The sequence below is a fragment of the Sciurus vulgaris genome, assembly GCF_902686455.1.
Source record: "Sciurus vulgaris genome assembly, chromosome: 3".
NCBI lineage: Eukaryota > Metazoa > Chordata > Mammalia > Rodentia > Sciuridae > Sciurus > Sciurus vulgaris.
This window is the reverse complement of record NC_136463.1, coordinates 24,922,204-25,030,220: the sequence shown is the minus strand read 5'-3', so window position 1 is coordinate 25,030,220 and position 108,017 is coordinate 24,922,204. Positions and strand designations below refer to the sequence as shown.

General features: G+C 36.8%; 1 protein-coding gene across 2 annotated transcripts; it reads right to left on the bottom strand.

The window, feature by feature from the left end:
- Positions 1–12,728: 12,728 nt before the first annotated feature.
- On the bottom strand, positions 12,729–102,081 carry NPEPPS (aminopeptidase puromycin sensitive). 2 transcript variants are annotated; one of them, XM_079134721.1, is made up of 23 exons: positions 101,693–102,080; positions 88,648–88,732; positions 63,432–63,509; positions 53,455–53,576; positions 48,386–48,493; positions 46,972–47,172; positions 46,319–46,415; positions 46,173–46,206; positions 45,271–45,385; positions 42,706–42,870; positions 41,708–41,812; positions 41,260–41,320; positions 38,190–38,299; positions 33,523–33,586; positions 30,829–30,968; positions 29,066–29,200; positions 27,362–27,581; positions 21,565–21,707; positions 20,984–21,040; positions 17,871–17,978; positions 17,367–17,522; positions 17,049–17,096; positions 12,729–14,282 (listed from the first exon to the last, which is right to left on the bottom strand). In XM_079134721.1, exons 1-23 carry the CDS (start codon positions 101,951–101,953, stop codon positions 14,130–14,132), a joined length of 2,766 nt encoding a protein of 921 aa, XP_078990847.1. In that variant the 5' UTR covers positions 101,954–102,080; the 3' UTR covers positions 12,729–14,129. The 2 variants fall into 2 exon arrangements, with proteins under 2 accessions (XP_078990847.1, XP_078990848.1); XM_079134722.1 differs by lacking the exon at positions 12,729–14,282 and adding an exon at positions 14,291–15,741 and having other exon boundaries at positions 101,693–102,081.
- Between the last annotated feature and the right edge of the window lie 5,936 nt (positions 102,082–108,017).

Below are 108,017 nucleotides of genomic sequence, written 5' to 3'. Positions count from 1 at the left end.
AATAATTTTTAATCTAAAAAATGAACTAATTCTGACAATAAGAGAGAAGACTGGGTTTCAGTCTTAGTCACTTCTGCTGTTTGATCCTAACCTTTCAGATCTATAAAATGGAAAAGCCAGTTGTGGTGGCATACACCTGTAATCCCAGCAATTCCAGAAGCTGAGACAGGAGGATTGCAAGTTCAAGGCCAGCCTCAGCAAGGCCCTAAGCAACCTAGGGAGACCCTGTCTCAAAATAAAATACAAAAAAGGGCTGAGGATGTAGCACAGTGGTAAAGCACCCCTGGGTTAAATCTCCAGTACCTAAAAAATTTTTAAAATAGAATGGGAGCGCTGGCGATATATTTCAGTTGGTAGAGTGCTTGCCTCGCATGCACAAGACCCTGGGTTCAATCCCCAGCACCACGAGGAAAAAAAAAAAAAAAAAAAAGAATGGAAGAATCTCTGCCTGTGTTGGAAAGCCTGATCCAAACAGAAGCTTCCCAGTGCACATGTAGGGTGCTTCTGGTGCTGCCAAGCAGTGGATCCCTGAGTGGATGAGATTGCTGCATCTTCCCTGCCTAGGAACCCTGATGCCACACAGCAAAGCGAACTGACAAGGAGGAGTTTAACCTTGGCCTCACTGGCATTGAGGGAGAATGGAGCTGAATGTGACATCCTGAAAACTTAATGATGACCTGCTTAGTATGGGGCAAACTCAGTTGCTGTTTCCACTTGACACTTCTTCCAAGAAATTTAGCAAAGCCAAGAGCATTCACAGGAAAGCAGCAAGACAGCTACTCCATCTTAACTCCTAGGAGCAGAGAGACTGTTATCTTAAAACACTTCTCTAACTTGAGAGCAGTGGCGGTACCTAAAATGCCAGCTACTCAAGAGGCTGGGACAGGAGAATCACAAATTCCAGACCAGCCTGGGCAACTTAGTAAGACCCTGTCTTAAAGTTTTAAAAAGGCCCTGGAGGGCTGGGTTGTGGCTCAGTGGTACAGCACTTGCCTGGTATGTATAAGGCATTGGGTTCGACTCTCAGCATCACATATAAATAAATAAATAAATAAATAAATAAAATAAAGGTCTATCAACGTTTTAAAAAATATATATTAAAAAAAAAAAAAAAGACCCTGGGGGTGAGCTGGGTGTAGTGGTGCACACCTGTAATCCTAGCAACTCAGGAGGCTGAGGCAGGAGGATCACAAGCTCAAAGCCAACCTCAGCAACTTAGCAAGATTGTCTCAAATTATAAATAAATAAAAAGGGCTGGGAGTGTAGTTCAGTGATAAAGTGCCCCTGGATTCAATCTCCAGTACCAAAAGGAAAAGAGAAGAAAAACTGAGTGTGGTTAAGTGGTAAAGCTCTTGCCTAGCCTGTATGAGGCCTGGGTTCAACCTCCAGCACCAACAAACCCTCAAAATATAACAAAAAATCTTATATGCTGTTGAATATACTGATCATATAAAAAATGCCCATAATAAGCTAAGTAAAAAAGGCAAATTACAATTTGGGTATGTGTATGAAAAATTCATCAGCTGTATACTTAAGATGAGTACATAACATGCACTCAACTGTAGGTCTGATATAGCTCAGTTAAAAAAAAGTCTTGCAGAAAAAAAAAAAATGCTGGGTGTTGTGGCACTTAAGAGACTGAGGCAGGCAGATCGCAAATTCAAAGCCAGCCTCAGCAACTTGGTGAGACCCTGTCTCAGAAGGGCTGGGCATGTGGTTCAGTGGTTAAGGGCTCCTGGGTTCAATCCCCAGTACTGCCACCCCCTCCCGGAAAAAAAAAAAAAAGCTTGCAGGGCTGGGAGGTGTGGCTCAATGGTAAAGTGCTTGCCTAGCATGCGCCATGCCCTGGCTTGATCTCTGGCACAGGAGAGGGGGGAAAAACAAAACAAAAAAACTTGCAGATTGCAGTGATTTTACTCAAAGAAAAGAAGCGTGTTGTGTCTGTCAATAGGAAAAAGACTGGGAATATCTAAAGCAGTGCTTGGGCTTCTATTGCCAGCACTAAAAAAATAAATAAATACCAAAAGACAAGATGGAAATGGCAAGACCTCCTGGCCCCCTGGTCACACTTGGCTCTTAGATTCTCTCAGTCAGGCTAATAACATCCCTAAATTCTGTAGAGTAGAAGATCCCTCTGGGAACACTGACCAGCCCAAGAGGAAATACCTAGGGGACTCTATTAATTTCCTAGGGCTGTTGTAACAATTTCCCAAAAATGTGTGGCTTCGAATAATAGAATTCTCTCACAATTGAAAGGAAAGAAGTCTGAAAGGTGTTAACAGGTCTGTCTTCCCTCTAGAGGAGGTGGGGACATTATTTTCCTTACCTGTTTTGGAGGCTGCAGGCATGCTTTGGCTTTTGACTACATCACCCATCTGCCTCCCATTTCACAATTTTCTCCTCTCTGTGCCTCCTATAAGGACACTGGTAGGCTGGGGATGTAGCTTAATGGTAGAGCACTTCCTTAACATGCACAAAGCCCTGGTTGCTGGGGTCAATCCCCAGCAATGCACAGACACCTGGAAGATACTTTGTTACCAAATTTAGGGCCCACTCGGATACCCATCTAGAATGGCCTCATCTCAAGATCCTTCATTATTATCTGGAAAGGATCTTTTCCAAATAAGATCACATGCACAGGTTATGGGATTTAGGATGGGACATGTTTGAGAGGTAACCATTTAACCTACTTCAGATACAAAAAGCTGAGAAATCCAAATAAAAGCTCACTACACAAATGCTCACCCACTGAAAAGCCTTACTTTACACAGAACTTCCAGTTAGTTTTAGTGCTTAGTATTTACTATGTACAAAGATTGCTAGGTGGTTGAAGAAAATCTCTGACATGAGGAACAAAGCCCATACAAGAAAGAAGGAAATGGCAGAAAATAGAAGCAGAACAGAGAACAGAACAAAACAATCTAATCTTTATTTTTAAAAATAGTTTTTCATTGTAGGTGAACACAATACTTCTATTTATTTTTATGTGGTGCTGAGGATCAAACCCAGTGCCTCACATGTGCTAGGCAAGTGCTCTACCAAAGAGCTACAACCCCAGTCCCAAAATCTAATGTTTAAAATAATATGTTTTCAGAAAGATATGGAAATTTATATATATGAAATAAGAACAAGAGATTATTAAAAAAGATGTTAGTGAATAAAAGAGTTCTTAAAAATACAGTAACCAGTGACTTCAGTCAAAGCATTGGAAAATAAAATTGAAACATCCTTTAAAAGCTCCAAAAGCTGGAAAATAGGAATTAAAAAAAAAGTTAAATGTAGATGTGGCTCAGTTAGACTAATTCAAAATGAAGAGTTGTGGCAAGATAGAACAGAGAAAAAATAAAGGGAAAGAAATTATTGAGGGAATAATTCATCTCAGCATCAAATGGCCTGTTTCCAGAATGTTGAAAACAACCTGGTGGATGAAAATGATCCATAGAAAGATACGTCACCATTGGGAGTGGTAGCACACAGTTACTCGAGAGGTTGAAACAGAAGGATTGCAGGTTTAAGGGTGGCCTGGGCAACTTATCAAGACCAGTCTCAAATGTTTTTAAAAAAGGGCTAGGCATATAGCTCTGTGGTAGAGTGCCCCTGGATTCAATCCCCAGTGCTTCATGAGAGGAAAAAAAATAAGGCCAGGTGTGGTGCATGGTGGAATGATGGCTGGTAACTGTAGTCCTAGCTACTCAGGAGGTTGAGGCAGGAGGATTACTTGAGCCCATGAGTTTGAGACCAGCCTGGGCAACATACCAAGACTCACCAAAAAAAGAAAAGAAAAAGATCAGTCAGAAAGTTGGTGTAGGGCTGGGGATGTGGCTCAGTGGTAGAATGCTTGCCTGGAAAGCATGAGGCCCTGGGTTCAATTCCTAGCACCACCAAATAAAAAAGGAAGAAAGAAAGTTGGTCTAAGCAGACAGTTGTAGGCAAAAACCCCACCACCACAATTTTTTTTAAACCAAGTACTTGGAAAAGATGATCTGAAACTCCTTAAAACTTGTGTTCCAATAACTTGGGAGCTTTAGATTTACCCAAGCAACATATAGTTTATACTTAGCTTTTGTCCCATTACAGGAATTTTGTGCATATAAGTCCAATATATGCTAGGGTGACTCTTAACACATACTGCACAATTTTTTTCTAATTCCATGTTTATTTTTCCTGCAGGATAATGGGCAATTTGAGGGCAGGTTCTTGTTCTTTCATCTGTAAGGTTTTGACTTGGCCTTTTTTTTTTTTTTTTTTTTTTTTCCCTTAATCTAAGATTATCAAGTCAGTATAGAAACCACAATTTGAGAGAATGACCACACCCTAATATTTGCAGAGGATTCAATTGTTTACACAGCACTATTTCAGCTGCCTGCTGTGCACTGAGATTCATGTTTTTATTACCGTCACTTCTACCCTGCCATTTTGTAGAAAAGGATCTAAGTTCTAGAGAGTGCATGCAGTACCTTGCTCCAAGGTAAACCAGCACTGGAGCCTCTTTGTCAGAATTCAAGTCTCCTGCCAAGCACAGTAGAGGCTCTGGAGGCTGAGACTGAGGCAGGAGGATCACAAGTTCAGAGCCAGTCTCAGTAACTAAATGAGGCCCCAAGCAACCTCGCCAGATCCTGTCTCTGTCTCTAAGTAAAATATAAAGGGCTGGGGAGATAGCTCAGTCGGTAGAGTGCTTGCCTTGCAAGCTCAAGGCCCTGGGTTCAATCCCCAGCACCGCAAAATAAATAAATAAAACATAAAAAAGAGCTGGGGATGTGGCTCATGGTCAAGCACCCCTGGGTTCAATCCCCCCAATACAAAAAAAAAAACAGGTTTGCCTAAAGCCCAGTGATGCTTCCACAGCAACCCTCTCCCCCCAAGTACTGGGGTTCCAATCTGGGGCCTTGTACATGCAGGCAAGCGCTCTACCACTGAGCTATAATTCCCTAGTCCCAGTGATGTTTTTTATTTTTCTTTTTAATTGTTTTTAATAAAATTTACCATCTTATCTTCTCCTCCTCCTACTCCTTTTTATTATTACTATTTTGAGGGGGAAAAGGGTCTTGCTATGTTGCCCAGACTTGTCTTAAGCTCTGGGACTCAAGGGACCCTCCTGCCTCAGCCTCCCAAGTGCACTATTATACCAGCTGTCATCTTAGCCATCATTTTTTTAGGGGAGAGAGGGACCAGGAATTGAACCCAGAAGCACTTAACCACTGAGCTACATCTCCAGCTCTTTTTTGTTTTTATTTTGAGAGGGTCTCATTAAATTGCTGAGGCTGGCTTTAATTTGGAATCCTTCTGCCTTAGACTCCTGAGTTGCTGGGATTACAGTCCAGTAGTGTTAAGTACATTCACATTGTTGTGCAATAGATCTCCAGAACTTGTATATCTTGCAAAACTGAAATGCTATACTCATGGGCTGGGGGTTGTGGCTCAGTGGTAGAGGGCTTGCCTAGCATGTGTGAGGCCCTGGGTTTGATCCTCAGCACCACATAAAAATAAATTAAAGGTATTATGTCCACCTACAACTAAAACAAAGTATTTTCTAAAAAAGAAATGCCGTGCTCCTTAAACAACTCCTCCCTTCTTTCTTCCCAAGCCCAGTCCATTTTCTGTTTCTATGAGTTTGACTATTTTAAAAAGTGGAATCATATAATATTTATGGTTTTGTGACTGACTTATTTCACTTAGCATAATGTCTTCAAGGTTCATCCATGTTTTAGCACGTGACAAGATTCCTTTCTTTTTCCTAAGGGTGAAGAATCAGGTATACACCACATTTTGTTTAGGTAGCCATCCATTGTGACATTTGGGTCGCTTCCACTCTAGGTTATTCTGAGTAGTTCTACAACAAATACGGGTGTGCAAATATTTCTTCACAACCTTGTATTCCATTATTTGGGATATAAACCCAGAGTGGTATCCCAATGAGTTTTTGTTTTTGTCTTGTTTTTGAGATGGGATCTCTCTGTTGCCAGGTTGGTCCTGAACTCCTGGTCTGAGTGATCCTCCTGCCTCAGCCACCCAAGTGGCTGGGACTACAGTTGCACACCACCATGCTGAGGGATTTTTTTTTTTTTGTACTGGAGATTGAACCTAGGGACGCTGAGCTACATCCCCATTCCATTTTTTATTTTGAGACAGGGTCTCACTAAGTTGCTGAGGGTCTCACTAAATTATGAACTCTTGTGATCCTCCTGTCTCAACCTCCCCAGTTCCTGGGATTACAGGCATGTGCTACCACACCTAACTAAGGATATATTCTAAAATTCCCCATATTATTCAAAAAATGACTTGAGGACATGGTCCCAACCTCTTCATCAGTATTTTTTTTTTTTAATGTTTTGAACCACTGAAATAAAGAAGGTAATAGAGGAGTGACCTAACAGAAATCTTTGATGGAAGCCAGGTGTGGTGGTGCATTCCTGTAATCCTAGTGACTCAGGAAGTAGGAGAATCATAAATTGCAAGTCAGCCTAGGCAATTTAGTGAGAGCATGTCTCAAAATCAAAAAGGTTGAGGTGGGGATGAAGCTCAGTGGCAGAGCACCCCTAAAAAAAATCTTTGAGGAATAAAACTCTTCACCTTTACCTTTGGGAAGTAGCTACAAAAAATTAAGACCCATAAGAAATGGACTGAATGGGTAAAGGCGAAACTTGTTTCCTCACCTACAATTTTCCAAAACTTTTTCAAGAAAAACTAGAAGTATGGGTGTTTTTGTTGTTTTGGTATTTGGGGATTGAACTCAAGGGTGTTCTGCCTATGACCTACATCCCTAGTTTTTTGTTTTTGTTTAAGACTGTTTCACTAAATTGTTGAGCCTTGAACTTGTAATCCTCCTGCCTCAGCCTTCCAAATTGCTGGGATTATAACACATGACACCATGTTTGCTGAAATCACTGGCAGTGGGGAGGTGTTTATGTGGAATATCTTTTTTCTTTCCTTCTATTTTACCTCTTCTATCTTTCCTAAAATTTGTGTTTGAAATATCTTAATTTTTTAAATTGGCAATTAAGTTTTCAAGATAATTTAAAAAGATTGAGTAGGGGCTGGGGGCATGTAGCTCAATGACAGAGAGCTTGCCTAGCATGTGCTAGGTCCTGGGTTCAAGCCCCAGCACTAAAAAAAAAAAAAAAGCATTGTGTAAGTCAAAGGAAAAACTGCCAGTGTGGAACCTCTGGTGTGCTCTACTATGGAGGATTTGTGGCAGTCAGTGGCCTCTGGAGAAGAAATGTGTCCGGTTTGTTCTCCCCTTGGACCAGAAAAAAGGTGTGGTTATGGGGCATCCGGCAAATACCTACAACTATACTTGGGAATTGTTTGGTATTTTGCAGGCTGAGAGGAAACAACACAAAATGAATCAGTAAGTTCTCCACGGGAGCATGACAATGCCAATCACCATTCTGTTTGTGCTTACTTCTTGGAGCCATTGTAAGAACTGACTTGCAAAATATGGATGTTTTCCTAAAATGTAATGCAGGTGCTAATTGGGGTGATTATTTTGCCACAACAAAATAATAACAGTGCAGAGGAATGTAACATTTGTGGAATGATGGTAGCTTCTGTAGAAGCTGAGCCAGGAGATGCTAGGCCTAACCTCTGACTGGAAGAAACCAGAGGAAAGAGTGCCCTAGTGTTTCTTCCTTAGTGGGTTTGAGAAAGAGGCAGAATTCTGATCTTTTCTGGAAGTGATGTTGAGGAGTCAGTGTGGATTTGAGAAATACATGTGGCCATAAATGGTCTGATCTGCTCTGAAGAGTTGAGCTGGCCCCCAGGCCTCAGGAATCTCACACTGGAAGTTTCAGCTGAAAGAAATTTCTGAACTTTCCATCAGTTCTCTGGAGTAGGTCAGGTTTTATGGAGTATTTCCTATTCCCATCAGGAAGATACTGAACTCTCAGATTCTATTACTCATAGGTTGGGTGTGGTGGCTCATACTGGTAATCTTAGCATTTCAGGAGGCAAAGGCAGGAGGACCGCAAGTTCAAAGTCAGCCTAGGCAACTTAAACCCTGACTTCAAATATAAAAGTATAAAACAAATGGGTTGTGGACATAGCTCAGTGGTAGAGAAGCTCTGGGTTCAATCAACAATGCCACACACACACACAATGGCAGTATAGTTTATCACTAAGACTATTATAATAGCATTATTATTATAATGCTTTATAATTTACCCTTCTATCTCCTCTTGTTGCTCTCTGTTAACCCCGTAAAACAGCTATCATCATTCCCACTTTCAGATGAGGAATCTGATGTTTTCCCATTGGCCTTTAGTTAAAGATTTTTTTTCCCCCTTTTGGTACCAGGAATTGAACCCAGGGGTGCTTAACCACTGAGCCACATCCCCAGCCCTTTTTATTTTTTATTTTGAGACAGGGTCTCACTAGCCTCCTGAGTCAGGATTACAGCCATGTGCCACCACGGCCAGCCAAGTTCAAGATCTTTAACATGGCCCAAGTCCTTGTTCTGGTCCTTGCCCACCTCTCCAGACCCTTCTTGCAACACTTTTTCCAGAGGTTTCTCTGTTTTAGCTATCCTAGATTTCTTGTACGTTCTTAAATAGGTCTCCTTTCTAGCTAAAGATCCATTGTATATGGTATTTATTTTGCTAGGACACTCTTCTTTCCTCTTTGCCTGGTCTGTTTAACATTTCTTCAAAGGGTGCTTTCATGGACATTCAGGCTACTTTGGACTCCCTGGTAATGCCCTGTGTTGTGCCCCACACTTTTTTATATGAAGACTCATCATACTTAAAATTATTATTCAAGGGCTGGAAGTGTATCTCAGTGATACAGTTCTTGCCTAGTATGTGCAAGGCCCTGAGTTCCATCCCCAGCATCACAACACATACATACATACTATTCATTAGATGTCTCTCTCCGTGCTAGATCCTAAGCTTCATGCAGGCATGGTGCAAGTCCACTTTGTTTGATACTGTAGCCTTAAAGCCTAGTATGATATTCTTTTGTATCCACTATCTGTCTGCATGGCCTATGATGCATCCAAACTTTGCCTTGCATCCCACCTTCGGGTTCAATGCTGTGGGACTTTTCTGACAAGGTTCTTCTGCTATTTCAATAACCAAAGTTCTTTGATCAGCGACAAAAATGTGAAACTACCACACCAAATGGCAGGTTGTGAGGTTGGAGCACAGCACCACTCTATTATTTAACAACCAGAAAAGGCCAGTGCTATTCTCAGTTATCTTCCAGTTTCTGTGATGTTCATAAGCAATGGGAACTTCTGCCAATATCCTCTTGGGCATGGTCATAGATGACAGGGACATTTAAAGCTGCCCAGACTATTCCCATCTCTGCTCCTTCCTGGGTGTATTGTACACAAGGGTCATATGTAGATGGGGCACGATTTTTTTCTCTCCTTCTTTCATCTTTCGTGGTATTGAGGATGGAATCTAGGTCCTCATGCACGCAGAGGAAGTAACATTCGTTCCAGCTTGTGTGGCAGGCATTCAGCAGGTACGTGAACCCCAGTGGGAGGAACTCATGGCTTTGTTTCAACAACTTTAATAACATAAAGTCCCTGCAAATTGGGAATCCAGGAGCACACTCCCCACTTTTAAAAACTTTTTTACAACCCCCAACCCCATGCTTTTTTTTGGTACTGGGGATTTAACCCAGAGACAGTTTGCCACTGAGCCACATCCCTAGACCTTTTTTAATTTTTTATTTTGAGACAGGGTCTCATTAAGTTGCTTAGGGCCTTGCTAACTTGTTGAGACTGGCTCTGAACTTGCAATCCTCCTATCTTAACCTCACCAGATGCTGTGATTACAGGAGTGCACCACTGTGCCTGGCTATCCACCCACCTTTTATTTTTGTTTTTGTTTTGTGGTGCTCAGGTTTGAACCCAGGGCCTTGGGCATGCGAGGCAAGCACTCTACCAACTGAGCTATATCCCCAGTCTCCCACCCTTTAAAGCCAGCTATGTCTCTCCTCACCAGTCTTTGTGAAATTCATCACCATATACCTTCCAAAATCTAGCTAATGGTGATATTAACCAAAATTTGTAGCCGAACATTCAGGCAACAGTGTAAAGAATTGCAAGGCTTGGTTCCAAATGTGGTACAGTTCACATTGCCAGTGAGGAAAAGGACACTGAGTACTGAATTCATAACATGTGCCACTTGAAAGTAAGCAACTAGGAGCTTAAAGTCACATTCATCAAATGTGTGCACTCTACAAAACTGGTGTGTAATAATCAGGAAGTCAGATTGGAAAACATCATGAACCAATGAATCAAAACAAGGAAGATGCACTTCTCCATGTATGCATTTGCCAACCATGACTTTGTTCTCAAGTAGTCTTTTGGTTAGTGTGACATCAAGTCTGACACACTGAATTTTGAAAAGTTAAGACTGGAAATATATTTCACTATATACTAGTTATAACACGAACTAGTTACATCACGAACATGCAAAGGGGGCATAGCTTATCTCCATTACCAAATATAATCAAAATACTTCAACTAGTGTATAAAAACAGCTGGAATGATAAGCCCCAAACTTTTTTGTTAAACATGACTGTCCTTTGGAAGTGGGTTTATAAGAAGACATAGTCACTTTTTTTTTTTTGAGATGGTGGTCTGCTACTTTGCCCAAGCTGGTCTCAAACTCATTTGCTCAAGGGATCCTTCTGACTCAACCTTCTGAGTAACTGGGACTATGTATATGCTACCATGTCCAGCTTTCATAGTTTTTTTTCCCCTTGTTTTTTTGTCATCATTGTCATTGTGGTGGCAGCATTGGGGATCGGACATGTGGCCTTGGATATGCTAGGCAAGCACTCTACCACTGAGCTATCAGTCTTTTTTTTCCTTTGAAGTTGGAAATGAATACATATTGTATTTTTTCTGGTGCTGGAGGTTGAGCCTAGAGCCTTGTTGCTCATACTAAGCAAGTAGCTCCGACTACTGTTTATTAACCAAAAGTAATGTAAAACTGTCTACAGGAAGCATCAACACATTCATAATTCTTCCTAACTCCTCTGATTTCCAATAAAAATGTTTAACCAAAAAGTATTGGGAAAAAGGAAAAGTTATGAAATTATTTCTAAAGCTCTTGCCAGACCCAGTCTGGCCCTGAACTTGTGATCCTTCTGCCTCAGTTTCCCAAGTAGTTGGGATTATAAGCTTGAACCACTGCACCTGGCTTAGTTCTATCTCTAGATTTGGGTAGGCAAAGAGGAGCTAAAGCTAAAGAGGGCTGCTTGATAGGAGCTCTGGTCTTTGGTAGAGGGACATGAGACAACCCATGTGACCTTGCAGTGAGAAAGCCAGGGGAATATAAATATTCTTTTTTTTTTTTTTTTTTTTTTTTTTTTTTGCAGTACTGGGTATCGAACTCAGGGCCTTGTGCTTGCAAGGCAAGCACTCTACCAGCTGAGCTATCTCCCCAGCCCTATAAATATTCTTATCATCCTTTCCTCTTTGGATTTCCTTTGGGTATTATTAGTTGGTTATATACAACCTGAAGTCAGAAGGCAAGGGGTCCTATTGATACCGTTCATGTGAATTTATGCCTCTTAGGGACCAGAGCAGCATGAAAAGTGGTTCTGCTTTGGGGATTGGAAACATCCAGCACAACCTCTCCCTCCAACATAATTCAGACTGATTGACTGCTATATACAAATTTGCAAGTATGCTGAAACTAAAATTTCTTTCCAGAATTTTTTAAATTTACCATCCTAACCACTTTTTTTTACTTGATGGATCTTTATTTGTTTATATGTGGTGCTGAGAATCAAACCCAGTGCCTTACACATGCTAAGCAAGTGCTCTACCAATGAGCCACAACCACAGCCCTTTCCAGAATTTCTGATTACAAAATTCTGTAAATTCTTCAATTTAAGCTGCATTTACCTCCTTATATTTTCTTTTTGTTGTTGTTGTTTTCATATATACATGACAGTAGAGTGTTATTTTGACATATCATACATACATGGAGTACAATTCAATTAGGATTCCATTCTTGTGCTTGTACATAATGTGGAATTATACTGGTTGTGTATTTACATATTAACAAAGGAAAATTATGTCCAATTCATTGTACTGTCTTAAAGCTGCATTTTTCTCATTATTTTGGTGCCCATGTGCTTTAAGCACATGCATTGACACCTACAGGGCAGCCCTGGGCATGGTGCCAGGATAAGATGAGTTAAATCTCAAGTTAACTCCTGAATGCTGCCTGTAGGGGTCTCATATTTTCTGAGAATCAAGAACTAATTCAGAATCAATCTCAGGATTTTTCTGTTTAGGTTATTCTATTCATTAGGAATTCAGGAACTAGATTTTTTTTTTTTTTTGGTACTGAGGACTGAACCCAGGAGTGGGGTGTCCTACCACTGAGCTACATACCTAGCCTTTTTTACTTGAGAAATTATCTTACTAATTTGCCCAAGTTAGCTTTGAATTTGTGATTCTTCTGCCCAAATTGCTGAGATTATCGGTGTGCACCACTGCACCCAACAGGAACTATTTTTTTTTTTTTTAATCTTTTTTGTTTGTTTGTTTTAGTTGTAGGTGGACGCAATACCTTTATTTTATTTTTATGTGGTGCTGAGGATCGAACCCAGGGCCTCACACATTCTAGGCGAGTACTCTACCACTGAGCCACAACCCCAGCCCTTAAACTCAAAAAATGCTATTGTACTAAAAATTCTTATGACCCTACTGAAACAGGAAAATTTTCACTTTCTTATCAAAGAGAATAAAAGAAACCAGGACATCAATTTCACATTGACATTTTTATTAACGCCAACTGTTTTTTTAATTATTATTTTTTTAAAACAATAGCACAAAAATGTTTCAAGGAAGCAGTCTCACAATCTGATGACCTTCTGAAATACAGTTAAGCCACACCAAATATGAATTTCTGTTAACACAAAAAAAATTTTTTAAGAAAAATAAAAAGAACAGGAAAAAGGAAAGAAAAAAGTAGGTAAAGAGAAAGGGAATAAAATTTAGAGTTAAAACTTACTGGATTAGGTAGGTGAGGCTTGTTAGTAGGATATACTGTTGAAGCAGAGAGTGGCACACACAGGCTTACAGTCATTGTTTTTGAAACCAGTTACCACTAATATATAGGCCCCACAGCAGTTACTGGCTTCTTGCACGCACAAATGAACCAGGAGAAGCCAGAGTTGACTTGATACTGTTATGAAGAGGTTCAATAGTTGGCGTGTTAGACAACTAAGACCATTTTTAGCAGAATAACTCCTTTAGGAAGGACTGGATAAAAATCTTTTTACTACTATTGTCTCACCTATATGCATTTGGGGTTCTTAAAAGTCATCTTAAAAAAGGAAGAAAAATAATGTATATCAGTTTCTCTTATTTAATGTGGCTATGAAAGATGTTTTCATAATCTCTAAGAAGGACATCGGGGTTGGGGGCTGGAGTAGAAGTAAAAGGAGGAAAAATTCAGAGAGGGGTAGGGGACTTTTTTTTGTTTTTACCTTGTTTTTTTTTTTTCCCCTTTTTTTTTTTTTTTTTTTTTTTTTTGGCCAAGGGGTCACACAGAAGGGAGGCAAGGAGGAAAACTACAATCCTTAGTTCAGATTGAGTTATGCAGGAAAACTTATCTTCCTGATCAGTCCCCATGACAAAAAAAAAAAAAAAAAAAAATTTAAATATGCACAGACTCGGACTATGTTATACCACCCATTAGCCTTTTGAGTTTAGCCATTCCCAGCAATGGACACTATCCTGGGCTTGTAGGCTGCTTGCAGAACCCACTGCACAAAAATTCTCTTCCCAAGAAGCCTCTAGTTTCCTTTTGGTAGGTTATAAAAACAGAACATCTGTCATTAACAAGAGAGTGTTAAATACTTTTTAACCACTGACAAGGCTTCAGGAAGTTTCACAGTTTCATTATGCTCTACTTTATTACTATCATATTTACATTTTTATTTTTTTTTTTTTTTTTTTTTTTTTTTGCTGAATTGCTGATTTTCCTTTTTCAATAGAATTTAATTCTGGAGTGTGAGCAGGAACCAGTTAACTACATTCATTGTCCAACCCCCACTGGTTTGAAAGAAGACTCCGAATTCTTGGCATATGAATCAGCTGTTCGGTAGCTCCACCTTAGCAGCGAAGCAGCAGAGCTGCAGCAGTGGCTGCTCAGGGTTCACACTGCGGGTGGGGAGGCTTTTCTCTGAAGGAGGTACTGGTGGATGCTCTCAGCATCTCGCTTTAGCCAAGCAGCATTCAGCAGGATATTTTCACAACACTGCTGGATGGTACGCTCAGCTGAAGGAGCTGGGTGACTCTCGAAGAAAGCCTAGTGTAAGACAATCCAGAATGTAGAATCATTGCTACCAAAAGCAAGTTAATATCATGGCCATGAAAAAGTACCCACTGGCCTACATATAGGATTCATTAGCTATAGTCATGAGAATTAACCGCTGCCATTCTCAGGCTAAAACAAGTAAATCCTTGGGTCTGCATGAAAAAATTCTCCCCCAAATATCAAAAGTATAAAACCTAATCAAAAGAGACAGAACCTACTGCCTTTCTCCTAGGGTGACTACTTCGTAGTTAATTTAGGCTTTGGACTTAGATGTGGCACTTGAATCTAGACTGTGTCAAAATGCCAGCCTGTCACTCTAACTAAATTAACTGCTCTAGGTCTCACTTTTCTCATCTGTGAGAAATTATGCACTCCAAAACTTAAGAGACAACTCAATTTGGCAAAACACCTGGCACACAGGACTCATGAACTCAACACATTCTGGCTGCCTCAAATAAAGATCAATTTGTAAGGAATGATAAAACTTAAGAAGTTTAAGGTGCTGTTATATACTAATAATTTAATACTTAATAGACTCATATTTTTCATAGAATAAAATTATTTTTTCTGCTGGTACTAGGGATTGATAATGGGTGGTCTATCATTTAGCTATGTCCCTGCCCTTTTTGAGAGAGGGTCTTGCTAAATGGCCAAGGCTGGCTTTGAATTTGCAATCCTCTTGCCTCAGTCTCCCGAGTAGGAGGGATTCCGGGCATGCACCATCATGCCCAGCTAAATAAACTATTTCTAAGTTTATTATAATTTATCAAAATGCTTAAATCAAAGTTGAATAAACCATTTTCTAATAAAGTACACTTGGTTTCCCTGAAAATAAAGTAGCTCTTAAATACCAACTGGCAAAATGATAGGGGTCTTTCCTTTAAGCTAGTCATCATAGGTGTAGAAGAGAAAAATGCCTACTTCATCAGATTAAATCTAAACTTTTTAGAAATCAATTTACAAAGATGACAACGGCTCCTGCTCCAAGGCTTCTAATCATGGTTGGTTTCTCACAGACCAAGTTAGATACAAGTCATCTTCCAGTTTCATCTCCAAGAAATAGCACCAACATTTATATATGAGAAATCTGGGAATTATCCTTGACTCTCTTTCTTCCCAGACATGTTAGAAATACAGAGAAGCCACTTGGTAAATACTGTTAAACTGAAGATTAACAATATCAACACCTGAATTTCTTTCCAATTCTTCCATTCCTGCTGCTACCCTACTCTAAAGTTGCAGTGTAATTCTTTTTTATTTTTATTTATTTTTTAGTTGTAGATGGACACAATACCTTTGTTTTATTTATTTTTATTTTTACGTGGTGCTGAGGATTAAACCTAGTGCCTCATATGTACTAGGTAAGTGGTCTACCACTGAGCCATTCTTGCTTGGAGAATTAGCACCCCAACCTCTTCCTCATTCCAAATCATTTTCCACACTGCAGAGACTGAAATTTTTACAACACAAATCAGATCATGTCACTCCTTTGTTTATAAACCATTTGAGGGCTTTCCAGTCTTAGAAAATTCTTAATACAATCCACAATGCCATGCATGAGCTGGCTCCTACCCAGCCTCCCAATACTCTGCCCCAAAACCCATTACTTCTTTCTCCTGCACAGAACCTATTAATGTTACAATTGTTTATATAATGCAACATACAATGAAAACTGGATGACAGGCTGGGGATATAGCTCAGTTGGTAGAGTGCTTGCCTCGCAAGCACAAGACTCTGGGTTCAATCCCCAGTACCGCAAAAAAAAAAAAAAAAAAAAAAAAAACTGGATGACAGTAGAAGACAAATCTTTCACTATTTTCTCAAAATTTAGATTCTTAAAACCTATTCCTAACAATGGTTCACAGAGCGAATCAAGCTATAATAAATCAATTTCCAAATTCACACCTGATAATGACTATTTATTTATAAAAATACTTAAGAGGAGATAAATGCAATGGAAAGCTTAAAGTTAAGATTTTCCCAATCAAAGTAAATCTGTCTCTCATATGGTGAATTTGCCAGGTTCAAGGTCCATGTTAAGCTGATTATCAATCTTTATTAAGGGTTAAGAGAAGACACCCTACATAACTATCTAGCCTCACTATACATATAAGAGATTTTTGGAGGTCATTACAAAGGGGGGAAGAACAATATCAAGATCCTACATGTTAGTTCCATCATGTTACTTAATCTAAATGAGAATCTCATCATCACCCTATTATACAGGTGAAGAAACAGGTTCATAGGGGCTAAAAAACATGCTCAAGGACACACAATTAATATGGGGCACAGCACAAATTTACACAGGTCAACTGACCTTTGATTTCATATTCGTTCAACCATATTTCAACATCCTCAAAGATGATCCCAATTATAAATCCTTCAGAAATTAGAAGATACAATCTAACCTGTCTTTGTCTAAGGAAAAAAACAAGGGAAAAAAAGTACTTTATCCCAATACCTCTACAATTAAAACTAGATTAGTGTTTTTATGTTTTATATTGAAAGATTAAAAGTAAAGCCAGGCACAGAGGCGCACCCCTATAATCCCAGCAGCTCAGGAGGCTGAGACAGGAAGATCACGAGTTCAAAGCCAGCCTCAGCAAAAAAAAGAGGCACTAAGCAACTCAGTGAGACCCTGTCTCTAAATAAAATACAAAATAGGGCTGGAGATGTGGCTCAGTGATTGAGTGCCCCTGAGTTCAATCTCCAGTACTTCCCCCTCCCCTGAAAAGATGTAAAGAGTATTTTCCTTACCTTAACCTCTCCAGCCATTTTATCAATTGCAAATCCCTCTACCGATAGCTGAAAAAACAAAGGTTTTTAAGTAGTAAGTGAAACCAATAAGGGCTAGGAACAAACTTTCATTTACCCTAAAAAATAAATTATTCTGTTCTCTCCAAAACTTTAGTTTGTTACAAAGGTGAAGGAGAGGAATATAGAAGCCCTTGAACAAAACCAACAACTATTTAAGGAATAACTTAAAGAGAAAGAACCTATAAGTGCAGTGAATCATGGATATTGCTCAATAACATCCATGATTATCAACCTACTCAAATAAAAAATTTCACATACCTTTATTAGCCTGGATATTAAGAATCCTCCCTGGTATCGATTATAAAGTTCTTCCCAGTTGTCCTTTATGAACTTCCATGCAGCTTTCCTCCCATGCTTGCTGCCTCCAGCTACTCCACCAATTACTGATACAGTGTCCTGTGGACGTACCTCTTCCTAAGAAGAGAAAGAGAACTAAAAGTCTAGCATATCTACAACATCTTCTGGTGCCAGAAAGTATTGAAATACCTAAGTAACCACATCAAAGACATGTATTATTTGTTTTAGGAATAACTGGCACCAGAAGCTTATAAAGAAAGCATTTGTTTCCTCTCCCCAGTACTCTGATCTGAGTCTCATCATTAGTGGGATATAACAGAAGTCAGTAACAGAAGCTTTTACCAGTTTTTCAGGAAAAGGAAGCCTTAGTCTGAGGTAAAGGCAGATCAAGAGGATACTGAATCAAAGACATTTGCCACAGATCAGTGAATAAAAACTCCCTCTGAAAGTTTCCTTGTAACTTACTGAAAGTGCAAAAGTGAGAACTTTTTGAATCAGTTCAGGCAAAAGAGTAGCCCCAAGGACCCTTTCGATTCGGTTTTTCTCTTCTTGCATATCTGCTTGTTTGTGAAGCTATCGGGAAAAAATAAAAACAGAGTTAGCTCTTCCCTGGGAAATTCTGCATGTGCTTATATAAGATTCTACTTCAATAAGGTAAAACTTCTGCTTTGCATTCTTGTTAGGTAGGACTCTCAGGGTATTACATTAAAGAGAATATTTGTCAAGATGGTTGGGCACTAAACTTGTCCCTTGCCATTATAGTCAGTCAATCACCAAATGTAAGTGCTTGATAGATGAATAGCTTCTTATCAGTTCTAAGTAGTTTACCATCATCATATAAAGAGTACATCTGTCATGGCCAAATACTTTATAGCATTGATATCTGGTTAATGTTCTTTGTTTTATGAACAAAACTAATCATTGGTAATCTTATGCCATTAAAGATCATCAATTTAATTTATAATAGTGAAAACTGAAAATAATCTAGATATCCAACAGCTGACTATCATAATTATTCATTTTCAAAAGATGCTTTTTGACTGGGTGCGGCGCATACCTGTAATTCCAGTAGCTTGAGAGGCTGAGGCAAGAGGACTGAAAGTTCAAAGCAACCTCAGTCAACCTTAGCGAGGGGCTAAGCAACTCGGTGAGACCCTGTCTCTAAATAAAATACAAAATAGGGCTGGGGATGTGGCTCATGGTTGAGTGCCCTGAGTTCAATCCCCAGTACCTCCTCCCAGCCAAAAAAAAAAAAAAAAAAAATCCTTTTGGGGGCAGGTACTAGGGATTAAACATAGTGGGTACTTTACCACTGACATACATCATAGGCCTTTAAAATTTTTTATTTTTGGGGGGGCTGGGGATATAGCTCGGTTGGGTTCAATCCCCAGCACCACAAAAAAAAAAAAAAAAAAAAAAAAAAAATGATTTTTTTTTTAAACATTGAGACAGGATCTAAGTTGTTGAGGGTCTTGCTAAGTTGCCCAAGCTGACCTCAAACTTGCAGTCCTCCTGCTTCAGCCTCCTGAGTTGCTAGAATTATAGGCACATGCCACTACGCCTGGCTCAAAAGATGCACTATTAAAGGTTACATTTTAGGAATATTTCATGAAATATGCATGTTCTTCATATTTAAGTGAAAAAAAGCAGAGACAAAGCAAAATCATCCTATATGTTAAAAAAAATGTAATGTGAAAGGTAAAAATCAGAAAACACATCAAAATGCTAATACTAATTAATGATGACCTCTGATCAGTGGCATCATGTACCTTCACATTTCTTTCTTTTCTGCAGTGCTGGGGATTAAACTCAGGGCCTTGTGCATACCAAGCAAGCACTCTACACTGAATTACACCTCTTCACATTTCTTTTTTTTCTTTGGAACCAGGGATTGAACCCAGTGGCGCTTAACTACTAAGCTACATCCCCAGCCCTTTTTTGTATTTTATTTAGAGACAGAGTCTTGCCGATGTTGCTAAGAGTCTCACTAAACTACTGAGGCTGCCTTTGAATTCTTGATTCTCTTGCCTCAGCCTCCTGAATCACTGGGATTACAGGTGTGGGCCATGTGCCTGGCCTTCTTCACATTTCTTAACTGCAAAAGCAGCACACACTGAATATAGAATATCAATAAGACAGAGATGCATAAAGAAAAAGTAAATTACTACCATATGCATATTGCCAAACCTGGAATGAGATTATACTGTACATGCTGTTTTGTGATCTGCTTTTTAAAAAAAATTACAAGTTTTATTTTCTTCTTTATTCTTTTCTAGTCTTTAAATATTCCATAGTGAATATAGAAAAATCTTTTTTTCATAATTAGAAACAAAACATTGTATTTTTAAAAATTAGAACTGTAGGGGCTGGGGATGTAGCTCAGTGGCAGAGCTTTTGCCTAGGTTATAGTCCCTCCAGCTTTTAGGAAGCATTTCTGCCCTGAAGATATATTAGTCCACCAGGCGGCACTCTAGTACCACATTTTAAATATACTATTAAGAGGTGTACACTCTTGTGTTTTAACATTATTCCTAAATTACCAACAGAAAATAGTCATTTGTCATCAAATTGTTTGCCTGTTTATATGTTTGCTTTTGCAGTGTTGGTAAGAATTCTGATTCTGCCTTCATTAGAGCTCTTCCTACAGTAAAGCTAATATTGTGCACTCCCTTATGCTAATAAATGCAACTCCTATTAAATACGCATACTTGTATAAATTCTTAAAAATGGAAATAGTAATTTATGGCATCTAGCATAAATTTTTCAGAATTCCTATTTTTTTTCCATACACTTATGGAATAGACTTAAAAAAAAAAAAAAAAAAAACTCACACAAAATAGCCCATTTCATATGCATTTCATTCACATGATTTGTAGTACACAGGTTCACCGAATATTAAGACTGAGAAGGGACCTTAAATGTCTATTTGAAAAGTAAATCTAAAATATGTTTTATATTATTAGAAAGGAAACCTATAGATAAATAACATGGATTAAGATAAGTTTTTTAAAATATATTTTTTTAGTTGTAGACAAACCTGTATTTTTTTAAATCTATCTATATACAATGCTAAGAAATGAACCCAGTACCTCACACGTGCTAGGCAAGTGCTCTACCACTGAGCCACCACCCCAGCCCCACTCCATCCCTCCCTTTTTTGAGGCAGGGTTTGTCTTGTTAAGTTGCCTAGGTTGGTCTTGAACCTTCGATCTTCCTACCTTAGTCTTCCAAGTAGTTAGGACTACAGTCCTGCACTACCACATCCAGTTCCCATAGTTTCTTTTCTTTTTTATTTATTTTTAAAAATATTTTTAGTTGTAGATGGACACAATACCTTTATTTTATTTTTGTGTGATGCTGAGGATTGAACACAGTGCCTCACACATGCTAGACAAGTGCTCTGCCACTGAGCTACAACCCCAGTCCCCCTTAGTTTCTTAATATTTGCATGTCTGATAATATTTGCATATATGTTTAATATATTTTTTGTCAGAACTTTTCAATCTTTTAACCATTTAAAGCTGTTCTCTGTGTCCATCCAAGTTCAGAAGAAGAGGAGCCTTTTTCAAATCACTCACCTTTAGCATAATGTCTAAGGTAGTACCATCACCATGCTTTAAAACAGTCAGATAGACCTATAAAACATATAGGAACAAAAAAGGAAGTTATTTTAGTACATCTATCCTGTTTCAAGTATTTTAAATGTTTCAAAATGACACAAAGCAAGTAAAAACGTAAGTAGTTACGTGTGGACATACATATAAATTAGGTTAAGGATGTAAAAGCCCCATGAAAAACCACAGAATGGATGGCATGTTGTGACAGCACAGCACACCAGCTCTCTCTGGGAATGTGCACAGGGGAATCACCTTTCAGAACCACCATGTGGGCTAAGAAACTTAAATGGGAAGCTGGCTACAAATCACCCAAATGGGATATGTTAAGACAGAGTTAGACATGGCTTATGGGTCAGTTTTGGTTAATATTTTTTTTTTTTTTTTTTTTAAAGTACTGGGGATTGAACTCAGGGCCTTAGGGCAAGCACTCTACCAGCTGAGCTATCTCCCCAGCCCAGTTTTGGTTACTATTAAAGAAGTTTCATGTTTCATAAAGTAATGCAGACAACTAGAAATCAAAGAAATTTATTGTGGAAACTTACAGGACTCCTCAGATCAGCAGAGAGAATCTGTTTTCCTTCCACATGGTCCTTAAACCGACGACGGGCTTCTTCTAATGTTGCCTTGTGTCCTGCTTTTCCTAGTTTGCCCAGAACCAAGCCCCTCAAGAGTGCATCTAGATGACCTGATTGAAAAGTAGAAAAGACATAGGACTACTTAGTGGGACTGTTTTTAAGTTAGCACCTGAATATTTCATAGTTGTATTACACTAAGTCTATGGTATTGAAGAAACGCAATTCTCCCATACTGAAGAGAACACTTGATTTAAATTTAACAAATCATAATAGGGAAAAGTGCTAAACAGACTAGACAAGCAAATGAATTTGCTGACCATCTCTAGTCACAACTGCCAATTTTCTGAATTTACTAAATGTTACTCATTCTAGTTAATTATACTGAAAAGGACTGTGTGTGGAAAGAAGAGGTTTATTACATCATGATTCTTTGATGCAAGGTTTAGAAAAAGACTATATGTGGAACTAGTATACCCTGTGTATAACAGAATTAAATAATATTTTAAAAATAAAACCAGGTTGATTAATTCCTTCAAAGATAGGCAAACAGTCAATAAGGACATAAAAAGAACTTCACCATTGATCATTAGGGAAATGCAAATACAAACCACAATGAGATCCCACTTTACACAATGATGGCTATAATCAAAAAGACAGACAATAACAAGTGTTGACAAGGATGTGGAGAAACTGGATCCCTGAAACACTACTATTGGAAATGTAAATTGGTGTGGCCATTTAGAAAAACAGTCTGGCAGTTCCTTTGCAGGTTCAACATAGAGTTATCATGTGACCTTGCAATTCTACTCTTAGGTATTTACCCAAGAGAAATGAAACCATATGTCTATACAAAAACTTGTAAACAGCCGAGCATGGCTGAGGCAGAAGGATGGTGAATTCAAAGCCAGCCTCAGCTACTTATCAAGACCCTAAGAAACTCAGTGAGACCCTGTCTCTAAATAAAATACAAAATAGGGCTGGGGATGTGGCTCAGTGGTCGAGCAACCATGAGTTCAATTCTTGATACAGAAAAAAAAAAAAAAAAAAAAAAAAAAAGCTTGTACATAAATATTAATAGAATTCATAATAGCCAAAAAGTGAAATCAATCCAAATGTTTACCAACTCATAATATGCGCTATATCCTAACAATGGAATATTATTCTACCATAAAAAAGGAATGAGATACTGATATTATGCTATCACCTGGGTAAATCTTGAAAACATTACATTAAATGAAAGAAGCCAGGCACAAAAGGCCATATACTGTTATGATTCAATTTATATGAAACGTCAATAATAGGCAAACCTATGAGAGACAAGGATTAGTGGTTCCCAGGGAATAGGGATTAACTGCCGTTGGGCATGGGGCTCCTTTTGGGGTGAAATTAGATAATGGTGATGGTTGCAGGAGCTCATGAACATACTAAAAAACACTGAACTGGTATGTATTTTGTGGGGTTTTTTTTTTTTTTTTGGTGGTACTAGGGATTGAACCTAAGGCTTCACACTTACTAAGCAAATGCTCTACAAATGAGCTACATCCCAGTCTTTTTTATTTTGAGGTAGCGTCTCACTAAGTGGTCTGGAACTTGTGATCCTCCTGCCACAGCCTCCCGTGTAGCTGGGATTACAGGTCCAAGTCACCATGACCAGCTCAAAAAAGTCAAAATTAGCACACAAATCTGATGGACATACAATGGAAAATAAAATGCAATATATTCATACAGTGAAATACTACCCAGCAGTAAAAGGAACAACCTCTATGTTTCTCAAAAACATGCTGAGTGAGAAAAGCCAAATATAAGAATATAACATGATTTCAACACAGGGTATGATGATGCACTCCTATAATCTCAGCCACTTGGGGAACTGAGGAAGGAAGATCACAAGTTTCAGGCCAGCTATGACAATTTAGCAAGACCCTGTCTATAAATAAATAGGCTGGGGGTATAGCACAGAGGTAGAGTGCCCCTGGGTTCCATTCCCTATACTTGAAAAAACAAAAGAAATATGTATATGTGTGTGTGTATCAGATTCTACTTATGTGATAGACAACATTAATCTAGGGTCTGAAATAGTCAGAATAGTGTTTGCCTGGTCAGGGTGATCAAGGAGCAGAGATTGGCTGAGAAGTGGCCTGAGGCTAGTTTTGGAGGACGGAAATGTATGCCTTTGTCAAAAGACAGCAAACTGGGGGACCGAGATATATAGCTCAGTGGTAGAGCTTTTGCCTAGCATATGCTGAGGTCCTGGGTTCCATCCTCAGTACTGACAAGTGGGGGGAGGTCATTGAGCTAGACAGAACACTGAAATTACAGTTTTATTATAGTTAAATCATAATTCAATAAAAAGTAAGTTTAAGAAAACTTATTAGGAGATCAAAACAAAACGAACAATTTATAGCTCTGGCTCTGGTGCTGACTTGCTATGTGATGCAATGTGATGTTTTATTATTTTGCTTTTTTCTTTGGGGGGAGGTGCATTGTACCAGGGATTGAACTCAGGGGCACTCAATCACTGAGCCACATCGCCAGCCCTATTTTGTATTTTATTTAGAGACAGGGTCCCACTAAGTTGCTTAGCGCCTGGCTTCTTGCTAAGGCTGGCTTTGAACTCGTGATCCTCTTGTCTCAGTCTCCCAAGTTGCTGGGATTACAGGTGTGCATCACCACACCTGGCTTTATTTTGTTTTTTGATTCATCTGATAGAAAACTAAAGCCATTTTCCCTACGTCATTTTTAAATTTTTTTGATTTTTTTAGTTATATGTGGCAGTAGAATTTTGATATGTTTATATAAACATGGAATATATCTTATTCTAATTAAGAGCCCCATCTCGTGGATGCACACAATATTGAGCTTCACTATTTATTCACGTATGTACATAGGAAAGTTATATCAGATTCATTCCACTGTCTTTCCTATTTCTGTTCCTGTTCCTGTCCCTTCTTTCCCCTTTGTCTAATCCACTGAACTTCTATTCTTCCCTCCCCACCCCTGTTGTGATTAGCATCCACATATCAGAGAGAACATTCAACCTTTGGTTTTCTGTGATTGGTTTATTTCACTTAGTATATAGTCTCCAGATCCATCCATTTACTGAGGATATCATAAAATCAGTCTTCTTTATGGCTGAGTAATATTCCATTGTGTATATAAACCACATTTTCTTTATCCATTCATCTGTTAATGGCCATCTAGGTTGGTTTCATAGCTTAGCTATCGTGAATTGTGCTGCTATAAACGTTGATGTGGGGGCTGGGGATATAGCTCAGTTGTAGAGTGCTTGTCTTGCAAGCACAAGGCCCTGGGTTCAATTCCCAGCACCACACACACACCAAAAAACAAACAAACAAACAAACAAAAAAACCCCAAAAATATTGATGTGGCTTCCCTATATCATTTTTAGATATTTTTAGTTGTAGATGGACATAATATCTTTATTTTATTTACTCAGTTCCTCACACTTGCTAGGCAAGTATTCTACCACTGAGCTAGAATCCTAGCCCCTCTTTATCATTTTTAAGCTTAAAAGATTACACATATTATCATCATGAAAGAAAACTGCAATGTCCACTAATTACTTATATGTTGTTATGGATCTGGGCTCTTGTCTAAAGCCAACTTCTCCACTGTGCACTAGGTTCTATTTCTCTCAATCATTCAGCTGCCACTCTCTTACAACATGAATTTTCCCAATACTACTGCATTATTTTCATTGGCAGAAAGATATAAAATATCCCAACTTAAAAAAAGGAAATTTCTTACCTGAGCCCACATTTCTCAAGACTACACTCTTTTCTCTGATACTCTATTTAGCAAAATTCCTTTAAAAAGTTGTCTAGATGTCCTGTCTCCATTTCAACTCCTCCCATTGCAGAGAATACATTATCATTCCCTATCATCCCATGAAATCTGTTAAATGCAATCACTAATTCTCCATCCTTTTCTTAGAACAGCTTTTGTACAGCTGATTACTTTCATTCTGCCTTAAAATACTTTCTTTATGTTCTGGGACACTCCTCTCCCTCCTGGCTTTCCTGCTGCCTCACTGGCCAGTATCCTTTATAGAGTCTTCCTTTTCTAGTCAGTCTTCCAAATTCTGGACTTCTTTCGGACCCAGTCCTCAGTTCTCTTTTTCTGTATTGAAACTCAGTCTCTAAGGGGTCTCTTGTATAGCTGCAAATATTATCTACATAACAATGACTCCCAAATGTATTTATCCAACCTGGACCTTGAAGCATTCTATGTACAGATGTTTAACATGATCTCAAATTTAATATGCCTCAAACCAAACTCCTGATTCCCTTTTGTATCCAAAGGTGCTTCTATGGCAGTTTTAGTTTGATGATTCCTCTCTCTTGACCACACACTCATTCCTCCACTAAATAGTTTGTTCTACCTTCAAACTACACACAGAACTTATACTTGTAAGTTCTACTTGCAACTAGCACCTCAAATGGATTAATCAAATAGCCTGTTTTTTCTTTTTTTGTTTTGTTTTATTTTTCTCACAGTGCTGGGAATTGAGCCTAGAGCATGCTAGGCAAGTGCTCCACCACTGAGCTGTACCTCCAGTCCTCAAACGGCCTTCTAAAATGGTCTCCTTTTGGTCTGTTCTTCACACACTCAAGAACATCAAATCATGTTCCTCTGCCCAAAACTCTAAATTATCACATCAAGTCACAAAATATAAAAGTCAAAAACTTCACCACAGGTCTCTACAGGCTCCAGTCTGCTTCCCATGCTCCTCTTGCCCTCATTTACTCTATTCTGACATTACTAGCCTTCTTGTTATTCCATGTTCCTGCTCAGGGACTTGTTAGTCTCTCTGTCTGGACCATTTTCCTCCTAGATATTCTCATACCTCTCTCCTTCCTATCTCTGCTTGTGCTCACCTTATTAGTGATTTCCCCAACTACTCTATAAAATAATGGTCTAGTTCTCCTTATTTGCCTTACCTTGCTTTGTTTTTCTTCATGATACTTGCTGCCAACCCAGAACAGTATATATTTAATTGTTTGCTGTGTCTCCCACTAGAATATAAACCATACAGGGCAATGTTTTGCTTTCTGCTGTTTCAGCAGCTTCTAGCATAATACTTGACATATAAGTTGTATAAATATTTGTTGAACCAATGAAAGACAGAGTGCCTAAGTATTGCAACTACTATTCTTATTTCAAAAGACTCCCAAATTAAGATAGTCAAGAGAAAGTACCACTTTTAGTTATTAGTGGATGGTAGAAAATAATTATATTTAGAGCCTTCAAATCACCATTCTCCACATTTAAATGACAGCAAAAAGAGTAAATATGTGATTCTGGAAATAATGATGGAGGAGAACACATGTAAAAATGCAATTAACTTCCTTAGTTCAGAAAGCTGGCTCCTGTGTCTCTTAGCTGTAACCTGGAGTTACAAGTTGTATACAAGGTGCCCAGTATTTATAGTAATATAAGTAAGAAAAATAATCCAAAATTCCCATTAGCGTTTCTTGACTATAAAAGGGACTTTGGAACGCTTTATTTCTAATACTGTCCAAATCATATGTAGTAATAAGTATATAAGCACTACTGCATCGATGTTGATAGCCCATTAACTCCACCAGCAGACTTGGAAAACATAACTTTTAATTTCTGGCAGCTGAACATATAGTAATATCTGATAAATACAAAAGTGATTTTAATTAAGTTGTTAACCATGGGTGGATAAAAAAGTATCTGTTTCTGACAGATTTTTTTCCCCATTAAGTACATCCATTACCTTCTCCAGGTTTGGGGTCCCAGCCCAGTCTCTCCCCTATAGGTGAAAAGACATCTTTCACAAACTCCTGGATTTCCTCATAGAAGTCTGTGTGGGACAAGAGAGTTGAAAGAATCCCCAGGTTACAGCTCAGGTCGCTCCATACAGTATAATTGGGCTCATTCACAAAAGCCTCCATGACTTTTAGAACCTCTACAGTGCTAATGATTCCAGCTCGAGCCTGGGATAGGAAAAAACATAAATTAACCTAGTCTTCAAACAACAAAACAAAACATAAAAGCATGTATTTTCAGCGTTATCTACCTCTAGCAATTTTTTTAGTTTGAGGAAATGATAGTAAGTAAGTTCAGAAGAACACCATTAAAATAAAATTCCTATTATGAAAATATCCCTTAATTCTTCGCTATTTATAAAAGAACTACTTTTAAAAATTACATTAAATTCCCCTAATTGAGGAATAACAATAAATGAGCTAACTTCCTATTTCTACTTAGTTTCTGGGGCCCTGGCTTTGTTTTGAAAATTTTCATATCTTCAGAAAAGCTACAAAAATAGTTGGGGCTTTAGTTCTTGACAGAGGCTCTTTCAAAGCTGGACCTGCAAACTGTGTCAACTTCAGCCACTCCTTTACTCATTTCTAAAAGAGCACAAACTGGAAGGCACTACAAATTGAGAGTTCTTTCAGAACTAACTAAAAGAGTTGGGAAAAAGAACTTCTGTTACAGCAGCCAACTGCACAAATGACCCACTCTCCTGGGACAGGTCTCTTTTGGCAGTGAGATCAGCAGATGTGAGGTTTTGTGCATCAGTGCTAATCTGTGTTTATACAAAGAAGGAATCCAAAACCAGTAATTGTAGAGGGCAGGGAAAATTCCAAAACCAATTTAAAAGAACACTAGGAGGAACATAAAAATTTTATCATAGTCGAAGACATCCAGAAATTACATAACCTATGTTGGAGTCACAAAAATACTACTACTAGTTGCTGCTTTAAGTCCTTTCTGGAATAAAACCAAATATAAATGTATTTCTAAGTTAATGCACTATAATTTGAGTAATAACAGAAAGCTAAAAAAAAGTTCTAGCTTTTCCTGCAAAGTACTTTAGAAAAAACATAGAGTAACTCTCTATTATTGCCAGGTGCGGTGGTGCCTGCCTGTAATCCCAAGGACTTGGAAGGCTGAGGCAGGAGGACCATGAGTTCAAAGCTAGTCTCAGCAACTTAGTGAGGCCCTAAGCAACTTAGCAAAACTCAGTCTCAAAATAAAAAATAAATAAATAAAAGGACTGGGGATGTGGCTCATTTGGTTAAGTGCTCCTGGTTTCAATTCACAGTACCCCGGCCCCCGCAAAATTACTGAATTATTTAATAAAACAAATAAACAAATAAAAAACAGTAGGGAAGTTTATTAAAGGCTTATGTCCATTTCTATTAAAAAGAAAGGCCTTTTGCCTTACAAAGAATGGTTTAACTAAAAATAGTACAAAAAACTAGCTTAGGAGTAGTGAAATGGGATTTGCTTCTGGTAAATTATATAGAGTCAATCTTGTCATTTAATTAATAATTAGTCATCTTTTCCTTTCCCAAAGGTGTTCACCTTCAGAAAGAATCATATTCTTCTAATTATGTTTCAGACACTTCAGGAAAAACAAGATCCTTTAATCAACAAAATCTATCATATTACTTAAATGAGAGACACTCACCAAGGAGAAGAGGTCATTCTGTAATCCAAGTCGATCCACTGGGGGCAGAGAAAGGTCCCGAATGCCTGGTAATAAACTTTCCAGCATGGCAGAGCTGTACTGGGTTCGATAAAACCCAACAGTTCCCAGATTTAACTGAAAAGATATTCAATAGGCACTATTAAACACTTCCATTTATCTTATTTATTCTTTTTCGAACTTTCGTTTATTTTATAAATCAACTTTTTATATGTGGAAAATTAATTGTTTTTAGATATATTTGCTTAAAAAACAACAAAGATCATACATGCTAACTAACAGGGATTAAAACACAGAGCCCATGAAGATCGAAATCAGTTGTCTAAAATAAATGCAAAGGCACAGAAAACAGAAACGTGCAACAACAGGGGCCAACAGGACACTAGAAAGAACATGGGAGAAAGGGAGAAATTAATGTTGGCTAAGTTTCTATTTCTAATCTCAGAGGATAGTTAGAGGTATATAGAAAATATTTTTATACTTAAAAGTACTTGGATAGAAGAATCTCTGAGAAAGATTAAGTTTTTACAAACAAGAAGTCAAGAGCCTCAACAATTTTCATATTCTAAATTTTAACCTCAAGAAGAACCATATTTTTCTAATTATGTTTCAGATACTCCAGGTAGAATAAGATCCTTTAATCAACAAAATCCATCATACTATTTAAGTGAGAGATGTAATAAGGGTAACTTCATATGATTTTTGGAGTAAGATAATCACTGACTTCTCTATAGGCTATTTACAAACAACCAAAACCATTTTTCTTGTCTGGTTTTATGGTGATATAGGATTGATTGCATATGTTAGGCAAGTACACTAGCACTGAGCTACAACCAAAAATATCTCTGAAAATATTTATATACAATATAGTTTAATAGTAAAACAAGAAGACAAATATTTTTAAAAATCATTATATTAAAAAATAATTTTAATGCAACTATTATTTTATTGATTCACTTCTTTCTTTCTTGCCTTTTTTTTTTTTTTTTTTTTTTTTTTGTAGTGCTGGGGATTGAACCCAGGGCATTGCACATGCTGGACAAGTGCTCTACCACTAAGCTCTGCCCCCAGCCCCTCTTTTATTGATTTCCTTTATCTTCTTTTTTTGTGTTGTGGTACTGGGAATTAAACTCAGAGATGCCCTACCACCAAGCAACATTCCCAACTCTTTTTTATTTTGAGACATGGATTAAGTTGCCCAGGCTAGCCTTGAACTTGGAATCCCCCTGCCTTAGTTTCCCAAGTTGCTGGAATTACAGGTGTTTAAAGTTATAAGTCTACAAATGTTTTGGCTAATGTGACTTTAACAGTCTACTATTTTTCTTTTCCACTCCTCTTTTATCTAACTTAAGAGCACATGTCGAGGCTGGGGAGATAGCTCAGTTGGTAGAGTGCCTGCCTCGCAAGCACAAGGCCCTGGATTTGATCCCCAGCACCGCAAAAAAAAAAAAAAAAAAAAAAAAAAAAAAAAAAGAGCACATGTCTAGACAATACTATTTGAAAAATGGCCCTAAATTTCACAAAGGTTTAGAAATGTTTTCCTTTGAAAGTCCTCATCTATGGGGCTGGGATGTATCTCAGTGGTAGAGCACTTGCCTAGTATTCAATCCCCAGTTCCGCCAAAAAAATAAAATAAAATAAAATCCTAACCTGGAGCAGTAAAATTTAGAGACAGTTATAAAATGCACAAGAGAAATAAAGCAGTTCAGATAAGGTAAAAATGGCTACACCATTTCTGTACTCACCTTAACCCACTGGTCTGATTTGACATTTTTCAAAACCACATTCATCTCTGGCTTATCCATTAGAATTTTTAGTTTGGCCTGATTGGGATCTTCATTAGTAGAGATTGTGATAGGAACCATCCACTGGGGACAGTCTTCTCCTAAGCAAGAGAAAAACAAACAGAAAACCTGAAAATAACTTTACCCTGGAAGAAACAGATGGTAAAATGTAGAGAAAAGCCCAAACTTAGGTGTTAAGCCAATAGCTCATGCTTAGTGCTATAGAAACTCTTCCAGCTAACCTAAGGAATATTAGTGCAAAGGAAGAAATAATTTACTAATGAAATATAGTGTAAAACAACAACAAAAAAAAATAGAACAGTTAACTCAGAATCAAAAATACAATGATTTAATCTTAATAATTGTTTTCCCTTTACAGAGCAACAGACACAGCAATGATTTTACAGTTAAAATTAATTTTGAGTAGATGAAAGTGTTCCCATAGCATTGCGTTTCAAAAACAATTTTAAGGTGCAGTCTTTAATGGGAATACACACTGATGAAACACTGACGGGCTGATGTTTATTGCTATGATAGGGCACATCCTGGGAGTTACTGCATTCCATTACTGAGGAGTCATATCTAAAAGCCAAAACATTTGTAAGGCAGAAATACTATTTTAGATATCAGGCAGCAAAAAAGACTTGCATTAAGATGCCAAACAAGAGTCCTTACCAAGTACATTAACAGTTATTTAAATAGCTGCATACCTAACATAAGCTACATAGCCTGATTATCAGGTTTAACTACAAATTAAACCCCTTCGCACACTATTTCAGGTTTTACTGTTGTCTATATTTGTCACAGAAAATTATAAAAACCTGAAAAACTTATCAGTACTTCAAGGAAGACTACAAAAATGCGACAGAAAACAGCAACTATGACATCTAAGCATTTATTTGAGTAGTAAACCCATCATCTGACTTATAAGGCATTTATTTCATTTAAAAAAAAATCTTTTATAGTACTGTGGATTTAACCTAGGAGCACTTTACCACTGAGCTACATACATCCCCATCCTTTTTTTCAAAATTTTACAATTTTGAAACCAGGTCTCATAAGTTGCTCAGAGCCTTGCTAAGTTGCTGAGGCTGGCCTCAAACTTGCGATCCTCCTATCTCTACTTCCTGACTGGGATATCTGGGATTACAGGTATGCACCACCACTCCCAGCTTGTTGGACATATATATTAAAAGAGTAATTCTAAGGTTAAGCAGAGTTAAGGGCAGAGGCCATACTTCTTAACCCCAGGAGGATGCAGATATTGTGGGTAGAACATGGCAAGGCATCAGTGATGATAATACATATACTTTCCCCTATTGAGAACTACTGTTTTAAAGAAAATGAGAAAGATTCAGAGAAATACTTTACTTTTTAATGTTTTTCAATCAATGTTTTTAATTTCCTGGGTAAAATTTTATACATAAGGAGTCTAATGTTTGAAAAAGTGTGAGTTAAAAACATAAACTCAGGGTTGGGGAGATAGTTCATTGGTAGAGTCTTTGCATAAATGGCCAAGGCCCTGGATTTGATCCACAGTGCGGAGGGTAGGGAAAAGCAAAACTCATGGGGTTCAATTATTTTGCTTCAATTCAATTCCTTCTCCCACCCTTTTGTGGGGTAGGGGTAGTGGGAGTTAATGAGGGGCACTCTACCACTGAGGTATATCCCAAACTCTTATTTTTTATTTTGAGATGGAATTAGCTAATGCCTAGATTGGCTTCAAACTTGCAATCCTCCTGCCTCAGCCTCCCAAATTGCTGGGATTACAGTCGCATGCCATGGTGTCCAGCTAATTTGCACTTGTAAGTTATTAGATAAGTGACCTTGACCAGTTTAATATAGTTGTACCTCAGCTCTCTCATCTGTAAAATGGAAATAATACTACCTATATTATAAGCCATCCACATAAACACACCAGAAGTCCTCTTTTACAGATTAAGACTAGATATCACTTCTTAGGTGTTCTAGTCTTTCTTCACTCATTACAGACTCCAAAAACACACAGACACATTAAATTTTTTTTAAAATCCAAGAATGTGATTAAATATAAGTATCTTGTGAGTCTTTTTATTTCTTAAGTTTCATTTTTATTTATTTATTTATTTTTGTTTGTTTGTTTGTTTTGGTACTGGAGATGGAACTTAGGGGTACTCGACCACTGAGCCACAACCCCAGTCCCATTTTGTATTTTATTTAGAGAAAGGGTCTGAGTTGTTTAGCGCCTCGCGTTTGCTGAGGCTGGCTTTGAACTCATGATCCTCCTGTCTTAGCCTTCCAAGCCGCTGGAATTACAGATGTGCACTATTGTGCCTGGTCTCATTTTTATTCTTTTACCATCTCCTTGTTTTTATTAAGTTCCATTTTAACTATCACAAAATGGATAATTGCTAGGTATGGTGGCATGTAGCATATGCCTGTAATCCCAGTGGCTGGGAAGGCTGAGGCAAGAGGACTGCGAGTTCAAAGCCAGCCTTAGCAATTCAGTTAAGCCCTGAGCAACTTAGCAAGACCCTGTCTCTAAATATGGTATTGGGTGTGTGTGTGTGTGTGTGTGTGTGTGTGTGTAATTATTTCCTATTAACTGGAACACTAATACTCAACTACTGATACCAAAAATCATCAATCAACTCCCACTTACAGCCATATGCTTACCAACATAGGGTCCACTGGCACAGAACTTCTTTTGGGACAATTTCAGTAATCTGTCATCTTCTACCTAAAGAAGCAAAATAAAGACTATAATAGCATCAACACTTCTTGGGGGAAGGAGGGACATTCCTGTGACAAAGTGGATGGTGGAATCAACATAACTAAATGACTCCTGAGTACACAAAATGCAATGGTGACGAAGATGATGGTACTACAAAATCTCTATTCTAAATAAAAGGCTGGGGGCAGGATGTAGGTCAGTGTTAGAGTGCTTGCCTAGCATGCATGAGGCCCTGGGTTCCATCCATGGCGCTGAAAAAATAAATACATAAACAACTGGTCGTGGTGGCGCGCGCCTATAATCCCATCAATTCAAGAGGCTGAGGCAGGGAGACTGCAAGTTTGAGGCCTCCCTTGGCAACTTAGTGAAACCCTGTTGTAAAACAAAAATTAAAAAGGATTGCGTAGCTTGGAGGCTGAGGCAAGAGGACTGCCAAGGTCAAAGCCAGCCTCACCAACTCAGCAAGGCCCTAAGTAACACAGTGAGACCCTGTCTCTAAGTAAAAGATAAAAAATGGCTGGGATATGACTCAGTGGTTAAGTGCATCTGGGTTCAATTCCTAGTACCAAAAAAATTAAAAATTAACAAAATAAATAAATAAATGGCAAATTTCCATGTAATATGACCCCTCAGAAGGGATGTTTACCCAGATGAGATATTTCTAAAAGGAAAGTATTAGTTTTCAAAGGTATATAGTACAATAAAACAAGTTATTTTAATCTTTATAAAGAAAGAAGCAGCAACATTACATGACCATGTGGACTCACTATTCAGAATACAAATTTTAAAATGTTTGGTAAACATGAAATAAACACACACCTTGTTTCAAAGGATGAATTTTGCAATGAAATAAAAAGTGTGTGTATGTGTGTAGGTTGAGGGGTGGGCAAGAAAGTAACTAAAAAGCCAGAACCAATAATATTGAGTTCATTTGTTTAAAAAAAAAAAAAATACTTCAACAGCTGGGCTTGGTGGTGCATGCCTTTAATCCCAGCAACTCTAGAGATGGAGACAGGGGGACCACAAATTCAAGGCCAGCCTGTCTCAAAATAAAAAATAGAAAGGGCTGGGAATGTAGCTAAGTGGTAGAGTGTTCCTGGGTTCAATCCCTACATTTAGCTTTTTTTTTTTTGCGGTGCTGGGGATTGAACCCAGGGCCTTGTGCTTGCGAGGCAGGCACTCTACCAACTGAGCTATATCCCCAGCCCTCAATCCCTACATTTAAAAGCAGAAAGGAAAAAAGAAGTTACTATATATTACAGAGTTCTTCTACTCTCAAAAGAATTGTCATAGATAGCCTTTTTATTGTAATGTAGAATGGGTGAGTTTAGTCATATGTACATAAGACAAAAAACGATAAATAAAGAAAGCACAACCTTAAAAAGTAACTAGATGAAAAAGTAAGCCGAGTTTCAGTTATGTATTACTGTTTTCTATCTAATAACTATTACACTCTTAAAAGTGTGCTCTGGAGGTGGACATGGTGGTTCACGCCAGCTACTTGGAGGCTAAGACAGGAAGATCACAAATTTGAGGCCAACCTAGGCAACTTAGACGCTATCAAAAATTAAATTAAAAAGTGGGGCTCACCCAAGTTCCAGCTTTTGACAGTTTGACTTTGCTTTCTTTCTTTTTTTTTTTCCCCCTCTTCCTGGTGAACAAATGCAGAGCTTCAGGCATGTTAGGCAAGACTAAACTACATCCCCAGCCTTGATCTCTGCATTTTGTCCTCTTCATAAAGTCAGCAGTCCCAGTCCTTTACATCTTCTTCCGTCAAGCTCCCTTCATCTTTACTAGGCAGATTGTCCATCTAACAGCTTCTCAAGGAGCTGGGATTACAGGAATGGGCCACTGCATCTGGCGTGCTTTTGGGTGTATGTCACTTCTTAACCTCAACTGTGTTGTATGTGTCAATCTATCTGCATGCATGTACACATGTAACTGCAGAACATGAGAATTTTCAGAAGTCATGTGATAGATAGACTGAACAATGATTCTGCAAAGATAACCACATCTTCACCCCTGGAACCTGTAAACATATTTTTTTACCTAATAAAAAAAGGTCCTGACTAGCTACTCAAGAAGGTGAGCAGGAGGATGGTAAGTTCAAGGTCAGCCTAGGCAATTTAGCAAGATCCTATTTCAAAAATAAAAAGGAGCTAGACACAGTGGCACACAGCTGTAATCCCAGCAACTCAGGAGACTGAGGCTGGAGGATCACAAATTCAAGACCAGACTCAGTAATTTAGCAAGGCCCTAAGCAATTTAGTGAGACCCTGTCTCAACATAAAATAAAGGGCTTGGGATGTGGCTCAGTGGTAAAATGCCTCTGGGTTCAATCCCCAGTACCAAAAATAAAAAAGAATAAGGACTGAAGTGTAGCTCAGTGGTAAAGTGTCCCTGGGTTCAAACAGCAGTACTGGGAAAAAAAAAAAAAACAAAACTGAGGTTGGAAGAGTATCCTGGATTATCTAAATGAATCTAGGTGCCTAGATAAGAACAAAAAAAAAAAAAAAAAAAAAAAAAGTGGGTCTCAGGGGAGTAGTTCAGTGGTAGAATACCTACGATCTAGCATATATAAGGCATTGGGTTCACCGAAAAGTATCAAAAAAAATTTAAGTGTTCTGCTTGAAGAAAAAAATTAGAGCCTAAGAGTCCACATTGTATATAATCATTAAATAGTTTAGTAGTTTTGAGGAATGAAATAACTACAGATGAAAAGAACAATCATCTTTGTATGCTAATATCTTTCTTCTTTTTTGAGTAACTGGGAGCATGACTTATTTTGAGACAAGGTCTTGATAAATTGCTGAGGGCCTCACTAAATTGGGGAGGCTGACCTCAAACTTGCAAACCTCCTGCCTCAGCCTCCACTTACTGGGATCACAAGTGTGTACCAACACGCTTGGCTTGCTATTATTAAACAAATCAGGCAGAGAGAAAACTCAAGCATCTCCAATAATAGACTTTTCTCCAAAGAGAACTAAAAGAAACATAATGATCACAATGGTAGGTCACTAAACTTAGAGGTATTCTAGTCCAAACATGATAAACTGCATTTCCTAAGTTGCCTTTTCAAATTCTTTTTTAAAAAATATTTTTAAATATATTTTTGGTTGTTGATGGACCTTTATTTTATTCATTTATTTATATGTGGTGCTGATAATGAACCCAGAGAGGTGAGGCATGCTAGGCAAGCGCTCCACCACTGAGCCACAACCCCAGCTCCACTTTTTCAAATTCCTGCAGTCAACTTAACTGAGAGGTCTTCAATATGCCTACTTTATTATAAATCCACTCATGTTGAAAGTTAAGATATGGCTCTGGGAGGGTAATTTGCAAGCATCCACATTAAAATGTTCTATGTAAATGTGGCATTTTGAGATGGTAAGGGCTGATTTAAACATCACCTAGAATACTCCAAGTAGAGAAAAGCAAATTTACTAACTTAACTTACATTGTCACACTGAGAAAAATCTGTAAAATACACTTGGCTTTATGAACAGTATAGGACGGGGGCAAAAAAAGCTACAAACTGGGCATAGTGTTGCACACCTGTAATCTCAGCAACTCAGGAGGCTGAGGCAGAAGCACTGCAACTTTCAAGGTCCTAAGCAACTTAGCAAGACCCCGTTTCAAAGTAAAAAATAAATAGGGTTGGGAATGTAGCTCAGTGGTTAAGCACCCTTAAGTTTAATCTCCTGTACCCCACCTGAAAAAAAAAAAAAAAAGAAAGTACTATCAATCCTTTTCCCTAAAAATGGATGGCAACTAATTCCCCATGCAACTCACAAAACCTTAACAAAGACATTTAAGAGAATAATTTCATAAGTGAAACTGAATTAAGACAAACTTTTTGATAGGCATTAAAGGTTCAAGTGTAATTCTCAGTCCTGCTGAAGAATAACTCATTCTGAAGTATTCCTTTCTGAATTCCAGGTTCAATCAATCAAACATTAAAAATGATTATTATAGAATGATATTATAAATGCATATTAAATTTTACCAAATGCTTCTTCTACATTTAATCAAGTGGTTATGTGGTTCTTCTACTGAATTCTATAATGTGAGATTTTCTTTTTTTATTTTTTAAAGATGGGGGTCTCCAGGTTGACCTCAATCTTGCAAGCCTCCTGTCTCAGCCTCCCAAGTAACTGGGATTACAGGTCAGTGCCACTATGCCCAGTTCCTGTAGTAAGATATTTAAAATATCAAACCAACCTTGCATTTCTAGAATGAACCTCATGAGGGGCTTGGGGTTTATTTAGCCTAGTGGTAGAGCACTTGCCTTGCATGCCTAAAGCCCTGGATTTAATTCCCAGCACAACAAAACAAAACAAAAAGAGAATAAACATCATGTAGTGATTTTAGAAGTAAACCAACAAATTTACACGGTTTCCCTGGAATAGTACAAGTAGACAATATTTTTTCCCCAAGTATGTATAATTTAATTATGTTGGGAGGGGGCAAAGTCACTGAGAAAAGAGCACAAGGGTTGGTGTAAAGTTTACTACAACTTAAAAAGTACAGAAAAGCAAATTTGGTAATACTTAATTAAATGTCACATAATGTAGTACCACACAAATAGAAGAACTTTTAATAAGTTTACCTGTTCTGCTTCCACATAAATGAGAGGGAATCCCATTTGTTTGGTCCAGGTATTCATCACAGCTGCTATGGGTTTGCCACTAGCATTTTCTAAACTTTCCCAAAGATCCTCTAGAAGGCAAATCACAAACAATGATAATCTAAAACGTGTATATGTTTATTTTCCTAAAACAAATCAGAAATTTTACTTAACTCTTAACACTCTAATGCTGACCAATTCTTTGTTTTTTTCAGGTTCAGGAAACAGTAGGTCAAATTAATGGTCTTCCAACCTTTAACAAATGGTGCTGGGAAAACTGGTTATCCATATGTAGAAGAATGAAACTAGACCCTTATCACTCACCCTGCACAAAAATCAACTCAAAATGCATCAAAGACCTAGGAATTAGAACAGAAACTATGCAACTCCTAGAAGAAAATGTAGGGTCAACATTCCAGCATACAAGAACAGGCAACAATTTTCTCCATAAAAGATCCCTAAAGCTCAGGAAATAATGCCAAGTTAATAAATGAGATGGAATCAAATTAAAAAGCTTCTGCACAGCAAAGGAAATAATTAGGAATATAAAGAAGAGAACCTACAGAATGGGAGAAAATCTTTGCTAGCTACTCTTCTGACAGAGGATTAATAGCTAGAATATGTAGAACTCAAAAATATTACACCAAAAAATATAATTAATAAATGGGCAAATGAATTAAAACAGATACACCTCAAAGAAATAGAAATAACCAAAAAATATATGAAAAAAATGTTCAACATCATTAGCTATTAGGGAAATGAAAATCAAAACTACACTGAGATTTCATCTCACAACAGTGAGAATGACAGTTATCAAGAATACAAATAACAGTAAATACTAGAGAGGATGTAGAGAAAAAAGGAACACTTTTACACTGTTGGTGGGATTGTAAATTAGTACAACCACTCTGTAAATCAGTATGGATGTTTTTCAAAAGACTTAAGGATGCAACCACCATATGACTTAACTAAACCACTTCTCAGCTCTTATACTAAAGAATTAAAGTCATCATACTATAGTGATACACGCATACCCACATTTGTAGCAGCACAATTCACAACAACCCATAGAATCAGCCTAGGCATTCATCAACAGAAGAATGGGTAAAGAAAATGTGGTATATATACACAATGGAGTTTTATTCAGCCGTAAAGAAGTATGAAAATTATGTCATTTGCAGGAAAATGGATGGAACTAGAGATCATTATGTTAAGTGAAATAAGTCAAACTCAGAGGTCAAGGGTTGTATGTTTTCTCTCATATGCAGAAGCTAGAGAGGGAAAAGGTAAAGAAAGGCAGGGGTGGGTGTCTCATGAAAATCAAAAGAAGATCAGTAGAGGAAAAGGACCAAGAGATGAAGGTGGGGAGGGAGGGAGAAGGTGCTGGAAAGTGATACTGACCAAATTATATTGATATACTATGTATACATACAAATATATGACAACAAATTCCATAATTATGTACAACTATAATGCACCAATAAAATAAAATAAAAACTGGTCTTTTATTCTAAGATGTACTTAATCATTCTAGCATATAAGAAAAATTACAAACTAAAACAAAGTACAGAAGAGTTCAAACAAGAAGTAAGAATGAAGATATATGGCTGGGGTTGCAGCTTAGTGGTAGCACACTTGCCTAGCATGTGTGAGGCACTGGGTTCTATACTCAGCACCACATAATAAGTAAATAAAATAAAGGTATGGTGTCCATTAACAACTAAAAGTACTTAAAAAAAAGAAAAAGAATGAAAATATAGAAACATGTTTAAACTCACTACATAAATAAGTATTGTATCCATTCAATGAACCAGTTAAAAAATATTCAGTGCTTATCAAACTGAAGTAAAACTCATGGTAAAACTCATATGGTGGAAGATCAAGCAAAATAGCAATAAGGTATACATACTATAGCATGCACAGAGGAAGGAAAAGCACATAAAGAAAAATCCAAAGAAAACAGAGTTCACATATGTTATTTTTAGTCTGCAACTCAAAGATGAGAGTTCACCACACACACATGGAATAAAGGTATACAAAATAAACTGGGCACGGTGGCATATGCCTGTAATCCCAGCAGCTTGGGAGGCTGAGGCAGGAGGAGCGTGAGTTCAAAGGCAGCCTCAGCAAAAGCAAAGTGCTAAGCAACTGAGTAAAAGCCTGTCTCTAAATATAAAAAAATAGGGCTTGGGATGTGGCTCAGTGGTTGAGTGCCCCTGAGTTCAATACCATGCACCAAAAAAAAAAAAAAGAAACAAAGTATACAGAATAAATGGTCTGATGTACAAATAGGAAAAGTACAATAAAATAGAAACAACAGCAATATGTTCAATAAGCTCAAGAAAGGAGGGCATATGAGTGGGGGTAACAGGAGATGAGGCTAAAACATTAGGTAGGGCTAAACTGTTGAACACTGGCTTATAAAGAGGTATACGGACTTCAGGGGCAAGGCAGGATACCATCTCAAGGATTTAAAATAAGTAGGGGGATGAAATGTGATATTCCCTCTAGCAAGATAACTGTAGCCTCAGTGTAAGAGATGAACTCAAGGAGCTGGAGTTGTAGCTCAGTGGTAGAACACTTGCCTATCACACACGACACACTGGGTTTCATCCTCAGCACCACATAAAAATAAATAAATAAATAAAAGTATTGTGTCCGTCTACAATTAAAAAATATGTATTAAAAAAAAAAGAGAGAGATGAACTTGAATGGAATGGGACAGGGCAAGAAATAGTGGGTTCGTAGGGATTTGCAAGATCCTAGTGCAGAGATCACAAAAGCATGAATTAAGGAAACAGCAGTGAGGACAGATAGGGCACTGAAACTTCTGCAACAGGATGCTGGGAATAATAATGAACACATATTTGAACTGCCAATTGTCTTTCATAAATAACAATTAAAAAATAAAAATTTTAAATGGTAGGCTTTGCTTTTCGAAGTGTGATCCATGACCTGGTAACACTAGATTCATCCAGGAGTTTGTCAGAAACTTCCCACCCTGGATAGACTGGCAATGCTTTCAACACTATCTCAAGCTATTTAAGATTACCTGTGGCAGCATTCTTTTGTTGAAACTTGGTTAAATACATATTCATTCCTTTCTTAAAGTCCTGAGGAAACACAATTTTTAAATTCAGGATCAGATTTTGAAATTTATAGTATATGTGTATATTAGTAGTAAAAGCAAAATTTACTCAAATACTCAAGTATCAGATATATGGAAAAACATCTATCCCTCTAATACCTACTAAATTTAAAGAATGTATACTCTTAGCCTTCTATTGCTTGCTTTAAATTTTTAAATCAGCTTCCCATTCCCATCCCAAAACATATTTGCACATCATTCTAAGAGACCACAACAATAAATAAAAAAAGAAATGAAGATAAGCCAAAAGTTACCTAGGAACTTAATTTTTAAAAAAACAAATGTTTTATCCATGCAAAATTGAGGATTTTGCCATAAAAGAATGGAAGATTTTAAAAAATTGCTCTTTTACCTTATCCCCAATGTAGTCATGTAGCATTCGGATGACAGATGCACCTTTGCTATATGATATAGCATCAAATATCTCATCAACCTCAGATGGATGGCCCACACTGACCTGGCAGACAGTGTGATTCAGGGTTATGACAGGAAGCAGACAGCCTGTAATACTGAATTACATAAAAAGCTTTCTAGGAAAACCCTTCTAACTTATATTTTTCTGCCGTTAGCTCATTCGCAGCATGTATCTTAACCCTCAAAAGGGCATAGTAACTAATCCTAATGAAGCAGAATGTATAACATGATCCCTGTTATCTTTCAGAGCCTAGATTCTAGCCCTGACTCTGCTCTTCTGGCAGGCAAGTCTTTACTGCTCTGTTTATTCTTGGGAGTGAGAGGGGAAGGAAGGTAAAGATGAAAAACATTGATTTCTTCCATTAATTTTAACTGTTTACAATTACACAGATCTTAGCTAAGTATGTCAAAGTAGGATTATAACTCTAGTTCTTTGAATGTAAAATTTATATATACTAATTGAAATAAGGAGGGGCTAAGTTAAGAGAATTAAAATATGCAAAAAACCATAATGACAGTAATAAAATAATTTGTCCAGCATTTTCCTTGAAAGAAACAATGGAATCATAGTATTATTTAAGATACGGTTCCTACAAGTACCATTCTATAAAAATGTACACAGCATCTGCCAAATTTTTATATGAGCTACCTTAAGATGAAATATTAATTAGAACTTATTCTTGTTAGATCTTCAAGATTGGAAATATGAACTATAAAACCAGTGACAGATAGGGATATAGCTCACTGGCAGAACTCTTGCTTACTTAGCATGCATCCTAAGTTCAATTGCCAGTACTACAATTTAAAAAAAAAAAAGTGAAACCACTCATGCAACTTTTTTCTTCCTTTCAGAATTCTAAGTTTCTGCATAACTAATTCTTTATTTCACTGAAAGGGAGAGCAGTCACAAGCCAATGGTTGGAAAGTATAGCTCACTTCAATAGGATGGCTGTTATCTAAGGCGTCAAGCTCCTGGGCACGGGTATAATCAGCAGAAACAAACTGAGTCCAGATATCATACTCTGGAAAGCAGTGGTCTACACACAGATACTCAATCCAGGATGCAAAGCCTTCGTTCAACCAAAGATGAGTCCACCATTCCTAAAAACAAAAGGTGGAAATATTTGAAAAAAAAAAAAAAAATGATTGCAATTCCATTAATTTGAAAAACATGTCAATACTCCAAAACTTACTATTTAATGAACTAGAGTTCAATTAAAAAGTTAGAATTCTCATTTGTGAAAAAAAAGAGAAGCATAAAAGAGATGTCAACTAGTGATATTAGAATCATTGTCTGAGAGACATTTTCAAAACATTGCTAAGTAACTTCTTACTACCAAAGGTAGAAAAGAAGAAAGTGGGAGGGAAGGAACCTGTATATGGAAAAAGGAAAAGAGAAAAGAGAAATGCAGGTAAGACCAGAGATGAGAAATATCATTACATAAAATGTAGTTAAGAATTTTTCTTAAACAAATTGTAAGAAACCCAGAAAGCTCTCAGAACAAAACAGGAAAACTGGCAACGATTTCTACAATGACTAAAAAAACCAAATGACTGAGAAGTTGAGTTGAACTTCCTAGATAAATAGAAAAATAGTATTGCTTCAATAAGATTTATGTGAAATTAACAGAAATGCATGGCAGGAAGTAGTTCTGTAATGAATGGTATTTAAGCATTTAGGGAATATAAAATGCTCACCTATTTTAAGAATATATAGTGAGGGGCTGGGGTTATATAGCTCAGCAGTAGAGCACTTGCCTAGCATGTGTAAGGCACTGGTTCAATCCTCATCACCACGTAAAAATAAAGAAATAAAATAAAGGTATCGTGTCTATCTACAACTAAAAAAAAGGGGGAAAGAACATACAGTGAGAGGAATGAACAAAGAGTAAAATGGGTAACATAAAAATAAAAAAATATTTTTTAAAAGTTAACTTTTTAGACAGCTATCTCAATCTAATTTTCATTAAAGTTGGTTATAGGGGTTCGGGTTGTAGCTCAGTGGTACAGCACTTGCCTAGCACGTGTGATCCTCAGCACTTCTTAAAAAAATAAATAAAATAAAGGTATTATGGCTATCTACTTTTTAAAAAAAAAGGTTGATTACATTTCTTAGTGAAGGAAAACAATATATTAATCTAAAGCAGAGGCCAAAAGACTAGCGCAAAAAAAGAATGTTCTGAAATACTGAAAAGATCAAATATTTTTAATATTACATGATAGGTGGCTACTTGTCGAAGTGCTCTGCGCTACTTAACTAGAAGACTCTACTAAAATAAACTGGCTCAAAGCTATTCTTCAACCCACATAGAATTTCAGATTATGAAATAACTGACATCTATAATAATTACAATAGTTATATAAATCCAGTAAAAAGTTGCCAGTAAACAATATACACACATTTTCTGCACTAAAAATTTATGGCAGTTTCAAAATAAAATCATAGTTTTCTAAAGGCTAAGGAAAAATTTCGATAGGAAGTAGCAAACTTGTGCCATTAGGAGAAAAGATGATTCTTTTTTTGGCATATATTTGAACACAGGCACTAACACACATAATTCCACATGAAATTTAATTTTTTTTTTCATTTATAAGTAAGGTTTTAAACATTCAAAGATAAAGGAAAGAGTTTATTTTCAAGAACTTTCTTAAGAAACTCAGACCAGTCATAGTTGCTAAATATACTTTGTTCCTTGTTTCTAGGACATATGTATGAATTTAAATAATATTCAAGCCAGGTTCAACTTTTTAGCAGCCTAAAATGCTGTCAAGGAATCTGGCTGGATCTAGAATCTCTAGTTCTTTCACTGCAGAGGTACTCGATAGTTCACTTATTATCCTGTGCTCCTAAGTGCTAATGTAGTTTGGCTTCCATACATAGTATTCATTTAGAGTAAGAGTGAAAGGTCAGGACTAATGTATAGATTATTCACTGCAAGCACTATAATAAATGAGAATTTCAACAGTGCAGCTGGGATTTTAATACACCTTTATTCTGTAGTTATTCTGTAGTTTTAGCTTTTTTTACTTTCATCTCATCATATTTTAATTTAACATTTTAGGAAATATCAAAATGATCCCTAAAAACATTTCAATCTAATCAAAGATCAGTTTGTTGTTTATCAGGTTACTTTTCAGCTAGTGAACTACAAACTACAAATATGACTCAAAAAACTACAGTAAGCCTGGAATTTCACTGTATAATACATTCATCTTTACCAAAGAGAAATCTTTCTCACTCAACTTAGTATCTTGACTCTCCCCATTTACAGGCAAATTAGAGAATATGTTAGGAATAGTTTTGTGTTGAATAAAGACTATGTTCTGAATCAACACAGAAATTATGAATGATTTTCAAAGTGGATCTTTTAAAATAAAATTTTTGTATTACTCAATTATTTTTTGGTACAATGTTACAGCCAATCCTGAATATTATGTGGCCAAAATAATGTGCAGCAGGATGAAAATAAAAATATTTGAGCACTTAAAAATATTAAATACCATAGTAACAAGATTTCCAAACCATTGATGGGCGAGTTCATGTCCCACAACCAGAGCAACCCACTGGCGTGATGAAGAACAGGAGTTTTTTGGATCAATAAGCAATGCAGTCTCCCTGTGTTTAAGAAAAAAAAAATTAAAATAGTGTAGTAAATGCAGATATGCACAAGTGGGTAACATTCAGACCAATGAGATGGTTAGTTTAGAGATACCAAGAAAACATTTTTCAGCATATACAGGATAGAAAAAAATTCTAGGAAGATTCAAGACTACCCCAAATAGATGTGACATAGTTTAATTATCAGTTTGTTGTCTGAAATTTTAGAGACACTTTGTCTAAGGGATTAGGGATAATTGTGGTAGAGAAGAAAGTCCTTCCATTAACTGAGGGAAGTGGTAGGGAAAGATGCATTCCAATGTCCCAAAAAGAACACTGAGCAGGATGTCCAAAACTTAGCTCATCTAAAAAGGCAATTGAAAGTAGAAGGCAAAAAACTGTTTACAGACTTTGCTTTAAAATTTACACAACCCACATGTTTGTGTTGTGGTGACAGAAATGTAAAAACTTGGCTAGAAAATATGAAATCAGGGGAGGTTCTTCAAACTGGATAAATAACTATCAAACTACTGGGAGGAAGGAAAGGCACTGAAATGAAAGACTCAGCCAAGAATATATCTGAAAATACTACTAATGACAGATGCTCACTTTTAAAATTTTACATGCAAACATAGCACCAGAGGGGGATGTCCATCTGTATTCTGGTAATGTGCATGGAACTGGGGGGAGTCAGAAAAATTTATACCAAATCATAAAGCAGAAGCTGCTCAATTGTGATTAGGAGGAAGCCCTTATGAAGACAGTGATCAGAAAGATAGGGCAGGGTAATGCATCGTTAACATACCTATAAGTAACAAGGCCCCAGTTCTCCATGGCACCTTCATAAAATAAATATAAACATTTATTGATACATATAAATACTTCTTCCTCAAAATCACAAAATTCAAATAAAGTTATTACAACTCAGCAATAAAATGAAATTTACTTTACCAGCTGCAAAGTCTGCAATAGCAATGAGATCAATTTTAGGTAGAGGATAAGGAACATTGAAGTAGTCTTTATAAAAAGGCAAGGTTTTAGCAGCAACCTATAAAAGTATAAACAAAAGAACCATCTGATAAATATTTTATTACAATTCATATAGAAATCCACAAAAGGATACCTGTTGCAAGTCAAAGTATCTCAAGTTACTAGAAACCAATTCCAGGGAGCCCTACTTCCAAAGACTGCCTTAGCCCCAAGCTTGGTATACACTGGTCAAACCCTGACCCATTTATAATCTGGTATAAAAAAAATATAACTACATATTTTCTCACCCTTTCCCTAGATAAATAAATTTGACTTTTATATTCTTTTTTTTTTTTTTTGCAGAGCCGGAGTTTAAACCCACAGCTATATGCGTGCTAAGCAAGTGTTCTATTACTGAGTTACACCAGTCTGACTTACATTCTCTGAATCATTTTGTAAAATGTCAATACAACATCAAAGTTGGTATTTTCAAAATTCTATTAAAAATAAAACCAAAGTAACACAACAACTTTCAGATTAATTATAAATAATGGTACTAAGTAATTGATCAGAAATGTAAATTCCCCAACCTGGAGTTATGGACTGTTGGAACAATCCTCTTCAAGTACATTTACCTCTAACGCAAATTTTCCTTGCTCTGCTTTGCCAACAGGGGTGTAAACACGAACACACACACCATCTTTTGACCTTGTTTCTACAAAGTCATATTCACCCACAACAAATGCCACCAGATATGTAGACATAACAGGTGTGCGAGCAAACTTCACTTCCACTAAATTTTCATCATCAGGGTATGGTTTCCGGTCAATTACATTCTTTAAAAATAAGAAAGAAAAGTTAAAACAGATTTACATTAATACCTGAGAATAAACACTAGCCAAAAACTGCAGCTTTGAATGTTTCTTTTTTTCCCCTTTCCAGAATGGCTTGCTTTTCTATCCCAGTTCATCCAGGCTTTTATGCTAATAAGATCTTTCCTCTCAAGAAGGAAAGTGATCTAATAAAGCACTCACAGTTAGGAGCTAAAATGTTCAAACTACAAAGACTTGTGAGAGAAAAAAAAGGAACCAACTTTTTTTTGAATACTTATTATATACCAGACACTGGGGTTTTAAATAAGACCTCAAAACCTTTCAAATAAAATAAGGATAGAAGAAAGCAATTATCAATAAAAATAAAAATAACAGTAAAATATATTTCAAAGGTACAGATTTCTAGATCTCAAGCAGTCTCTATACTAAGACTGGATCTGAGAAAATATGCAAAGAAACTTTCACTTTACCTTTAAAGCCCCCCTTTTTTTCCTATTCAAACTCTATTCTTATTTCCAAAGAAGACTTATTCAAGAATAGACCTGATAAATTCATTCATACTAAAATGTAAATGAATATTTCAGTTTAATATATAAGCTTTCTCTCTAGAAATATTTAAGAAGAGGATGACACTCTACCTATGGAATTCTCTCCACCAATAAGTAGACAAAAACCAGTTACTTCCAGGTACGGTAGGTTTTCTGCCCCGGAGTCAGACTATAAACTTTACTACGTGTCTTAAACAAGGCAGTTCTAGACAATGCACTTCAAGTGATGAATGTTTACTTTTTTTTTTATGAATGAGATCAATGACATCAGGGAAGAGAGCATATTTGAAGGATACAATCAACCAAAAACCTAAATACATTTAACTTTATAGCTATAACTTCTGGTATTTAATAAGAAAATCAAGACCTTTTTCATTCAGGTAATATCTTTTAAACTTCTCACTTACTTATATCTCTAAATTAAAAATAAGTAGATATTCCAATTAATGTATTTAAGAAGGAATTTCTTCCACAGGGGGGAAAACCATCCAAAAAAATAAGGCAATTGAAAAAAAGAGGGCTTACTTAGAAATAATGAAAACTAATACTGATGCTTCTATTATATACTAAGCACTGTGCTGGGTGGTTTCATGTTATCCAACCTAATCAGCAAACTAAATATACCTAACCTATTAAAAATTTAAATGGACTTATAAGCAAATACATACCATATTTGATAAAGCTACTCTGTCTTTAGGAACAACCAGTGAGATATCAAAAGTTGCTTTGATTGCAGGCTCATCCCAGCAAGGAAAAGCCCTCCGGGCATCAGTAGCCTTAAGAAAAAAGATATAAAAGTATTACAAAATTAAATACCACAAAATTAAATATCAAAGTATCACAAAATTAACTCAAGAGGTAATTTCAAGACATAAACACCATTTCTCTATCATTCATTCATTCATTCACTCAAACAAATACTGACTTTCCACTCAATGTCAGTCAATAAGATACAATACTGACTACTAAAAATATACAATGCTTGCTACCTTTGTCATACCGAGGAACTAGGTCAGCTATAGATCTTAACAAGATATGAGAATCACTTGTAATTATATTTTTACTTTTCATAAAACATTTCAAATTTAATGTGAGTAACTTAATCAGTAATGCTAATACAACACAAAGCACAGAACAGTCAACAATATGCTGTAAGGATTCAGAGCTGGGAAAATATGATAGGCTGCCTCTCTCGTGTTTATTTTAAAATTAAAGTAGTCTTTGATGTGTTTTGTTCTTTATCTGGAATGGCAGCAATGGGAATAAAGATATGACACTCCATCAATTCAAAACAGGTCATTAGTTTAATGGCATTTCCATACACTACCAGTAAAACTGTCACCACATGACCTACTTAAAAAGACATCATTCTTTCATTAAAAAAAAAAGAATCAGCTACCTGGGAAGTTGTGGCAGGAGAACTGCAAGTTCGAGACCAAACTGGGCAACTCAGCAAGAACTTGTCTCAAAATAAAATAAGAAGGGCTGGGGGGTGTAGCTTAGGTTAAAATGCTTGCCTAGAATGTTTGAGGTTTTGAGTTCGATCCCAAGTACCATTCAAAAAAAATAAATTATCCAATCAAAATTAAAAAGAACAAACTTAAAGCAAAATAAAATCTAGTGGCTCTGAAAGGTATAAATAATAACAAAAGAAACTTTAGAAACCGAACAAAATCATAAAATGGAACTAATGACAAAGTTCTATTACGTGAAAATAAATAAAATATGCATAAGAAGTACATATTTCTGAAAAAAAAGGATTTCTTCAAGAGTAAAATGTTACATGGTTAGCTGACTGCATTCTCAAATTTAAGTAAATCAAGATTCTATCAATGAATACATAGGAAAATATGATGTAATGAAATTACAGCATAGAAAATTTTAAATTAGAAGCAACAGCAGTAGAGAAATGAATTTATACTAGAGAATATTAAATAAGTGACAAAGACAACAAGATTTAAGTTTTTTAAATGTCCAAAGGACAAAGTGATAAAAGTTATGAAAGGTTTATTTGAGAGATGCTTGAGCTAAATTTATTACTGGTATTCCTGAAGAAGAGATCACAATAGATGCTACAACAAAGATGTATGGGAAAATTATGCTACACTGAAGGAAGATCTGAATCTAAAACAAAAAATCAACAGGATTCACCAAACACTAAACAAGATTAATGAAAAGTGAACTTTTTATTTTTTTAATTTTCAGGATCAAGAAATAATTTGACAAGGAAGAAAACAAAGCAAAGCAAAATAATAAGTTACCTACAACGGAGAAAAAAGTCTAGTTTGTGATTCCTCTTGACAAAATGAGGCGTGAACTACTTCAGGAAAATATTTATAGACTTCAAAAGGGAAATAGTTTAAACTAACTGTATTATCCTTACAGTTGTACAAACTGGGCTTACTATTCATTGTTACAAGGAGAATTCACACTATAGGGAACTATAGGGTGTCTCAGCACCCCATTATATGATTTGGCCGGGTGATTTGGGCCTATGGAAGCAGAGAGTCACTCCAGATTGTGTGCTGTCAAAAAGCAGGGGCAGGAGCTAGGCACAGTGGCACATGCCTATAATCCCAGCAACTTGGGAGGCTGAGGCAAGCTTGAGGATCTCAAGTTTGAGGCCAGCCTGGGCAACTTAAAAGAGAGCAAGATAAAAAAATAAAAAGCCTGAGAATGTAGCTCAGTGGTAGAATACCCCTGGATTCCATCCCCAGTAGCCCAAGAAAGTGCACATGAGCAAGCAAGGGTAATTCTATGAGTGGGAATTTAAAAAAACCTCTAAAGAGGGCGGACTAAGGCAAGCACAAAACAAATAGGTAAAAAAGTAGTAGTCACTCATGTTACAGACAAATGGAGACATTTGGTATTTTGTGAGTAGCACAATGACCTTGCTTTTGTCTATGACTAGATGAAATTATGAAGTGTTCTTGTTTTGTCTCACATTATCATCTCAGATTTGCCCTGTCTGAGGTTGGTATTTTTGATATTATTTATGTCCAACAGGAGAAAAACATGGACCAGCTGCAGTGCCAGGACAGCTTCCAGATAGCAAGAGCTGATCATTTTTTGTTTTTCATCAACAAATCTATATACGCAGTAAAAGTAATCATGTGCAAAGGCAAATAAAACATTTTCAGATATGTAAAGGTTTAGGAATTATATCACACATACATCTCTTTAAACAATAATTGGAGACCAGGTGTGGTGGCGCATGCCATTAATCCCAGCAGCTCAGGAGGCTGAGGCAGGAGAATTGCCAGTTCAAAGTCGGCTTCAGAAATTTAGCAAGCCCTAAGCAACTTAGTGAGACCCTGTCTCAAAAAATTTTAAAAAAGGCTAGAGAAGTGCCTCTGTGATTAAGCAACCATGGGTTTAATTCCTGCTACCAAAAAGAAGAAAAATTATTTGGAGACATATTCCAGTCAACATTCCAGGATGCAGTATTCAAAGGATTAGAAACAGGCTTTGGAAAAATTCTCAAACAGAATTAAGCCTAAATAGTAGTGGCGAATGTTATGTTAAAACAGAAGGTTTAAAATTCTTGAAAGAGCAGATATACCAGGTAAAATAAATTAGCACTAACCTGTATCTAAAATTTCAATTTATGCAAAACAAATAATCCAAGGATAAAGGAAGAAATCAAAAAATGGGTATCATCAATTCTATCATTATTCATACTGAAGTTTACAGAAATAAATTTAATTAGATTTAACACATAAAAGTACCATTAGCAGATCTCTAACAATTTATATAACTTATAAATATTTGGAAGAAAGCACAAATAGTGTAAGTAAGATAAACAAAGGAAACGTCAAAGGAACCAGGCATGGTGACACACACCTATAAGTCCACCTACTCAGGAAGCTGAGACAGGAATCAGGTAGCTGAGATAGGAGTATCACAAGTTCCGTCTGGGCAATGTAATGAGACCCCATCTCAAAATGAAAAAAGGGCTGGGGTTGTAGCTTAGTGGTAAAATACTTGCCAAGCATGTGCGAGGTCCTCAGTACAATGCTAGCACCACACACGTACACACACACCACACACACAAAAGAAGTAGTAATAGCAGCAAAAGAATGACACAAAATAGCTAATAATGCAGTAGGAAACCATAGTTATCAAATATGAAGGGTAATTTAAAAAAATTTTTAACATACATTTTTAGATGTACATGGACACAATACACTTATTTTATTTATTTTTATGTGGTGCTGAGGATTGAACCCAGTACCTCACCCACGCTAGGCAAGCACTCTACCACTGAGCTACAGCCCCAGTCTAAAAGGGGTGATTTTAATTAAGAAAGGTACACAGTATAAAAACAATTCAGCCAAGCATGGCAGCACATGCGTATAATCCCAGCTATTCATAAGGCTAAGGCAGGAAGATCATGAGTTTGAGGCCAGTCTCGTGCAATTTAGTGAGACCCTGTCTCAGGGGGGATAAAAACTTGGGTACAACTCATACATTGCTGGTGGGGCTGCAAATTAGTGCAGGCACTCTGGAAAGCAGTGTGGAGATTCCTTAGAAAACTTGGAATGGAACCACCATTTGACCCAGCTATCCCATTCCTTGGCCTATATCCAAAGGACTTAAAATCAGCATACTACAGAGATACAGCCACATCAATGTTCATAGCTGCTCAATTCACAATAGCCAGATTGTGGAACCAATCTAGATGTCCTTCAATTGATGAATGGATAAAGAAACTCTCTGGTATATATATATATACAACGGAATATTATTCAGCCATAAAGAATTATAAAATTATGGCATTTGCAGGCAAATGGATGAAATTGGAGAATATCATGCTAAGTGAGATAAGCCAATCTCAAAAAATCAAAGGACGAATGATATTGCTAATAAGTGGATGATGACACATAATGGGGGGAGGGAGGGGTTAGTGTTAGAGTTAGAGTTAGGGTTAGGGAGGGGGGCAAGTATGGAGGAAGGAAGGACTGTATAGAGGGAAAAGAGGGGTGGGAGGGGTGGGGGAAAGGGAAAAAATAACAGAATGAATCAAACAACATTACCCTATGTAAATTTATTACACAAATGATATGCCTTTACGCCATGTACAAACAGAAACAACATGTATCCCATTTGTTTACAATAAAAAAAAATTAAAATCTCTTTATAGACAAAAGAAAAAAAAAAAAAGTCACATGGCTACACTTAACTCTAGGAAGCTGGAAAATAGAGAATAATTGTTGGGCATCTTTTGTGAATGTCCCAGCTTCCAGGGACATATGCCCAGGGACTAGTGGATTTATTTAAAAAAAAAAAAAAAAAAAAAAAACTTGGGTACAGGTACTGGGGGGCAAGAATGTAGTTCAGGACTGGGCATATAGCTCAGTTGGTAGCATGCTTGCCTCTTAAGCACAAGGCCCTGGGTTCAATCCCCAGAACCGCGAAAAAAGAATGCAAGCTCAGTGGAAGAGTGCCCCTGGGTTTTATTGGGGGGGGGGGGGGGGGGCGGCGCGAATGACAACAATGCAGGTATTGAAATTTCACTCCCTGAATGCCATGTGTGTATACACCTGTATACAATCATTACCCAACATACTTAATTCTCTCCATTTTGTAGATAGAGATGATGGCTGAATATAAAAATTCCAAAATCATGAATATAATTATGCCCAAATGCACTGAGCCTCAAATAATTACCCCAAATAATAGAATCAAGCTTTGTAAGATGGTTAAAAATCAAAATGTTCAGAAGAATAATACATACCTCAAACTGTGTTACAGCAGCATAGCGCACCTCTCCAGAAGGGGTAGTATATTTACTTCTATAGAAACCTTTCATTTTGTCATTCAGCTCTCCAACAAAATCTATCTTTAAGGTTCCTGTACCTGTGATTGAAAATAAATAAAAACGACTTTTATGGAGATGTTAAGTACAATGATCAAAAATATGTCCTCAAGATTCAGTATATTCAGTTGGCTATTTACAATGTGCAAATCATTCTTTCCTTTCTCAAATACTCCTGTACTGGAGAGAATAGTCTGAAGTAAATGGAAAACTAATCCTAAAATAACTTCAAATCAAGTTTAGGTGAATTCTCAGAAAGTTCTTTATTTATTTTTTATATGGTACTGGGGATTGAACCCAGGGTTCCTTTACACTACACTACATCCCCTGCCCCAAGTCCCTATTATTTTTGATCGTCAGACAGGGTCTTGCTAAATTGTCAGGCTGGTCTGGAACTTGTGATCTCCTGCCTCAGCCTCCTAAATCACTGGGATTACAAGCGTGAGCCCCTTTCCTGGCTCAAAGTTCTTTAACTTTTTTAACCTAAGTCTCAAATTACCACTACATGAAGATGAAGATGGAAACAGGAAAGAAAACACATTATTATTAAATGCCTGACATATGATATTGGTCATAGAGTTTTTCAAATATTTATGATTATAAATCTGGAAGTAGGTATTATCCTTTTTTAAGATGAGGAAACTGAGGCTGAAAAGTTGTATAACTTGCTTAAGGTCATATAATTAGCATGCAGCAAGAGTGAGAAAATGTTTTAACCTAAAACTCATGCTCTCTGCCAATTATACTGTATAAATTGGTCTTTTTAGAAAACTTCATGCACAAGAAGAAAAATGTAGTCAATTACTTCATCATTAAAGAAAAGGGCTATCTATTCAATCCACATTGAATACTGATTGCATACTTTTGAATACAGAGAAGACCAATGATCAGCAAAAAGGCATAAACAAACTCAGTTACCTCAATCATTTGAACAATAATATTTAAAGAACATTAACAAATTATTAAATATGAATAAATATAAAACACTAAATATGTATTCTATTGTTGTATAAGAGCAAAACCAACTTCAGTGTATTTTTTTAATAACAAAAAATATTATCTAGTGATCATCTGCCAAATGTACATGCATGGCAAAACAATAATCCCATCTATAAATCAAGCTACCGAAAGAACCCTCAAAAATGTTGACTTTGTAACTGATCTTTTTAAAGTGTGTTTTTAACAAGGTCTAGAGCATGGCAATCTAAAACAGCAAAGATATGGTATAATTATAAAGAAATTAGCCAAAATACCAAACTCGTATATTCTAATGTTTCAAACTGTCATTTTGGAATGTTGTAGAGCAATGTTGACATTGATCAAAATGTTCTTGACTTTTTTTCTCTTGACATATTATTTTGGATAATCTTAAAGTCAAATTTTCATCTTCTAAAACTGAATTTGCTTTTTGGTAAACTCCAAAATCATGAGAAGTGCAAGATTACTGAATAAGCGAATGACAAAAACTGTTTCTACACAAAAACAAAGCTTTCTTATGTGCCTCAAATTAGTTCTGAAAGTAACTTAAGTGAAAATTTCAGACCTCTTTAGCAAACCATCACTAAAGACAAGTGCCACAACTTAAAGTAATCGTGTTGGAAAATAATAACAATTCAACTGAAGTTCAACTGAACAGGCCATCTGTGATGGTTATTTATTTATTTTTTTTTTTAATGAGACATCTGTGAATATCTGAGGGGACAATGAACATTTTTATGTTGTTGAGGATGAATCCAGGGCCTTAAGCATGATAAACAGGCACTCTACCACTGAGCTACAGCCCCCCAGCCTGAATGAATACTTTTTCTTGAGAATTATAGATTACCGCGACAGTAAATATGAGCATGGTGAGAATCTTATAAGAATTCTTAGTGATTAATACTAAAGAATTAGTAAGTAATATGGAATTTTGAGGGGAAAAGAGATGCTTATTCTCTATTTTCTTTAAGAATTCACTGAAGTTTTATTTTTAAAAAAGGAGGCATAGTCACATCAATAAAGTTGGGCAAGGAAGAGCTAATGATTTATAAAAATCCACTAAATGGAACTCGTTTCAGGAATTTTATGTTACAGTTCCATTAATGGAACCGGCCAGTCTGTTTTTGCTAAGTCAGCTATTTTTAATATAACTCATATTTCATGGTAGATCTACTTTCAACTTTTCCTATTTGGAACAAAAGTGGATTTAAAACTCATAACTAAATAAGAAAGGCTGCTTACACTTTTACTCGGTTTTAAATCTCCAAGGCCATCAAACCATAACAAGATATTGACAGTGACCACTATCCAAAAAGTGGCATACTAAACAAAATACAAAGTATTGGAAAGGGTTATTACCTGAAATTCAAACAAAACAGAAGTTAAAGTTTTTTAAAATCATTAATATATGTAACTAGTGTCACATTATACAATACTAATTACAAAACATATGCTATTAATAAAGTAGAAATTTATGGTAAGTTGGAGGAAAAGTACTTTCTGACAAATTTAACTTATCAAATTTATACCATATTACAACATAGTAAATTAATTGCCAGTCTAATTTATACCTATTCACATATATAATTTACATTGCTCTTCAAATTAAAGATCTTATTTCAATATCCAATGTATCTGTGTAGTAAACCTTTTAAAACATGATAAGCACACTTATAAATTAAACAACTAAAAAACTGAAACATCCACCAAAACGTTAAATGCTAAGACCTACACTCTTAAAATGCTAAGACCTACAAGTGCTTCTCCACATAAATACCACTCCTCGGGACCCTTAACCACTGTTTCTGAGGTTGTTAGATCTTACAATGGTTAAGGTAGCTTAATCACCATTGTAGAATAGGGTCAATATCAGAGAAGAAGATATTTTATTTGGCTATATTATAAATGGCATGACTGTTAAGTTTGATGAGGTTAAGCATAAAAGTTACTAATGTCATCATATATTCAATGTTTACTCCGTTATCAGACAGACCACTTCTACAATGTGTTAAAATCTAAAAAATAAGAACTTCATTTTTTAATTTAGTTTTTCTATTTAATTGACACATAATAATTATAAATATTTATAGGGTAGGAATTTCATTCTTTTTTATACATTTTTTTAGTTGTCGATGGACCTTTATTGTTTATTTATACGTGGTGCTGAGAATCAATCCAGGGCCTCACACATGCTAGGCAAGTGCTCTACCACTGAGCTACAACTCCAGTCCCACTGAGTCACAACCCCAGCCCCAAGAATTTCATTCTTAAAGCAAACAGTGACTGGGCACAGTGGTGCATGCCTGTGATCACAGTGACTTGGGAGCCTGAGGCAGGAGTTTACAAGTTCGAAGCCAGCCTGGGCATCTTAGTGAGACCCTGTCTCAAAATAAAAAATAAAAGGACTAGGGATGTAGCTCAGTGAAGTACCCCAGAGTGCAATCACAAATACCACAATAAAGAGAGAGAGAGAGAAAGAGGAGGGGGGGGGGGGGGGGGGGGAGAGAGAGAGAGAGAGAGAGAGAGAGAGAGAGAGAGAATATTAAAGCAAACAATAACTGCATAACTTTGACCCAAAGAATTTTATAAAATGTAAATGCCAATGATTTTCCAGTAGTTACTGATATATTCAATAATTCAATATAGTTATACCTGCAGGATTTCCTATTCTAATATTTGTACTGGTTATTTACTTCTTTATTATATTAGCTAAAAATTGTTGTATTACTAAAAATCTCAAGAACTATGTTGTTAGGAACAGTAGTGCATGCCTGTAATCCCAGTAACTCAGGAGGCTGAAGCAAAAAGATTATAAGTTCAAGGCTAGATTCAGCAATTTAGCAATACCCTGTGTAAAAATAAAAATAAATAAAAAGAATTGGGGATGTAGCTCAGTGGTAAAATATCCTTTGTTCATTCCCCAGAAAATAAATATTAAATAAAAAGCTAAATTATAGTACATTAATGGTCATAACTTTCCTCAACTTGTTTTTCCTATTATTTGAAATGGCTTTACCATGTAGCATGTTAGCTGTGTCCTTATCAAGAAAGATGCAGGTCTTAATAATGCTGATTTTAAAAAAAAATGACCTCACATACACATGACTACACACACACACACACACACACACTACACACACACACAGGGAAAAGAAAAGTGCAGATTATTACCTATGTACTCCTGTGTTCTTAAACACAAAAATTCTATGTTCTTAAAAATTATGTATATAAATGTCACAAAAACATAATATAGTCTTGTAAGTATATAGAAAAAACTAGTTGTTTCTGAGTTGAGCTGAGAAGAAGACAGAATGGCAAACAAAATTTCACTATACAGCATTTGAATTTCAAATATGCACATGTATTACGTTTTTAAAATATTTAATTAAAAAAAAAAGAGCACAGTGGCACACACTTATAACTGGAGGCAGAGGCAGGAGGATTGCAAGTTCAAAGCCAGCCTCAGCAACTTAGTGAGGCCCTGTCCCAAAATAAAAAGGGCTGGGGATATGGCTCAGTGGTGAAGTGCCCCTGGGTTTAATCCCTAGTACCAAAAAAAATAAATAAATAAAATAAAAGGCATAATATGGTGATTAGAAGTGCAGACTTCTGAGTTAAACTGTGTGGGTTTAAATCCTACCTCTGTATGACCCTAGGCAAGTTATTTAAGTTAATTGAACATTTTTGTACTTTAGTTTCTTCACCTATAGGGATAATAAGACACTCTCTCAAAAGGGTTTCACTATGTTGTTCAGACTGGCCTCAAAATTTCTGGGAGCAAGAGATCCTGGGATTATCAGCATGTACCACATTGCCTGGCTAATTTTTCATTCCTTTGTTTCTTGGTTGGCAGTGCAGGGGATTGAACTCAGAGCCTCATGCATGCTAGGCAAGCATACTACACTAAGCAACATCCTCATTCCCAAGTTAATATTTTTGATGTACTTAAAATATTATCTGGCATAGATTAAACATTAATATATATATGCATGTATAATACAAATCTATCATGTTAAGAGTGCCCGGTTTTGTCCAATGAATTCAGTCAATACATTCTAATTTCTTTTTCTAAGTATGGTTGGTCTGTCTGTCTGCCTATTCATCAATCCATCCATCCATCCATCCTTCCATCCATACATCCATCCATCCATCCATCCATCCAAGAGGCACTCTACCACTATGCTACATCCTCCCATCTTTTTTATTTCTTACTTCAAGATTTCTTACCAGATTGTTGAGAACTTGAGATCCTCCTGTCTTACCCTCCTGAGTGAGATTATAGGCTGTGCCACTGCACCAGCTCATGTCACAATTTTTGTTCCCTATGCTTACTAGATTTATATATCTTCTCAGACCCTTTAGCACTGAGCTACATCCCTAGTCCTTCTTATTTTTTAATTTTGAGATAGGGTCTTGCTAAATTGCTGAGGCTGGCCTTGCAGGAAACAGAGCCTCCTGAGTCACTGGGATTACAGGTAAGCACCACAGTACTTGGCTCAGACCTTTTTGTTTGTTTTTTCGTCCTGGGGCACTTAACTACTAAGCCACATCCCCGGAGTTTTTTATTTTTTATTTTGAGACAGGGTCTTGCTAAAGTGCTTAGGTCTCACTAAATTGCTGAGTCTGGCTTTGAACTTGCAATCCTCCTGCTCTGCCTGGAGTCACTGGAATTACAGGAAAGCGCCACCCCGGCAGCTCAGACTATTTTTAAAATTAGTGTTTCAACATTTTTGCTCCTCCCTTCTTTATATTTCATTAATTTCTGCTCTTTAATCTTTATTTTTCTCCCCTACTTTCTTGAATAACCTGCTCTTTTTGTATAGTTTTGGTATTTAGCTAATTAATTTTCAGTCTTGCTTCTTACTAAATATTGTTTTCTGTGTAATGTCTTACCTGTATCCCTCATATTCTGATATGTGGCAATTTCTTTATTCAGTTCTAAGCATTTTTAAATTTTCTTTCTTTTCTTTCTTTCTTTTTTATATTTTATTTTGGTGCTGGGGTTTGAACTCAGGGCCTTGTGCATGCAAGGCAAGCACTCTACCAACTGAGCTATATCCCCAGTCCTCTTTTCTTTTATTTAAACAGGGATACCCTACGTTGCTCAGGCTGGTCCTGAACTCCAGGGCTCAAATGATCCTTCCTCCCCAGCATCCTGAGTAGCTCAGTTTACAGGTATATACATGCCACCACAGCCCAGCTTTTCCTGATTTTCACAACAAAGGTTCTTTGACTCATTAATTATTCAGAAATTTTTCCAATTACATAAAAAAGAATTTTTGTTTCATATTTGCTACTGATTTCTTTTCACATAATGTAGTTTCTAATGATAAAATTTTGAACTTTAAAATTTTTTATTTTACTTTTATCAAGGTAACCATTCATAGTTTAAAACTCATATAATACTATAAGGCTTATCTATATAAGTTGCAGGCCCTACCCAATACTACCTTGACTCCCCAGATTCTGTCTCCAAAAGTGAACAATTTCAACTCTGTGATTTCTAAATGCTTGCTTAGAAGACTAAACTTTTTTTTCAGTTTTCAATCTTAAACTTTATTTTCTCCTTAATATAGAAAGTGAAGTCTTAGCTAAACCATCTCCCTCATGTCTTTTAAAAAGAATGAAATATTCTATCATTTTGCAATTCTGAAAATATCTTTATTTCACTATCACACAAATTCATAGTTTGACTGAGCATAGAATTCTAAATTTAAGTTCAGATTCATTTACTATTTTGAAGCAATGGATTCACTAGTCTATGCTCCTGATGAAAGTCTAGTGCTATTCTGATTTCTGAACTTTTTCTTTCTTTTAACTTTGCAATACTGAGTGTTGAATTGTTAGAGAAGCATCCTGCCACTGAGCTATATCCCTTTTTTAAAATTTTCAGTGTCTCACTGAGTTTTATAGGCTGGCCTTGAACTTGAAATTCTCTTCCTTAGCCTCCAGAGTAGCCGAGATTGCCACTAATGCTCTGATTCCCAAAATTTGAAAGTAATATGCCAGCCTTTCTTCTGTCTCATCCCAAATACAAACTCTCTGAGAGTATCACTTTATCCCCAAAGTTCTAAAACTTGCTTTAGTCTGGGATTTTTTACACTTCATGAGTTAATCTCTCCCAATGGAACACCTCTGCAAACTGAAGGCTCCTGTCTCATGAATTAAATTTTTTTTAAAAATTTTATGTCTTTAATAAATTCTTCCCATTTTATTTGTTCTCTTTTTTTAGATGGATGTTGGTTCTGTTGGATTGGTCCTCAAATCTTCAACTTTTCTATTTTCCATTTCTTTGATTTTTTTCCTGTTTGGAAGATTCCTCAATTTCATTTTCCAAAACTTCTACCTGTTTTGTTTTGTTCTAATCATATTAAACTTTCCAAAAGTTTCTTACTCTAATTCTTCCTGTTGGATGGCCTTTTGTCTATCTTTATTTCACGAATGCATCTTCTCTAAACTCTCGAAGGATATTAATTAGTTTTGGGTTCTTTTTTCCCCTTATAGTTTGTCTTTGTTTCTTCTAATTTCTTATGTTATTATTATTTTTATTGTTTTGCTTAGTGCCCTTTCATGTTAGAAGCTTTCCCCAAATGTATGGTAACTGCTGCCCTAGAGACTGGGTTTGGTTGTGCTACTTGCTTTGGCCAACAAAATGTGAGTGGACATCAAGTATACATCACCCATGAAGAAACTAACTTTTTGTGGTCCAGCTCTCTGCCCAACCCTGAGTTTCCTACCCTCTGCCATGTGTAAGAATAGTATGCTGCAGATAGTGGCTGGTCACTACCAATCCTGAGCAACTTGTCAAAGAGAAGACTTATAAGCCAAATGGAGCCTCGTAAAGATGGTAATAAGGCTGCAGCCTTATCATCAGCAGTCCTCATAAGCCATGTGTAAGCAAGAAATATTAACAAGCCCTTGAGATTTGTGATCTTATTTGTGGGTTCAAATGTATACATACATGTTTATATACACATAGCATATTTCTGGAAGGATTCACCAGATAATGGAAGTGAAAGAGGTCAGAGACAGGGAATCTCAATTTTCATATTACTGTATGTTTTCCAAATTTTTAAAATATATTTCATGGTAAAACATTTATTTTTATAATAATCACATACAAAAAGGTCTCCAAAAGTACCAAAACAAAGGAAAACTACGACAATTCAAATTTTTTTTGAAAAGTACTCATATTAAGACAATAGATTCTCAATACAAAAATTTTAAAAACCTGGACTAGAGATGTAGCTCAGTGGTAGAGCACTAACCTAGCATGTGCTATGCCCCTAGTAGTACACACATGCACACACACAAACACACATTAAAAAAAAAGAAAGAAAAAAGAAAATTTTACAAATCAGAAAAAAACAGAAATAAAAGTAAAAAACATTTATGTCAACACTCAGACATAACCCAGACAGCATTTTATTTGTACCATTTTAGAGAGATGAGTCATCAACCTGAATAAGTAATTTTACATTTTGCTTTTCAATTTTACATTACAATATGCACTTTGCAGTGTTATTAAGAATTCACAATCTAGGTGTGGTGGTGCACACCTGTAAGCTACTTACTTACTCAGAAGGCTGAGGCAGAAGAATGAAAAGTTTGAGGCCAGCCTGGGCAACTTATCAAGACCTTGTCTCAAAAATAAAAAGGCTGGAGATGTAGCTCAGTGGTAAAATGCCACTGGGTTCAATCTCCAGTAATGCAAAAATAAACAAAACAAATAAATAAATTCACAGACCTTCACTACTAAATATATTTCACTATACTGATATAACATGATTAATCATTTCCTTAGTGGTAGACAAAAATATTGATTCTATTTTTTTTACCACCACATGCAATGTCTCAATAAGATATTCTAAGCATAGAATATTTTCTACATTTTGATTTTTTCCTTAGAATACATTTTCTGGGGGTGGGGATTGGAGTGCAGTACATGCAGATTAAACCCAGGGCCTTGTGCATGCTACGCAAGTGTTCAACCACTGAACAATATCCCCAGCCCGTTTTTTATTTGTAGATAGGGTCTCACAAAGTTGCCCCAGTGGAGCTTGAACTTGCCATCCTCCTGCCTCAGCATTCTGTAATCCCCAGGTATGAACCACTGTGCCTCATTTAGAATACAGTCCTAGCAGAATTGTTAGGTCAAAAGTCATAAAGGTATTTAGGTTCCTCATATATGCTTATTTTTCAAAACAATTACAAGAATCTATACTTCTACCAGTAATATCAAAGCAACAATATCATCAGAAATATTTTTTCTTCAGTTCATATAATAGGCAAAAACTGATTTGGTAGTAGCACTGTTTTGATCTCTCATTAATGAGAGCCTAAATATCTTTTCACATGTTTTATAGTCAATTTCATTTTCTTCTCTATGAATTAACTGTTCTTTTTTATTTGTTCATTTTTGAATTCTTAGTGCTTTACCAATTTATTTGTATATAATTTGTTCCACTATATTAGGTTCAGAAAGTCTTTCATTTTCTTTGTGCTTTTATATCTAATAATAATAATAACATATCAACAAGTCTTTCCTTCCATGCCCTAACACAAAGTATATCTAATCTATGGTTGTATATGTAAGTCACATGTGGAGCATAAAACTAGAGGTCTGTTTCAATTAGTATAAGATGGAGCTAGGTAAATGTAAAAGCTGAAACTAAAAAGCAATGCATTCTAAAGTAGAAAGAGTCTTAGTTTTTGGTCTTGTTTCTTGAGAGAAAAAACTCTGGTGCCCCCAAATTACAGTGAACCTTTTTTATTTAAAAAAAAAAAAAAAAAAAAATCATTCTTAAAACTTAATCTGCTAACAACACTAAGAGAAAAAATGGTATACAATAAATTTCTTTGGAATAAGTAAAATGCCACCATTTATCATGGGATTTTACAGAAACCACATCTCTTACCTGTTTGGAGGGTACTAGGAAAAGACAAGGTAACTTTTTCATCTTCATTCTGATAGTTAAATCCTGTAGCATGTATTTCTGGAAAGAAAAAAAAAATTACTTCACAAATCTGGACAGATAAGACCAAATCTAGACTGTAGCAATAACATTTTTGAGAATAAAATCTCCACTAAAGCAATTTTTTTTTTTTTTTTTTTTTTTTTTTTTGCAGTACTAGAGATTAAACCTGAGGCACTGTACCACTGAGCTCCATCTCCAGCCCCTTTCATTTTTTATTTTAAACAGGGTCTTGCTAAGTTGCCCACACTAGCCTTGAATTTACAATCTTCCTGCCTCAGCCTTCCAAGTGGCCAGGATTACAACTCACTGCATCAGACTAAAATGAAATATTTTAAAATTAGAAAATCAAGAATGTTATTTCAAGCAGGTCGGGGTGGTGCCTGCCTATAATCCCAGTGGCTCAGGAGACTGAGGCAGGAGGATTGAGAGTTCAAAGCCGGCCTCAGCAACTCAGCAAGACCCTGTCTCTAAATAAAATACAAAAAAGGGCTAGGGATGTGACTCGGTGGTTAAATGCCCCTGGGTTCAATCCCTAGTAACCTCCCCCCCCCCAAAAAAAGAAAAAGTCATTTCAAATTAATGTGTTTTAGACTTCATGATTGACATTAAGTATATTCCTTAAAAGAAATTATACATTTTTCATAATTTCATAAAACTTTGGTGATGTAAGAGAAACACTACCATTATAAATGTGATAGCTTTCAATGAAATTTCAAGAAACGCTTCATTTCTAATCCTTGTGTGACTGACAGTTTTCTATGTTGCAGTCTTATGAACATTTGAAGTATTTACTAAATTGCCAAAATTCTGGTATTAAAGATATATCAGTGACGCCAGGCATGGTGGCACACAGCTGTAATCCCAGCAACTTGGGAGGTTGAGGAAAGAAGATCGCCAAGTTTGAGACCAGCGTCAGCAGCTTTTTTTTAGCAAGGCCCTAAGCAACTTAGCAAGACCCTGTCTCAAAAATAAAAATAAAAAGGGCTGGGGGATGTGGCTCAGTGACAAAGTACCCCTGGGTTCAATTCTCAGTACCAAAAAAAAAAAAAGATATTTCAATGAAAGTTCTTCCTCCTGCCAGGCTGGTAACAATTCAAACTACAATACAAATCATACCAACTAGTAAAAAATCTTTATTGTTACATTTTACAGAAACAAAAAAGATGAAAACACATGTGTGGATTAAATTAAGGCTTCAATTTGCCCTCTACCAGGAGTAAAAAGAGACTACTTATTTGGCTGCTACTTTAAGATGCTTAGTTGACACATTAACACAACAATAACAAAAACATGTAGGCTAAGTTCCAACCACACACATCCATCCCCATTCCAGATGAAAAGTTATTCAAATAGGTTGCCTTAATAAGCATGTGAAAAGATGCTTAGCATCATTAACCACCAGGCAAATGCAAATCAAAACCACAATGAGATACCACTTCACACCCACTAGGGTGACTATAATCAAAAAGATAGCTAATAGTAAGTGTAAAGGGGATGTAGAGAAAATGGAGTCCTTATACATTGCTGGTAGGAATGTAAAATGGTATAGACACTTTGGTGAACAGTCTGAAGTTACTCAAAAGTTAAATACAGAGCTAACATTTGACTCAGCAATCTCAATCTTAGGTGACCCAAGAAAAATGAAAAGATGTCCATATAAAAATGTATACACAAATGTTCATAGTAGCATTATTTATGATAGTTCCAAAGTGGGCTTTTGTTACCCAAATATCCAGCAACTGATGAATGGATAAAATGTGATATATCCATGCAATTCAACGTTTTCAATAAAAAGAAGCCAAGCACAATAGCATGGATCTATAATCTCAACTACTCTGCTTGGACAGTTCTTTCTCCAGTTATCTAAATCTTAGGTAATTCAGACCTCTGCTCAATTCGCTTATTGAAATATCTATTCATTCTAGAACCATAAGAACCCTTACTCTAGTGGGACATGGTGATGCACATCTGTTATTCCAGAGACCCAGGAGGCTGAGGCAGTAGGATCCCAAATTCAAAGCCAGTCTTGGCAACTTAGAAAGACTGTCAAAATTTAAAAAAATAAAAAGGGCAGAGGACGCAGCTCAGTGGTTAAGCATTCCTAAATTTAATCCCAGTACAAAAAAGAGAATCCTTACTTTATATCCTCTGGTGAACTTTTTTCAGCATTCACTTTACATTACAATTTTGCTGTTGCCTATTGTTATATTATGATACCTATTTGGGGGGTTTGGTTTGTGGTTCCTAGATCATAACTCCATCATTCTCCTAAATCTTTCCCACCCTCTCTGACCTATCTTGCCTGATAGAGAATGATAAGACCCCTATTTCAGAAGGGGTTCTGAAGAATCTGAACAGATAGACCATGCTGGAGTTCCCCACCTAGTCTATTACATATGTAATGAAGTCTCCATAAAAACTTGAAGGAGGTGAGGCACTGTGGGGCAGGCCTATAATCTTAGCAACTTGGGAGGCTGAGGCAGGAGGATTCCAAGCTCAAGGCTGGCCTAGGGAACTTACTGAGAACCTGTCTCAAAATAAAAAATAACTCAGTAGTAAAGCAGCCATTATCAACAACAACAACAACAACAACAACAACAACAACAAATACTCCTTTCCATGAAGATCGTAACATACTGACAGTCCATTATTAATTTAATTATAACTAGTTGGTTATATATGTGCAAATAAAGGTTCTTGCTGAAATTATCATGTGAGTGCTGCTACATTTCAGAAAAAATATTTTTTTAAAAATTTTTTTTAGTTGTCAAGGGACCTTTATTTATTTATTTATATTCAGTGCTGAGAATCAAAACCAGTGCCTCACACATGCCAGGCACAAGCTCTACCACTGAGTCACAACCGCAGCCCCAGAAAAAATATTTTCAATACAACTAGCATTTTAAAATCTATGCACATATACAAAAATATATTTGGATATAGAATGCACGTGTGTCTATGTTAACAGCCTATTAATTAGAAGTATAAAAAAAAAATTTGGAGGGGGTAGTGCTGGGGATTAACCCAGGACCTCACACATGCTAAGTAAGCAGTCTACCACTGAGCCATACTCTCAGCCCCAGAAGTAAAATTTAAATATAGCCATAACTTATATAAATCTATGACAAGAAACAACTTACACTCAAAAATCAATTACAAGGCAAGCATTCTACCCATAAGGACCTGGGTTTGATCCCCAGCACCAAAAAAAAAAAAAAAAAAAAAAAAAAAAAAATAGATACATAAATTGGATTTTAATGTCTTATTTTAAGAAGTAATTAAGATATAATTTTGACAAGTAAAAAAAGTTCAAAACTTACATACAATTCACTATCATTTGTGAGCATACACTCTCTCATATATACATACATATATGATATCTACAAATGCACAGAAACTCTGAGGGTATGTAAGAAAAGATAATTATCACCAGGAAGCGGGCTGAGAGGCAGAGGAGGGCAGCAGGTAGTCACTTTGTAATGTATGTGGCTTTCACATTCTGAATTTGGCATCATGTGACATATATTAACTAAGAAAGTTTTTAAATGTTTGAAAAAAAAAAATATATATATATATATATATATTGTGGTGCTGGGGATTGAACCCAGGGCCTTGTGCTTGTAAAAATATTTTTTAAATATATTCACTATGAGCTCCTGATCAAATTTTTATAATCAGTCTGCTAGTGAATGTGATCCTATTCTGGGTCTTCCAAGAATGGTTTGGTGATAAGGAGACACTCTTGCCTAGGTCTTTAGGATTTGGGTCACCCATACTTTAAAAATTATAATTGTTCTTATAGAACAAAGAAGGTAAAGTGGTTCGCCTCATTTGTATAATCAGTCAGTCTTTTTAAAAAAACTTTATTTTCATTAACTTTTTTTTGACAGTGATAAATATTTTTTTTTAAATTCTTTTCATACATGTATATAGGGTAATAAGGTCTGTCTCAATCTACCATCCTTCCCATCCCCATGCGCCCCACCCCTGCCCTCAACCCTCTCTGTGCAATCCAAAGTTCTTTCATTCTTCCCTACCCACCCCCGACTACTATCGATCAGCATCCGCTTATCAGAGAAAACATTCAGCCTTTGGTTTCTTGGGATTGGATTATTTCACTTAGCATGACATTCTCCAGTTCTATCCATTTACCTGCAAATGCCATAATTTCAGTCAGTCAGTCTTAAAGGGTAATAGCCCTCAAGGAGCAACAACACTTTATAACTAGAAGAAGGCAAAGAGTTGTACAGTATTACTTACTTAGCTTGTGCCAAAATTTCAGAGCCTCCCTAGTGTGAATTCTTTGAAAATACAAAGTTAGTTTTCTGCTCAACATTTGTGCAGATATGCTATTTAATCCAGTGTGTTTCCTTTAAATATCCCTGCTCAGGGCAGGCTTAGTGGTAGAACCTAGAATGTACAAAATGTCCTTGGTTGGATTCTCAGCACTGCAAAGGAAAACAAAAAAACAAAAACAAAAACAAAAAAAAAGATTCCTGCTCACCCTTCACAAGGACTATTAAGAAACTTCATCTTCCATGGTTTCCTTTATGAGCCCACCTACTTAACTCCTAGTTACCACCCTCTCTGCTAACCTTTCCTACTTTTCACTTAATATGGTAATTCTGGTTCTCCCCTTTTTCACAACAGGCTTCAGGAAGGCTACAATTTCTTTTCTTTGGCAAATGAGGGACCCTAGTGTTACTGTTAGAATCAATGTATATTACCAATAAACAACACAATCAGTAATTGTAACGTAACTCCTGCTTTCTTTAAATTATTTAATCTTTTATTCAATCAGTACTACATAAAATAATAAATACAAGGAATAAAAAATGAGGAGATTCCTTCCAATAGCTCACTGATTCTTTGGTCTCTTGCACAGAATATTTCTAGACACTTAAGTGTCACATTTTTCTCAAATTTATTTATTTATTTAGGGTACTGGGGATTTAACCCAGGAGCAATTTTCCTTTTTATTTTTAGTTTTTTGGTGGGTTTTTTTTTGCCTTCTTATGAAGTCTTTTTTATTCATTTTTATTGTAAACAAATGAGATATATCTTGTTTCTCTGTTTGTACATGAAGTAGAGGCATACCATTTGTGTACATTTACCTAGGGTAATAGTTTTTGATTCATTCTGGTTTTTTCCTTCCCCCCACCCCTCCCTTATTTTTAGTTTTGAGACAGAGTCTCACTAAGTTGCTAAGGGACTCCCTAAATTGCTGAGGTTGGCCTTGAACTTGTGATCTTCCTGTCTTAGCCTCCTGAGCCCCTGGGATTATAGATGTGGGCCACCACGATTGACTCAAATTTAAATACTATTGGTAAGTACCACTGGTATTCCTAAAAATGAAATATGCTGGGTGCAGTAGCACACAACTGTCAAAGAGTTTGCTACTCTCTTGACCCAGAAACATCCACAAAATCATGCAAATCAAGAAGTTCAGGGGGCTAAGGGTGTAGCTCAATGGTAGAGTGCTTGCCCGAGCATACACAAGGGCTTGGGTTCAATCACTGGGACCATACCATAAAAAACAAAACTCAGTGAAAGAGGTTCAAATCTTTCTGCTCACACTAAGAATGTCTGTGAAACTCCATCAAGGGTATGCCTACCCCAAAAGCCACAGAATGTCTGAAAGATGTCACCTTAAAGAAGCAATGTGTGGGGGTTGGGGATTTAGCTCAGTGGCAGAATGCTTGCCTACCATGCCCAATGCCCTGAGTTTGGTCCTTCGCCCTGAAAAAAAAAAAAAAAAAAGAAGAAGAAGAAGAAGAAGCAATGTGTGCCATTCCAGTGTTACAATAGTGGAGTTGGAAAGTGTGTCCAGGCCAAACAGTGGGGTTGGACACAGGACTGGTGACCCAAAAAGAGTGCTGAATTTTTGTTGCACATGCTTACAAATACAAGAGTAAGAGACATCCTCTGGCTAGGATGCTCAAGATCTTGCGTTTAATTCCCAAGAATGAAAAATATTCATATATATATATGTGAATTCACAAACACACATATAAGGTAGAAGAAATGCAGACTTGAGGCCAGTCTAGTCAAGTTAGTAAGGCTCCCCCTGCATTTCAAAATAAAAAATAAAAAGGAATAGGGAGGCAACTTGGTGGTAAAGTAACGTGGGTTCAATCCCCAGTATCAAAAAAAAAAAAAAAAATCAAGATCAGAATTACAAAATACATATATTTTCACATATATTTGTTGAAACAGAAAAAAGTCAATCAAAATTGTTACTGTTTATGCTAGCCTTGAATATAGATAAATGCTTGCCTAGCATGCATGAGGTCCTGAGTTCAATTCCCATTATCACACATACAACAAAAAATTAGAAATTTATAAATTGTCTGGAACTCAGAATGCCATCTTCTAGAATAAATTTAGGAGATCTTTTGTACAGTATGATGACTAAAATTAATGACAATATATTATATTCTTGAAAAATACAAAGATAGGGGCTGGGGTTATGGCTCAGTGGGAAAGCACTTGCCTAGCATGTGTAAGGCACTGTGTTCGATCCTCAGCACTGCATATAAATAAATAAATTAAATAAAGGTTCATTCACAACTTAAAAAAATAAGAAAAAACAAAGACAGTAGATAGATGTTCTCATAGGAAAAAATAATAACTGTGAAGTAATACATTTGTTAACTCACTGGATATCTCTCTCTCTCTCTCTCTCTCTCTCTATATATATATATATACACATATTTCAAAACACAATGTTGTATACAATAGATATACATAATTTTATCTGTCAACCTAAAAATAAGTATAATTTAAAAAAATTTTTTTTTTCTAGTGGCTGGGGAGATAGCTCAATCGGTAAGAGTGCTTGCCTTGTAAGCACAAGGCCCTGGGTTCGATCCCCAGCACCCAAAAAAAAAAAAAAAAAAAAAAAATTTCTAGTTGTAGGTGGACACAGTACTTTTATTTATTTATTTACTTTTTACGTGGTGCTGAGGATTGAATCCAGTGCCTCACATGTGCTAGGCAAGCACTCTACCACTGAGTTACAACCCAGTCCCTAAATATAATTTTTTTTTCTTTTCTTTTCTTTTTTTTTTTTTTTTGTGGTGCTGGGGATTGAACTCAGGGCCTTGTGCATGTGAGGCAGGGACTCTACCAACTGAGCTATGAAAAAAAAAAGACTTCTTCCAAGCCACTGCTGTATGTAAATAAAGTAACATAATCTACAAATTTCTACATATCTCACATGTGCTATGTACATAGTTCAGTACTGAATCAAACAATTATTTTTTTAATTCAAATAAAAATCTACCTACCGTATTATTTATTTTAAAAAGCAATTCAAGAGTCAACCGAAAAAGAAAGTATATCATCAACAAAGGATTGCAATAGTCACCTGCTCCTGGGAACATACTTTACTTCTTCATAAAGCCCCATATAGTGTTGCTTTGAGAAAGAAAAAACACCATTCTGGAGAAATTCCAAAGGAGACTAAAGTGAAAATGAAATCAAAAGTGCTGAGATTCTTCTTACTTTGCAAGGCTGCAAGAGGACTTCCTTCTCATACTTGGGCAGAAGAACCATTCAGACATATGCATAATTAAAGTTCAAGCCCTACCTACACTGACAATTCTGTATTTCTAAGTGGACCCAATATTTATGTAACACAGGATTAACCAATCCTATCGGGCTATCTAAAAGGTCTAAAAAGAATGTGAATATGCCAAACATAAATCTTGTCCAATAGAACAAAGAAATTCCTTCCAGGGTATACCTATTCTTAAATGATCACTGAGTATTTAGTTATAAACTAAATATCTGAATTCTAGATCTGATTTTGCCATTGATTAAATGATATGACATTACTACTCATTCTAGATTTTCATCTGTAAAAAAATTATGAAATTTATTTAAAGTAACAATGGAGCATATAAATCAAACAAATTCTCATTCTCCTTTACCTGACTCCCCCAGAAATAAAAATGCTCGATGGGGGAGGGGATCTCACCTTAAAAGTGTTAAAAGACAATAAGAATAGGAAGTCGAGATGAAGAAGAGGATGGGTTCCCAGAAAGAGGAAGCTTTGCACTCTAGGTCACTTCTGCTCTGGGGTTATTTGTTGAGTCTGCTGGCCTCACAGACAAAGTGACAATCAAGGGCCCACTAGGAATGGGAGCTTTGATAAGCCACCCTTCTGCTTTGGATTTGAAACCTGAAAAATAATATTCTCATAAAAAGGATGAATAAGAAGAGAAGTAGTCCATTCATGGAATGCAATTAAACTTCAAAAAACATGGAAGTCCTGATAGTAGAAAAAGATGATCCCTAAGTAGTATTAACCTTAAGATGAAGCAAACACACAAACAAAGATGAAGCAAACAAAAATCTTCTCTAGAAGATGATGCCACCATCATATTTTGAGCACCTAATTTTCCTAATTCAATATCTAGTATTCAATCAAATAAACCCTGGCACATCAGCAGAAAAAGACAAGCTGAATAAAAACAACTAACTCCATGAGCAACAAAATAAAATAGAACCCTCTAGACATGAACTATTCATACATACACTGGCTCGTCACACATTTGAAAAGATAAAATCCCAAGAAAAATGTAGCAGGAAATGGTGCTGGGAAAACTATCTATCTACACACAAAAGAATGAAGTTAGGATCCTTACTTTATACCATTAATTCAAAATAGATCAACAACCTAAATGTAAGACCTAAAACTATAATGTGAGAAGAGTAAGGCCCAATGCTCTCCAAGAGTTACTTTTTATTCTTCCCTCTTTGACAACCATGGCTGCCCCAAAATACTTCAGTTACCAGTCAAGATAACATCAGACACCCCTTGGTCATGGCCCCTGGAAGACATTATACTTTGGCTGTAGCAAGTTTCAGTGGCATGTCCAACGCAGCTTACTCTGTTCCACAGCCTATCCAAATGACTCAATCACCCTGCAGTTACTTCAGGTGCCCTCATCTGTGAGGAGCCCCTTCTTACCCATGACTAAGCAGAAAATGTGTAGTTAACTAGCAGTACACTGCACATGCAAAAGCCCACCTTTTGATCTATATAAGCAGGCTTCCACATTTGCTTATTTCAACAGTCTGGGTACAGCTTCCCCTAATACTGCAACATAAGTCCAAATAATGCCTCTTTGGAATGGCGAAATTTTGCCTATTCATGATTTCTATCTCAAGTAGAGCAGATTAGGCTGGTAACACTGAGGCTGCTGGCACTGAAAGTGGCCAGTAGCCAGGGATGGTCACACTAGGGCAGCTAACAGCAGGAGAAATGTTGGGAGCAACAAATAAATCATTGCCTTGAACTCCATAGCCTCCGACAGCAGACTGCCACTTCTGGGAATCTTTCTGTGCAATGATGCCAAAAGACACATCTATTTGCAGGTGGCCATTGTTAATGGGGCAGATTCCAAGTCTTGGCATAGAATCTATGGGTTCCATAGCTTTAAATTCTGATGGCTGCTGTACTGGGGTGGAAAAAATATGGGTGTGCTCAATAGCCTTAAGGCGCCAGCTGTTCAGAGCAAGAGAAGATACTGTGCAAGTGATAAGGCTCCAATTAGGCCATTTCCCCCACAGCCTCTGGCTTCTTGTTTATCTTAAAGAACCTTTTCCACAATAAATCCCTTTGACATGTTTCCCTATAAATAAAAGTTGGTGGACTTTTTCTCTTTGTTGGGGATCAAACCCATCAGGTCTAATTCACCCACTGGCATCCCCCCATCCCGGTATTAAACTATTTTTCGTGTCTTTTGTCTTTATTTCTTATTATTACTTCATACCCTTATTTTCTCAGTCAGCTCACAGTCTCCATTCGGTTAACTGCTCCCTCACTGTGGTACACAAGGGGAAAATAGTAGGTAGTAATGGAGAGTTACTGGAAGCTGCTAGCTGCAGCTGCTGGACAAGTATCTACTGGTTCTGGTTATCAGGAGAATGTTGAAGAGAACTCCTAATACTAGGAGCTGAAAGCCAATGGTATTCAAAACTCAGAGCTGCTAACAGTAAGGAAGCTGCACTTTACCTACTTGTGATTTCTATCCAAACTGAGCTTTTTACCTTCAGCAGATTAGTAACAATACTACTTAGAAGAAAACGTAAGAGAAAAGTTTTAGTACATTAGATTTGGTATGATTTCTTAACTTCGACACCAAAAGCACAGACAACAAGAGAAAAAAAGAAAAAAGAAAAAATAGACTTCATCAAACTTAAAAACTTCTGTGCATCAAAGGATACAATCAACAGAAAAGGTATAAAGTAAGAAAATATTTGCAAATTGTACATCTGACAAGGGGTTAAAATCCAGAATATATATATATATAGAACATATACAACCTCAGTAAGAAAAAAAAAACAAAAACTGATTTTAAAAATGAGCTAATGATTTGAACAGACATTTCTTCAAAAAGGATTTACAAATGAATAGTAAATACAGGAAAAGATGCTCAATATCTTACTAATCATTACAGAAATGCTAACCAAAACCAGTAACACATCCATTAAGATGGTCACTTAAAAAAAAAAAAAAAAAAAAAAAAAAAAAAAAAAGAATAACAAGTATTGATAAGGATATGGAGAAACTGGAGCCCCTATGTGCAGTTAGAGGGACTATAAAATGATACAGAACTAGAGAAAACATTATGCTTTATCAAAAACTTAAAAATAGATTTACTACCATAAAATCCAGAATTTGCCTGGCACAGTGGCACACACATGCAATCCCAACGACTCAGGAGGCTGAGGCAGGAAGACTGCAAGTTCAAAGCCAGTCTCAGCAACTTAGCAAGGCCCTTAACCAACTCAGCAAGACCTTGTCTCTAAATAAAATATTAGTAGCTGGAAATGTTGCTCAGTGGTTAAGCACTGCTGGGTTCAATCCCAGGTACAAAAAAAGAAGAAAAAAAAAATCCAGAAATTCTACTTCAGAATATGTCCAAAAGAACTGAAAGCGGGGTCATGAAGAGGTATGCATGCACCCATGTTCATAGTATGGGTTCACAACAGTCTAAAGGTGGAGGGAAGCCATGTACCTACTCACAGATGAATGGACAAACAACAAGCATACACACACACACACACACACACACACACACACACGTGTGTGTGTGTGGGGGGGGGGGGGGGTGGTAGTCCTGGATGTTGAATCCAGGGTCTCAGTCTTATTAGGTAAGTGCTCTATCACTAAGCTGCATCCCTGGTCCTTTTTAATTTATTTCAGTTTTGAGACGGGTTCTAGCTAAATTACCCAGATTGGCCCCAAACTTGTGACACATTGGCCTCAGCCTCAAAAGAAAGGCAATTCTTTTTGGTTTGTTTTGGTACCAGGGATTGGACCTAGGGGCGCTTAAACACTGAGCCACAATCCCCAGTCCTTTTCTGTATTTTTCTAGAGACAAGGTCTCACTGAGTTGCTTGGGGCCTTGCTAAATTGCTGAGGCTGGCTTTGAACTTGTGATCCTCCTGCCTCAGCCTTTATTTACCTCTTGGAAATTAAAAAGTAATCAAATATCTTTTCTTTCTTTCTTTCTTTCTTTTAGTTATAGATGAACACAAAAGCTTTATTTTATTTATTTAGTTTTTTTATGTGGTGCTGGGGATCAAACCCAGTGCCTCCTACATGCTAGGCAAGCACTCTACCATTGAGTCACAACCCCAGCCCCAAATACCTTTTTTTTTTTAATATTTTCTTTAGATGTTGATAGACCTTTATTTTTATTCATTTATTTATATGTGGTACTGAGAATCAAACCCAGTGCCTCACACAAGCTAGGCAAGCGCTCTACCACTGAGCCACAACCCCAGGGCCCCCTAAATATCTTTTCAATAGCAATTGTTTCCTGATCTGTTGACTTCACCATATCTGAACAATAATAAAACTGGCATTTTAAAAAACACTGATATTCACATAGCCAAAGTGATTTTTATGCTGAGTGAATGAAGTTAAAACAAAAACCAAGGAGTACGGAGGCATAATTCCACCCATATAAAATTCAAATACATTTAGAATGCCAAAAGGCAAATTACTAATTGTTTACACAGGAACACAGGATCTCACTATGGTACTCAGCTGGTCTCAAGCAATCCTCCTGCCTCAGACTCCTGAGAGCTGGGATTATAGGTGAATGCTAGCTATCTTCATCATTTTATTTGTGAGGATAGTTCCACATGTGTATGCATATATGTCAAAACTCATCGGCAGGAGCTGGGGCTAGAGCTCAGTGGCGGAACACTTGCCTAGCACATGTGGTGCTGGGTTCGATTCTTAGCACCACATAAGATAAATAAAAGAAAGGCATTCTGCCCTATCTACAACTATAAAAAAATTAAAAAAAAAAAAAAAAAACAAAAAAAAAACCCTCATTAGCCAGATGTAGTAGCGCATGCCTCCAGAGGCTCAGGAGGCTAAGGTAGGAGGATAACAAGTCCAAGGACTGCCTCAGCAACTTAGTGAGGCCCTAAGCAACTTAGCAAGGCTGTGTCAAAAAAAAAAAAAAAAAGGTCTGGGGATGTAGCTTAGTGCTAAAGCGCCCAGTACCAAGAGGTAGAAAAAAACTCAACAAACTGTATACTTCAAATATGTGCAGTTTATTGTACATTAAGTATACCTCAAAGCTGGAGTCAGGAGACCTACAGAGAAGACCTCACACCTTCAAGAGAACAATAATAAGAATACTGACAGTCCCCAACTTATGATTTCATGACACAATAGTGTGAAAATATAGGTATTCCATAGAAAATATACTTAGAATTTTGACTATTGATCTTTTTCTGGCTAGCAATATGCAATACAATATTCTCTGCAGAAGCTAGGTAGCCACAGTGAATAGTAGTAGCTCAAGTCAGCCACTCAATCACAAGGGTAACAACCCATACTCCAGAGTACTATGTTGCTAGGTTATGACAGTCTTTGGCAGGTTAGGTATGTTAAATGCATTTTTTATTTAGAATATTTTCAATGCATGATGTGTTCAGCAGAATGTTATAGCATCATTAAGTCAAGGAGCATCTGCACAACTAAGGTCTTTCCAAAGATAAAGGATGGAAGCCAGAAAACAATGGAACAGCTTTATGGGTTGAAAGAAAATAACTACAAACTTTAAAAGTCAACAAAATTATTCTTCAAAAATAAAAACGGGGCTGGGGAGATAGCTCAGTCAGTAGAATGCTTGCCTTGTAAGCACAAGGCCCTGGGTTTGATCTCCAGCACCCAAAAATAAAATAAAATAAAAACAAACATTTTCAGAACAAATATAAAAACAGAAAAGAAAGGGGTTGAAATACTTCAGGGGTAGAGCACTTGCCTAGCGCGCACAAAGTCCTTGGTTTGAGCCCCAGCACAAAAAAATAAAAATAAAATAAATAAAAAGTGTAACCAAAAAGGTTCTTGCTAATAAAAGTTTTGAGAATTCTGTTTTATGGAATAGAGGAAATAAGTTGTTGCAAACACAATTTGAAGGAAATGGGTGTTTACTGAATACTTTAAATGGTTTTGTATTTTTAAGTAAGATAAACATTTTTCAGATCCTAATGGTTTCCTTCAAAAACCAAAGAAAGGTGTATGCTTTCATATTTAATTTCACCCAAATTCCCAACAACTGTAATGTTTACCGATATTTTATACACCTTTAACAAGGAAATAAAAATGCAGCCAACTTAACCATGCCGGTAATCAATCATACAATGCATTCCAATATTGGAACATTTTTTTAAAAGTACAACTTAGAATTAATAAACAAAATATGTGCATGAGCATTGGTTCCTTCCTTCCTTCTTTTTTTTTTTGGTAGTACTAGGGATTGAACCCAGGACCTTACGCATGCTAGGCAAGTGATCTATCTTTACCACTGAGTTATATACCCAGCCCTCCACCCACCACATTTCTGAGACGGGATCTTGTTAAGTAACTAAGGCTGATCTCAAACTTGATATCCTCCTGCCTCATCCTCCCAGGTAGGTGGGGTTACAGGTGTTCACCACTGTGCCTGGCTCATGCAAAAAAAAATTCTTTTTTTGGGGGGTGCTGGGGATTGAACCCAGGGCCTTGTGTGTGCGAGGCAGGTACTCTACCAACTGAGCTATATCCCCAGCCCATGCAAAATATTTTTAAACACAGAAGCATCTACTATAAAGTGAAATGTATGATTTCTGGACAATGTTATATACTAAGAATATATAATGTACTAAGAATAGCATTAAAAAAAGAAAATAAATTACTTAAGGCTGGGCATATAGCTCAGAGGTAGAGCACTTGTCTAACATGTTCAAGGTCTTGGGTTCAATACCTAGTACAGAAAAAAGGGGAAAAATTTACATATATGCATATATATTTATATACATGCAAACAAAGCATTTCTCAGAATGCACTGTCTTTAAGCAATGCATAACTATATGCTTAGTTTATATAAGTATATATACTTAATCTTATATATACTTAATCATAAAAGATAACGTACCCTATCATCCACAAAAGGGAACTGTTAACATAGTAGATGACAGCTCCATGAATTACTGCCCCAAAGATCTCTCAATGGAACAAGATATGCAGGCGAACAACAGTGATAGTAGTGTTTGTCTTAGTTTGTAATAAAAAAGCTTAAAAAGTGAAAAGTCAGGGCTGGGGTTGTAACTCAGTGAGTGATAGAGTGCTTGCCTAGCACATGTGAAGCACTGGGTTCGATCCTCAGCACCACATAAAAGTAAGTAAATAAAATAAAGGTATTGTGTCCATCTATAACTAAAAATTGTTTGTTTGTTTTTTTTGTTTTTTTTTTTTGTGGTGCTGAGGATTGAACCCAGGGCCTTGTGCTTGCGAGACAGGCACTCTGCCAACTGAGCCACATCCCCAGCCCCTAAAAATTGTTTTAAAAAAGTGAAAAGTCTTTTTTTTTTTTCCTTAAATAAGCCATACCACATAGCTTAGGAATATAGTAAGCTATACTATCTAGGTTTGTGTAAGTACACTCTATAATATTTCCATAATAATGAAATTGCCTAACAAAGCATTTCTCAGAATGTATTCTGTCTGTAAGCAATGCATAATTATACAGGCTTGCCCTCTAGGGAAATTACTTTACCAGAGCTTAACCTGGTGGGGTTTTATCAGAGTTTAACCTACCTGGGAGAAGGGAAATATCCAATTTCAACCCCACTAGCCTTCCTCATGTGGGAAGAGAAATACTGTCATCCTGTCCCACCTAACAGGGGAATAAATCTGAGCAGGCTTGGTGAGATTTAAAGTCCAGAGGCACAGGTTCACCAAAAATCTGGGACCAGTCATGGGAATACATAATGCTTTCCCTCCCTGTATGCCTCACCATTACAAAGCTAAAGTCCTATTTGCTGAAATTCCTTGAATCAAATATCTCATGTCCATCTTTCAACAAAAATTTACAGGGTATACTAAAAGGTAAAAAACACAATTTGAAGAGACTGAACAAACATCACGGTCAGATGTGGTAGGAATGATGAATTATCAGACCAGGAATTTTTTAAAACAGTGATTAATATATTAAGGGTTTTACTGGAAAAAGCAGATAACACACAATGATGGATGGAAAACATAAGCAGAGAGATGGAAATTCTAAGACAGAATCAAAAAGGAGTATAAGAAATCAAAAATATTGTAACAAGTCAAGCACCTCTGGCACTTGACTATAATCCAAGCTATCTACAGGCTGAGGCAGAAAGACTACAAATTTGAAGCCAACCTAGGCAACTAAGCAAAACCCTGTTCAAAATAAAAAATTTTAAAAAGGGCCTGTAGTGTAGCTCAGGGGTAGAATAATCTAGTCATCCAAAGTTCTGAGTTCAATCTCCAGAATCAGAAAAAAGTTAATTAAAAAACAAGCCAGACGCCCTGCGGCAAATGCAGCCTTGGAAGAGTGGTTTGGAGACAGGGTCATCCTAGGGGATTGAGGCTGACCTGGAACTTGAGGCTCTGCTCTGCTCAGCCTCCCAAGGTGCGTGCACACATGCAGGCTAACAGATCAGGTGACTAGTCCTCACCTTCCACTTTAAGCATGTTTCTACCTACCTACTCAAAGCTACTTGACAAGAAAAGTGCTAAAACTTGCTTTAAAGGTCTAAACTTGCTTTACCTAGGAAGGTCAAGATTCCCACAGCTTTCTTAGGATCCTCCTATGCTGGTTCCTGTAATTGGGGCACTTTCTGTAATGAGTGCTGACTCTCCTATTTTCTGGGAAATGGCACATGTCCTGGTTCCTAATCCAGGATCTTCCTTCTGGTCCACTCAGGCCCCGATTCGGATGTGTTTTGGAAATCCTAATAAAGTGCATTTCCCCGTTAAAAAAAAAAAAACAAGCCAGATATGGTGGTATATGCCTGTAATGACAAAAGACTGAGGCAGTAGGATCACAAACTCAAGACTAGTCTCAACAATTTAGCAAGACTCTGTCTTAAAATAAAAAAATTAAAAGGGCTGGGATGTTGCTTAGAAGTAAAGCTCCTGGGTCTAAATCCACAGTACCACAAAAATTAAAAAATAAAAACATTGTGACAGAAATGAAGAATGCCTTGATGAACTCACTAAAGAACGGACACAGCTAAGAAATGAATTTCCAAGCTTGAGGTTATGACAACAGAAACTTTCCAAACTGGAGAGGGGTGAGGGTGGGAACAGAAAAACTGAATAAGCAAGAACTTTAAGACAATTATTCCCACATAAAGGAAATACTAGGAAAAGAAAAAAGGGGTTGGGGATGTAGCTCAGTTGGTAGAGTGCTTGCCTATCAAGCACAAGGCCCTGGGTTCAATCCCCAGCACCAAAAAAAAAAGAAAAGAAAAGAAAAAAGAGAGAGAGAAACGATATCTAAAGCAATAATAACAGAGTTTCTCCAAATTAATGCCAGATACCAAATCACAGATTAAAGTAACTCAAAGAACACCAAGAAGGATGAATGTCGAAAAAGTAAAATAAAAACAAATACTACACACAGACATATCATATTCAAACTTCGGAGAAACCAAAGAGTTAAAGAAAATTAAAGAATCCAGAGGGTTTAACACCTTTCCTAGAGGGATACAAAACCAAGGATTATATCTGATTTCTGCTCAAAGGTGATCAAAAAGAAATGAGTAGAATGATTTACAATGCTAAGGAATAAAGACCCTTCCAGTCCAGAATCCTGTGAAATTATCCTTAAAAATGAAAAATACATTCTCAAATAAGCAAAGACTGGGGGAATGTGTTGCCAGTAGACTTATCTTGCAAAAAACATTAAAATAAATTCTACGGTAAGAAGTAAAATTATCTAACTCAGAAATTCAGATCTACATAAAAAGTAGAAAAATAATAAACAAAAATAAAATTAAAACATTCTTATTTTTCTTAATGGATCTAACAAAACAGTTTGCTTAAAATAATAATAGCAATAATGCATTTGTATAGGCTTTTATACGCACACACACACACACACACACACACACACACACACAATACTATTTATATTAGCACCCTTGAAAGTGGAATACTTTGCCAGGTGTGGTGGTGCACACCTTTAATCCCAGCAACTCAGGAGTCTGAGGAAGGAGGATCACAAATTCTCCTGAGGAAGGAGGATCACAAATTCAGCCTGGGCAACATAGCAAGACACTCTCAAAATAAAAAATAAAGAAAAAGAACTGGGGATGTAGCTCAGGGGTAAAGGGTCACTGGGTGTTCAAGTTCCACTACCAAAAAAATAAATAGCAAAATAAATAAGTAACAAAATATAAATGAGATCTACATGAAGAAAAGTTCAAGCCTCTGGTGAAAGAAACCAAACAACTAAGTAAGTGGAGAAACAGTCCACATTTGTAGACAAAAGACTCAGTATCAATATATCATTTCTTCCAAATTTGATATATAAATTCAACACACTTAACCAAAATCCCAGTGAATTATTTTGCAGATTTGGACAAAATGACTCTGAAGTTTACATGAAGAGGCAAAAGACACAGAAGAATCAACATAATATTGAAGAATAGTCAAAGGACTGATACCACCCAACTTTAAAAACTACTACAAAGCTTATAAATATGAAGACAAGGTGATACTAGTAAATTAGACAAACAAATTAGACCAGAGAGCCCAGAAATAGACCCACACAAATACAGTCAACGATCTTTGACAAGAAACAAAGGCAATATAATATCTTTTTCTTTCTTTTTTTTTTTTTTTTTTTTTTGGTGCTGGGGATTGAACCCAGGACCTTGTGCTTCCAAGGCAAGCACTCTACAAACTGAGCTATATTCCCAGCCCTAAAGGCAAATATAATATCAAAAAGCCAGTCCCTTCAACAAATATCATGTTAGAACAACTGGACATCCACATTCAAATTAAAAAAAAAAATCTGGACCCAGAGCTTACATACTTCACAAAAATTATTTCAAAATGAATAAAAGAACCAAATATAAACCATAAAATATTAAAAACTCACAGAAGACAAAAAGCAGACAATCTAGGCCACTTTGAGTATAGTAATGGCTTTCTTTTTGGTGGAGATTGAACTAGGACCTTGAACATGCTAGGCAAACACTCTACTACTACTGAGCTAACTTAACTCAGGAGTGCTCTACAATAAAACTATACCCCCAGTTCCTTTTATTTTGAGACAGGGTCTCAATAAATTGCCCAAACTAACTTGTAATTGCTAGTGATAACTTTTTAGATATATCACAACACAGGATTATCTATGAAAGAATAACTGATAAGCTAGACTTCATCAAAACTAAAAACTTCTACTGCGGTATAGTAGCATATGCCTATAATCCCAGTTCCTGAGGCTGGAAGATCATGAGTTCAAGGCCAGCCTGGGAAACGTAGCAAGACCTGGTCTCAAAAAAATAGGGAAACAGATACAATGGCACATATTTATAATCCCAGCTACTCTGCAGGCTAAGGAAAGAGGATTACAAGTTAGAAGCCAACCTGAGCAACTTAGTGAGACTCTGTCTCAAAATAAAATTTAAAAAAGAGATAGGGGGGCTGGGGTTGTAGCTCAACGGTAGAGCACTTGCCTAGCATGTGTGAGGCACTGGGTTCAATTCTCAGCACCACATATAAATAAATAAAATAAAGGCCCATTGACAACTTAAAAAAAAAAAATATATATATATATATATACACACACACACACACAAAAAAAAATAAATAAATAAACAAAATTTTAAAATTAAAAATTAAAATACTGGGTTCAATTCCCAGGATTCCAAAAAGAGGGAAAAAAAGAGCTGGAAAACATAAATAGATAGACACCTCAACAAAGAAGACCTAGAGATGACAAATAAGCCTATGAAAAGATGCTCCATATCATATGTTACCAGAAAAATGCAAATTAAAATAACAATTAGATATCAATACACACCTATTAGAAAGACAAAACCCGCAACATTAACACCACCAAATGCTACTGAGGATGTAGAACAACAGGAACTCTTTCACTGCTGGTCAGATCACAGAACAGTAAAGCCACTTGGGAAGACAGCGTGGCAATTTCTTACAAAACTAAACATACTCCTAACCATATGATCCAGAAACCTCACTTCTTGGTATACACTAACACTTAAGATCAAACAAAAATCTACACATGTGTATCTGTAGCAGCTTTATTCATACTTCCCAAAACTTGAAAGTTATCAAGATGTCCTTGTAGGTAAATGGATAAACTCGTACATAGAGAAAATGGAATATTATTCAGCACTAAAATGAAATGAGTTAATAAACTGTGAAAAAGACATGGATAAAACTTCAATGCATATTAGTAAATTGAAAGAAGCCAATCTGAAAGGCTACGTACTATATGATTCCAACTACATATTACATAAAAGGCAAAAACTATGACCACAGTAATAAGATAAGTGGTTGCTAAGAGAGGGGAATGGGGAATGATGAATATGTAGGGCAGAAATTTTGTTGTTTTGCTTTTGTTTTTTTTGTACTGGGAATTGAACCCAGGGGTCCTGAGCTACAACCCCAGTTCTTTTTTTTTTTTTTTTGAGACAAGGTCTTGCTAAGTTGCTGAGGCTGGCATAGAATTCGAAATCTTCTGCCTCAACCTCCCAATGGTCTGGGATTACAGGTGTACACTACCACATCTGGCAAGGCAGAGGATTTTTAGGCCAGTGAAACTATTCTGTACAATACCATAATGGTGGACACCTCTCATCACACACATACATAAACCCTAGATTGTACAACACCAAGAACGAACTATAATATAAACTACGGACTTCCAGTGATAATGACATTTCAACATAGTGTCATTTGTTGTTAACAAATATACCACTCTGATGCAGGACAGTGAGGGAGGCTGTGAGTATATGGGAATAAGGGTTACATGGGAACTTTGTACTTTCTGTTCAATTTTGCTGTGAACCTAAAAATTGCTCCAAAAATTTGTTTGTTAATTAAAAATAAAACAACCACTTAATTCAAAAAAATAGAATTTGGAAAAAAGAATTTGGAAAATATTTGGTTCCTCAATGTAGCCTGAAATGGTGGGTGGTTTGTTCATAAATTTACCCATTCTTCGGTACAGAAACAGCAAAAACGTTACACTCAAATTTCCAAAACTTCATACACTAAGGAATCATGAATAAACTTGAGACAAAAAAAGTGTTCACTAATTAATAAAAACAAGAGCTCAGAAAGAAGGCCTCTAAAAGTGGCATAGGGTGTACCTTAGTAGTGGAACATTTGCCTAGAACACTGGGTTTAAACTCCAGCACCAAAAACAACAACAACAAACAACCTTCTAAAAGCTACCAAAAAACAAAGATTGTGCTAGATTCTGAATCTTTTAAAAGCATGTATGGGTTGGGGATGTAGTTACATGGGAGAGCCTTTTCTAGCACACGTGAGGCCCTGTGTTCAGTCCCCAGCACCACAAAAAAAAAAAAAAAAAAAACCACCACGTGTATCAATGGAGTACACACAAACTCAACATATTTCACGATAATATGGCATATTATACATTTTCATTAAGCCTAAGAATCTAAAAAAAATTAAAAAGTAAAAATAAAAATAAAATGAAAAATTAAAAAACAAAAAAAGTCTACAAAACTCTCATAAAGATTTTTCCTCTGTTCAATGAGATGATTATGTACAAGTTTTGTCTTTAGGTTCAAGTTAAAAAGAAGATGCAAAATACACCACTTACCTAGAATCATTCTTTAGCAGTATCAATTCAGAAGAACTCAAAATGGCTCACAAAAATGTTTTATTTGGCCAGAAAAGTTTTGGGTTTTTTTTTTTTTTTTTTTTTAATGTATTTATATGAAACATTCCCTCTTTGGTTCAGCCTCTGTCCCATCATTAATTTTCCTAAATCAGCCCAATTCATTCATTCTTGTTACTTACTTCTCTGCACAAGAACTCTGGTTCTAATCTATATTATTATTTTTAGAACTGAAATTATACTTAGAGTTCTTTCATTTAAAATTTCTTTATGAAATTCTAAAATATAATATATTTGCATTAAAAATTTGTATTTTTTTCTTCTCTTTCAGTCTTTGTTGTGAGGGTTGCACTTCTTTTCAGAATGACATTAAATAAGTCAAATGAAAAGAGATGGTGGTTAATTAACGTTACTAGTTAGTTACACACAATTGTATAACAGGATAGATATTACTAAGAATTGGATGAAGACTTATGATCAAACATGAAGAACCATTCCTTTTTATCAAATTAATAGTTTTGCTCTGAAATTATTACTATTTGGCAATATTTATAAGCTATCTCATTTCATTAAACAAATGTACACACCCACATGCATACAAATATGCAATCACAATTTGAGAACAAATATTAAAATTTGCATGCTTTATATAGATAAACCAAAGTGATGGTAGCAGTCTTGAAACTATGTATTAGAATTTTATATGAAATGTTATGTCACAAATGGAAAATGTTTTCTTATACAGCTAATTCTACAAACATATACCTGACAGGGAAAAGTTGGTATAAAACTTTCAAGTGATAATTTTCTATGTAGTTACACTCAAAGCCATCTATTAATGATAAATTAAAAGACTCTTTACCTGTTAGGACCTGAGTTCAGGCACTCAAGAGTTTCGTATTTCTCTTGCAGAAGCTGATGGCAATACTAATCCCTGCACTGTGTAGGGAGGTACATTCCTTGCACTGGTTTAAATGCTAGTGATTTCACCAACCCTTGAAGTGCAGAACAGTAAAAAAACAGTTTTCAGCCGTTTTTCTTACTGATTTCTCATTTTTTTAATATTACAAAGTAGGATCTCAAATAGGTTTTTTTTTTTTTTAATTATTAAAAGACAGTGCCTTAGTTTAAAGAGACACATGCCAACAGGTCTTTCAGGATTACTGCATATATCAACAGGTGCCTTTTTACACCCATTAAAAACTCACACAAAGAAGCAACAATTTTATGCCTTCAAAGAATTTTCTGATTTTACCTTAAAACAACAGATTTAGTGGCTGCAAATATCTAAATCAATCTTGCAGAAGGCAATGTAAGTATTAATGGGTACTAGATGTGATAAGCTGGACAAATAATGATGTCTGCTTTATTGATTCATTCATTTTCCTGTCATCAACATACATCTCAGGAAAGAGCTGGCACTGAAAACTCATAACTGCTAATTTTGAAGAAGTAACATATTCTCCCAGAAAGTAAAAAAATCACAAAGTGCTAATACGTCCAAGGGCAAAATTAAGATTTCTGTGTGTGTGTGTGTGTGTGTGTGTGTGTGTGCGCGCGCACGTGCACGCATGTACAGAAGGCCAAATCTATCCCTGTTGCTGACACAAATTTTAAAATACTAAATTAATACCATTTCCCATTTTCTTACACTCTAAAACTAAGTGGGTTTCCATGTGAATTCAGGTTTTTCCTCTTGTATAGGAGAGAAGGGGTAAGATAGGTACCTTACCTACTTCTGAAAATACTTTATGTGCCTAAAAAAGCTTCATGTTTTATTTGAATCTGTCTCCAAATCCTTTCATTTTCTACAAGTGTATATATTTCTCTTAATTCACTTAGAGAACACTAACTCTACTTCCTTAAGAAATGGAACTTAATAAATTTAGCACCATTCAGTTATGCATACCTTATGCATATTCAAAATTTATGTCCTCTGAATTCTTTCCTGGCTTTTTAGTAGAGGAAAATTTAAAAAAAAAAAAAAAAAAAAAAAAAAAAACCAAGCTGAAACCATGTCAGCTGAAGGTTGCACATTTATTTTACTGGATTTACTGATAAACTGGGCACCACTTTAAAACCCTACATTGAATTTAAATGTTCTCTATCTATAACAAAGAAAGCTTGCCTTGATATACCTGGATGAAGTGCCTCCATTTTTCTTCAGTTAAAATTAAATAATAATCCCTTCATTTACCATATAATTTTTAAGAAATTGGCACTCACTCAAGTGCATCTGAAGTATGTGTTACTTTAAACTTAAAACCATGGCAGTTCACATTCACAATCAACTGAAAATAACATATTCATGGCAATAGTATGCTACTACTTCAACTTTCTGTGGACAAGATAATTTAAGGAAAATTCATAACATAATGTTGCCAGGGCCAGGTAAGGTGCCTTATGCCTATAACCCCATAATCTACTTGAGAGGCTGAGTCAAGAGGTTTGTGAATTCCAGGCCAGCCTGGACAACTTAAAAAGACCCTGTCTCAAAATAAAAAATAAAAAGGGCTGGGTATGTAGCTCAGTGATACAAGCCCCCTGGTTCAATCCTTAGTACCACGGAAAGAAATAATAATGACAATTTTTTTTGGCCAGGTCTTAGAATAAAACTTGTATGCTTCTTTTCAGCAGGTAAAGGAGAAAGGAAATAGCAATACAAAATGCAAATTAAAAGATCAAATTTTTAACTTATTTTATGTCAAATGAGAAGACAAGAGGAAGTCTCACAGTAACCAATGAACCATTATGATAAGAAATGCCAAGGTAAAGTCAAAAGTAAAAGGCAATTCAGCTCCAATATTAATGTATTTGTATAAGTTTATATCAAACTTGACATCTCTTAAAAATGAAGCCTATGTGGGAATAAGATTTAAGGCTCAAACTGATTATATCCTTGTTGAAATTCAAGATCTAAAATAGTTCTCATGTTAAAGATGCTAATAGTTTTCACACACTCTATGCCACGCTTCATTATAACATATTCTTCCCCAAAAAACTAATCCTGTCACCTAGCCTTCTAGCCTTCAAATTTGTTCTCATAAAGCAAGTATTTTTTCTCTTAATTATATAAGACATTACCTCAATGTAATCTATAGTTGTGAAGGAGTAGAAAAACACATATAAACTAAGCTCCTTTGATGAAACTTTCATGTTCAAAGTACTTAATTTTAAAAACTCATCAGCTTTACTATGCATGTTGTTATATTCATTTTACACTTATGAAAATCTGATTTTCTTATAGTCACAAACTGAGTTAATGCTTAAAGCAGAATTTAAGTTGTGACATTTCTTTTATCTCATAAGAAGATTATACTATTCTGGGCTGGGGTTGTGGCGTGATGGTAGAGCACTTGCCTGGCATGTGTGAGGCACTGGATTCAATCCTCAGCACCACATAAAAATAAAGTTATTTAAAATAAAAAGATTAGGGGCTGGAGTTGTGGCTCAGTGGCAAAGCGCTTGCCTCGCATGTGTGAGGCACTGAGTTCGATCTCAGCACCACATATAAATAAATGAGGAAAATAAAGGTCTATCAACATCTAAAAATATTTAAAAAATAAAAAATAAAACATAAAAAGATTATTATTCAAATATTTCCCATAAACATCTTTTGTTTATTTTTATTTTTATTTTTTTTCCCCCAAAAACATCTAAAGAATATCCTTTTCTTGTCTGTGTGTGTGTATGTTTATGTGTGGTACTGAGGATTGAATCCATGGGTGCTCTACTACTGAGGGACTTCTCCAGCCCTTTTTGTTTTGAGATAGTGTTTCACTGCCCAGGATGGCCTCAAAATAACAATCCTCCTTCCTCAGTCTCCCAAGTAACTGGGATCATAAACATGTGCCACAGCTCCCAGATTAAGAATTTTTCTATTTTTAAAGTAATGAACATTGACATCTTAACCTGAAAGTGTATATCACATGTATACACACACACACCAAATTAAATGAAAAACGGTAAAAAAGTTTTACCTTCATCACCTTCTGGTGCATACGAAGCTGTAATAATGTCAATATCAGCACAATTCATCACAATCTGATTGGTCGCCTGTCTCACCTAAGGGGAAAAGAAAAATCCACAATCAAAACCAGCCTGTATTAATAAATGTACATCTTCATTTTGAACTAATATCACAAGTAATTTTTTTAAATCCAGATATAACTAAACCTATACTAGTATTTATGCATCAAAAGGTAGAAATACAATTAATTAATTAATACAATTCATTATTTTCAAGTTATATTTTTTGTTTTATTTTTTGTACTGGGAATTGAACCCAGGGGTGCTTAACCACTGAGTACATTCCTAATCCTTTTTTTTTTTTTTTTGCGGTACTGGGGATTAAACCCAGGGCCTTGTGTTTGCAAGGCAAGCACTGTACCGACTGAGCTATCTCCCCAACCCCCCAGTCCTTTTTTTAATGTTTATTTTGAGACAAGGTCTCATGAAGCTGCTTAGGGCCTCACTAAATGCTGGTCTTGAACTCCCAATCTTCCTGCCTCAGCCTCCTGAATCACTGAGATTTCAGGTGAATGCCACCACACCCAGCTCCAAATGTTTCTTTTTTTTTTTTTAGTTATAGGTGGACACAATACCTGTATTTTTTATTATTATGTGGTGCTGATGATGGAACCCAGGGCCTCACACATGCTAGGCAAGCACTCCACCACTGAGCCACAACCCCAGCCCCAAATGTTTCAATAACATTTATTATTAATAAATGTTCGATTATTTCACACCATTTAAACATCTAGCTAATAACCAAATAAAAGCATCTTTCATCCCTAAACTGCGATTTTGAACAATTTTGATTAAATTTTTTGAATTTCAAAAAATTTTTAAATTAGGAAACTTTTTTACATATTGTAAATTACATATTTTAACCTACACATCAAACCCAGCAGGAGGTCTTCTTTGAGAATAGACATCATATATTATAATGTCAAAACTTCATAAAAGCATCTTCGAAGTTTTCTTTTCCCAAAGAAACACTATTCCAAAATGTAATGGACACTAATGCCCATGACCAAGATAAACTTGACTTTTAAGATTGTCTTATTTGGGGGCTGGGGATATAGCTCAGTTGGTAGAGTGCTTGCCTCACAAGCACAAGGTCCTGGGTTCAATCCCCAGCACAGCAAAAAAAAAAAAAAAAAAAAAAGATTGTCTTATTTGGGGCTAGGACGATAGCTCAGTGTAGCATGTGAGAGGCACTGACTGGGTTCAATCCTTAGCCACCACACAACCTTAGCCACCACACAAAAGTAAACAGATAAAATAAAGGAATTCTGTCCATCTATAAGCAAAAAACGAATAAAAAAAAAAATCAAAAAAAAAAGATGATCCTATTTGCTTCTGATCCAAAACAACCAAAATATAGAGTATCCACCTTTGTCCATGGTTACCTGGCAGTCTGAAAATTCCAGAAATAACAATTCTTGAAGTTTTAAATTGCCTACCTTCACATAATAAAATCTCACTCTGTCCTTCCTGGGAATCAGTACTTTGACCATCAACACCAGGCTGTACACACTACCATGGTTAGAGACTTACTTAGAAGCTAGTCTAGGTTATCAGATTCACTATCGAGTTATGGAAGTGTTTGTATTCAAATATTGCCATTATTTAACTTCACAATGGCCCCACGATGCAAGAGTAGTAATATTAAGGAGGTACCTAGGCATTAACCATGAAGGACAGTTTAACTCTGGTACCATGTGGCAACACTATAGGGCATATGGGGGAAAAACACAGTGTGTGTGTGTGTGTGTAAAGATGTGTGTGTGTGTGTGTGTGTGTGTGTGTGTATAAAAAAGCCCTGTGGTTTCAGGCATCCACTAAGGATCTTGGAACATGTCCCCATGTACAAGGATGGACTACTGAACAGATACATGAAAAATCCATTCCATTTTCCTCATTCCCTAAAGATACTACTATTCAAAGGCTAATGTATCTCTTTCCCAAATATGTTTTTGTACTTTAGATACACATATATAAGTATCTGGAAACAATTTTCTTTAATTTTACATAAATGGTATCAAAATGTGTACAATCTTACAACCTTTCACACCTGCTTTTTTCATTTAACACCCCCCCGCACACCACACACACACATATTGGAACTGAACTCAGGGGAGCTTTACCACTGAGCTACATCTCCAGCCTCTTTAAGTTTTCATTTTGATGCAGGGTCTCACTAAGTTGCTGAGGTTAGTCTTGAACTTGTAATCTTCCTGCCTCACTCTCCCAAGCAGCTGGAATTACAAGCATGTGCCACCATGCCTAAATCATTTAATATTATATTAGAGACAGATAATGTTAATAGACACTAATGTAATTCATTAATTTTTAAAATATTTTTTGGATGTTGGTAGACCTTTATTTTATTCATTCACTTATATGTGGTGCTGAGAATCGAACCCAGTGCCTCACATATGGTAGGCAAGCGTTCTACCATGCAGCTACAACCCCAGCCCTAATTCATTAATCTTTTTAAAAAATTTTAGTTGTAGATGGACACAATACCTTTATATATTTATTTTTATGTGGTGCTGAGGATCAAACCCAGTGCCTCACATGTGCTAAGCAAGCACTCTACCAGGGTCACAACTTCAGTCCTTAATTCATTAATTTTTAATGCCTACATAAAATTCCATTTTTTTAATAAATCAGTTATTTAACCAATCCCTCCCTAAAGGAAGTAAGTAAGGCTGTTTCCAATTTTTTGTTTAAATGATATTTGTTTGTTTGAAGAAAACAGTATTACAATAAACATCATGGTCCATGTTTTCTCACATACAATGGAATAATTATTCTAGGGAAAGAAGCCTAAATGTGGCCTTTCTGGGTTTCAGGACACATATCCTCAACTTTACCAAGATTTGCCAAATTATCCTTTAAGTGGTATCAACTTACATTCCTAATGAGCAAGAAATTCCCCTTTCAGTATCTTCTTAAACTTAAAAATTTCTCACAATCTGATCTGTATTAAATGGTTTTCCACTAATGTTTTAATTAGAAATTTCCTAATTACTTCTAACATTGGAAGCTGGGCACGGTGTTAAAAACCTGCAATCCCAGCAACTTGGGAGGCAAAGGCAGGAGGTTTGAAAGTTCTAGGGCAGCATGGGCAACTTGGCCAGACCCTGTCTCAGAAAAGAAAGAAAAGGGGTTGGGGATGTGTGGCTCAGTGTATACACCATCTGAGTTCAATCCCAGAACTACAAAAAATAATAATAATAAAAAACTTGTACCTAGTATACACAGAACACTGAGTTTGAGCCCCAGCACTAAAATAAATAAATAAACCCTTGCCCATTTTTCAATTTGGAAGTAAACCTGCTCATATACGTTTATTTTGTTGCTTTAAACAAACCTGAAATTCATTCTCAGACATCTGAATGGTCTAAATCTAAAATAAAAATATAAATGGAGGGCAGGGGAGATAGCTCAGTTGGTAAAGTGCTTGCCTTACAAGCACAGGGCCCTGGGTTCAATCCCCAGCACCACAAAAAAAAAATATATATATGTATATATATATGTATACATATATACATATATTTTTTTTCATATATATATGGAAAAAAAATCACAAACATACACCTACAGGGGCCAGCCAGGCTGGTGAGTAGAGCTGGCCACATGGAAGCTATACATAATCTCTTAACCCCTTAAAGCAAGGAGGAGGTAGTTATATCCTGAAGCCAACCAATTTTGCTATGGTGAAAAGCAGACTTAGTGTTGAGAGATCTTATAATTAAAAAATAAATAAAAAATAAAGTCACAAATTCAGATTTCATATGCAATCTTCCCATTTTTAATTGATGATAACTAATTTAAAAATTTCATAAAACCATGTATAGACCAAACAAAACCTGCATGTACATCAACAAAGTTCTTATACTACTGAATGAACCACAGAACCAGGTAAAGACACTGGAGTAATATGACATTTGTATGTAAAGGCTATGCTTATGAGTACTCATTTTATTCATAACCAATACATATTTAAACATGATAAACTATAAACTAAAATTTCCTAGTCTAAATCACAGATAAGAGCTAGGGACATAGTTCAGTGGTAGAGTGCTTGTATAGCATTTGCAAGGCCTGCATTCAATCCCTAACCCACTAAACAAAATAAATAAATAATAGGTAATGTTATTAAGCCTGTAACAGGCTATCAACATCTCTAACACATGGAGGGCTGGGGTTGTGGCTCAGTGGTAGAACGCTTGCCTAGCATGTGTGAGGCACTGGGTTCAATTCTCAGCACTGCATATAAATAAATGAATGAAAAAAATCTCTAACATGTGAAACTACTTTGGCTTATTTAAAAAAATCTGGAGTGAGGCACAGTAGTACACACTTGTAATTCCAGCCACTGGGGAGGCTAAGGCAAGAAGATACAAGTTCAAGGTCCGCCTGGGCAATTTAGTGAGAAACTGTCTCAAAAAATAAAGAGGGCTGGGAATGGACAGTAGTAAAGTACCACTGGGTTCAATCTCCAATATCACCAGAAAAAAAAATCTGTGCTGGGGGTGTGGCTCAGTGGTAGACCATATGCTTACCATGCCCACAGCCTTGGGTTCAATCCACAAGAGGAGGAGGGAATCCTTCTCATAAATCTTCTTTCTTTTTTTTTTTTAAGATAGGGTCTTGCTAAGTTGCTGAGGCTGGCTGTGAACTCACGATCCTCCTGCCTCAGCCTCCCAAGTCACTGGGATCACAGTGTACAACACAGCATCCAGTAAATTTTCTTCGGAATTTAGTTTTTTTTACTAAGTGGCCATATATACTGTATATTTCACGAGAATATACCCAAACAGCACTAAAGCCTTTATGCCAAATTGGTCATTTCTGGCACTACATTTGGATAAAAAAATAAATAAATAATTGACTTAAATTTAAATATAAAAAAAACTTTAAAATTTTTTTAATATTCAGATTTTGCTTTATTTAGGTCCATGCTGCTAGTGTTTACATTTTCACTGGTTTTAGTATGATGTGAACTAAGTTGCATTTTTAATACCCAAGCAATGGTTCACTGAATAATGAGGCAATTAACCACTGAGGATAAATAGAAATTGAAGAGTTAAGGCAAAGACTTAATTCAATACCAAAATCCTTCTGCAAATTAGGTGTTCGCCAATCTATTTCTAGTAGTACAACATCCTTGAGCCAATACAGTTAAATCCTGACAATCTGAAAAAAAAATCTTAAAAATTAAAAAAAAAAAAAATCTTAAACTGACTTTAAAATTTCAGAAACCAAGAGAAAAATGAAGTGCTTATTTGGATTTGCTCCAAAAGGCAAAATGAATAAAGATCTTTCAGAATTTAAGGTTTACACCAACAGAGTAACAATGGTTTGGTTACTGGTCTTAATCCTTATCTAGGCAACCACATTGTCATCTATCAACTTCTACAATGAATTTTAATGGTAACCAAGCAGTTAATCTACCAATGTCCAGATACCTTTACAACATTACATTTGCCAAATTACAACTGGCACACTACTACTGAAACCATTCTGAGAAGAAAGTTTTAAAAATGTCTGTGTACTTTGGCAGAGCTTGGTGGCACACTCCTGTACTCCCAGTAGTGAGGAAGGCTGAGGAGGTAGGATTCGGAGTTTAAAGTCAGCTTCAGCAAAAAGGAAGATGCTAAGCAATTCCATGAGACCCTGTTTCTTATTAAAATACAAAATAGGGGTAGAGATGTGGTTCAGTGGTTGTGTCCCTGAGTTCAATCCCTGATAACTACCTACCCCCTGCCCAAAAAAAAAAATGAGTACTTTAGAAAGGCGCAGAGCACAACATTCAATTACAAGGGCATTCCAATTCCTCTTATGCTTAGGAAAAAACCTACCTGTTTATACTAATGAATTAAACTGTTACTTAATAGCTATTAATTTTTTTCCAGGATACTGACATTTTTGGAAGAGTGGGAGGGAAGAGTCAAAAGACAAAAATACTTAAAAACAGAACTCAACTTGAATTTTAAGTTAGTGTATTATACCCAGATTGGAGATGCACTGATTTAAAATGCTAACCAAAAAAGGGATAATCTATGCAAAGTGCTTGTGTTAGCACTTACGGATACATAGGAATCACTTAATAGATGTTAGTAACACAGACAGATTAAATATGTTCTCATATCATGTAACAGCATTCACTTAACAGTTTATAAAGTACCTGATCAGAATAATATAAAAACTAGAATGGATATTGGCATGTATGTACTACCCAAGGAAAGTAATTTTAAAAATCCATGTGGAAGCCAAGGTACAGTGGCACACACTTGTAATCCCAGCAACTCAAGAGGCTGAGCTAGTTTCCAGGCCAGCCTCAGCAACTCAGCAAAACCCTGTCTCAAAATAAAAAATAAAAAGGACTACTGATGTGGCTCAGTGATTGAGCGCCCCTGGGTTCAATCCCTGGTTTAAATTAAAAAAAAAAAAAAAAAAAAAAATCCACATGGACATAAGTTTATGTGCTCAGTGGTTAAGCACCATTGAGTTCAATCCCTGGTACCAAAATAAATAAATAACAGGTAATAATTGAAGTGAATCATAGCATTAAAATCTTCAGTTTCCAAGTTTTAAAATAGAAATAAAATATTATAGTTGGCATATAAACTGCATTGATAACAAGCTCATTTTCAATTATTCCATCTGATACTATTAATGCTACTATATCCTTTGTTTCAACCCCAAGGTTAAGTAACTTTGTCTCCTATACAGAATATACTTCAACTGAAGCACATACTAAGTATGACTATACTAAAGTGTGACCCTTGGTAATAATTTCACAATGGAAGTTTCCTATGAGCTAGGGAGGCAGCAATCTGAGACAAATTTTCCTTAATGAGCCTTTACTAGTGCAGGCCATTTAGCCCATCTCGTAGAGTGTCTGCCTCTCATGCTGGAGGCCTGGGTTCGAGTCCCCAGCACTCTGGGATTGTGGAAATAACAAATAAATGAGCCTTTACTACAATCACTATAGTAAAGTAAGACTCAAGAGGTTTTTGTTTTTATTGTTGGGTTTTGTTTTGTTTTCTGATTGCCAAAGTCCAAAGATAATAAAATCTCCAGCCAGAAACAGTGGCACAGCAATTTAGGAGGCTGAGGCAGGAGGATCAAAAGTTGAAGGCCAGCCTGGGCAATTTAGTGAGAAAAAGATTTTAAAAGGGCTGGGAATGAGCCAGGTGCGGTGGCCCATGCCTGTAATCCCAGCAGCTCGGGAGGCTAAAACAGGAGGATTGCTAGTTCAAAGCTAGCCTCGGCAAGGTGAGGTGCTAAGCAAATCAGTGAGACCCTGTCTCTAAATAAAATACAAACTAGGACTGGAGATGTGGCTCAGTGGTAAAGTGCCCTTGAGTTCAATCCCCGATACAAAAAAAAACAAAAAACAGTGGTGGGAGGGGTAGCTGGGGATGGATGTAGCTAAGTGAGAGAGCACCCCTGGGTCAATCCCCAGTACCACAAAAAAAAAAAAAAAAAAAGAGAGAGAGAGAGAGAGAAAAAAATCTCCAAAGTGACAATTCCAAATACCAATCAGTAGAAAGCCTGAGTCACCTTGCCTAATTTAAGTAATTGCACTGTTAAAATTTGGTAGTAACTATTGCCTTGGTAGAATAGTGCTATAATTTCAGTAAGAAGCAAATAATAGGTAAACTCAAATTGAGCCAAGTTTTCTAACAAAAGTGACATTAAAAAGAATAAACAGAAGGTCAAACAGAAGTAACACTAAAGGTAAATTTCTGAATCACACAGAATATTGGTATTCAGATTTTGTAGCTACTTACATATGCAATAAAGTTTAAAACTATACATAGAAATAATATGAACCTATCTTAAGATAGCAGTTATTTTTGAGGGTGGGAAGATATAGAAATGGGTTTTAGTGGTATTCGTGACATTTTATTTCCCCAAAAGCACAGTCTTAAGTAAATGGGGCAAAACATTGTATCTGGGTGGTAGATTACATTTCTGTATTTCTAAAATAGTTCCTTATTTAAAATAAAATTTTAAAGAGACTACAAATGAGTAAATAAAAAAAACCACATACTTATATGATGTTCAATATAAAAATCTCTAAAATCTGGAGAGCTCATCTTAGTTATCAACAAAATAGCTATCAGAAGGCTGAGTCCTTTGTCACTGACTCATGTACAGATTAGAATAAGATTTACTTTACAATTAGAATAGGCTCATTTATGTGGCAAAGTTCAGAGAAGCTTCATAGATAATTTACTACACAAGACCACATTTATCCAGGTTGTATTAGACAATATCAATTATCCAGAACCAGGAAGTTAAAAAAAAAAAAAAAAAAAAAAAAGCCTGGATACAAAGCCAGAATAGAAGATACAAAGTCCATACAATAAAGCTCATATCCTTTACCCAGAATTCATCAAACTCTCTTGGAAACATTTTTAAACTCAAACGAGTTTGTTTATCTGGTTACATAGACCTCTTCAGCTCAAGTTCAGTAAAATAGAAGAAGGAATAATTATACAATAGGCAGTAACAGGTACAATAAGCAGCAAGAAGTAATAGCAGCAAGGAAAACAAAACAACTTTAAAGAACAGATATTATTAAACTAATAAATTATAATGCATAGTTTGAGGTAATTTTTAGAGTTTTATAATTTTATAATTTCTATAGTATTCTAGCACCAAAAATGGATGTTCAGAATGATGTCCAGTATTTAAAAAAATAAAGGAAAGAAAAATCAGAAACCAAGATTATGAAGAATTATAAGGCCAAAAAAGACAATATATTTTAGAACTATTTCCATCCAAATCAGTAATTTTATTTTATAATCTAAGAGTCTCAAAGGGTGGACTTAGGTTATCTGAAAAATTCACTACAGAATCCATTGCTAGATATTAAACAAAGCTTAACATATTAAACAGATTCTTATTCTTTTCTCACAGATACATTTCAAAAAACAGAATAGGCTAGGTGTATACCGCAGTGATAGAACACTTGCCTAGTATGTGAAAAGCCCTGTGTTAATTTTCAGTACTGGAAAAAAAGAGAGAGAGGAAGAAAGAAAGAGAGAGAGAGAGAGAAGGAAGGAAGGAAGGAAAGAGGGGGAGGGAGGGAAAGAGGAGGAAGAGAAAAACAAAAAATTTGAATAAATTCAATTTCTTATCACCAACCTTCCAAATTTAATTAATAGATTTTTTTTTTTAATTTAGGGATTCAAAAGCATTTACTCCACTACTAAGCTACACCATCAACCCCTCAAATTTAATTTAATACCATTTAGTGGTCTGACACAATACTAACAAATTATTAATTTTATCTTTTTTAAAGAAATAAAAAACTTCGCCAATGATTGCCTAGAAAACATACAAAATTTGGCCAGAAATTTCATAACACAGAGTTGACGATAACACTCATTTAGGTGCCAAGTTTTTAGTCTGCCAAACAAAACTCTCTTCTTAAGTACCAATTTAGTCATCCCCAACATGAATATTTTGATGATGGAGATCAGAGATTGACCACTATATCCTGATTTCTGGCCTTGATGGATTAAGTTAATTTCTCTGACACAGATAAAATATTTCCATAAGAGAAAATTCCATTACTGTACCAACCACTATAAATGTACCCAGGAATTACAGACATACTCATACATACCTGTAACCATTTTAACTAATGGCCATAAAAAGTGAGAATCAGAATTTAAAATATCGGGCTGGGACTGGGGCTCAAGGGTAGAGCATTTGCCTCGCATGTGCACTGTATACGGCACTGGGTTCGATTCTCAGCACCACATAAAAATAAATAAAGGTATTGTGTCCATTTACAACTAAAAACATTTTTTAAAAAAGGAATTTAAAATATCTACAAAAGTTCACTGCTCTCAAATAATATAAATTTAGGAAGGGGAGAGAAAATAAAATTAAATGAATTGCAGGTCTACAGAAATTACTGGTCAAAGTAGCCAGAAATTTCTCTTAAGCCTAGGAATCACAGATTTTCAAAACCTGCAGAATTAGACCACATTTGCCTATGGGAAAGACAAATTAATTTTCAAATTATTGCACACTAATTTTTTTCACCTTCTTGAGTCCACACCCCAGACCAGGTTAAAAATCCACTAAGTTTCTAATGTGTAACCTGTACAAATACTCTGGTCTTATCACAAAATTTTGCAACAAAAGCAACCAAGCAACTTACATACTTTGTGTAATATGATTCCAACTGTTAGAAAACTGACCTGATACCAGTTATAAATCTGGGTTTCTAGAAATAGGAATACTGTCAATAATTTAGATTTGCACCATAAGTTACCACCTAATGCCACAATTAAAAGTTTATTCAATTCAGGGATTTCAAAAACACTAATATATGCTTCTAGTTACATCTTACTAATATTAACTCCATTTTTACACTCTGAAATATATCAATAGGTACTTATAAAAAGTGCAATCGTTCTTTAATAAAACCTGTTAAATTCATTATCACACCATCTTTGTGTTGCCAGCTATCTTGAACAGCATTTTTTTTTTAATTTTTGAAGTTATGGTACCACGAAGATCCATTTATTTCCTTTTTTTTTAAATTTTTTTAGATGTTGATAGACCTTTATTTTATTCATTTACTTATATGCGGTGCTGAGAATCAAACTCAGTGCCTCACACATGCTAGGCAAATGTTATACCACTGAGCCACAACCCCAGCCCCCACATTTATTTCTTTTTTAAAATTTTTTAGTTGCATTTGAACACAATACCTTTATTTTATATATTTATTTTTATGTGGTGCTGAGGATCCAACCCAGTGCCTCTCATGTGCTAGGTGAGCACTCTACCACTGAGCTACAACCCCAGTCCCCATTTATTTCTTAATATCAAATTAACAAATCAACTGACATGGTGGCACAATCCTGTAATACCAGCACCTCAGAAGGCTGAGGCAGGAGGATGGCAAGTTCGAGGCCAGCCTGGATAACATAGCAAGACCCTATCTATAAAATTTTTTTTAAAAATTAACAAGTCCCTGCTAATACCTAAAATACTGCCAAATGCTTCCTTAACAACAAAAACCAGTCTTTCACACATTTCTCATCTCTAGAGAAATAGAAAGGGGGTAAGGAGAAGCAGGTCACTGCTTGTTGTTCCATCCACACATCAATAAAATTCACCTCTTAATGAATAATTATTTTAAAATCTATACTATTTTCTCCTAACAGTATTTTCCTAAGTATGTATACCTTCCAAAATTATAAACCCACTATGCCAACTAATGGAATAAAAAACAAATTACAGGCTCTGGGCATAGCTCAATGATAGAGCGCTTGCCCAGTATAAGCCAGGCCCTAGGTCCCATCCCTAGCACAGCAAAAAAAGAAGGAATGAAAAAAAAAAAAAAAATTGAAGAAGAAAAAGAAACAGAAACAAATTACTTTTTAAAAGTTAGTCTTTTCACACACATAAAGCGAACTCATCCATGGTCAGGTCCCTCTGCGGAAGGTTTGCCAAGTCACAAGACACACTACTGTTTACAATCCCTCCCATCTGCCCCCTGCCAATATATATCAAACACTCTAGTCACTTGGCTTAAACCAGTCTCCCAAATAGCCCTCTCAAATCCTAATTTAGACCAAGATGCACTCATTCTGATTCATATTCTTAATGGAAAAATTTTAAATCATCTGACTTTCACAGAGATAAACAGTGCCTTTTAATGCAGCCGAACACTAGAACCCTCAGCCTTTCAAAAACCAGAGCCCCACATCTAATAGCACACCTTTAAATTCTGTGCTTGTAGACATATTTTCAATGTGAGTATCCTGCCCACTTGGCTTTTAAAGACGACTGCCAACTTTCAATTCATTCCAATACTAGTTCAACATTTCTTTTATTTCATTGCTACACACACCCTGTTATTTCAGGTTGAGGCCTACTGATTCCACCACCATCCACCCCCTCTTGGTGGAAAAGAAATGAAACATATTTACCACCATCCTTTTACAAATAGCTATTAAACATCTACCACTTTTTATTGCAGACTTCATATAACACATCATGTAACATGGTATCTATCATAAATGTCTATTGTTCAGAACCTTTTGTAGGGCATCTATATCAATGGTCTCCAAACTCAAACAATAGTTCAGATAATGCTGCGGGAGGAGGGAGGGGAATATGATTCACCAAAAACTGCAATGAAGAGTAATGGAATATTTTCACCAGTGGTATGCTGAAACTAAGAGTTTCTTTTAGAGGAAGGTACTGCTAAGCAACCATCACTGTAGCAATAAATCCACCGGGCTCAAAGGTTGCAAAGCAAGGAAAATAGAAGGAAACGAGGAGAGGGGGTCCTCCCGCAGCCTCTCTAGAGGTTAGGAGAGAACAAAGTCACTGCTGCACTGTCACTTGAGGGGAAGGGGGAGGGGGCGGATCATCTTGGAAACCCAGCCCCTTGGGCTGGAGCAGGCGGGGAGAACTCAGCGAGGCTGCCTGGGATTAACATTCTCGTTCCACTCTCTCCCCCCTTCTAGAAGCTCCCCTCCTCGCTCCAGCGCAGCGGCTGGCGTCCCAGATGACCGCCCCTTCTAATCTATTCCCCATAGGGTGTAGGGACAACCAAAGAAAAGAACTGAGTCAGGAGGCTGAGCTGAGCGGGGACTCCCACGACCCCTCCCGCCTCCCCAAGCCCCTTCAGCCTCTTTCAGAGCACTACCAAGCCCGGAAGGGTTGGTGTGGGGGTGCCCCACACAGGTGTGCTCGCCCGGGAGGGGCGCACCGGCCAGGCCGCCCGCTCCCGCGGGCTCCCGCAGCGCGGCCCCGGCCCCAGCCCAGCAGGGCAGAGCACGCCGACCCTGGCGCCCTGCGGCCGCCCAAAGGGGCGCGCCCGCGCCAGAGTAGCCTCCCAACCCCAGTCCCGGGGCGCCGAGGCCCACCCGCCCTCCGGTCGGGCCCCTAGTCCAGACCGCGGGCGCGGCCTAACTGCTGGCCCGGCAGCTCGCCCCCGGCGCCCAAGGGTCGCCGTACCTGGGCGGCGGCCTCCAGCTTGCCCTCGAAGGTGAAGTCCAGCAAGTCGGGCTTGAGGCAAAGGCTGTAGTTGATGGGGGAGACATCGGCGGGCAGCCGCTCGAAGGGCCTCTTCTCCGGCATCGCGGCGAGGCCCAGGCTGTGGAGGCGGCGGCGGCGGCGAGAGGAGCGGCTGAGGAGGAGAAGGAGGAGGGGAGGAGGCGGAGGGCCGAGGAAGAGCAGGCGGCGAGCGAGGGAGGGGGCGGCGGCTGCCAGCCACATCCACCGAGCGCGGGCGACCGCCTGAGGAGAGCCACCGGGGGAGCCTGGGGGGCGGGGGAGAGATCCAGCCGGAGAGCCAGGGGCCGGCAGGGCGGCAGTGCGGGCGGGCAGGCGGGCGGGCGGGCTGGCTGCCTACGGGGAAGGGGGCGGAGGGGAGGGAAGGGGAGGAGGGCCCGCAAGGAGGGAGGGAGGAAGGGAGGGAGGGAGGTGGCAGCGGCAGCTGCGTGCGCGGTCCCGCCAGTCGGGCGCGCCCCCGCGGGTGCACGCGCGCTGGGGCAGGGGGCGGGGCGGCGAGGGCGCGGCTGGTGGGGCGGGAGAGCGAGGAGGCTACTGCAGGCGCTGCACCTGTCAGCGCCTGTAAGGAGAGGGGGCGGCCTGATCGCCGGAAGCAGCCGGGAAGGGCTTCAGAAGCCAAGGGGAACGTGTGAGGGGCCCCTGGGCTGCCTTGGGAAATTGGCTCCTACGCGTTTGGTCAGTTTAGACAGGGTAACATGCTAAAATATCAGTTCAGAGCAAAGCCCCAGACTGGATTCTACCTCCGCATCAGCAGGGAGCCCTGATCTGGGGCTCTTTGGCTCTAATTTCTTTAATTTTATTTTAGGTAGCAAGTTCAAGGAAAAAATTTTTGTCAGTAAACCTTTAATAATCCAGGTTACTTCGGCTAATGAGATTTGAACCTTCGAAAGAGTAGTTTCAAAAATTAAGAAGATTGTTTTCATAATTTAAAATGTTTTAGGCCGGGCATGGTGGCACACGCCTGTAATCCCAGCTACTCCGGATCACAAATTCAATACGAGCCTCGGCAATTTAACGAGGCCCTGTCTCAAAATAAAAAGGGTTAGGATGTTAGCTTGGTGGTAGAGCACCCTGGGTTCAATTCCCACTAACACACAAGGTTTTGCCTTTTCTTAATTTTTTATTTTCGTTTCTGCCTTTTTAAACTAACAGACCCTTCACCAGCTGTGGCCTGTTTAATGGTGAAGTAGCTGTGGCTCCCTCCATTCTGTACATACCTCATAAAATGAGATATGTACATTTAAAAATGTCAAGGACAGCGGGACTTGGTGGCTCAGGCCGTAATCCCAGTAGGTCGGGAGACTGAGGCAGGAGGAGCCTGAGTTCAAGGTCAGCCTCAGCAATTTAGGGAGGCCGTAAACAACTCAGTGATACACTGTCTCTAAATAAAATATGAAAAAGAGGGAAGGGGGCTCGGTAATTAACCGCCCCTGGGTTCAATCCTGGGTGCCGAAAAAAAAAAAAGGTCAAAGGCAAAAAGATTTATAAATAAAACCATATTCCTATAGAAATTTTTCAGGTAAAACTAAAACTCAGCGCAGAATGTTGTATTAGATCAGTGCTGTCCAACAGAAACATACTGTAAACCACTAGATAGAATTAAAATTTCTAATAGCCACATCATATGAAAGTAAAAAAGGAAGGCTGGGGCTGTAACTCAGGGGTAGAATACTTGCCTAGCGTGTGTGAAGCACTGAGTTCAATTCTCAGCACCACATAGAAATAAAGATCCATCAACAACTAAAAAAAAAATAATAATAATTAAAAATAAATAAAAAAGAAATGGGTGAAATTAAAACATCTTGTTTAACCCAAAATATTTTACTTATTTTACTTATTTTATTTTTATGTGGTGCTGAGGATTGAGCCCAGTGCCTCACACATGCTGGGCAAATGCTCTACCACTGAGCCACAACCCCAGCCTTCATTGTGTGTTTTATATTTATAAATTCTGACTAGCCAAATTTCAAATGCTCAATAGTCACTGTGGCTAGTGGCTTTTGTATTGGGCAGCATTGTTCTGGACACTCAGTTTACCCTATTATCCTCTGAATCCTATGTGCTTTTTAGAAGGGCAGACTAGAAAACTGCAATCCTTGTTACATGGATGCATTTCTAAGACTACTTCAATCATAGAAATACTCATAATACATAATATATATAATAATTAACTACAATTGACTATTGAGTGCTTCCTAAACACTTTTCACATATTAGTTCATTCAATCTTCTCAAAAACTCTGTGAAGTGGACACCATTCTGTTTACAGATGCAGAAACAGGCACACAGAAATTCAAGAACTTGTGCTGGGCATGGTGGCTTACATCTGTAATCCCAGCAGCTCAGGAGACTGAGGCAGGAGGATTGTTGAATTCAAAGTCAGCTTCAACAATTTAGAGAAGCCCTAAGCAATTCAGCAAGACCCTGTCTCTAAATAAAATATAAAATAGGGCTGGGGATGTGACTCAGTGATTAAATGTCCCTGGGTTCAAACCCTGGCACCAAAATTTTAAAAAGAAATTCAATCACTTGCCCAAGAACACACAGCTAAAAAAGAATTTTTAAAAATAAAAATACAGCTAATAATTGGGACCCAAATCCTTGACAGTTTTGCAGCAGCTTCCATATCTTTCTAACACTATAGTTTTGTTTTATTTGAATCCTTCTGTATCCCAGCTTTTCAAAATGTTATTTCTGGGCTGGGATTGTGGCTTATTGGTAAAGCACTTGCCTAGCATGTGTGAGGTACTAGGTTTAAATCTCAGCACTGCATATAAATAAAATAAAGATCTCTTGACAACTGAAGAAAAAAAGTTTTTAAAGCGTTATTTTCATTATGCAAAAAACCTCAAGGTTCCCTGTTGTCTGCTAAAGCAAATTTGATTTATAATGTTTTAAGGTCGTCCATGAACTGTCCTTACCATTTTCCCAGGCTTGGTTGTTTGTTTGTTTGTTTGTTTGTTTTTCTGATCTTTTAACATAAATTCTCCAGTTTTAACAAGCTAATCTGTTTCCTGATTGACCCTTACAACTTGCTCATTCTCTCTTCTCTACCATTGCTCACACATTATTGCTGGAATGAACTCTTCATCTTTTTTGGCAAACCCATGCCCCTCCCTTCCTTTAAACACCTTTTCCGGAAAGTCCTCATTGACTAACTCCACCCAAATCTAACCCCTTTCCCATCAGCTTACAAGTACTGTTTTTCCCTGACTTAGTACTCATTCTTTTGTTCTGTAACTGCACTTTAAATTTGTTTTTTATATGTATCTTTGCAAGATGTACTACTAGCAAGAGTTTACTTTCTTACTTTTTTTTTTTTTTTTTTTTTTTTTTTGGTACTGGGTATTAAACTCAAGAGCACTCGACCACTAAGTCACATCCCCAGCCCTATTTTGTATTTTATTTAGAGACAGGGTCTTAATGAGTTGCTTAGCACCTTACTTTTGCTGAGGCTGGCTTTGAACTCCTTTCTCAGCCTCCGGAGTCACTGAGATTATAGGCATGTGTGAATGTGCCCGGCCTTTCTTACTATTCTTTTTTTTTAAGAACTTGCTTCCTAATCCTTTTATTACTTTCAGTACTGGCCATACACACAGTACATCTCAATTGCTATTGAACTGACTAACCAGTTGACTAAGAGGAAATATTTTATGCAGCCTGTAGCCTTTCCTTTATGTGTGCCCCACAGAGAAAATTTGCGGACCTGAAACCAAAGGCAACCTTCTTTATAAAAATCACAGATAAGATTACAAACAAAAACAATAGGGCATAGACTTCATGTCAACAGTAATTGTGATCCTGCTAAGAAAGGGAAACGGCTTACTTGGCCCTGTCCCAGGTCCCATGATCAAGGAGACCTAAATGCAGCAAATCAAGGATGAACCCAGACCTACTACCTACAACTTGGGGTAGGGGAGTGGAACATAAACATACAATTCCCTTAAATATGATTGGATGCTCTATGCAGGCTTCTCTGAAATAACTGAAATGAAGAACTCAAGGGACCTCAGAAATTAATTCCCCTCCATGTCCTTCAGAAGGAGTAGGGAAGCCAGTAATATCTCAAAGTCATTAGCTCTACTTCTAACAGATTTCTAGGCTTCTGTTTACTAAGGCCCTAAAAATCTGCAAGTGAAAAATCTGTGGAAGTTCAAAATTTTCAATAAAAAATTAAGAAAGCAGACTGGGAATATATAACTCAGGAGTATAGCACTTGCCTGGCATGCATAAGGTCCTGGGTTCAATCGCCAGCACCAAAAAAAAATGTTTTATTTATTATTAATGTCAGAATGGTCTTCTTAGCAGGAATAGTGAAGGGTTGGCATAAAGGATCTATGGAGCCAATGTAAGTCCCTAAAGTAGATGTTTCAAAGAAAGAGAATAAAAAGGAGTTGGATTAGAGAGTCAAAATATTCAGGCAGGAGAAAAAGAAACCTTGGCTGTGGAACATTGAAAGGAGAAGAGAAAGGTGTGGAGAATTTGGGAGAGCATTACAAAACATAACCTATTAGAGCAAAACAAAATATCACTTACTGTTTAGACTTCCTGATTTAGAAATTATAGCCTTCACTATCAATTTCAAGCATGGAAATCCTAACTCTAATTCCACTAATATGAATCTTACCTGAAGAATACGACAAAGGGGTTCCAAAAGCTAGGGACACAAAAAATTGGAGAGCAATCCATGGGAAGCTGATACTATGAAATCCCAGTCTTGACTCTTTTGTAACTTAAAATGGCTGTTGGAATGACAGTTGGAAATGTGAGTAGATAGAATGTTGCCTATATCCATCAGTGTGCTTCATGCAAGGAAGTAAGGTAATTCGGTATGTGTTGAAAAATATACTATACTGTTGGGCATGGTGGCATGTATCTGTAATCCCAGCTACTTGGGAGGCTGAGGCAGGAAAATTGCAAATTCAAGGCTAGCCTGGACAACTTAGGGAGACCCTAACTCAAAATAAAAAGGGCTGAAGATGTAGCTCCCCTGGGTTCAATCCGCAGTACAGTGCAGTACCACAGCAGAGGGTGGGTGGGGGACACAGTATGCTATATTAGCCAGGCATAGTCACAGTGATGCACACCTGTAATGCCCGCTACTCCAGATCACTTGCCTAGCATGTGTTAGGCCCTGGGTTAGATTCCCCCATAGTGGGGGAAAAAAAAAAAAAAGAAATGCATACCGTACTGATGGACAACTAGATGATATAATAATGTTTGAGATAAATGTAAATGCATATAGATTATTTATTTGATAGTGGCAATCTTATGTACATTCAACTGTAGCCAAAGAAAAGGTTGTGTCTGGTCTGAAAGATTTCTATTTCTCTTAGTATCTTTCCATCAGGAAGTTCAAAGTCATGCATTTCCACCTGTCTTATTTCCTTTCTAGCCCCTCCCTTTTTTTTTTTTTTCAGCATTTTTCTTTCCTTTTCACAACCACTATTGCAGGTTTATGTACCAATCCCAAATAACAAGCAGCTACATGCCTAAACCCAGGCCTTTAATCTGTGATCTTCAAATTGAAATGACCCTATTTGACTGTGTCCTCTCTATAAAGGGTTAGCCACCCATGAGTTAGAAGCCAACACCCTCAGCTGCAGGCAAGAATGCATATGTCTATGATGTGTGGGTCTCTGGAATGCTGCTGCAACATTTCTTGTAGAATCCCCAAGTCTTTAAAGACTATAGTGTTCTGGAGCTGGCTTACTGACATTGAGTTTGCAATGATGTTTGCCATGATTTTAAATCCAAAAAAATCACTGTAGGCTCACGTAAAACCAGATCAGTGGAGTAGCCAAGAGGATTAGAAGTCTCAGAAGTTTGACAACAAAATGTCAGAGGGACTCAGTTTCTCCACCCTTGGCTCTATTTCTATTTGCTTCTTAAATCTCTGACAAGAAGAATTGACATCAAAATTAATCCTCTCTCAATATCTGATAGAGAGTAAGCTCAACCTTCGTTCAATCCCAGGGTTAAGGGTGGGGGAAGAGAAGAAACCCAACACACAAAGGCATGCCAACCTGGTAGACACTTATCTCAGGGATGTGATTTAACAACAGCAATTCGCCTTGGCTGCCAGGCTCCCTACAGTTTGCACAGGAGGAGGGGTTGTGACTCAGTAGTAGAGCACTTGCCTAGCATGCATGAGGCACTGGGTTCAATCCTGAGCACTGCATAACAATAAGTAAATAAATAAATAAAGGCATAGGGGAGCTAGAAATTGGCTTGTGACCTGTTTATTCACAGAACTCAACTGAAAGTC

Coding starts and splice junctions, on each gene's coding strand:
- NPEPPS (XM_079134721.1), bottom strand. CDS start 101,953: ATGTGGCTGGCAGCCGCCGCCCCCTCCCTCGCTCGCCGCCTGCTCTTC. Junction 38,300..41,259: donor ACAAAAGAATGCTGCCACAG/GTAATCTTAAAT, acceptor TTTGCCTTCTAG/AGGATCTTTGGGAAAGTTTA. Junction 30,969..33,522: donor TGCCAGTGGACCCTATGTTG/GTAAGCATATGG, acceptor TCTCTTGCTTAG/GAGAAGACTGTCCCCAGTGG.